Raw genomic sequence first — 142,437 nt, forward strand, 5'->3', positions numbered from 1 at the left:
TCGGGCATATTGTATTCTGTGGGTCAGTTTCTGTGTGTTTGGTCAGAATTTGGTCCGTGGGTCAGTTTGTGTGTGCTCAGTAAGGATGTGGACCGTGGGTTAATTTCTGTGTGCTTGGACAGGTGGTGGTCATTGGGACAGTTTCTGTGTGTTCGGGCAGGAGGTCATCATTGGGTCAGTTTCTGTCTGTTCACTTAAGTTATGATCATTGGGTCAGTTTCTGTGTGTTCGATCCGTATTTGTTCAGTTGGCCACTTGCTGTGTTTTTGGCCAGGTTGTGGTCAATGGGTCAGTTTTGTTGTGTTTGTTCAGGTTGTGGTCAGTGGGTCAGTTTCTGTGTGTTCAGTCATGTTATGTTCAGTGGATCAGTTTCTTTGTTTCGTTATACTGTGGTCAGTGGGTCAGTATCTGTGTGTACTGTCAATATGTGGTCAGTGGGTCAGCTTCTGTTTGTTGCATGAGGTTGAGGTCACTGGGTCAGTTTCTGTGTATTCCATCAGGTTGTGGTCAATGGGTCAGTTTTTTGTGTTCGGTCAGGTTATGTTAAGTGGGTCAGTTTCTGTGTGTTTGGTCAAATTGTCGTCAGTTTGCCAGTTTCTGTGTGCTCGGTCAGTATTTGTTCAATGGTTCAGTTTGTGTGTGTTCCATCAGGTTGTGGTCAGTGAGTCAGTTTCTGTGTGTTCCATCAGGTTGTGCTCAGTGGGCCCGTTTGCATGTGATCGGTCAGGTTGTAGTCAGTGTGTCAGATTCTGTGTGTGCATCCAGCTTGTAGTCAGTGTGTCAGTTTCTGTGCGTTCCATCAAGTTGTGTTCAGTGGGCCAGTTTCTTTGTGTTCGGTCAGCTTGTTGTCAGTGGGGCAGTTTGTGTGTGTTCGTTCATGTTGTGTTCAGTGTTTCAGTTTCTGTGTGTTCAGCCAGATTGTGGTCAGTGGGTAAGTTTCCGTGTGTTTGGACAAGTGCTGGTCTGAGGGTCAATTTCTGGGTGTTCATTCAGGTTGTGGTCATTGTTTCAGTTTTTGAGTGTATGGTCAGCTTTGAGTCAGTGCGTCATTTTCTGTGTGTTCATTCAGGTTGTGGTTATTGTGTCAGTTTCAGTGCTTTCGGTAAGGTTGTGGTCAGTGGGGCAGTTTCTGTGTGATCGGTCAGGATTTGGTCAGTGTGTCAGTTAATGTGTAATGAGTCAGGTTGTGGTCAGTGGTTCAGATTTTGTGTGTTCGGTCAGGATTTGGTCAGTGGGTCAGATCTGTGTGTTCTGTCAGGTTGTGGTCAGTGGGTCAGTTTCTGTCTGCTCCATCTGTCTGTGGTACGTGAGCCAGTTTCTGAGTGTTCCGTCAGTTTGTGTTCAGTGGTTCAGTTTCTGTGTGTTCGGTCAGGATGTGGTCAGTGGTTCAGTTTCTTTGTGTTTGGTCAAGCTGCAGTCAGTGGCTCCCTTTCTGTGAGATTGTTCAGGTTGTGATCATTGTGTCAGTTTCTGTGTGTTATTCCAGGTTGTGGTCAGTGGGTCATTTTCAGTGTGTTCAGTCAGGACTTGGTCACTGTGTCAGTTTTTGCGTATTCAGTCAGGTTGAGGTCAGTCTGACAGTTTCTGTGTGTTCGGTCAGGTTGTGGTCATTTGGTCAGTTTCTGTGTGTTCAGCCAGGTTGTAGTCAGTGGGTCAATTTCTGTGTGTTCCATCAGGCTGTGTTCTGTGGGCCAGTTCCTGTGTGTTCAGCCAAGTTGTGGTCAGTGGGTCATTTTCTGTGTGGTTGGACAGATGCTGGTCTGAGGGTCAATTTTTGTGTGTTCGTTCAGGTTGTGGTCATTGTGTCAGTTTCTGCGTGTATGGTTAGATTTGTGTCAGTGGGTCATTTTCTGTGTGTTCATTCAAGTTATGGTTATTGTGTCAGTTCCGGTATTTTCAGTCAGGTTGTGGTCAGTGGGACAGCTTCTGTGTGTTCGGTCAGGATTTGGTCAGTGTGTCAATTTATGTATGTTCAGGCAGGTTGTGGTCTGTGGGTCAGTTTCTGTGAATTCGTTCCATTTGTTGTCAATGCGTCAGTTTATGTGTGTACGTTCAGGTTGTGGTCAATGTCTCAGTTTCTGTGAGTTCCTTCATGTTGTGGTCATTGTGTCAGTCTTTGTGTGCTCAGTCAGGTTGTGGTCATTGTGTCAGTTTCTGTGTGTTCAGCCAGGAGTTTGGGCAGTGTTTCAATTTCTGCGTGTTCGGTCAGTTTATGGTCAGTTTGTGGTCTGTTGGTCAGTCTCTGTGTGTTCGGTCAGGTTCTGGTCAGTGGGTCAGTTACTGTGTGTTTGGTCAGGTTGTGGTCAGTGGGTTAGTTTCTGTGTGTTCTGGTCAGGTTTTGGTCAGTGAGTAAGTTTGTGTGTGTTTGAACAGGTTGTGGTCAGTGGGTCAGTTACAGTGTGCTCAGACATGTTTTGATCAGTGGGTCAAATTCTGTGAGTTAATTCAGGATGTGTTCAGTGGGTCAGTTTATGTGTGATCATTCAGGTTGTGGTCACTGGATCAATTTATGTCGATTCCTTAAGTTTGTGGTCAGTGGGACAGTTTCGGTGTATTCAGTCAAGTTTTTGTCAGTGTTCCATTTACTGTGTGTTCGGTCAGGATTTGTTCAGTTGGTCACTTTCTGTGTTTTGGCCAGGTTGTGGTCAATGCTTCAGTTTCGGTTTTCGCGGTCAGATAGTGGTCAGTGTGTCAGTTTCAGTGTTTGTTAAGTCAGGTTGTGGTCAATGGGTCAGTTTCTGTGTGCTCGGGCACTTTGTGTTCTGTGGGTTAGTTTCTGTGTGTTTGGTCAGGATTTGGTCCGTGGGTCAGTTTCTGTGTGCTCAGTAAGGATTTGGACCGTGGATCAATTTCTGTGTGCTCGGACAGGTGGTGGTCATTGTATCAGTTATGTGTGTTCGTGCAGGAGGTCATCATTGGGTTAGTTACTGTCTGTTCAGTCAGGTTGTGGTCAGTGGATCAGTTTCTGTGGGTTCCGTCAGTTTGTGGTCAGTGTGTAAGTTTCTGTGTGTTCGGTCAAGTTATTGTCATTGGGTCAGTTTCTGTGTTTGTGGTCCGTATTTGTTCATTTGGCCACGTTCTGTGTGTTTGGCCAGGTTATGGTCAATGGGTCAGCTTTGTTGTGTTCGGTCAGGTTGTGGTCAGTGGGACAGTTTCTGTGTGTTCCATCAGATTGAGGTCAGTGGGTCAGTTTCTGTGTGTTTCTTCATGTTATGGCCAGTTTGTCAGTTTCTGTGTGTTTGGTCAGGTTGTGGTCAATGGGTCAGTTTCTGTGTGTTCAGTCATTTTATGGTCAGTGGGTCAGTTTCTGTGTGTTCGTTCACGTTGTTGTCAATGGGTCAGTTTCTGTGTGTTCGGTCAGGATGTGTTCATTTTGTCAGTTTCTGTGTGCCCGGTCAGGTTGTGATCAGTGTGTCAGTTTCTGTCTGTTCTGACAGGATCTGGTCAGTGGGTCAGTTTCTGTTTGTTTCGTCACACTGTTGTCAGAGGGTCAGATTCTGTGTGTTCAGTCAGGGTTTATTCAGTGGTTCCGTTTCTGTGTGTTCGGTCAGGTTGTGGTCATTGGGTCAGTTTCTGTGTGTTCCATCGTTTGTTGTCAGTGGGTCAGTTTCTGTGTGTTCTGTCAGATTGTGGTCAGTGGGACAGTTTCTATGTGTTTGGGCAGGTGCTGGTCTGAGGGTCAATTTTTGTGTGTTCGTTCAGGTTGTGGTCATTGTGTCAGTTTCTGTATGTTTGGTCAGTTTTGAGTCAGTGGGTCATGTTCTGTGTGTTCATTTATGTTGTGGATATTGTATCAGTTTTGGAGTTTTCAGTCAGTTTGTCTTCAATGGGACACTTTCTGTGCGATCGGTCAGGATTTGATCAGTGTATCAATTTCTGTGTGTTGATTCAGGTTGCGGTCAGTGGTTCCGTTTCTGTGTGTTCAGGCAGGTTGCGGTCAGTTGGCCAGTTTTTTGTGAATTCGTTCCATTTGTTGTCATTGTGTCTGTTTTTGTGTTTTCGGTCAGGTTGTGGTCAATGGCTCAGTTTCTGTGAGTTCGTTCATGTTGTGGTTATTGTGTCAGTCGTTATGTGCTCGGTCAGGTTGTGGTCAGTGTGTCAGTTTCTGCGTGTTCAGTCAGGATTTGTTCAGTGTGTCAGTTTCTGTGTGTTCAGTCAGATTGAGGTCAGTGTGACAGTTTCTGTGTGTTCGGTCAGTTTGTGGTCAGTTGTTCAGTTTCTGTGAGTTCGGTCAGGTCGTGGTCAGTAGGTCAGTGACTGTGTGTTTGGTCAGGTTGTGGTCAGGGGGTCAGTTTCTGTGTGTTCCACCAGGTTGAGGTCAGTGTGTCAGTTTCTGTGTGTTCCATCAGGTTGTGGTCAATGTGTCAGTTTTGTTGTGTTCGGTCAGGTTGTGCTCAGTGGGTCCGTTTCTGTGTGTTCAGTCATTTTATGGTCAGTTTGTCAGTTTCTGTGTGTTCGGTCAGGTTATGGTCAATGGGTCAGTTTCTGTGTATTCAGTCATTTTATTGTCAGTGGGTCAGTTTCTGTGTGTTCGGTCAGTTTGTGCTCAATGGGTCAGTTTCTGTGTGTTCGGTCAGGTTGTGTTCAGCTTTTCAGTCTCTGTGTGCTCTGTCATGTTGTGATCAGTGGGTCAGTTTCTGTCTGTTCTGAAAGGATCTGGTCAATGGGTCAGTTTCTGTTTGATTCGTCATAATGTTGTCAGTGGGTCAGATTCTGTGTGTTCAGTCAGGATTTGTTCAGTGGTTCAGTTTCCATGTGTTCGGTCAGCTTGTGGTCAGTGGGTCAGTTTGCATGTGTTTGGTCAGGTTGTGTTCAGTGTATCAGTTGCTGTGTGCTCAGCCAGGTTGTGGTTAGTGGGTCATTTTCTGTGTGTTTGGACAGGTGATGGTCTGAGGGTCAATTTTTGTGTGTTCATTCAGGTTGTGGTCATTGTGTCAGTTTCTGTGTTTTTGGTCAGTTTTGAGTCAGTGGGTCATTTTCTGTGTGTTCATTCAGGTTATGGTTATTGTGTCAGTTTTGGTGTTTATGGTCAGGTTGTGGTCATTGTGTCAGTTTCTGTGTGTTTGGTCAGGATTTGGTCCGTGGATCAGTTTCTGTGTGCTCAGTAAGGATGTGGACCATGGGTCAATTTCTGTGTGCTCGGACAGGTGGTGGTCATTGGGAAAGTTTATGTGTGTTTGGGCAGGAGGTCATCATTGGGTTAGTTTCTGTCTGTTCAGTCAGGTTGTGTTCAGTGGTTCAGTTTCTGTGGGTTCCGTCAGTGTGTGGTCAGTGTGCCAGTTTCTGTGTGTTCGGTCAAGTTATTGTCATTGGGTCAGTTTCTGTGTTTGCGGTCCGTATTTGTTCAGTTGGCCACTTTCTGTGCGTTTTGCCAGGTTGTGGTCAATGGGTCAGTTTTGTTGTGTTCGGTCAGGTTGTGGTCAGGGGGTCAGTTTCTGTGTGTTCCATCAGGTTGAGGTCAGTCGGTCAGTTTCTGTGTGTTTCTTCATGTTGTGGTCAATGGGTCAGTTTTGTTGTGTTCGGTCAGGTTTTGTTCAATGGGTCAGTTTCTGTGTGTTCAGTCATGTTATGGTGAGTTTGTCAGTTTCTGTGTGTTCGGTCAGGTTGTGATCAGTCGTCCAGTTTCTGTCAGTTCTGACAGGATCTGGTCATTGTGTCAGTTTCTGTTTGTTTCGTCATACTGTTGTCAGTGGGTCACTTTCTGTGTGTTCAGTCAGGGTTTGTTCAGTGGTTCAGTTTCTGTGTGTTCGGTCAGGTTGTGGTCATTGGGTCAGTTTCTGTATATTCCATCAGGTTGTAGACAGTGGGTCAGTTTCTGGGTGTTCTGTCAGTTTGTGATCAGTAGGTCAGTTTGCATGTGTCCGGTCAGGTTGTGTTCATTTTGTCAGTTTCTGTGTGCTCGGTCAGGTTGTGATCAGTGCTTCAGTTTGTGACTGTTCTGACAGGATCTGGTCAGTGGGTCAGTTTCTGTTTGTTTCGTCATACTGTTGTCAGTGGGTCAGTTTCTGTGTGTTCAGTCAGGGTGTGGTCAGTGGGTCAGTTTCTGTGTGTTCGGTCAGTTTGTGGTCATGTGGTCAGTTTCTGTGTGTTCAGCCATGTTGTAGTCAGTGGGTCAGTTTCTGTGTGTTCCATCAGGTTGTGTTCACAGAATCACACAAAATCACAGAATCCCCACAGTGCAGATAGAGGCCATTTCGGCCCATCGAGCCTGCGCCAACACATATCCCACCCTATCCCCGTAACCCCACATATTTAATCCCCCAACACTAAGGGTCAATTTATCATAGCAAATCAACCTAACCCGCACATCTTTGGCCTGTAGGATGAAACCGGAGCACCCGGAGGAAACCCACGCAGACACAGGGAGAATGTGCAAACTCCACACAGACAGTCGCCCGAGTCCAGATTTGAACCCGTGTCCCTGGCGCTGTGAGGCAACAGTGTGTTCAGCCAAGTTGTGTTCAGTCGGTCATTTTCTATGTGGTTGGACAGGTGCTGGTCTGAGGGTCAATTTTTGTGTGTTCGTTCAGGTTGTGGTCATTGTGTCAGTTTCTGTGTGTATGGTCAGATTTGTGTCAGTGGGTCATTTTCTGTGTGTTCATTCAGGTTGTTGTTATTGTGTAAGTTCCGGTGTTTTCAGTCAGTTTTGGTCAGTGGGACAGCTTCTGTGAGTTCGGCCAGGATTTGGTCAGTGTTTCAGTTTATGTGTGTTCAGGCAGGTTGTGGTCAGTGGGACAGTTTCTGTGAATTCGTTCCATTTGTTGTCAATGTGTCAGTTTATGTGTATACGGTCTGGTTATGGACAATGGCTCAGTTTCTGCGAGTTCGTTCAGGTTGTGGTCATTGTGTCAGTCTTTGTATGCTCAGTCAGGTTGTGGTCATTGTGTCAGTTTCTGTGTGTTCAGTCAGGAGTTTGGGCAGTGTGTCAGTTTCTCTGTGTTCGGTCAGTTTGTGGTCAGTTGGCCAGTCTCTGTTTGTTCGGTCAGGTTGTGGTCATTTGGTCAGCTACTGTGTGTTTGGTCAGGTTATGGTCAGTGGGTCAGGTTCTGTGTGCTCTGGTCAGGTTATCATCAGTGGGTAAGTTTGTGTGTGTTTGAACAGGTTGATTTCAGTGGGTCAGTTACAGTGTGCTCGGTCAGGTTTTGGTCAGTGGGTCAGATTCTGTGAGTTCATTCAGGAAGTGTTCAGTGGGTCAGTTTATGTGTGTTCATTCAGGTTGTGGTCAGTGGATCAATTTTTGTCGATTCCTTAAGTTTGTGGTCAGTGGGACAATTTCGGTGTATTCAGTAAAGTTTTTGTCAGAGTTCCATTTTCTGTGTGTTCGGTCAGGATTTGTTCAGTTGGTCACTTTCTGTTTATTGGCCAGGTTGTGGTCAATGGTTCAGTTTCGGTGATCTCGGTCAGATAGTTGTCAGTGTGTCAGTTTCAGTGTTTGTTCGGTCAGGTTGTGGTCAATGGGTCAGTTTCTGTGTGCTCGGGCCTTTTCGTGTTCTGTGGGTTAGTTTCTGTGTGTTTGGTCAGGATTTGGTCCGTGGGTCAGTTTCTGTGTGCTCAGTAAGGAGGTGGACTGTGGGTCAATATCTGTGTGCTCCGACAGGTGGTGGTCATTGGGAAAGTTTCTGTGTGTTCGGGCAGGAGGTCATCATTGGGTTAGTTTCTGTCTGTTCAGTCAGGTTGTTGTCAGTGGATCAGTTTCTGTTGGTTCTGTCAGTTTGTGGTCAGTGTGTCAGTTTCTGTGCGTTCGGTCAAGTTATTGTCATTGGGTCAGTTTCTGTGTTTTCGGTCCGTATTTGTTCAGTTGGCCACTTTCTGTGTGTTTGGCCAGATTGTGGTCAATGAGTCAGTTTTTTGTGTTCGGTCAGGTTGTGGTCAAGGGGTCAGTTTCTGTTTGTTCCATCAGTTTGAGATCAGTGGGTCAGTTTCTGTGCGTTTCTTCAGGTTGTGGTCAAGGGTCAGTTTTGTTGTGTTCGGTCAGGTTTTGTTCACCGGGTCAGTTTCTCTGTGTTCAGTCATGTTATGGTCAGTTTGTCAGTTTCTGTGTGTTCGGTCAGGTTGTGTTCAATGGGTCAGTTTCTGTGTGTTCGATCAGGTTGTGTTCATTTTGACAGTTTCTGTGTGCTCGGTCAGGTTGTGATCAGTGTGTCAGTTTCTCTCTGTTCCGACAGGATCTGGTCAGTGGGTCAGTTTCTGTTCGGTTCGTCATACTGTTGTCAGCGGGTCAGTTTCTGTGTGTTCAGTCAGGGTTTGTTCAGTGGTTCGGTTTCTGTGTGTTCGGTCAGGTTGTGTTCATTGGGTCAGTTTCTGTGTGTTCCATCAGGTTGTTGTCAGTGGGTCAGTTTCTGTGTGTTCTATCAGATTGTGGTCTTTGGGTCAGTTTGCATGTGTTCAGTCTGGATTTGTTCAATGGTTCCGTTTCTGTGTGTTTGGACAGGTGCTGGTCTGAGGGTCAATTTTTGTGTGCTCGTTCAGGTTGTGGTCATTGTGTCAGTTTCTGTGTGTTTGGTCAGTTATGAGTCAGTGGGCCATGTTCTGTGTGTTCATTCAGGTTGTGGTTATTGTGTCAGTTTTGGTGTTTTCGGTCAGGTTGTGGTCAGTGGGACAGTTTCTGTGTGATCGGTCAGGATTTGATCAGTGTATCAGTTTCTGTGTGGTGATTCAGGTTGCGGTCAGTGGTTCAGTTTCTGTGTGCTCAGGCAGGTTGTGGTCAATGGGCCAGTTTTTTGTGAATTCGTTCCATTTGAGGTCATTGTGTCTTTTTCTGTGTGTTCGGTCAGGTTGTGGTCAATGGCTCAGTTTCTGTGAGTTCATTCATGTTGTGGTCATTGTGTCAGTCATTATGTGCTCGGTCAGGTTGTGTTCAGTGCGTCAGTTTCTGTGTGTTCAGTCAGGATTTGTTCAGTGTGTCAGTTTTTGTGTGTTCGGTCAGATTGAGGTCAGTTTGACAGTTTCTGTGTGTTCGGTCAGGTTGTGGGCAGTGTGTCAGTTTCTGTGTGATCCGTCAGTTTGTGGTCAGTTGGTCATTTTCTGTGCGTTCAGTCAGGACTTGGTCACTGTGTCAGTTTTTGTGTTTTCAGTCAGATTGAGGTCAGTGTGACAGTTTCTGTGTGTTCGGTCAGGTTGTGGGCAGTGTGTCAGTTTCTGTGTGATCGGTCAGTTTGTGATCAGTTGGTCATTTTCAGTGCGTTCAGTCAGGGCTTGGTCGCAGTGTCAGTTTTTGTGTGTTCAGTCAGATTAAGGTCAATGTGACAGTTTCGGCATGTTCGGTCAGGTTGTGGGCAGTGTGTCAGTTTCTGTGTGTTCGGTCAGTTTGTGGTCAGTTGGTCAGTTTCTGTGTGTTCGGTCAGGTTGTGTTCAATGGATCAGTTACTGTGTGTTTGGTCAGGTTGTGGTCTGGGGGTCAGTTTTTGTGAGTTCCATCAGGTTGAGGTCAGTGGGTTAGTTTCTGTGTGTTCCATCAGGTTGTGGTCAATGTGTCAGTTTTGTTGTGTTCGGTCAGGTTGTGTTCAGTGGGTCAGTTTCTGTGTGTTCAGTCATTTTATGTTCATTTTGTCAGCTTATGTTTGTTCGGTCAGGTTGTGGTCAATGGGTCAGTTTCTGTGTTTTCAGTCAGGTTGTGTTCAGTTTGTCAGTTTCTGTGTGCTCGGTCAGGTTGTGATCAGTGGGTCAGTTTCTGTCTGTTCTGAAAGTATCTGGTCAGAGGGTCAGTTTCTGTTTGTTTCATCATAATGTTGTCAGTGGGTCAGTTGCTGCGTGTTCTGTCAGGGTTTGTTCAGTGGTTCAGTCTCTGTGTGTTTGGTTAACTTGTGGTCAGTGGATCAGTTTCTGTGTGTTCCATCAGGTTGTGGTCAGTGGGTCAGTTTCTGTGTGCTCTGTCAGTTTGTGGTCAGTAGGTCAGTTTTCATTTGTTCTGTTAGGTTGTGTTCAGTGTATCAGTTGCTGTGTGTTCAGCCAGGTTGTGGTCAGTGGGTCATTTTCTGTGTGTTTGGACAGGTGATGGTCAGAGGGTGAATTTTTGTGTGTTCGTTCAGGTTGTGGTCATTGTGTCAGTTTCTGTGTTTTTGGTCAGTTTTGAGTCAGTGGGTCATTTTCTGTGTGTTCATTCAGGTTATGGTTATTGTGTCAGTTTTGCTGTTTTCGGTCAGTTTGTGGTCATTGTGTCAGTTTCTGTGTGTTTGGTGAGGATTTGGTCCGTGGGTCAGTTTCTGCGTGCTCAGTAAGGATGTGGACCGTGGGTCAATTTCTGTGTGCTCGGACAGGTGGTGGTCATTGGGAAAGTGTCTGTGTGTTCGGGCAGGTGGTCATCATTGGGTTAGTTACTGTCTGTTCAGACAGGTAGTGGTCAGTGGGTCAGTTCCTGTGTTGTTCCGTCAGTTTGTGGTCAGTGTGTCAGTTTCTGTGTGTTCGGTCAAGTCATTGTCATTGGGTCAGTTTCTGTGTTTGCGGTCTTTATTCGTTCAGTTGGCCACTTTCTGTGTGTTTGGCCAGGTTGTGGTCATTGGGTCAGTTTCTGTGTGTTCCATGAGGTTGTTGTCAGTGGGTCAGTTTCTGTGTGTTCTATCAGATTGTGGTCAGTGGGTCAGTTTGCATGTGTTCGGTCAGGTTGTAGTCAGTGTATCAGTTGCTGTGTGTTCATCCAGTTTGTGGTCAGTAGCTCTGTTTCTGTGTGTTTGGACATGTGTTAGTCTGAGGGTCAATTTTGTGTGTGTTCGTTCAGGTTGTGGTCATTGTGTCAGTTTCTGTGTGTTTGGTGAGTTTTGAGTCAGTGGGTCATGTTCTGTGTGTTCATTTATGTTGTGGTTATTGTATCAGTTTCGGAGTTTTCAGTCAGGTTGTTGTCAGTGGGACAGTTTCTGTGCGATCGGTCAGGATTTGATCAGTGTATCAGTTTCTGTGTGGTGATTCAGGTTGCGGTCAGTGGTTCAGTTTCTGTGTGTTCAGGCAGGTTGTGGTCAGTGTGCCAGTTTTTTGTGAATTCGTTCCATTTGTGGTCATTGTGTCTGTTTCTCTGTGGTCGGTCAGTTTGTGGTCAATGGCTCAGTTTCTGTGAGTTCGTTCATGTTGTGGTCATTGTGTCAGTCATTATGTGCTCGGTCAGATTGTGTTCAGTGCGTCAGTTTCTGTGTGTTCAGTCAGGATTTGTTCAGTGTGTCAGTTTTTGTGTGTTCGGTCAGATTGAGGTCAGTGTGACAGTTTCTGTGTGTTCGGTCAGGTTGTGGGCAGTGTGTCAGTTTCTGTGTGATCCGTCAGTTTGTGGTCAGTTGGTCATTTTCTGTGCGTTCAGTCAGGACTTGGTCACTGTGTCAGTTTTTGTGTGTTCAGTCAGATTGAGGTCAGTGTGACAGTTTCTGTGTGTTCGATCAGTTTGTGGTCCATTGGTCATTTTCTGTGCGTTCAGTCAGGACTTCCTGACTGTGTCAGTTTTTGTGTGTTCAGTCAGATTGAGGTCAGTGTGACAGTTTCTTTTTGTTCGGTCAGGTTGTGGGCAGTGTGTCAGTTTCTGTGTGTTCTATCAGTTTGTGGTCAGTTGGTCAGTTTCTGTGTGTTCGGTCAGGTTGTGGTCAGTGGTTCAGTTACTGAGTGTTTGGTCAGGTTGTGGTCAGGGGGTCAGTTTCTGTGTGTTCCATCAAGTTGAGGTCAGTGGGTCAGTCTCTGTGTGTTCCATCAGGTTGTGGTCAATGTGTCAGTTTTGTTATATTCGGTCAGGTTGTGTTCAGTGGTTCAGTTTCTGTGTGTTCAGTCATTTTATGGTCAGTTTATCAGTTTCTGTGTATTCGGTCAGGTTATGTTCAATGGGTCAGTTTCTGTGTATTCTCTCATTATATGGTCAGTGGTTTAGTTTCTGTGTGTTCGGTCAGGTTGTGGTCAATGGTTCAATTTCTGTGTGTTCGGTCAGGTTGTGTTCAGCTTGTCAGTTTCTGTGTGCTCGGTTAGGTTGTGATCAGTGGGTCAGTTTCTGTCTGTTCTGAAATGATCTGTTCAGTGGGTCAGTTTCTGTTTGTTTCGTCATAATGCTGTCAGTGGGTCAGTTTCTGTGTGTTCAGTCAGGGATGTTCAGTGGTTCAGATTCTGTGTGTTCGGTCAGCTTGTGGTCAGAGGGTCAGTTTCTGTGTGTTCCATCTGGTTGTGGTCAGTGGGTCAGTTTCTGTGTGTTCAGCCATGTTGTGGTCAGTGGGTCATTTTCTGTGTGATTGGACAGGTGATGGTCAGAGTGTCAATGTTTGTGTGTTCGTTCAGGTTGTGGTCATTGTGTCAGTTTCTGTGCTTTTGGTCAGTTTTGAGTCAGTGTGTCATTTTCTGTGTGTTCTTTCAGGTTATGGTTATTGTGTCAGTTTTGGTGTTTCCGGTCAGGTTGTGGTCATTGTGTCAGTTTCTGTGTGTTTGGTCAGGATTTGGTCCGTAGGTCAGTTTCTGTGTGCTCAGTAAGGATGTGGACCATGGGTCAATTTCTGTGTGCTCGGACAGGTGGTGGTCATTGGGAAAGTTTCTGTGTGTTCGGGCAGGAGATCATCATTGGGTTAGTTTCTGTCTGTTCAGTCAAATTCTATTCAGTGGATCAGTTTCTGTGGTATCCGTCAGTGTGTGGTCAGTGTGTCAGTTTCTGTGTGTTCGGTCAAGATATTGTCATTGGGTCAGTTTCTGTGTTTGTGGTCCGTATTTGTTCAGTTGGCCACTTTCTGTGTGTTTGGTCAGGTTGTGGTCAATGGGTCAGTTTTGTTGTGTTCGGTCAGGTTGTGGTCAGGCGGTCAGTATCTTGTGTGTTCCATCAGGTCGAGGTCAGTGGGTCAGTTTCTGTGTGTTTCCTCAGGTTGTGGTCAATGGGTTAGATTTGCTGTGTTCGGTCAGGTTTTGTTCACTGGGTCAGTTTCTGTGTGTTGACTCATGTTATGGTCAGTTTGTCAGTTTCTTTGTGTTCGGCCAGGATGTGGTCAATGGGTCATTTTCTGTGTGTTCGTTCAGGTTGTGTGCAATGGGTGAGTTCCTGTGCGTTCGTTCAGGTTGTGTTCATTTTGTCAGTTTCTGTGTGCTCGGTCAGGTTGTGATCAGTGGTTCAGTTTCTCTCTGTTCTGACAGGATCTTGTCAGTGGGTCAGTTTCTGTTTCATTCGTCATACTGTTGTCAGTGGGTCAGTTTCTATGTGTTCAGTCAGGTATTGTTCATTGGTTCAGTTTATGTGTGTTCGTTCAGGTTGTGGTCATTGGGTCAGTTTCTGTGTGCTCAGTAAGGAGGTGGACTGTGGGTCAATATCTGTGTGCTCCGACAGGTGGTGGTCATTGGGAAAGTTTCTGTGTGTTCGGGCAGGAGGTCATCATTGGGTTAGTTTCTGTCTGTTCAGTCAGGTTGTTGTCAGTGGATCAGTTTCTGTTGGTTCTGTCAGTTTGTGGTCAGTGTGTCAGTTTCTGTGCGTTCGGTCAAGTTATTGTCATTGGGTCAGTTTCTGTGTTTTCGGTCCGTATTTGTTCAGTTGGCCACTTTCTGTGTGTTTGGCCAGATTATGGTCAATGAGTCAGTTTTTTGTGTTCGGTCAGGTTGTGGTCAAGGGGTCAGTTTCTGTTTGTTCCATCAGTTTGAGATCAGTGGGTCAGTTTCTGTGCGTTTCTTCAGGTTGTGGTCAAGGGTCAGTTTTGTTGTGTTCGGTCAGGTTTTGTTCACTGGGTCAGTTTCTCTGTGTTCAGTCATGTTATGGTCAGTTTGTCAGTTTCTGTGTGTTCGGTCAGGTTGTGTTCAATGGGTCAGTTTCTGTGTGTTCGATCAGGTTGTGTTCATTTTGACAGTTTCTGTGTGCTCGGTCAGGTTGTGATCAGTGTGTCAGTTTCTCCTGTTCCGACAGGATCTGGTCAGTGGGTCAGTTTCTGTTCGGTTCGTCATACTGTTGTCAGCGGGTCAGTTTCTGTGTGTTCAGTCAGGGTTTGTTCAGTGGTTCGGTTTCTGTGTGTTCGGTCAGGTTGTGTTCATTGGGTCAGTTTCTGTGTGTTCCATCAGGTTGTTGTCAGTGGGTCAGTTTCTGTGTGTTCTATCAGATTGTGGTCTTTGGGTCAGTTTGCATGTGTTCAGTCTGGATTTGTTCAGTGGTTCCGTTTCTGTGTGTTTGGACAGGTGCTGGTCTGAGGGTCAATTTTTGTGTGCTCGTTCAGGTTGTGGTCATTGTGTCAGTTTCTGTGTGTTTGGTCAGTTATGAGTCAGTGGGCCATGTTCTGTGTGTTCATTCAGGTTGTGGTTATTGTGTCAGTTTTGGTGTTTTCGGTCAGGTTGTGGTCAGTGGGACAGTTTCTGTGTGATCGGTCAGGATTTGATCAGTGTATCAGTTTCTGTGTGGTGATTCAGGTTGCGGTCAGTGGTTCAGTTTCTGTGTGCTCAGGCAGGTTGTGGTCAATGGGCCTGTTTTTTGTGAATTCGTTCCATTTGAGGTCATTGTGTCTTTTTCTGTGTGTTCGGTCAGGTTGTGGTCAATGGCTCAGTTTCTGTGAGTTCATTCATGTTGTGGTCATTGTGTCAGTCATTATGTGCTCGGTCAGGTTGTGTTCAGTGCGTCAGTTTCTGTGTGTTCAGTCAGGATTTGTTCAGTGTGTCAGTTTTTGTGTGTTCGGTCAGATTGAGGTCAGTTTGACAGTTTCTGTGTGTTCGGTCAGGTTGTGGGCAGTGTGTCAGTTTCTGTGTGATCCGTCAGTTTGTGGTCAGTTGGTCATTTTCTGTGCGTTCAGTCAGGACTTGGTCACTGTGTCAGTTTTTGTGTTTTCAGTCAGATTGAGGTCAGTGTGACAGTTTCTGTGTGTTCGGTCAGGTTGTGGGCAGTGTGTCAGTTTCTGTGTGATCGGTCAGTTTGTGGTCAGTTGGTCATTTTCAGTGCGTTCAGTCAGGGCTTGGTCGCAGTGTCAGTTTTTGTGTGTTCAGTCAGATTGAGGTCAATGTGACAGTTTCGGCATGTTCGGTCAGGTTGTGGGCAGTGTGTCAGTTTCTGTGTGTTCGGTCAGTTTGTGGTCAGTTGGTCAGTTTCAGTGTGTTCGGTCAGGTTGTGTTCAATGGATCAGTTACTGTGTGTTTGGTCAGGTTGTGGTCTGGGGGTCAGTTTTTGTGAGTTCCATCAGGTTGAGGTCAGTGGGTTAGTTTCTGTGTGTTCCATCAGGTTGTGGTCAATGTGTCAGTTTTGTTGTGTTCGGTCAGGTTGTGTTCAGTGGGTCAGTTTCTGTGTGTTCAGTCATTTTATGTTCATTTTGTCAGCTTATGTGTGTTCGGTCAGGTTGTGGTCAATGGGTCAGTTTCTGTGTTTTCAGTCAGGTTGTGTTCAGTTTGTCAGTTTCTGTGTGCTCGGTCAGGTTGTGATCAGTGGGTCAGTTTCTGTCTGTTCTGAAAGTATCTGGTCAGAGGGTCAGTTTCTGTTTGTTTCATCATAATGTTGTCAGTGGGTCAGTTTCTGCGTGTTCTGTCAGGGTTTGTTCAGTGGTTCAGTCTCTGTGTGTTCGGTTAACTTGTGGTCAGTGGATCAGTTTCTGTGTGTTCCATCAGGTTGTGGTCAGTGGGTCAGTTTCTGTGTGCTCTGTCAGTTTGTGGTCAGTAGGTCAGTTTTCATTTGTTCGGTCAGGTTGTGTTCAGTGTATCAGTTGCTGTGTGTTCAGCCAGGTTGTGGTCAGTGGGTCATTTTCTGTGTGTTTGGACAGGTGATGGTCAGAGGGTGAATTTTTGTGTGTTCGTTCAGGTTGTGGTCATTGTGTCAGTTTCTGTGTTTTTGGTCAGTTTTGAGTCAGTGGGTCATTTTCTGTGTGTTCATTCAGGTTATGGTTATTGTGTCAGTTTTGCTGTTTTCGGTCAGTTTGTGGTCATTGTGTCAGTTTCTGTGTGTTTGGTGAGGATTTGGTCCGTGGGTCAGTTTCTGCGTGTTCAGTAAGGATGTGGACCGTGGGTCAATTTCTGTGTGCTCGGACAGGTGGTGGTCATTGGGAAAGTGTCTGTGTGTTCGGGCAGGTGGTCATCATTGCGTTAGTTACTGTCTGTTCAGACAGGTAGTGGTCAGTGGGTCAGTTCCTGTGTTGTTCCGTCAGTTTGTGGTCAGTGTGTCAGTTTCTGTGTGTTCGGTCAAGTCATTGTCATTGGGTCAGTTTCTGTGTTTGCGGTCTTTATTCGTTCAGTTGGCCACTTTCTGTGTGTTTGGCCAGGTTGTGGTCATTGGGTCAGTTTCTGTGTGTTCCATGAGGTTGTTGTCAGTGGGTCAGTTTCTGTGTGTTCTATCAGATTGTGGTCAGTGGGTCAGTTTGCATGTGTTCGGTCAGGTTGTAGTCAGTGTATCAGTTGCTGTGTGTTCATCCAGTTTGTGGTCAGTAGCTCTGTTTCTGTGTGTTTGGACATGTGTTAGTCTGAGGGTCAATTTTGTGTGTGTTCGTTCAGGTTGTGGTCATTGTGTCAGTTTCTGTGTGTTTGGTGAGTTTTGAGTCAGTGGGTCATGTTCTGTGTGTTCATTTATGTTGTGGTTATTGTATCAGTTTCGGAGTTTTCAGTCAGGTTGTTGTCAGTGGGACAGTTTCTGTGCGATCGGTCAGGATTTGATCAGTGTATCAGTTTCTGTGTGGTGATTCAGGTTGCGGTCAGTGGTTCAGTTTCTGTGTGTTCAGGCAGGTTGTGGTCAGTGTGCCAGTTTTTTGTGAATTCGTTCCATTTGTGGTCATTGTGTCTGTTTCTCTGTGGTCGGTCAGTTTGTGGTCAATGGCTCAGTTTCTGTGAGTTCGTTCATGTTGTGGTCATTGTGTCAGTCATTATGTGCTCGGTCAGATTGTGTTCAGTGCGTCAGTTTCTGTGTGTTCAGTCAGGATTTGTTCAGTGTGTCAGTTTTTGTGTGTTCGGTCAGATTGAGGTCAGTGTGACAGTTTCTGTGTGTTCGGTCAGGTTGTGGGCAGTGTGTCAGTTTCTGTGTGATCCGTCAGTTTGTGGTCAGTTGGTCATTTTCTGTGCGTTCAGTCAGGACTTGGTCACTGTGTCAGTTTTTGTGTGTTCAGTCAGATTGAGGTCAGTGTGACAGTTTCTGTGTGTTCGATCAGTTTGTGGTCCATTGGTCATTTTCTGTGCGTTCAGTCAGGACTTCCTGACTGTGTCAGTTTTTGTGTGTTCAGTCAGATTGAGGTCAGTGTGACAGTTTCTTTTTGTTCGGTCAGGTTGTGGGCAGTGTGTCAGTTTCTGTGTGTTCAGTCAGTTTGTGGTCAGTTGGTCAGTTTCTGTGTGTTCGGTCAGGTTGTGGTCAGTGGTTCAGTTACTGAGTGTTTGGTCAGGTTGTGGTCAGGGGGTCAGTTTCTGTGTGTTCCATCAAGTTGAGGTCAGTGGGTCAGTTTTGTTATATTCGGTCAGGTTGTGTTCAGTGGTTCAGTTTCTGTGTGTTCAGTCATTTTATGGTCAGTTTGTCAGTTTCTGTGTATTCGGTCAGGTTATGTTCAATGGGTCAGTTTCTGTGTATTCTGTCATTATATGGTCAGTGGTTTAGTTTCTGTGTGTTCGGTCAGGTTGTGGTCAATGGTTCAATTTCTGTGTGTTCGGTCAGGTTGTGTTCAGCTTGTCAGTTTCTGTGTGCTCGGTTAGGTTGTGATCAGTGGGTCAGTTTCTGTCTGTTCTGAAATGATCTGTTCAGTGGGTCAGTTTCTGTTTGTTTCGTCATAATGTTGTCAGTGGGTCAGTTTCTGTGTGTTCAGTCAGGGATGTTCAGTGGTTCAGATTCTGTGTGTTCGGTCAGCTTGTGGTCAGAGGGTCAGTTTCTGTGTGTTCCATCTGGTTGTGGTCAGTGGGTCAGTTTCTGTGTGTTCAGCCATGTTGTGGTCAGTGGGTCATTTTCTGTGTGATTGGTCAGGTGATGGTCAGAGTGTCAATGTTTGTGTGTTCGTTCAGGTTGTGGTCATTGTGTCAGTTTCTGTGCTTTTGGTCAGTTTTGAGTCAGTGTGTCATTTTCTGTGTGTTCTTTCAGGTTATGGTTATTGTGTCAGTTTTGGTGTTTCCGGTCAGGTTGTGGTCATTGTGTCAGTTTCTGTGTGTTTGGTCAGGATTTGGTCCGTAGGTCAGTTTCTGTGTGCTCAGTAAGGATGTGGACCATGGGTCAATTTCTGTGTGCTCGGACAGGTGGTGGTCATTGGGAAAGTTTCTGTGTGTTCGGGCAGGAGATCATCATTGGGTTAGTTTCTGTCTGTTCAGTCAAATTCTATTCAGTGGATCAGTTTCTGTGGTATCCGTCAGTGCGTGGTCAGTGTGCCAGTTTCTGTGTGTTCGGTCAAGATATTGTCATTGGGTCAGTTTCTGTGTTTGTGGTCCGTATTTGTTCAGTTGGCCACTTTCTGTGTGTTTGGTCAGGTTGTGGTCAATGGGTCAGTTTTGTTGTGTTCGGTCAGGTTGTGGTCAGGCGGTCAGTATTTTGTGTGTTCCATCAGGTGGAGGTCAGTGGGTCAGTTTCTGTGTGTTTCCTCAGGTTGTGGTCAATGGGTTAGATTTGCTGTGTTCGGTCAGGTTTTGTTCACTGGGTCAGTTTCTGTGTGTTGACTCATGTTATGGTCAGTTTGTCAGTTTCTGTGTGTTCGGCCAGGATGTGGTCAATGGGTCATTTTCTGTGTGTTCGTTCAGGTTGTGTGCAATGGGTGAGTTCCTGTGCGTTCGTTCAGGTTGTGTTCATTTTGTCAGTTTCTGTGTGCTCGGTCAGGTTGTGATCAGTGGTTCAGTTTCTGTCTGTTCTGACAGGATCTTGTCAGTGGGTCAGTTTCTGTTTCATTCGTCATACTGTTGTCAGTGGGTCAGTTTCTATGTGTTCAGTCAGGTTTTGTTCATTGGTTCAGTTTCTGTGTGTTCGGTCAGGTTGTGGTCATTGGGTCAGTTTCTGTGTGTTCCTTCAGGTTGTTGTCAGTGGGTCAGTTTCTGTGTGTTCTGTCAGATTATGGTCAGTGGGTCAGTTTGCATGTGTTCGGTCAGGTTGTGTTCAGTGTATCAGTTGCTGTGTGTTCAGCCAGTTTGTGGTCAGTGGGTCCTTTTCTGTGTGTTTGGACAGGTGATGGTCTGAGGGTCATTTTTTGTGCGTTCATTCAGGTTGTGATCATTGTGTCAGTTTCTGTGTTTTTGGTCAGTTTTGAGTCAGTGGGTCATTTTCTGTGCGTTCATACATGTTATGGTTATTGTGTCAGTTTTGGTGTTTTCGGTCAGGTTGTGGTCAGTGGGACAGTTTCTGTGTGATCGGTCAGGATTTGATCAGTGTGTCAGATTCTGTGTGGTGAGTCATGTTGTGGTCGATGGTTCAGTTTCTGTGTGTTCAGGCAGGTTGTGGTCAGTGGGTCAGTTTCTGTGAATTAGTTCCATTTGTTGTCATTGTGTCTGTTTCTGTGTGTTCGGTCAGGTTGTGGTCAATGGCTCAGTTTCTGTGAGATCCTTCATTTTGTGGTCATTGTGGCGGTCGTTATGTGCTCGGTCTGGTTGTGGTCAGTGTGTCAGTTTCTGTGTGTTCATTCAGGATTTGTTCAGTGTGTCAGTTCCTTTTTGATCAGTAAGGTTTTGTTTAGTGGATCAGTTACTGTCGGTTTGATCAGTGTTTGGTCAGTGGGACGGATTCTGTGTGTTCGATCATGTTGTTGTCAGTGGTTCAGTTTCTGTGCATTCGGTCAGGACTTGTTCAGTGTGTCACTTACTGTGTGTTTCATCAGAGTGTTGGCACTGGGTCAGTTTCTGTGTGTTCGTTCAGGATTTGGTCAGTGGGTCAGATTCTATGTGTCCTGTCAGGTTCGGGTCACTGGCTCAGTTTCTGTGTGCTCGGTCAGATGGTGGTCAGTGGGTCAGTTTCTGTGTGTTCATTCAGGTTATGGTTATTGTGTCAGTTTCGGTGTGCTCGGTCAGATTGGGGTCAGTGTGTCAGTTTCAGTGTATGTTCTGTGAGGTTGTTGACAATGGGTCACTTTCTTTGTGCTCGGGCAGGTTGTGTTCTGTAGGTCCGTTTCTGTGTGTTTGGTCATGATTTGTTCCCTGGGTCAGTTTCTGTGTGCTCACAAAGTTTGTGGACAGTGAGTCAGTTTCTGTGTGCTCAGACAGTTGGTGGTCTGTGGGTCAGTTTCTGTGTGTTTGGTCAAGCTGTAGTCAGTGGGTCAGCTTATATGTGTTCGATCAGGATTTGGTCAGTGTGTCAGTTTCTGTGTTTTCGTACATGTTGTTGTCAGTGGGTCAGTTTCTGTGTGTTTGGTCAGGATGTGGTCAGTGGGTCAGTTTCTGGGTGCTAGGTCAGGTTGTTGTCACTGGGTCCCTTTCTGTGTGATTGCTAAGGTTGAGGACACTGTGTCAGTGTCTGTGTGTTTTATCAGGATGTGGTCAGTGGGTCATTTTCTGTGTTTTCAGTCAGGACTAGGTCACTGTGTCAGTTTTTGTGTGTTCATTCAGGTTGAGTCAGTGTGACAGTTTCTGTGTGTTCGGTCAGGTTGTGGGCAGTGTGTCAGTTTCTGTGTGTTTGGTCAGTTTGTGGTCAGTAGGTCAGTTTCTGTATGTTTGGTCAGGTTGTGGTCAGTGGGTAAGTTTGTGTGTGTTTGATCAGGCTGTGTTCAGTGGGTCAGTTACTGTGTGCTCGGTCAGGTTTTGTTCATTGGATCAGATTCTGTGAGTTCATTCAGGATGTGTTCAGTGGGTCAGTTTATGTGTGTTCATTCAGGTTGTGGTCACTGGATCAATTTCTGTCGATTCCTTCAGTTTGTGGTCAGTGGGATTGTTTCTGTGTATTCAGTCATGTTTTTGTCAGTGTTCCAGTTTCTGTGTGTTTGGTCAGGATTTCTTCAGTTGGTCACTTTCTGTGTTTTTGCCAGGTTGTGGTCAATGGTTCAGTTTCGGTGTTCTCGGTCAGATATTGGTTAGTGTGTCACTTTCAGTGTTTGTTCGGTCAGGTTGTGGTCAATGGATCAGTTTCTGTGTGCTCGGGTATGTTGTGTTCTGTGGGTTAGTTTCTGTGTGTTTGGTCAGGATTTGAACCGTGGGTCAGTTTCTGTGTGCTCAGTAAGAATGTGGACCGTGGGTCAATTTCTGTGTGCTCGGACAGGTGGTTGTCATTGGGACAGTTTATGTGTGTTCGGGCAGGAGGTCATCATTGGGTTAGTTTCTGTCTGTTCAGTCAGGTTGAAGTCAGTGGATCAGTTTCTGTGGGTTCCGTCAGTGTGTGGTCAGTGTGTCAGTTTCTGTGTGTTCGGTCAAGTTATTGTCATTGGGTGAGTTTCTGTGTTTTTGGTCCGTATTTGTTCAGTTGGCCACTTTCTCTGTGCGTTTGGCCAGGTTGTGGTCAATGGGTCAGTTTTGTTGTTCTCGGTCAGGTTGTGGCCAGGGGGCCAGTTTCTGTGTGTTCCATCAGGTTGTGGTCAGTGGGTCAGTTTCTGTGTGTTTCTTCAGGTTGGGGTCAATGGGTCAGTTTTGTTGTGTTCAGTCAGGTTTTGTTCACTGCGTCAGTTTCTGTGTGTTGAATCATTTTATGGTCACTTTGTCAGTTACTGTGTGTTCGGTCAGCATGTGGCCAATTGCTCAGTTTCTGTGTGTTCAGGCATTTTATGGTCAGTCGGTCAGTTTTTATGTGTTCGGACAGGTTGTGGTCAATCGGTCAGTTTCTGTTTGTTTGGTCAGTTTGTGTTCAGTTTGTCAGTTTCTGTGTGCTCGGTCAGGTTGTGATCAGTGTGTCAGTTTCTGTGTGTTCGGTCAGGTTGTGGTCATTGGGTCAGTTTCTGTGTGTTCCATCAGGTTGTGGTCAGTGGGTCAGTTTCTGTGTGTTCTTTCAGATTGTGGTCAGTGGGTCAGTTTGCATGTGTTCGGTCAGATTGTGTTCATTGCATCAGTTGCTGTGTGTTCAGGCAGTTTGTTGTCAGTGGGTCAGTTTCTGTGTCTTTGGACAGGTGCTGGTCTGAGGGTCAATTTTTGTTTGTTCGTTCAGGTTGTGGTCACTGTGTCAGTTTGTGTGTGTGGTCAGTTCTGTGTCAGTGGGTCATTTTCTGTGTGTTCATTCAGGTTAAGGTTATTGTGTCAGTTTCGGTGTTTTCAGTCAGATTGTGGTCAGTGGGACAGTTTCTGTGTGATCGGACAGGATTTGATCTGTGTATCAGGTTCTGTGTGGTGATTCAGGTGGTGGTCAGTGGTTCAGTTTCTGTGTGTTCAGGCAGGTTGTGGTCAGTGGGCCAGTTTCTGTGAATTCATTCCATTTCTGGTGATTGTGTCTGTTTCTGTGTGTTCGGTCAGGTTGTGGTCAATGGCTCAGGTTCTGTGAGTTCATTCATGTTGTGGTCATTGTGTCAGTCGTTATGTGTTCAGTCTGGTTGTGGTCAGTGTGTCAGTTTCTGTGTGTTCAGTCAGTATTTGTTCAGTGTGTCATTGTCTGTGTGATCAGTTAGTTCTTGTTCATTGGATCAGTTTCTGTCGGTTCGATCAGTGTTTGGTCAGTGGGACGGTTTCTTTGTGTGTTCGATCAAGTTGTTGTCAGTGGTTCAATTTCTGTGTGTTCGGTCAGGATTTGTTCAGCGTGTCACTTTCTGTGTGTTTCATCAGATTTTTGTCAGTGGGTAAGTTTCTGTGTGTTCAGTTTGGATTTGGTCAGTGGGTTAGATTCTGTGTTTTCTGTCAGGTTGTTGTCAGAGGGTCAGTTTCTGCGTGTTCGGTCTGGCTGTGGTACCTGGGCCAGTTTCTGTGTGTTCCGTCAGGTTGTGGTCAGTGGGTCAGTTTCTGTTTGTTCGGTCATTTTGTGGTCATTGGTCAGCTTGTGTGTGTTCGATCAGGTTGTGTTCATTGAATCAGTTTCTGTGTCTCCAGCCAAGTTGTGTTCAGTGGGTCAGTTTCTCTGTGTTTTGACAGATGCCGATCTGTCGGTCAGTTTCTGTGCGTTTGGTCAGGTTGTTGCCAGTGGGTCAATTTATGTGTGTTCATTCAGGTTGTGATCAGTGTGTCAGTTTCTTTGTGCTCAGTCAGGAGTTGTTAATTGTGTCAGTTTCTGTGTGTTCGGTCAGGTTGTGGGCAGTGGGTCAGTTTCTGTTTGTTCATTAAGGTTGTGGGTAATGTGTCAGTTTCGTTGTGCTCTGTAAGATTGGGGTCAGTGTGTCAGTTTCAGTGTTTACTCGGTCAGGTTGTTGTCTATGGGTCACTTTCTTTATGCTCGGGCAGGTTGTGTTTTGTGTGTCCGTTTCTGTGTGTTTGGTCATGATTTGGTCCCTGGGTCAGTTTCTGTGTGCTCAGTAAGGTTGTGGACAGTGGCTTAGTTTCTGTGTGCTCGGATAATTGGTGGTCTGTTGGTCAGTTTCTGTGTGTTCAGACAGGTGGTGGTCAGTTGGACAGTTTCTGTGTGTTCAGTCAGCATCTGGTCAGTGGATCAGTTTCTGTGGGTTCCGTCAGTGTGTTGTCAGTGGGACAGTTCCTGTGTGTTCTGTCCGGATTTGTTCAATTGGTCACTTTTTGTGTGTTTGGTTAGGTTGCGCTCAATAGGTCAGTTTCTTCATGTTCGGTCAGTTTGTGGTCATTGTGTCAGTTTCAGTTATTGTTCGGTGAGTTTCTGGTCAGTGGATCAGTTTCTGTGTGTTCAGTCAGGATTTGCTCAGTGTGTCAGTTTCTGTGTGCTCGGTCAGGTTGGGATCAGTCGGTAAATTTCTGTCTGTTCGGACAGGATCTGGCCAGTTCGTTAGTTTCATTGGGTTCACTCATTTTATGGTCAGTGGATCATTTTCTGTGTTTTCCGTCAGTGTGTGGTCAGAGGGTCAGGTTCTGTTTGTTCGGTCAAGTTGTTGTCAGTGGTTCAGTTTCTGTTTGTTCGGTCCGGATTTTATCAGTTGTTCAGTTTCTATTCATTAGGCCAGGTTTTGGAATGAAGGCCCTTTTCTGTGAGATCGGCCAGGTTGTGGTCAGTGGGTCAGTTTCAGTGTATTTTCAGTCATGTTGCGGTCCATGGGTCAGTTTCTGTGTTTTCGGTCAGGTTGTGTTCAGTGGGACATTACCAGTGCATTTCGTCAGGTTGTGGTCAGTGGGTCATTTCATGTGTGTTCGGTCAGTTTGTGTTCAATAGGTCAGCTTCTGTGTGCTCAGTCAGGTTGTGGCCTGTGGGTCATTTTCTGTGTGCTCGGACAGGTTGTGTTCAGTGGGTAAGTTTCTGAGTGCTCGGTCTGGCTGTGGTACATGGGCCAGTTTCTGTGTGTTTGGTAATTTTGTTGTCAGTGGGTCAGTTTATGTGTGTTCGGTCAGGATTTGGTCATTGTGTCAGTTTCTGTGAGTTTGTTCAGGTTGTGGTCAGTGTGTCAGTTTCTGTGTGATCGGTCAGTTGTGGTCAGTGGGTCAGTTTCTGTGTGTTTGGTCAGGATGTGGTCAGTGGGTCAGTTTCTTTTTTCTAGGTCAGGTAGTTGTCAGTGGGTCCCTTTTTGTGTGATTGCTCAAGTTGTGGTCATTGTGTCAGTGTCAGTGTGTTTTGTCAGGTTGTGGTCAGTGGGTCATTTACTGTGTGTTCAGTCAGGACTTGGTCACTGTGTCAGTTTTTGTGTTTTCAGTCAGGTTGTGGTCAGAGTGAAGGTTTCAATGTGTTCAGTCAGGTTATGGTCAGTCGGTCAGTTTATGTTACAATATGTGGGAGCTGGTGGACACCATTGATGCTCACGGTGATCACATTTGCAGTAAGTGTTGGCTGCTCTAGGTATTCCGGCTCCGTGTTGAAGAGCTGGAGTCCGAGCTTCAAACACTGAGACACATCAGAGAGGGGGAGAGTTACCTGAACTCTGTGTATCACGATTTATTGACACCAATTAGATTAATTAATTCAGAAGTAGTCCGTGGCCAGGGTCAGGATCGTGTGACTAGAAGTGAGGTAGTTACGGGGATCCAGGAGGTAGTGTTGGAGGAGCCACAGCCCTTGCACTTGTCCAACAGGTTCCAGGCACTTACTCCCTGTGAGGATGGGAAAAGGGACTGCGGGGAGGATGAGCAACCTGGCCACAGCACCGTGGAGCGGGGGGCCATTCAAGTGGGGGGAGTTAAAAGAAATGTTGTATCGGTAGGGGATAGTATCGTTAGGGGGATAGATAGACTTCTTTGCAGCCAAGAGCGAGAGTCCTGAAGGCTGTGTTGCCTGCCCGGTGCCAGGGTTAAGGACATCTCCTCTGGACTGGAGAGAAACTTGGAGTGGGAGGGGGAGGATCTAGTTGTCGTGGTCCATGTTGGTACCAACGACATAGATAGGACAAGGAAGGAGGCTCTGCTGAGGCAGTTTGAGCAGCTAGGGGTCAAATTAAAAAGCAGAACCATAAGGGTAAGGATTATTACCTGAGCCACGAGCGAATTTGGCTAGGACAAATAAATTTGAGATTTAAATGCGTGGCTCAAAGTCTGGTGTGGGAGAAATGGGTTATGCTTCCTGGGACACTGGCACCAGTGCTGGGGCAGGAGGGAGCTGTTCCGTTGGGACGGGCTTCACTTGGCCAGTGCTGGGACTAGAGTCCTGGCAGAACATATAACTAGGGCTGTAGAGAGGGCTTTAAACTAACTAGTGGGGGGGAGGTTCCTAGAGAGCAAATAAAAAAAATGACAACAGAGAAGGTCATAGACTTAGGTAGCAGTGGGGAAATTAAAAACCAGAGCGTGTCAGGAAGGGGCAGAAGGTATGGAGTAAAAGGTAAAGTAATAAAAAGGGCAACAGCAGGAACTAAGTGACACAAAACATATTTGAAAGTTCTCTATCTGAATGCACGTAGCATTCGTAACAAAATAGACGAGTTAATGGCACAAATAACTACATATGTGTATGATCTTGTGGCCATTACAGAAACATGGCTGCAGGGTGACAATACCTGGGAATTAAACATACCAGGTTATTTAACGATCAGGCAGGATAGGCAGGAAGGAAGGGGAGGTGGGCTGGCTATGTTAATAAAGGAAGGAATCACTGTAATACAGAGAAATGATATTGGGTCAAAAGACCAGGATAGTGAAACAGTTTGGGTGAAGGTAAGGAATAATAAGGGGAATAAACACTAGTGGGCGTATTCTATAGGCCTCCGAACAGTGGCAACTCTGTTGGACGGAGTATCAATCAGGAAATAATTGAGGCTTGTAATAAGGGAACATCTATAATTATGAGGGATTTTAACTATCATATTAGTTGGGCAAATCAAATTGGGCAGGGCTGCCTTGAGGATGAGTTCATTGAGTGTATTAGGGATGGTTTTCTTGAGCAGTATGTAACTGAACCGACCAGGGGGCAAGCAACCTTAGATCTGGACCTTTGTAACGAGACAGGATGAATTAAAAATGTCGTAGTAAAGTATCCCCTTGGAATAAATTACCATAACATGGTTGAATTCCATATTCAATTAGAGGGTGAAAAGGTTGGATCTCAAACAAGCCTGCTAAGCTTGAATAAAGGAGACTATGAAGGTATGAGAGCGGAATTGAGTAGAGTGGATAGGGAAAATAGATTAAAGGGTAAGACGATACATGATCAGTGGTGTATTTTAAGGAGTTATTTTACAACTTCCAAAAAAATATATTCCACTGAGGAGAAAAGGGTGTATAAGGAAAGACAGCTATCCGTGGCTAAGTAAAGAAATTAAGGAGAGCATTCGACTAAAATCAAGGGCATATGAGGTAGCCAAATCTAGTGGGAGGATAGAGGATTGGGAAAACTTTAAAAGACAGCAAAAAATAACAAGAAGATTGATTAAGAAAGGGAAGATAGATTATGAAAGTAAATTAGCAAAAAATATAAAAACATACAGTAAGAGTTTTTATATTTATATAAAAAGAAAAGGGGTGGCTAACGTAAATGTTGGTCCCTTAGAGGATGAGACCGGGAAATTAATGGTGGGAAATATGGAGATGGCAAAAACATTGAATGAATATTTTATATCAGTCTTTACAGTAGAAGACACTTAGAATATCCCAACACTGGACAAACAGGGGGCTAAATCGGGGGAGGAGCTAAACATGATCAAAATCACTAAGGAATTGGTACTCGGTAAAATAGTGGGACTCAAGGCGGATAAAACACCTGGACCTGATGGCTTAAATCCTAGGGTCTTGAGGGAAGTGGCGGTAGGGATTGTGGATGCATTGGTAATAATTTTCTAAAACTCCCTGGACTCGGCAAAGGTCCCGGCAAACTGGATAACAGCTAATGTAGACAGGGCAGTAGACAGAAGGCTGGAAACTATAGACCGGTTAGCCTAACATCTGTGGTATGTAAAATTTTGGAGTCCATTATTAAGGAGACAGTAACAGGACATTTGGATAATCATAATTAATAGGACAAAGTCAGCATTGTTTTATGAAGGGGAAGTCATGTTTGACAAATATGCCGGAGTTCTTTGAGGAAGTTACATATAGGGTGGATAAAAGGGGAACCAGTGGACGTAGTGTATTTAGACTTACAAAAGGCATTTGACAAGGTGCCACAAAAAAGGTTATTGCTTAAGATAAAAAATCACGGAATTGGGGGTAATATTTTGGCAAGGATAGAGGATTGGCTATCTAACTGACGGCAGAGAGTTGGGATAAATGTTTCATTCTCAGACTGGCAATCAGTAACTGGTGGTGTTCCGCAGGGGTCAGTGCTGGGTCCCCAACTCTTTACAATCTATATTAACGATTTGGAGGAGGGGACCGAGTGTAACATATCAAAGTATGCAGATGATACTAAGATGGGAGGGAAAGTAGTGAGTGAGGAGGACATAAAAAACCTGCAAGGGGACATAGACAGGCTAAGTAAGTGGGCAGAGATTTGGCAGATGGAATACAATACTGGAAAGTGTGAGGTTATGCACTTTGGCAGGAAAAATCGTAGAGAAAGTTATTATCTTAATGGCAAGAAACTGGAAATTACTGAAGTACAAAGGCATCTGGGGGTCCTGGTGCACGAAACTCAAAAGGTTAGTATACAGGTGCAGTAATTGATTAAGAAGGCCAATGGAACGTTGGCTTTCATTGCTAGGGGGATAGAATATAAAAATAGGGAGGTATTGCTTCAGTTGTACAAGGTATTGGTGAGACCGCACCTGGAATACTGCTTACAGTTTTGGTGTCCATACTTAAGAAAGGACATACTTGCTCTCGAGTCAGTACAAAGAAGGTTCACTCGGTTAATCCCGGGGATGAGGGGATGGACATATGAGGAGAGGTTGAGTAGATTGCGACTCTACTCATTGGAGTTCAGAAGAATGAGAGGCGATCTTATTGAAACATATAAGATTGTGAAGGGGTTGGTTCGGCTGGATGCGGGGAGGATGTTCCCGATGATGGGTGAAAATAGAACTCGGGGGCATAGTCTTAGAATAAGGGGCTGCTCTTTCAAAACTGAGATGAGGAGGAACTACTTCACTCAGAGGGTGGTAGGTCCATGGAATATGCTGCCCCAAAAAGCTGTAGAAGCTACATCATTATGTAAATTTTTAACAGAAATAGACAGTTTCCTAGACGTAAAGGGAATTAAGGGTTACGGGGAGCGGGCAGGAATTTGGACATGAGTCTAGGTTCCGATCGTTCATGGCCCTTTGTGTAGCAGAGCGAGCCCAGGGGCCGTGTAGCCTGATCCTGCTCCTATTTCGTGTGTCTAATTATGTTAGATTCAGGAGATTCTTCTGTGATAGTGGATTGGCGGTTGGGATCAGATCAGCCATGATCTTGTTTAATGGCGGAGCAGGCTCGAGGGGCCGATTGGCCTACTCATGCTCCTATTTCTTATGTTCTTATGTTCTTATGTGTGTTCGGTCAGGTCATGGTTAGTGTGTCAGTTTCTGTGTGATTGGTCAGGTGGTGGTCAGTGGGTCAGTTTCACTGTGTTTCGTCTGTATTTGTTCAGTGTGTCAGTTTCTGTGTGCACGTTCTGGTTGTGGTCAGTGTGTCAGGTTCTGTGTCTTCTGTCAGGTTGTGGTCAGTGGGTCAGTTTCTGTGTGTTCAGCCAGGTTGTGGACAGGCGGTCAGGTTCTTTGCGTTTGGTCATGTTGTGGTCAGAGTGTAAGTTTATGTGTGTTTGGTCAGGATTTGGTCAGTGTGTCAATTTCTGTGTGACCAGTAATGTTTTGGTCATTGTGTGAGTTTCTGTGTGTTCGGTCATGTTATGGTCAGATGGTCAGTTTCTGCGTGTTTGGTTGGGTTTTTGTCAGTGGCCCAGTTTCTGTTTGTTCTGTCAGGTTGTGGTCAGTGGATCCGTTTCTGTGTGTTTGGTCAGGTTGTGGTCATTTGGTGACTTTCTGTGTGTTCGGTCAGGTTCTGGTCAGTGCGTCAGTGTCTGTGTGCACCGTCAAGTTGTGGTCAGTCGTTCAGTTTTGGTGTGTTCGGTCAGGATGTGTTCATTTGTTCACTTTCAGTGCCTTCGGTCAGATTGTGGTCAATGGGAAAGTTTCTGTGTATTTGGACAAGTTGTGTTCAGTGGGTCATTTTCTGTGTGTTCAGTCAAGATTTGATCAGTTAGTCAGTTTCTCTGTGTTCAGTCAGTTTGTGGCCAGTGGATCACTTTCAGTGCGCTCCATCTGCGTGTAGTCAGAAGATCAGTTTTTGCTAGTTCGGTCAAGTTGTTGTCAGAGGTTAAGTTTCTGTGTGTTCTGTCAAGATTTGTTCAGTTGGTCAGTTTCTGTGTGTTTGGCCAGGTTGTGGTCAATGTGTCAGTTTCTGTGTGTTCCCTCAGGTTGTGGTTAGAAGGTCAGCTTCTGTGTGCTCGATCACAATATGGTCAGTGGGTCAGTTTCAGTGTTTGTTCATTCAGGTTGTGGTCAATGGGTCCGTTTCTGTATGTTCAGTCAGGTTGTGGTCAGTGTGTCATTTTCTCTGTTTTCGGTCAGGATATGTCAGTGGATGATATTCTGTGTATTCGATCAGGTTGTGGTAAGTGGGTCAGTACCTCTGTACTCAGTCAGGTTATGGTGAGTGGGTCAGTTTCTGTTTGTTCATTCAGGATTTGGTCGATGGGGCATTTCCTGTGTTCTCGGTCAGGTTATGGTCAGTGGGTCCGTTGCTGCATGTTCAGTCAGGTTGTGGTCACTGGGTCAGTTTCACTGTGTTCGGTCAGTATTTGGTCAGTGTGTCAGTTTCTGTGTGCTCGTTCAGGTTGTAGTCAGTGGGTCAGTTTCTGTGTGATCAGTCAGGTTGTGGTCTGTGGGTCAGTTTATTTGTGTTTGGTCAGGCTGTGGTCAGTGGGTAACTTTACATGTGTTCGGTCAGGATTCGGTCAGTGTGTCAATTTCTATGTAACCAGTATGGTTGTGGTCAGTGGATCAGTTTCTGTTTGTTTGGGCAGGTGGTGGTCAGTGGGTCAGTTTCTGTGTGATCGTTCTGTGTATATGCTCGGGTTGTGGTCCCTGGGTCAGTTTCTGTGTGTTCAGTCAGGTTATCGTCTGAAGGTCAGTTTCTGCATATTGGTCAGTTTGGGTTCAGTGGTTCAGTTTGGTTGACTTTGTTCAGTATGTGGTCAGTGGGCCAGTTTCTGTTTGTTCGATCAGGTGTGTCAGTTTCTGTGTGTTCTGTCAGGTTGTGGTCAGTAGGTCAGTTTCCATTTGTTCGGTCAGGTTGTGGTCAGTGGGTCAGTTTCTGATTGTTTGGGCAGATGGTGGTCAGTGGCTCAGTTTCTGTGTGATCGTACAGTTTGTCATCAGCGGGTCAGTTTCTGTGTGGTACGTCAGGTTGTGGTCAGTGGCTCAGTTTCTGTGTGTTCGGTCAGCTTGTGGTCAGTGGATCAGTTTATGTATGATCAGACAGGTTGTGGTCAGTGCTTGGGTTTCAGTGTTTGTTCCGTCAGGTTATGGTCAATGGGTTAGTTTCTGTGTGTTCTGTCAGATTGTGATCATTTGTTCACTTTCTTTGTGTTCGGTCAGCTTTTGGTCAATGGGTCAGTTTCTGTGTGTTTGGTCAGTTTCAGATAAGTGGGCCGGTTTCAGTATGCACCATCAGGTTGCGGTCAGTAGTTCAGTTTCTGTGTGCAAGGCCAAATTGTGGTCAGTGGGACAGTTTCTGTGTGCTTGTTCAGGTTGTGTTCAGTGGGTCAGGTTCTGTGTGTTCGTTCTCTTTGTGATCAGTGTGTCAGTTTCTGTGTGCACCGTCAGCTTGTGGTCAGTGGGTCAGTTTTTGTGTCTTCAGTCAGGTTGTTGTCAGTGGGTCAGTTTCTGTGTGTTCAGTCAGTTGTGACCAGTGGGTAAGTTTCTGCGTGTTCTGTCAGGTTGTGGTCAGTGGGACAGTTTATGTGTGCACCATCAGGTTGTCGTCAGTGGGTCAGTTGCTGTGTGTTTGGTCAGGTTGTGGTCAGTGGGTCAGTTTCTGTGTGTTCGGTCAGGTTGTAGTCAGTGGGTTAGTTTCTGTATGCACCATCAGGTTGTGGTCAGTGGGTCAGGTTCTGTGTGCTCTGTCAGGTTGTGGTCAGTGAGACAGTTTCTCTGTGTTCTGTCAAGTTGTGGTCAGTGGGTATGTTTCAATGTGTTCAGTCAGGATGTGGTCAGTGTGTCAGTTTCTTTGTGCACCGTCCGTTTGTGGTCTGTGGGTTAGTTTATCTTTGTTCGAACATTATGTGGTCAGAGGTTCAGTTTCTGTGTGTTCAGTCAGGCGGTGGTCAGTGGGTCTGTTTCTGTCTGTTCGGTCAGTATATGGTCAGTGGATCAGTTTGGTTGAATTCGGTCAGGATGTGGTCAGTGTGTCAATTCTGTGTGTTTGGTCTGGAAGTGGTCAGTGGGCCAGTTTCTCTTTCTTCGGTCAGTTGTAGCCAGTTGGTGAGATTGGGTGCGATTGGTCAGGTTGTGTTCAGTGGGGCAGTTTCTTTGTGTTCGGATAGGATTTGGTCAGTCTGTCAGATCCTGTGTGTTCGTTCAGGTTGTCGTCATTGTGTCAGTTTCTGTTTGTTAGTCAGGTTGTGGTCAGTGGGTCAGTTTCTGCTGCTTCGGTAAGGATGTGCTCAGTGGGTCAGTTTCTGTGTGTTCGGTCAGGTTGTGTTCATTGTGTCAGTGTCTCTGTATTTTGTCAGCTTGTGGTCAGTGGGTCAGTTTCTGTGTGTTCAGTCGGGACTTATCACTGTGTCAGTTTCTTTGTTGTCGGTCAGGTTGTTGTGGGTGAGCCAGTTTATTTGTGTTCGGTCAGGTTGTGGTCAGTGTGTCAGTTTCTGTGTGTTTGGTCAGTTTGTGGTCAGTGGGTCAGTTTCCGTGTGCTCGGTCAGGTTTTGGTCAGTGTGTCAGATTCTGTGAGTTCGTTCAGGATGTGTTCAGTGGGTTAGTTTCTCTGTGTTCGGTCACTTTGCTCTCAGTGAGCCAGTTTATGTGTGTTCCACCTGGTTGTTGTCAGTGGGTCAGTTTCTTTGTGTTTGGTCAGGTTGTGGTCAGTGTGTCAGTTCGGTGTGCTCAGTAAGTTTGTGGTCAGTTTGTCAGATTCTGTGAGTTCGGTCATGATGTGTCCAGTGGGTCAGTTTCTGTGAGTTTGGTCAGGTTGAGCTCTTTTTGTCAGTCTTCGTGTGTTCGGTCAGGTTGTGGTCAGTGGGTTTATTTCTGTGTGTTCGGTCAGGTTGTGGTCAGTGGACCATTTTCTGTCAGTTCCATCAGTGCATGATCAGTGGTACAGTTTCTGTGTGTTTGGTCAAGTTGTTGTCAGTGGGTCAGTTTCTGTGTGTTCAGTCAGGATTTGTTCAGTTGGTCACTTTCTGTGTGTTTGTCCAGGTTGTGGCCAATGGGTCAGTCTCGGTGTCTTAGGTCTGTTTGTGGTCAGTGTGTGAGTCTCAGTGTTTGTTCCGTCAGGTTATGGTCAATGGGTCAGTTCCTGTGTGTTCTGCCAGATTGTGATCATTTGGTCACTTTCTTTGTGTTCAATCAGCTTGTGGTCAATGGGTCAGTTTCTGTGTGTTTGGTCAGGTTGAGGTCAGTGGGTCGGTTTCAATGTGCACCATCAGGTTGTGGTCATTAGTTCAATTTCTGTGTGCAAGGCCAGGTTGTGGTCAGTGGGACAGTTTCTGTGTGCTAATTCAGGTTGTGTTCTGTGGGTTAGGTTCTGTGTGTTCGTCCTCGTTGTGATCAGTTGGTCAGTTTCTGTGTGCACCGTCAGTTTGTGGTCAGTGGGTCAATTATTTTGTCTTCAGTCATGTTACATAAGAACATAAGAAATAGGAGCAGGAGTAGGCCAATCGGCCCCTCGAGCCTGCTCCGCCATTCAATAAGGTCATGGCTGATCTGATCCTAACCGCCAATCCACTATCCCAGAACCATATCCTGAATCTAACAGAATTAGACACACGAAATAGGTCAGTGGGTCAGTTTCTGTGTGTTCAGTCAGTTGTGGCCAGTGGGTAAGTTTCTGTGTGTTCTGTCAGGTTGTGGTCAGTGGGACAGTTTATGTGTGCACCATCAGGTTGTCGTCAGTGGGTCAGTTAATGTGTGTTCTGTCAGGTTGTGGTCAGTGAGACAGTTTCTGTGTGGTCAGTCAAGTTGTGGTCAGTGGGTATGTTTCAGTGTGTTCAGTCAGGATGCGGTCAGTGTGTCAGTTTCTTTGTGCACCGTCCGTTTGTGGTCTGTGGGTCAGTTTATGTTTGTTCGAACATTATGTGGTCAGAGGTTCAGTATCTGTGTTTTCAGTCAGGTGGTGGTCAGTGGGTCTGTTTCTGTCTGTTCGGTCAGTTTACGTCAGTGCATCAGTTTGGTTGAATTCGGTCAGGATGTGGTCAGTGCGTCAATTTCTGTATGTTCGGCCTGGATGTGGTCAGTGGGCCAGTTTCTCTTTCTTCAGTCAGGTGTAGCCTGTAGGTCAGTTTGGGTGCGATTGGTCAGGTTGTGTTCAGTGGGGCAGTTTCTTTGTGTTCGGACAGGATTTGGTCAGTCTTTAGGTTCCTGTGTGTTCGTTCAGGTTGTGGTCATTGTGTCAGTTTCTGTTTGTTAGTCAGGTTGTGGTCAGTGGGTCAGTTTCTGTTGATTCGGTAAGGATGTGTTCAGTGGGTCAGTTTCTGTGTGTTCGGTCAGGTTGTGGTCAGTGTGTCAATTTCTGTGTGATCGGTCAGACTGTTGTCAATGTGTCAGTTTCTGTGTGCTCGGACAGGTGGTGGTCAGTGTGTGAGTTTCTGTGTGCTCGGACAGGTGGTGGTCAGTTTCTCAGTTTATATGTGTGCTGTCAGGTTGTGGTCAGTGGGTCAGTTACTGAATGTTTGGTCAGTTTGTGTTCCTTGTCTCAGTTTCTGTGTGTTCGGTTCATTTTTGTTCAGTGGTTCAGTTTATGCGTATTTGTTCATGTTGCAGTGCGGAGATCAGGTTCTTTTTGTTCAGAAATGTGGTGGTGTTTGGGTCAGTTTCTGTGTGTTCAGTCAGGTCTTGGTCACTGTGTCAGTACCTGTGTGGTCGGTCAGGTGGTTCTGGGTGAGCCAGTTTATGTGTGTACGGTCAGGTTGTGGTCATTGTGTCAGTTTCTGTGTGTTTGTTCAGGTTGTGGTCAGTGGGTCACTTTCTGTGTGCTTGGTCCTGTTGTCGTCAGTGGGTCACTTTCTGTGTGTTTGTTCAGGTTCTGTTCATTGTGTCAGTGTCTGTGCATTTTGTCAGCTTGCGGTCAGTGGGTCAGTTTCTGTGTGTTCAGTCGGGACTTATCACTGTGTCAGTTTCTGTGTTGTCCGTCAGGTTGTTGTGTGTGAGCCAGTTTATTTGTGTTCTGTCAGGTTGTGGTCAGTGTGTCAGTTTCTGTGTGTTTGGTCAGTTTGTGGTCAGTGGGTCAGTTTCTGTGTGCTCGGTCAGGTTTTGGTCAGTGGGTCAGATTCTGTGAGTTCATTCAGGATGTGTTCAGTGGGTCAGTTTCTTTGTGTTCGGTCATGTTGTGGTCATTGTGTCAGTCTTTCTGTGCTCGGTCAGGTTGTTGTCAGTAGATCAGTTTCTGTCGTTTCCTTCAGTTTGTGGTCAGTGGGACAGTTTCTGTGTTTTCGGTGTGGATTTGTTCTGTTGGTCACTTTCTGTGTGTTTGGCCATTTTGTAATCAATGGGTCAGTTTCGGTGTGCTCAGTCAGACTGTGATCTGTTTGTCAGTTTCAGTGTTTTTTCGGTCAGGTTGTGGTCAATGGGTCAGTTTCCGTGTGATTGGGCAGGTTATGTTCTATCAGTCAGTTTCTATGTGTTATGTCAGGATTTGGCCCGCGGGTTAGTTTCTGTGTGCTCAGTAAGGATGTGGACAGTGGGTTAATTTCTGTCTGTTCAGTCAGGTTGTGGTCAGTGGATCAGTTTCTGTGGGTTCCGTCAGTGACCTGTCAGTGGGTCAGTTGCTGTGTGTTTGGTCAAGTTGTGATTGGGTCAGTTTCAGTGTGTTCGGTCCCTGTTTGTTCAGTTGACCACTTTTGTGTTTTTGGCCAGCTTGTGGTCAATGGGTAAGTTTCTGTGTGTTCGTTTCGTATTTGTTCAGCTGGCCACTTTATGTGTTTTTGGCCAGGTTTTGGTCAATGGGTCATTTTTATTGTGTTCGGTCAGGTTGTGGTCAGTGGGTCAGTTTCTTTGTGTTTGGTAAGGTTATGATCAGTGGGTCAGTTTATGTGTGTTCAGTCAGGTTGAGGTCATTGAGTCATTTTTTTTGTGTTCGGTCAGGTTGTGATCAGTGGGTCAGTTTTTGTCTGTTCGGAAAGGATCTGGTCAGTGGGTCAGTTTCTGTTTGTTTCGTCATACTGTTGTCAGTGGGTCAGTTTCTGTGTGTTTGGTCAGGATTTGGTCAGTGGTTCAGTATCTGTGTGCTCGGTCAGGTTTTGGTCACTGGGTCAGTTTCTGTGTGCTCGGTCAGGTTGTGTTCGGTGGGCCAGTTTCCGTGTGTTCCATGAGGTTGTGGTCACTGGGTCAGTTCCTGTGTGTTTGGTCAGTTTGAGGTCAGCGGGTCAGTGTGTGTGTATTCGGTCAGGTGTGTTTTCATTGTGTCAGTTTCCGTGTGCTCAATTCAATTCAATTTTATTTGTCATATATGCAGCAGACTTGTGTACTGCACAATGAAATGTTGATTTTTACGAGTTCTCTCAACATTGGAATAAATATGGCATACAATGATAAAAATACTAATAGAAATACTAATAGAAAGACAGTAATAATAAATAAAACAACAGTAATAAATAATAATAAATTAATCGTTCATGTATCTTATGGCCTGTGGGTAGAAGCTGTTTCGAAACCTGTTGGTACGAGACCGTATGCTTCAGTATCTCTTACCAGACGGGAGCAGGACGAAGAGGTTGTGGCTGGGGTGACTCACGTTTTTAATGATTCTCAGGGCCTTCCCCCGGCACCTCTCGGGGAGATATCCTGCACAGCAGGTAGTTTAATTCCTATAGTGTGTTGTGCAGCTTTCACTACCATCTGTAGAGCCTCGCGGTGTGTGGCGGTGCAGTTGCCATACCAGGCAGTGATGCAAACCGGACAGGATACTCTCGATGGTGCACCGGTAGAAGTTGGTGAGAATCTGGGGGGCCATTCCAAATTTCTTCCATCTCCTGAGGAAGAACAGGCGTTGGCATGCCTTCTTGGTTACAACGTCGATGTGATGGGACCACCTTAAGTCCTCCATAATGAATACACCCAGGAATTTGAAGCTGCCGACCCTCTCCACCTCAGCCCCTTCGATGTAGATTGGGGTGTGTCCCTCCCCCTGCCGCTTGTTATAATCCACGATAATCTCCTTTGTTTTGCTGATGTTGAGGGAGAGTTTGCTGTACATGCACCATTCCCCTAGGGCTCTTACCTCCTCCCTGTAGCCTGTCTCGTCTCCATCTGTGATCAGGTCTACAACGGTGTGGAGATGCCGGAGTTGGACTGGGGTGGACAAATATAAGAAGTCACACAACACCAGGTTATAGTCCAACAGCTTTATTTGAAATCACAAGCTTTCGGAGCGCTGCTCCTTCTTCAGGTGAAGTGGAGAAATGCATAAAGACACAGCTTATTTTGTCAGAGAATTATGTCAGATGTTTACAGGTAACCTTTCCAACTGCCATTTATCGCACCTCGGCAGAGAGATAATCACAGCAGTCAAAGGTGTGAATGGTGTCCAAACAGGTCAGTCAGGGAAACATTACATCAAAGAACAATGAGGTGGGGTCAAAAGGGGTCAAATATTGCAGATGCTGGGGTCTGTATGAAAAACAAAAAAACAGACAAAAAACATTTTTTTTTTTGGCTGGAAATCACAGCAGGTCCGGCCGCATCTGTGCAGAGAGAACAAGCCAATGTCGACTCGAGTCTGGATGACCCTGCATCAGGTGGGGTTACATGTAGCGTGACATGAACCCAAGATCTCGGTTGAGGCCGTCCTCATGAGTGCGGAATTTGGCTATCAGTTTCTGCTCGACGATTTTGCATTGTCGTGTGTCTCGAAGGCCATCTTGGAGAATGCTTACCCGAAGATCGGAGGCTGAATGTCCTTGACTGCTGAAGTGTTCCCCGACTGGGAGGGAACACTCCTGCCTGGTGATTGTTGCGCGGTGTCCGTTCATCCGTTGTCGCAGTGTCTGCATGGTCTCGCCGATGTACCATGCTCCGGGGCATCCTTTCCTGCAACGTATGAGGTAGACAACGTTGGCCGAGTCACATGAGTATGTAACATGTACCTGGTGGGTGGTGTCCTCACGTGTGATGATGGTATCTGTGTTGATGATCTGGCATGTCTTGCAGAGGTTGCTGTGGCAGGGTTGTGTGGTGTCGTGGTCGCTGTTCTCCTGAAAGCTGGGTAATTTGCTGCAAACGATGGTCTGTTTGAGGTTAGGCGGCTGTTTGAAAGCGAGTAGTGGAGGCGTGGGGATGGCCTTAGCGAGGTGTTCGTCGTCATCGATGACATGTTGAAGGCTGTGAAGAACATGGCGTAGTTTCTCCGCTCCGGGGAAGTACTGGACGACGAAGGGTACTCTGTTGGTTGTGTCCCGTGTTTGTCCTCTGAGGAGGTCTATGCGATTTTTCGCTGTGGCCCGTCGGAACTGTCGATCGACGAGTAGAGCGTCATATCCCGTTCTTACAAGGGCGTCTTTCAGTGTCTGTAGGTGTCCATCGCGTTCCTCCTCGTCTGAGCAGATCCTGTGTATTCACAGGGCTTGTCCATAGGGGATGGCTTCTTTAACTTGGTTAGGGTGGAAGCTGGAGAAGTGAAGCATCGTGAGGTTGTCCGTGGGATTGCGGTAGAGTGAAGTGCTGAGGTGTCCGTCTTTGATGGAGATTCGTGTGTCCAGGAATGAGACTAATTCTGAGCAGTAGTCCATAGTGAGTTTGATGGTGGGATGGAACTTGTTGATGTTATCGTGTAGTCTTTTCAGTGATTCTTCGCCGTGGGTCCATAGGAAGAAAATGTCGTCGATGTATCTGGTGCATAGCGTTGGTTGGAGATCCTGTGCAGCGAAGAAGTCTTGCTCGAACTTGTGCATGAAGATGTTTGCGTATTGGGGTGCGAATTTGGTCCCCATGGCTGTTCCGTGTGTTTGGGTAAAGAACTGGTTGTCGAAGGTGAAGACATTGTGGTCAAGGATGAAGCGGATGAGTTGTAGGATGGCGTCTGGAGATTGGCTGTTGTTGGTGTTGAGTACTGAGGCTGTCGCAGCGATGCCGTCATCGTGGGGGATACTGGTGTAGAGTGCCGAGACGTCCATCGTGGCGAGGAGTGTTCCTGGTTCAACATAACTGAAATCGCTTGTCCCTCGGGCCACATTGTAAGACGTCAAACGAGTTCTGTATGTCGGGGAGTCAAGGGTTATGGGTAGCGGGCGGAAAAGTTGCGTTGTGTCGAAGATCTCATCAGCCACGAACTTATTAAATGGCGGGGCTCGAGGAGCTGAATGGCCCAATCCTGCTCCTATTTATTCTTTTGGGGAACGTTAGTTTCTTAATTATGTAATTTTTGAGAAGCTAAACAACGTTGGAAGGAAACTCCCACGGCACCTAGAAAAGTGCAAAATCTTAGCTCAACCGTGAGCTCATGCACCTGAGAGGTTAACCCTGTGATTCTCCATCCACGGATCTTCCAGGACCTTCGAAGTGTTTCCAGCATTTAGTCAGCAATTCCAGATGCAGCATCTGATGCATTTTGCGTTATATGTTAACGCAGTGTCCCCGCTTGTATTAACAAAAGCCAGAAATAAATTGTAGCTACCAGAAAAAGGAATTTGTTCCTTCGGTGTGCAATGGTGGTTCAGGGGTAGAATTCTCGCCTCCCACGCGGGGGACACGGGCTCGATTCCCGGCCAATGCAGGTTAACATTTTAAACAATTCATTTCATAGCAAACACTTCACTTGAGCATAAATAATATATTAGCTGTATCTGTGCAACTGGATCAAGGGAATGAATGTTCTGCTCCTGTTCCTGTGCAACAGTTTTCAAGGGCTGAATGGCATCCTGTTTCTGTGTAACAGGCTCGATTCTTACTCTGACAGACATTACATTGCTCACTTCCTCGTTAGTATAGTTGTGAGTATCCCCACCTGTCACGCGGGAGATCGGGGTGAAATTCCCCGACGGGGAGGAATTTTAACATCCCCAATTTTAAACCTTTGGGCAGCACCTTAACGTGCTCCTTGGAAAAGATCAACAGCGAAAAATGGAACCTAAAATAATTTTAAACGGTGAGGAACTGTATAAAAAGCTCCTGCATCAATTCCTCGTTAGCATAGTGTTCTCCTTCTGTTTGTCTTTTGTGCGGGGCACTGCGGAACGAGAGAGGACAGGGAAATGCAGATAACAGCGGGAGAAATCACGTCTGATCTTTCAAGGGGACAGCACTGGCACGATTGGCCGAATGGCCTCATACTGTACTGCAAGCTTCCATGAATCATATGGATATCTGAGACATACCCACACAAAGTGAGCACACATCTGTGTTCGTGTATGTGTTTGAGCCTTTGTCTCAAGCAGTGCATTACTATTTCCTCTGTTGTCCTTGATATTTTGGTGCTGATTATTCAATATCCCGACGGCTTTTCTCTGACTGTGTATCACTGAGAAAAGCACAGAAGCAAATAGATTTCAGGTGGACGCCTACCCGCAATTGATGCTGTGGTTTCTTGAACATGTCGTTTGTGATCTCGCCGAAAAAATGTCATCTGGTACGAAAGGTTTGCCTGGCGCGAAAGTGACCTGAATTTCAAAGCAGCAAGGAGGAAAGACTGCATTGTTCTGCTTGCTGGCAGGATGCTTTCCACCGCTTCCCTGGTGGTCTAGTGGTTAGCATTCGGCGCTTTCACCGCCGCGGCCCGGGTTCGATTCCCGGTCAGAAAACCATTGCGTTTTCTGGCTGTTTGAAATGCCAGCAATCAAAGCACCCGCGCGAAACAATGCTTGCACCTCATCAACCTTTCAACTTTCCACGCTGCTGTTGCCTCAACAGTCAGCAGCGCAACATTCACTTCCTTGCCTTCTGTAAAATGCCTGCTGTTTCAAAGTCAGCAGGAAATGACATTGGGAACAAGACACCTTAAATGCCCACATTTATGTGTACCTCACAGTGTCAGAACAGTCACGGTTATTATCCGCCTTCCATGTATTATTTTGCCGACTGCATCTCCCTAACAAACTTAGCTGATCACAGCACGGCTATCAGTCAACTCATTGCCAGTGTGAAGAATGCCACATTAGCTACGTGTGCAAGACTCGAATGACAGAGTACCTGGGCCGTGATAATTTATCCTGATATTCATGAGGCCTTAACATTCGCTGCATAAGACAATTCTACCTCTGGTTACCATCCCTCCTGCCATTGGAAAGCGGTTGTCTTTATTTCCTCTATCAAAAGCCATTGAAATTTTGCAAGCCTTTATTAAATTTCCTCTTAGCCTCCAGAGGAAAGCAATTCCAGCTTGTCCACACCATCAACATAACTGAAGTCGCTTGTCCCTCGGGCCACACTGTAAGACGTCAAACGATTTCTATATGTCGGGGAGTCAAGGGTTCTGGGGAGCGGGCGGAAAAGTTGCGTTGTGTCGAAGATCTCATCAGCCACGAAATTATTAAATGGCGGGGCTCGAGGGGCCGAATGGCCCAATCCTGCTCCTATTTATTCTTTTGGGGAACGTTAGTTTCTTAATTATGTAATTTTTGAGCAGCTAAACAACGTTGGAAGGAAACTCCCACGGCACCTAGAAAAGTGCAAAATCTTAGCTCTGCCGTGAGCTCATGCACCTGAGAGGTTAACCCTGTAATTCTCTGTCCACAGATCTTCCAGGACCTTCGAAGTGTTTCCAGCATTTAGTCAACAATTCCAGATGCAGTATCTGCTGCATTTAGCTTTTTATGTTAACGCAGTGTCCCCGCTTGTATTAACAAAAGCCAAAAATAAATTGTAGCTACCAGAAAATGGAATTTGTTAACGCGGCGTGCATTGGTGGTTCAGGGGTAGAATTCTCGCCTCCCACGCGGGTGGCCCGGGTTCGATTCCCGGCCAATGCAGGTTAACATTTTAAACAATTCATTTCATAGCAAACACATCACTTGAGCATAAATAATATATTAGCTGTATCTGTGCAACTGGATCAAGGGAATGAATGTTCTGCTCCTGTTCCTGTGCAACAGTTTTCAGGGGCTGAATGGCATCCTGTTTCTGTGTAACAGGCTCGATTCTTACTCTGACAGACATTACATTGCTCACTTCCTCGTTAGTATAGTTGTGAGTATCCCCACCTGTCACGCGGGAGACCGGGGTGAAATTCCCCGACGGGGAGGAATTTTAACATCCCCAATTTTAAACCTTAGGGCAGCACCTTAACGTGCTCCTTGGAAAAGATCAACAGCGAAAAATTGAACCTAAAATGATTTTAAACGGTGAGGAACTGTATAAAAAGCTCCTGCATCAATTCCTCGTTAGCACAGTGTTCTCCTTCTGTTTGTCTTTTGTGCGGGGCACTGCGGAACGAGAGAGGACAGGGAAATGCAGATAACAGCGGGAGAAAGCACGTCTGATCTTTCAAGGGGACAGCGCTGGCACGATTGGCCGAATGGCCTCATATTGTACTGCAAGCTTCCATGAATCATATGGATATCTGAGACATACCCACACAAAGTGAGCACACATCTGTGTTCGTGTATGTGTTTGAGCCTTTGTCTCAAGCAGTGCATTACTATTTCCTCTGTGTTGTCCTTGATATTTTGGTGCTGATTATTCAATATCCCGACGGCTTTTCTCTGACTATGTATCACTTAGAAAAGCACAGAAGCAAATAGATTTCAGGTGGACGCCTACCCGCAATTGATGCTGTGGTTTCTTGAACATGTCGTTTGTGATCTCGCCGAAAAAATGTCATCTGGTACGAAAGGTTTGCCTGGCGCGAAAGTGACCTGAATTTCAAAGCAGCAAGGAGGAAAGACTGCATTGTTCTGCTTGCTGGCAGGATGTTTTCCACAGCTTCCCTGGGGGTCTAGTGGTTAGGATTCGGCGCTTTCACCACGGCGGCGCGGGTTCGATTCCCGGTCAGTAGAACCAATGCTTTTTTTGGCTGTTTGAAATGCCAGCAATCAAAGCACCCGCGCGAAACAATGCTTGCACCTCATCAACCTTTCAACTTTCCACGCTGCTGTTGCCTCAACAGTCAGCAGCGCAACATTCGGCACCGAGGTGCAACATTCACTTCCTTGCCTTCTGTAAAATGCCTGCTGTTTCAAAGTCAGCAGGAAATGACATTGGGAACAAGACACCTTAAATGCCCACATTTATGTGTACCTCACAGTGTCAGAACAGTCACGGTTATTATCCGCCTTCCATGTATTATTTTGCCGACTGCATCTCCCTAACAAACTTAGCTGATCACAGCACGGCTATCCGTCAACTCATTGCCAGTGTGAAGAATGCCACATTAGCTACGTGTGCAAGACTCGAATGACAGAGTACCTGGGCCGTGATAATTTATCCTGATATTCATGAGGCCTTAACATTCGCTGCATAATACAATTCTACCTCTGGTTACCATCCCTCCTGCCATTGGAAAGCGGTTGTCTTTATTTCCTCTATCAAAAGTCATTGAAATTTTGCAATCCTTTATTAAATTTCCTCTTAGCCTCCAGAGGAAAGCAAATGCAGCTTGTCCACACCATCAACATAACTGAAGTCGCTTGTCCCTCGGGCCACACTGTAAGACGTCAAACGAGTTCTGTATGTCGGGGAGTCAAGGGTTATGGGGAGCGGGCGGAAAAGTTGCGTTGTGTCGAAGATCTCATCAGCCACGAAATTATTAAATGGCGGGGCTCGAGGGGCCGAATGGCCCAATCCTGCTCCTATTTATTCTTTTGGGGAACGTTAGTTTCTTAATTATGTAATTTTTGAGCAGCTAAACAACGTTGGAAGGAAACTCCCACGGCACCTAGAAAAGTGCAAAATCTTAGCTCTGCCGTGAGCTCATGCACCTGAGAGGTTAACTCTGTAATTCTCTGTCCACAGATCTTCCAGGACCTTCGAACTGATTCCAGCATTTAGTCAACAATTCCAGATGCAGTATCTGCTGCATTTAGCTTTTTATGTTAACGCAGTGTCCCCGCTTGTATTAACAAAAGCCAAAAATAAATTGTAGCTTCCAGAAAATGGAATTTGTTAACTCGGCGTGCATTGGTGGTTCAAGGGTAGAATTCTCGCTTCCCACGCGGGTGACCCGGGTTCGATTCCCGGCCAATGCAGGTTAACATTTTAAACAATTCATTTTATAGCAAACACATCACTTGAGCACAAATAATATATTAGCTGTGTCTGTGCAACTGGATCAAGGGAATGAATGTTCTGCTCCTGTTCCTGTGCAACTGTTTTCAGGGGCTGAATGGCATCCTGTTTCTGTGTAACAGGCTCGATTCTTACTCTGACAGACATTACATTGCTCACTTCCTCGTTAGTATAGTTGTGAGTATCCCTACCTATCACGCGGGGGACCGGGGTGAAAATCCCCGACGGGGAGGAATTTTAACATCCCCAATTTTAAACCTTTGGGCAGCACCTTAACGTGCTCCTTGGAAAAGATCAACAGCGAAAAATTGAACCTAAAATGATTTTAAACGGTGAGGAACTGTATAAAAAGCTCCTGCATCAATTCCTCGTTAGCATAGTGTTCTCCTTCTGTTTGTCTTTTGTGCGGGGCACTGCGGAACGAGAGAGGACAGGGAAATGCAGATAACAGCGGGAGAAAGCACGTCTGATCTTTCAAGGGGACAGCACTGGCACGATTGGCCGAATGGCCTCATACTGTACTGCAAGCTTCCATGAATCATATGGATATCTGAGATATACCCACACAAAGTGAGCACACATCTGTGTTCGTGTATGTGTTTGAGCCTTTGTCTCAAGCAGTGCATTACTATTTCCTCTGTGTTGTCCTTGATATTTTGGTGCTGATTATTCAATATCCCGACGGCTTTTCTCTGACTATGTATCACTGAGAAAAGCACAGAAGCAAATAGATTTCAGGTGGACGCCTACCCGCAGTTGATGCTGTGGTTTCTTGAACATGTCGTTTGTGATCTCGCCGAAAAAATGTCATCTGGAACGGAAGGTTTGCCTGGCGCGAAAGTGACCTGAATTTCAAAGCAGCAAGGAGGAAAGATTGCATTGTTCTGCTTGCTGGCAGGATGTTTTCCACAGCTTCCCTGGTGGTCTAGTGGTTAGGATTCGGCGCTTATCACCGCCGCGGCCCGGGTTCGAATTCCCGGTTAGGGAACCAATGCTTTTTCTGGCTGTTTGAAATGCCAGCAATCAAAGCACCCGCGCGAAACAATGCTTGCACCTCATCAACCTTTCAACTTTCCACGCTGCTGTTGCCTCAACAGTCAGCAGCGCAACATTCGGTACCGAGGTGCAACATTCACTTCCTTGCCTTCTGTGAAATGCCTGCTGTTTCAAAGTCAGCAGGAAATGACATTGGGAACAAGACACCTTAAATGCCCACATTTATGTCTACCTCACAGTGTCAGAACGGTCACGGTTATTATCCGCCTTCCATGTATTATTTTGCCGACTGCATCTCCCTAACAAACTTAGCTGATCACAGCACGGCTATCAGTCAACTCATTGCCAGTGTGAAGAATGCCACATTAGCTACGTGTGCAAGACTCGAATGACAGAGTACCTGGGCCGTGATAATTTATCCTGATATTCATGAGGCCTTAACTTTCGCTGCATAAGACAATTCTACCTCTGGTTACCATCCCTCCTGCCATTGGAAAGCGGTTGTCTTTATTTCCTCCATCAAAAGCCATTTAAATTTTGCAAGCCTTTATTAAATTTCCTCTTAGCCTCCAGAGGAAAGCAATTCCAGCTTGTCCACACCATCAACATAACTGAAGTCGGTTGTCCCTCGGGCCACACTGTAAGACGTCAAACGTGTTCTGTATGTCCGGGAGTCAAGGGTTATGGGGAGCGGGCGGAAAAGTTGCGTTGTGTCGAAGATCTCATCAGCCACGAAATTATTAAATGGCGGTGCTCGAGGGGCCGAATGGCCCAATCCTGCTCCTATTTATTCTTTTGGGGAAGGTTAGTTTCTTAATTATGTAATTTTTGAGCAGCTAAACAACGTTGGAAGGAAACTCCCACGGCACCTAGAAAAGTGCAAAATCTTAGCTCTGCCGTGAGCTCATGCACCTGAGAGGTTAACCCTGTAATTCTCTGTCCACAGATCTTCCAGGACCTTCGAAGTGTTTCCAGCATTTAGTCAACAATTCCAGATGCAGTATCTGCTGCATTTAGCTTTTTATGTTAACGCAGTGTCCCCGCTTGTATTAACAAAAGCCAAAAATAAATTGTAGCTACCAGAAAATATAATTTGTTAATTCGGCGTGCATTGGTGGTTCAGGGGTAAAATTCTCGCCTCCCACGCCGGTGACCCGGGTTCGATTCCCGGCCAATGCAGGTTAACATTTTAAACAATTCGTTTCACAGCAAACACATCACTTGAGCATGAATAATATATTAACTGTATCTGTGCGACTGGATCAAGGGTATGAATGTTCTGCTCCTGTTCCTGTGCAACAGCTTTCAGGGGCTGAATGGCATCCTGTTTCTGTGTCACAGGCTCGATTCTTACTCTGACAGACATTACATTGTTCACTTCCTCGTTAGTATAGTTGTGAGTATCCCCACCTGTCACGCGGGAGACCGGGGAGAAATTCCCCGACGGGGAGGAATTTTAACATCCCCAATTTTAAACCATTGGGCAGCACCTTAACGTGCTCCTTGGAAAAGATCAACAGCGAAAAATTGAACCTAAAATAATTTTAAACTGTGAGGAATTGTATAAAAAGCTCCTGCATCAATTCCTCGTTAGCATAGTGTTCTCCTTCTGTTTGTCTTTGTCTCAAGCAGTGCATTACTATTTCCTCTGTGTTGTCCTTGATATTTTGGTGCTGATTATTCAATATCCCGACGGCTTTTCTCTGACTGTGTATCACCGAGAAAAGCACAGAAGCAAATAGATTTCAGGTGGACGCCTACCCGCAATTGATGCTGTGCTTTCTTGAACATGCCGTTTGTGATCTCGCCTAAAAAATGACACCTTGTTCGAAAAGTTTGCCTGGCGCGAAAGTGACCTCAATTTCAAAGCAGCAAGGAGGAAAGACTGCATTGTTCTGCTTGCTGGCAGGATGCTTACCGCAGCTTCCCTGGTGGTCTAGTGGTTAGGATTCGGCGCTTTCACCGCCGCGGCCCGGGTTTGAATTCCAGGTCAGGGAATCAGTGCTTTTTCTGGCTGTTTGAAATGCCAGCAATCAAAGCACCCGCGCGAAACAATGCTTGCACCTCATCAATCTTTCAACTTTCCACGCTGCTGTTGCCTCAACAGTCAGCAGCGCAACATTCGGTACCGAGGTGCAACATTCACTTCCTTGCCTTCTTTAAAATGCCTGCTGTTTCAAAGTCAGCAGGAAATGACATTGGGAACAAGACACCTTAAATGCCCACATTTATGTGTACCTCACAGTGTCAGAACAGTCACAGTTATTATCCGCCTTCCATGTATTATTTTGCCGACTGCATCTCCCCAACAAACTTAGCTGATCACAGCACGGCTATCAGTCAACTCATTGCCAGTGTGAAAAATGCCACATTAGCTACGTGTGCAAGACTCGAATGACAGAGTACCTGGGCCGTGATAACTTATCCTGATATTCATGAGGCCTTAACATTCGCTGCATAAGACAATTCTACCTCTGGTTACATCCCTTCTGCCATTGGAAAGCGTTTGTCTTTATTTCCTCTCTCAAAAGCCATTGTAATTTTGCAAGCCATTATTAAATTTCATCATAGCCTCCAGAGGAAAGCTATTCCAGCTTGTCCACACCATCAACATAACTGAAGTCGCTTGTCCCTCGGGCCACACTGTAAGACGTCAAACGAGTTCTGTATGTCGGGGAGTCAAGGGTTATGGGGAGCGGACGGAAATGTTGCGTTGTGTCGAAGATCTCATCAGCCACGAACTTATTCAATGGCGGGGCTCGAGGGGCCGAATGGCCCAATCCAGCTCCTATTTATTCTTTTGGGGAAGGTTAGTTTCTTAATTATGTAATTTTTGAGCAGCTAAACAACGTTGGAAGGAAACTCCCACGGCACCTAGAAAAGTGCAAAATCTTAGCTCTGCCGTGAGCTCATGCACCTGAGAGGTTAACCCTGTGATTCTCTGTCCACAGATCTTCCAGGACCTTCGAAGTGTTTCCAACATTTAGTCAACAATTCCAGATGCAGTATCTGCTGCATTTTGCTTTTTATGTTAACGCAGTGTCCCCGCTTGTATTAACAAAAGCCAAAAATAAATTGTAGCTACCAGAAAATGGAATTTGCTTACTCGGCGAGCATTGGTGGTTCAGGGGTCGAATTCTCGCCTGCCACGCGGGGGACCCGGGTTCGATTCCCGGCCCATGCAGGATAACATTTTAAACAATTAATTTCATCGCAAACACATCACTTGAGCATAAATAATATATTAGCTGTATCTTGGCAACTGGATCAAGGGTATGAATGTTCTGCTCCTGTTCCTGTGCAACAGCTTTCAGGGGCTGAATGGCATCCTGTTTCTGTGTAACAGGCTCGAATCTTTCTCTGACAGACATTGCATTGCTCACTTCCTCGTTAGTATAGTTGTGAGTATCCCCACCTGTCACGCGGGAGACCGGGGTGAAATTCCCCGACAGGGAGGAATTTTAACATCCCCAATTTTAAACCTTTGGGCAGCACCTTAACGTGCTCCTTGGAAAAGATCAACAGCGAAAAATTGAACCTAAAATAATTTTAAACGGTGAGGAACTGTATAAAAAGCTCCTGCATCAATTCCTCGTTAGCATAGTGTTCTCCTTCTGTTTGTCTTTGTCTCAAGCAGTGCATTGCTATTTCCTCTGTGTTGTCCTTGATATTTTGGTGCTGATTATTCAATATCCCGACGGCTTTTCTCTGACTGTGTATCACTGAGAAATGCACAGAAGCAAATAGATTTCAGGTGGACGCCTACCCGCAATTGATGCTGTGGTTTCTTGAACATGTCGTTTGTGATCTCGCCTAAAAAATGACATCTTGTACGAAAAGTTTGCTTGGCGCGAAAGTGACCTGAATTTCAAAGCAGCAAGGAGGAAAGACTGCATTGTTCTGCTTGCTGGCAGGATACTTTACGCAGCTTCCCTGGTGGTCTAGTGGTTAGGATTCGGCGCTTTCATCGCCGCGGCCCGGGTTTGAATTCCAGGTCAGGGAACCAGTGCTTTTTCTGGCTGTTTGAAATGCCAGCAATCAAAGCACCCGCGCGAAACAATGCTTGCACCTCATCAACCTTTCAACTTTCCACGCTGCTGTTGCCTCAACAGTCAGCAGCGCAACATTCGGTACCGAGGGGCAACATTCACTTCCTTGCCTTCTTTAAAATGCCTGCTGTTTCAAAGTCAGCAGGAAATGACATTGGGAACAAGACACCTTAAGTGCCCACATTTATGTGTACCTCACAGTGTCAGAACAGTCACGGTTATTATCCGTCTTCCATGTATTATTTTGCGGACTGCATCTCCCTAACAAACTTAGCTGATCACAGCACGGCTATCAGTCAACTCATTGCCAGTGTGAAAAATGCCACATTAGCAACGTGTGCAAGACTCGAATGACAGAGTAACTGGGCCGTGATAACTTATCCTGATATTCATGAGGCCTTAACATTCGCTGCATAAGACAATTCTACCTCTGGTTACCATCCCTCCTGCTATTGGAAAGCGTTTGTCTTTATTTCCTCTATCAAAACCCATTGTAATTTTGCAAGCCTCTATTAAATTTCCTCTTAGCCTCCAGAGGAAAGCAATCCCAGCTTCTCCACACTATCCCTCGGGCCACACTGTAAGACGTCAAACGGGTTCTGTATGTCTGATAGACATATATTTCAGCTACAGGGGAGTCAAAGGTTATGGGGAACGGGCGGCAAAGTTGCGTTGTGTCGAAGGTCTCATCAGCCACGAACTTTTTAAATGGCGGGCTCGAGGGGCCGAATGGCCCAATCCTGCTCCTATTTTTTCTTTTGGGGAAGGTTAGTTTCTTAATTATGTAATTTTTGAGCAGCTAAACAACGTTGGAAGGAAACTCCCACGGGACGTAGAAAAGTGCAAAATCTTAGCTCTACCGAGAGCTCATGCACCTGAGAGGTTAACCCTGTGTTTCTCTGTCCACAGATCTTCCAGGACCTTCGAAGTGTTTCCAGCATTTAATCAACAATTCCAGATGCAGTATCTGCTGCATATTGCTTTTTATGTTAACGCTTGTATTAACAAAAGTCAAAAATAAATTGTAGCTACCAGAAAATAGAATCGATTAAGTCGGCGTGCATTGGTGGTTCAGGGGTAGAATTCTCGCCTGCCACGCGGGAGACCCGGGTTCGATTCCCGGCCAATGCAGGCTAATTTTTTTAACATTTCATTTCATAGCAAACACATCACATGAGCATAAATAATTTATTAGCTGTACCTTTGCAAGTGGATCAAGGGTATGAATGTTCTGCTCCTGTTGCTGTGCAACAGCTTTGAGGGGCTGAATGGCATCCTGTTCCTGTGTAACAGGCTCGATTCTTACTCTGACAGACATTGCTCACTTCCTCGTTAGTCTCGTTGTGAGTATCCCCGCCTGTCACGCGGGAGACCGGGGTGAAATTCCCCGACGGGAAGGAATTTTAACATCCCCAATTTTAAACGTTTTGGCAGCACCTTAAAGCGCTCCTTGGAAAAGATCGACAGCGAAAGATTGAACCTAAAACAATTTTAAACGGTGAGGAACTGCATAAAAACCTCCTGCATCAATTCCTCGTTAGCATAGTGTTCTCCTTCTGTTTGTCTTTTGTGCGGGGCACTGCGGAACGAGAGAGGACAGGGAAATGCAGATAACAGCGGGAGAAAGCACGTCTGATCTTTCAAGTGGACAGCACTGGCACGATTGGCCGAATGGCATCACACTGTACTGCACGCCTCCATGAATCATATGGATATCTGAGACATACTCACACAAAGTGAGCACACATCTGTGTTCGTGCATATGTTTGAGTCTTTGTCTCAAGCAGTGCATTACTGTTTCCTCTGTATTGTCCTTGATATTTTGGTGCTGATTATTCAATATCCCGACGGCTTTTCTCTGACTGTGTATCTCTGAGAGAAGCACAGAAGCAAATAGATTTCAGGTGGACGCCTACACGCACTTGATGCTGTGGTTTCCTGAACATCTCCTTTGTGATCTCGCCTAAAAAATGTCATCTTGTACGAAAAGTTTGCCTGGCGTGAAAGTGACCTGAATTTCAAAGCAGCAAGGAGGAAAGACTGCCTTGTTCTGCTTGCTGGCAGGCCGCTTCTCACAGCTTCCCTGGTGGTCTAGTGGATAGGATTCGGCGCTTTCACCGCCGCGGCCCGGGTTCGATTCCCGGTCAGAGAACCATGTGCGTTTTCTGGCTGTTTGACCTGCCAGCAATCAAAGCACCCGCGCGAAACAATGCTTGCACCTCATCAACCTTTCAATTTTCCACACCGCTGCTGTTGCCTCAACAGTCAGCAGCGCATCATTCGGTACCGAGGTGCAGCATTCGCTTCCTTGCCTCGCAGTGTCAGAACAGTCACGGTTATTATCCGTCTTCCATGTATTATTTTGACGACTGCATCTCCCTAACAAACTTAGCTGATCACAGCACGGCTATCAGTCAACTCATTGCCAGTGTGAAAAATGCCACATTAGCAACGTGTGCAAGACTCGAATGACAGAGTAACTGGGCCGTGATAACTTATCCTGATATTCATGAGGCCTTAACATTCGCTGCATAAGACAATTCTACCTCTGGTTACCATCCCTCCTGCCATTGGAAAGCGTTTGTCTTTATTTCCTCTATCAAAACCCATTGTAATTTTGCAAGCCTCTATTAAATTTCCTCTTAGCCTCCAGAGGAAAGCAATCCCAGCTTCTCCACACTATCCCTCGGGCCACACTGTAAGACGTCAAACGGGTTCTGTATGTCTGATAGACATATATTTCAGCTACAGGGGATTCAAAGGTTATGGGGAACGGGCGGCAAAGTTGCGTTGTGTCGAAGATCTCATCAGCCACGAACTTTTTAAATGGCGGGCTCGAGGGGCCGAATGGCCCAATCCTGCTCCTATTTTTTCTTTTGGGGAAGGTTAGTTTCTTAATTATGTAATTTTTGAGCAGCTAAACAACGTTGGAAGGAAACTCCCACGGGACGTAGAAAAGTGCAAAATCTTAGCTCTACCGAGAGCTCATGCACCTGAGAGGTTAACCCTGTGTTTCTCTGTCCACAGATCTTCCAGGACCTTCGAAGTGTTTCCAGCATTTAATCAACAATTCCAGATGCAGCATATTGCTTTTTATGTTAACGCAGTGTCCCCGCTTGTATTAACAAAAGTCAAAAATAAATTGTAGCTACCAGAAAATAGAATCGATTAAGTCGGCGTGCATTGGTGGTTCAGGGGTAGAATTCTCGCCTGCCACGCGGGAGACCCGGGTTCGATTCCCGGCCAATGCAGGCTAATGTTTTTAACAATTCATTTCATAGCAAACACATCACATGAGCATAAATAATTTATTAGCTGTACCTGTGCAAGTGGATCAAGGGTATGAATGTTCTGCTCCTGTTGCTGTGCAACAGCTTTGAGGGGCTGAATGGCATCCTGTTCCTGTGTAACAAGCTCGATTCTTACTCTGACAGACATTGCATTGCTCACTTCCTCGTTAGTCTCGTTGTGAGTATCCCCGCCTGTCACGCGGGAGACCGGGGTGAAATTCCCCGACGGGAAGGAATTTTAACATCCCCAATTTTAAACGTTTTGGCAGCACCTTAAAGCGCTCCTTGGAAAAGATCAACAGCGAAAGATTGAACCTAAAACAATTTTAAACGGTGAGGAACTGCATAAAAATCTCCTGCATCAATTCCTCGTTAGCATAGTGTTCTCCTTCTGTTTGTCTTTTGTGCGGGGCACTGCGGAACGAGAGAGGACAGGGAAATGCAGATAACAGCGGGAGAAAGCACGTCTGATCTTTCAAGTGGACAGCACTGGCACGATTGGCCGAATGGCCTCACACTGTACTGCACACCTCCATGAATCATATGGATATCTGAGACATACTCACACAAAGTGAGCACACATCTGTGTTCGTGCATATGTTTGAGTCTTTGTCTCAAGCAGTGCATTACTGTTTCCTCTGTATTGTCCTTGATATTTTGGTGCTGATTATTCAATATCCCGACGGCTTTTCTCTGACTGTGTATCTCTGAGAGAAGCACAGAAGCAAATAGATTTCAGGTGGACGCCGACACGCACTTGATGCTGTGGTTTCCTGAACATGTCCTTTGTGATCTCGCCTAAAAAATGTCATCTTGTACGAAAAGTTTGCCTGGCGTGAAAGTGACCTGAATTTCAAAGCAGCAAGGAGGAAAGACTGCCTTGTTCTGCTTGCTGGCAGGCCGCTTCTCACAGCTTCCCTGGTGGTCTAGTGGCTAGGATTCGGCGCTTTCACCGCCGCGGCCCGGGTTCGATTCCCGGTCAGGGAACCATGTGCGTTTTCTGGCTATTTGACATGCCAGCAATCAAAGCACCCGCGCGAAACAATGCTTGCACCTCATCAACCTTTCAATTTTCCACACCGCTGCTGTTGCCTCAACAGTCAGCAGCGCATCATTCGGTACCGAGGTGCAGCATTCGCTTCCTTGCCTCGCAGTGTCAGAACAGTCACGGTTATTATCCGTCTTCCATGTATTATTTTGCCGACTGCATCTCCCTAACAAACTTAGCTGATCACAGCACGGCTATCAGTCAACTCATTGCCAGTGTGAAAAATGCCACATTAGCAACGTGTGCAAGACTCGAATGACAGAGTAACTGGGCCGTGATAACTTATCCTGATATTCATGAGGCCTTAACATTCGCTGCATAAGACAATTCTACCTCTGGTTACCATCCCTCCTGCCAGTCCCTGGGCACTCCCTGTTACTGGGGTGCAGTCCCTGGGCACTCCCTGTTACTGGGGTACGCTCCCTGGGCGCTCCCTGTTACTGGGGTACAGTCCCTGGGCACTCCCTGTTACTGGGGTACAGTCGCCGGGCACTCCCTGTTTCTGGGGTACAGTCCCCGGGCACTCCCTGTTACTGGGGTACGGTCCCCGGGCACTCCCTGGTACTGGGGTACAGTCCCTGGGCACTCCCTGTTACTGGGGTTCGGTCCCTGGGCACTCCCTGTTACTGGGGTACAGTCCCTGGGCGCTCCCTGTTACTGGGGTACGGTCCCTGGCACTCCCCGTTACTGGGGTACAGTCCCCGGGCACACCCTGTTGCTGGGGTACGGTGCCTGGGCACTCCCTGTTACTGGGGTACAGTCCCATGGCACTCCCTGTGACTGGGGTACGGTCCCTGGGCACTCCCTGTCACTGGGGTACGGTCCCTGGGCACTCCCTGTTACTGGGGTACAGACCCTGGGCACTCCCTGTTAAAGGGGTACGGTCCTTGGGCACTCCCTGTTACTGGGGTACGGTCCCTGGGCACTCCCTGTTACTGGGGTACAGTCCCTGGGCATTCCCTGTTACTGGGGTACAGTCCCTGGGCACTCCCTGTTACTGGGGTACAGTCCCTGGGCACTCCCTGTTACTGAGGTACATTCCCCGGGCACTGCCTGTTACTGGGGTACAGTCCCTGGGCACTCCCTGTTGCTGGGGTACAGTCCTTGTGCACTCCCTGTTACTGGGGTACGGTCCCTGGGCACTCCCTGTTACTGGGGTACAGTCCCTGGGCATTCCCTGTTACTGGGGTACAGTACCTGGGCACTCCTTGTTACTGGGGTACAGTCCCCGGGCACTGCCTGTTACTGGGGTACAGTCCCTGGACACTCCCTGTTACTGGGGTACAGTCTCCGGGCACTCCCTGTTACTGGGGTACAGTCCCTGGGCACTGCCTGTTACTGGGGTACAGTCCCCGGGCACTGCCTGTTACTAGAGCGCTCCCTGTTACTGGGGTACAGCCCCCGAGCACTCCCTGTTACTGGGGTACTGTCCCTATCCACCAGTTGCCTGTACCATGCCCAAATCACCATATTCTGTGTTGAACCCAGACAAGGTTGGCTGGATATTTTATTGTGGGGACCACCCCCACTAACTAAGACGCATGAGTGTGCTGTGGTCGGGTATGGAACATATCGGTGGGTGTGAGTGCATTGATCAAAACCAATTTTCCTCTATTTTTAAAGATTTGTTTTTAATCAGGGCATATTTGGTCTGATGAGTGAAGATTTAAAGAGCATGTGTATGATAGTGAACTGGCAGTATGGGATTTGCCAGGAGAGGCCATTCCTTATAAACTTCCCGCTGCTCTTTCAGCGGGTGATTAACCTGGAGGGGAAGGGCAATCCAACAAAGGCCATTTAGGATCATAGAATGATTACAGCATGGAAGAAGGCCATTCTGCCCATCGAGCTTGTGCCGGCTCTCTACAAGAGCACTTCAGCTAGTCCCACTCCCCCGCCTTTTCCCCATAGCCCTGCACATTTCTTTCCTTCAGATACTTATCCAGCTCCCTTTTGAAAGCCATGATTGAGTCTGCCTCCACCACCCTGTCAGGCGGTGCATTCCAGATCTTAAACACTTGGGGGGCAAATTTCAGTATCGCCCCGTTTGGGGCGCCATTAGCGGCCGTGCGCAAAGTTTAGCGCCTGGCGCTAATTAGCGCCTCTGATGGCAAACTTGGCTTTTATCGCCCCAGGGGGTGATTGGAGCGCGAAATCATGTGCTTCACACCTGTCTTAAGGCGCATAGACCGAGGAGTGAGGCGCTACCTCAGCGCTGGCGAAGCTCATGTGATGTCAGTCAGCAATGGAACACAGACACACTGGCGCCGGCCAGTTCTGACGAATGGTCATCGACCTGAAACATTAACTCTGTTTCTCTCTTCGCAGATGCTGCTTGACCTGCTGAGTTTCTCCAGCATTTTTCTGTTTTTATCTTAAAGGGGAGGGTCGATCTTGCTCTCCATCCACATCCTGCTCATTGCAGCCTTGAATCTCGGCCTGGAGAGACCTGTACATCAAATCTGCTGGAAAGAACAATGGAGAGGCCCAGGGAAACAGCTCAGAGTGCAGCCCCCACAGTCTCTTCTAAATCGATACAAGGAAGGGCAAATCAAAATGAACCAGCAAAGTGCTGCTCAGTATGCAAAACTCCTTCACACAGCGTTGAATCTCCAAAAGTCTCTCTCTCTCTCTCTCAGAATGCGTGGTGCAAAAATGTCACCAACAAAAAAAGGCAGAAGCGGTCGCCTTTAAATAGCGCTCCCCCAGTCCCTTCCCGACTGCAAAACGCTCCCTTCAACCTGTCGTTGCTAGCAGCAGGTGGTAAGGCAGGTGGTGCCACTCAATATCTGGTCCGGGGCGCTACCGGGGAGTTGCGCACTCGACTGACATCACGATCTACCGGCGCAGGAGATCATGGCGGTAGTGTTTAGCGCCGCCACAAAATGTCTAGTTAATTACGCGAGCGACGCAAACATCGCCGCGCCCGGGCGCTAGTTGCTCTGCGGCCCATTAGCGCCCTCTTAAGGCGCTAACGGGAGGCGCAGACAACTGAATTTTTCCTCCTTGCTGCGTAAAAAAGTTTTTTCTTATGTCGCCTTTGGTTCTTTTGCAAATCAACTTAAATCTGTGTCCTCTGATTCTCTACCCTTCTGCCAATGGGAACAGTTTGTCACTCTCTACTCTGTCCAGACCCCTCATGATTTTGAGCACCTCCATCAAATCTCCCCTCAAACTTTTCTGCTCCAAGGAGAACAACCCCAGCTTCTCCAGTCTGTCAAAGTAACTGAAGTCCCTCAATCCTGGAATCATTCTCGTAAATCTTTGCTGCACCCTCTCAAAGGCCTTCACATCTTTCCTAAAGTGCGGTGCCCAGAATTGGACATATTTGGACTTTCAACCTCCTTTTGTAGGAAAGCTTGGCACTACAGGATCTGTTGGAGATTGATGCCGAGAGAGATATGAATAAGATAACCGGGTTATGTACCGAGCAGTCAGCGAGTTTCGTCGGGCCAAGGGTCAGGCATCCTCCCTGCCGTAACCAGGGCAGTCACAGTGCAGAATGGTCCTGGGTGACTTGCTGCCCTGCTTACACTGCTGATCTTAGGTCTGGATACCAGGGGCTGGAACTCCTGCCTGTTTGAGGCCACTTGGAATAAGCAAATCCACCTCTCAGAAAATTGTCAAATTGCTTTTTAACTCTTATTTTAGGGGGGCCAAGAGGAGCAGGAGGTTTTGCCGCTGCTCCAGCCGTAGCTCAGTGGGCAGCACTCTCTCGCCTGAGCTAGAAGGTTGTGGGTTCGAGCCCCACTCCAGAGACTTGAGCACAAAAATCCAGGCTGACACTCCAGTGCAGTACTGAGGGAGCAGCGCACTGTCAGAGGGGCGGTACTGAGGCAGCGCCGCACGGTCGGAGGGGCAGTACTGAGGGAGCACTGCACTGTTGGAGGGGCAGGACTGAGGGAGTGCCGCACTATCGGCGGGGCGGTACTGGGGGAGCGCCGCACTGTCGGAGGGGCAGTACTGAGGGAGCGCTGCACTGTCGGAGGGGCAGTACTGAGGGAGCGCCGCACTGTCAGAGGGGCAGTACTGAGGGAGCACCACACTGTCGGAGGGGCAGTACTGAGGGAGCGCCGCACTGTCAGAGGGGCAGTACTGAGGGAGCACCACACTGTCGGAGGGGCAGTACTGAGGGAGCGCTGCACTGTTGGAGGGGCAGTGCTGAGGGAGCGCTGCACTGTCGGAGGGGCAGTATTGAGGGAGCGCTGCACTGTCGGAGGGGCAGGACTGAGGGAGTGCTGCACTGTCGGAGGGGCAGTACTGAGGGAGCGCTGCACTGTCGGAGGGGCAGGACTGAGGGAGCGCCGCACTGTCGGAGGGGCAGGACTGAGGGAGTGCCGCACTATCGGAGGGACGGTACTGAGGCAGCACTGCACTGTCGGAGGGGCAGTACTGATGGAGCGCCGCACTGTCGGAGGGGCAATACTGAGGGAGCGCCGCACTTTCGGAGGTTCAGTACTGAGGGAACGCTGCACTGTTGGAGGGGCAGTACTGAGGGAGCGCTGCACTGTCGGAGGGGCAATACTGAGGGAGCGCCGCACTTTCGGTGGGTCAGTACTGAGGGAGCGCTGCACTGTTGGGGGGGCAGTACTGAGGGAGCGCTGCACTGTTGGAGGGGCAGTACCGAGGGAGCGCTGCACTGTCGGAGGGGCAGTACTGAGGGAGCGCTGCACTGTCGGAGGGGCAGTACTGAGGGAGCGCTGCACTGTCGGAGGGGCAGTACTGAGGGAGCGCTGCACTATCAGAGAGGTAGTACTGAGGGAGCGCCGCACTGTCGGGAGGGAGGGAGCGCCGCACTTTAGGAGGTGCGTCTTTCGGATGAGACATTAAACTGCTCTCTCAGGTGGATGTAAATGATCCCACGGCCACTATTCGAAGGTGAGCATGGTCATTCTCCCTGGTGTCCTGGGCCAATATTTATCCCTTAATCAACAGGACTGAAAAAACAGATTATCTTGCCATATCACATTGCTGTTTGTGGGAGCTTGCTGTGCGCAAATTGGCTGCCGTGTTTCCTGCATTAGAACAGTGACTGCACTTCAAAAAGTACTTCATTGGCTGTGAAGTGCTTTGGGACGTCCTGAGGTGCTGAACGCTGGTATAGAAATGCAAGTCTTTTTAAATGTTTTTGTAACACAGTGATGGGTGTGTGGAGATCAGTGTCATATTCCCCATTGTCAGTCAATGCTGCCACTCGCTGGCATCAGATAGACAGTGCAGTGCTATAAATGTACAGGGGCTGAGGGCACTGGTTCTGTCCTGCCTCTGTCAGCAGTGACAGTTACCGCTTAATCATTGCCTTGGGCTGATTTCGCTGCTGCAGTCTCGGCAGCCTCTCCTCCATTCTTCGGACCCCACAGATGTGGATGCGGGACTGGTGAGCTGCCACCCAAATGCTCGGTCCTCGATGGGCTGCAGCCTCATAATCTGTGGCTGACTCGCTGTGCACCAGGCAGGAGGGCCATATTCCAGGGGTGGGTGGGGACAGCACACAACCGTCTGAGGAAAGCCCTGGGGCTGTCAGCGGGCCTCATTCCACAGAGAGCCGGGGGTATCGGGCCTTACCTGTAATCAACGTCCCACCAGAGGTATCTGGGCATTACCTGTAATCACCGTCCCACCAGGGGTATCTGGGCATTACCTGCAATCACTGTCCCACCAGGGGTATCTGGGCATTACCTGCAATCACTGTCCCACCAGGGGTATCTGGGCATTACCTGCAATCACTGTCCCAGCAGGGGTATCCAGACATTACCGGTAATCACCATCCCACCAGCGGTATCCGGGCATTACCTGTAATCACCGTCCCACCAGGGGTATCCGGGCATTACCAGTAATCACCTTCACACCAGGGGTATCCGGGCATTACCTGTAATCGCCGTCCCACCAGGGGTATCTGGGCATTACCTGTAATCACTGTCCCACCAGGGGTATCTGGGCATTACCTGCAATCACTGTCCCACCAGGGTATCTGGGCATTACCTGCAATCATTGTCCCAGCAGGGGTATCCAGACATTACCGGTAATCACCATCCCACCAGCGGTATCTGGGCATTACCTGTAATCACCGTCCCACCAGGGGTATCTGGGCATTACCTGTAATCACTGTCCCTCCAGGGGTATCTGGGCATTACCTGTAGTCATTGTCCCACCAGGGGTATCCAGGCATTGCCTGTAATCACCTTCACACCAGGGGTATCCAGGCATTACCAGTAATCACTGTCCCACCAGGGGTATCTGGGCATTACCTGTAATCACCTTCACACCAGGGGTATCCGGGCATTACCAGTAATCACTATCCCACCAGGGGTATCTGGGCATTACCTGTAATCACTGTCCCTCCAGGGTTATCTGGGCATTACTTGTAATCACCGTCCCACCAGGATTATCTGGGCATTACCTGTAATCACCGTCCCACCAGGGGTATCTGGGCATTACCTGTAATCATTGTCCCACCAGGGGTATCCAGGCATTGCCTGTAATCACCTTCACACCAGGGGTATCCAGGCATTACCTGTAATCACTGTCCCACCAGGGGTATCTGGGCATTACCTGTAATCACTGTCCCTCCAGGGTTATCTGGGCATTACCTGTAATCACTGTCCCTCCAGGGTTATCTGGGCATTACCTGTAATCACCGTCCCACCAGGGGTATCTGGGCATTACCTGTAATCACTGTCCCACCAGGGTATCTGGGCATTTCCTGTAATCACCTTCCCACCGGGGGTATCTGGACATTACCCGTAATCACCGTCCCTCCAGGGGTATCTGGGCATTACCTGTAATCACTGTCCCTCCAGGGGTATCTGGGCATTTCCTGTAATCACTGTCCCACCAGGGGTATCTGGGCATTGCCTGTAATCGCCGTCCCTCCGGGGTATATGGGCATCACCTGTAATCACTGTCCCACCAGGGGTATCCAGGCATTGCCTGTAATCACCTTCACATGAGGGGTATCCGGGCATTACCAGTAATCACTATCCCACCAGGGGTATCTGGGCATTACCTGTAATCACCGTCCCACCAGGGGTATCTGGGCATTACCTGTAATCACCATCCCACCAGGGGTATCCGGGCATTACCTGCAATCACCGTCCCACCAGGGGTATCTGGGCATTACCTGTATTCACTGTCCCACCAGGTGTATCCGGACATTACCTGTAATCTCCGTCCCACCAGGGGTATCTGGGCATTACCTGTAATCACTGTCCCAACAGGGGTATCTGGGCATTTCCTGTAATCACTGCCCCACCAGGGGTATCTTGGCATTACCTGTAATCACTGTCCCACCAGGGGTATCTGGGCATTACCTGTATTCACTGTCCCACCAGGGGTATCCGGGCATTACCTGTATTCACTGTCCCACCAGGCGTATCTGGGCATTACCTGTAATCACCTTCACATGAGGGATATTCAGGCATTACCTGTAATCACTGTCCCACCAGGGGTATCTGGGCATTACCTCTAATCACTGTCCCACCAGGGGTATCTGGGCATTACCTGTAATCACTGTCCCAACAGGGGTATCTGGGCATTTCCTGTAATCGCTGTCCCACCAAGGGTATCTGGGCATTACATGTAATCACTGTCCCTGCAGGTATATCCTGGAATTACCTGCAATGGGTAGCACCAGGGCTATCCTGTCGTGGGAGCCAGTATTGTATCAAAATTAGCGGATAATATGAAAGGTTTGTTAGCTGGATTTCTCACACCAGCCAATCCTCAGGCCACTGGGAGTTTGACTGAGATCTCCTGTTGGGCTCCAGTGTGGACAGTCTTGTGCTGTGGATTGATGTCCACCAGTGTCAGATTACCACGGACCGAGGAGTCGTTCACTCCATCAGTCTGGCCCAGATTAAAGCAGATGTTGGATGGAAAGACGACAGTGAGCTGACATGCGGGGGCCAGATGGTTAAGGCTTTATTCTGTGCATACATTGTGTGTCTGTACCTTTGCCTTATCCTGGGTCAATAGCAGCAATGACAGGATTAACAATAAGGAGGCACTTCGATATCCCTTCCCTTCCATACAGGCATAACTGCGACAAGCAGACAAATACCAACGGAAAACAGCTCCTACAGCTCTGTCGAGGCCTGTGTCTGTACATTGTCAATGGTAGGTTCATGGGAGACCTCCTCGGAAGATCGACCTATTGCTCACCTCTTGGCTGCAGCACAGTAGACTATATGATTACAGATTTGGACCCATCCTCTTTCAGAGCATTCACAGTCAAACCGCAAACAACACTGTCAGACCACAATCAAATTACTATGTATCTTAAAAAGACAGAAACAACCAACACAGAAACACAACCCAGTAAGCTGTACAACACCAAAAAATCATACAGATGGGCCAAAAATAGCACGGAAAAATACCAGAAAGCAATTAGCAATGAATCAACACAAGCTCTCTTGGACACCTTTCTGAATAACATATACACTCACAATAAAGAAGGCGTAAACCGGGCAGTGAATAACCTAAACAATATTTTTGATAATTTGGCAACAAGGTCAAACTTGAAAGCTCGCAAGAACAAACCCAAAACAAAAAACTATGAAAAATGGCTTGACCCAGATTGCCATAACATGAGGAAAAAACTTAGAAAAATATCAAACCAAAAACACAGACAGCCAGAAAACGAGGAATTACGCCTTACTTATTGTCAGACACAAACACAATACAGAAACACACTCAGAACCAAAAAAGAGCAATATATTAAGAATACACTCAGCTCCATTGAGGAATCCATTGATTCCAATTGTTTCTGGGGCAACTGGAATACATTACACAAAAAACAACACGACGAATTGGCCATTCAAAATGGAGACACATGGGAAAACCACTTTGAAAAATTATACCAGAAAAACACACTAAGACCAGAGCAACACCAAATATGCAAAAAACTGGAAAAGCTCGAAATGGCCATAAAAGATAACCAAAACCCGCTAGACTCCATACTAACAGAAAAAGAACTATTTGAAAAATTCAAGGACCTGCGACCAGGAAAAGCTTGCGGTGCAGACGGCATACTAAGCGAGATGATCAAACACACAGATGATAAAATGAAACAGGCTATCCTAAAGCTCTTCAACTTGGTTCTGAGTGTCGATTACTGCCCTGATATCTGGAACAAAGGACTCATAATGCCCATATACAAAAGTGGGGACAAAGTCGACCCAAATAACTATCGAGGCATCTGTGTAAACAGTAACCTGGGGAAGGTATTCTGTAGTATCATAAACAAAAGACTTATAAACTTCCTTGAGGAGCACAATGTCTTGAGTAAAAGCCAAATTGGATTCCTGCCAAACTATAGAACATCAGATCATATCTTCACCCTACAGACCCTAATTGACAAACACGTTCATCAAAACAAAAGCAAAATCTACGCATGCTTTATAGATTTCCAGAAGGCCTTCGATTCCATCTGGCATGACGGTTTATTCCTGAAACTTATCGAAAGCAGGGTAGGGGGAAAAACATATGATGTAATTAAATCAATGTATACAAACAACAAATGTGCAGTTAAAATTGGAGACAAACAAACAAAATACTTTCCACAGGGGCGGGGGGTGACGCAGGGCTCGCCCATCTCCCCGACACTCTTTAATATTTACATAAATTAATTGGCAAAACTACTTGAACAATCTACAGCACCCGGCCTCACCCTATATGAATCCAAGGTTAAATTCCTCCTCTATGCAGATGACCTGGTTCTGCTGTCACCAACTAAGGAGGGTCTACAGCAGAACCTGGATCTGCTGGAGTCGTACTGCCAGACCTGGGCCCTGACAATAAATCCCCAAAAAACCAAAGTCCTTGTGTTCCAGCAAAGATCCAGACATCAGGGACCCAAAATAAATTTCACACTAGGAACAACCAAAATTGAACAAACCACTAACTACACATACTTGGGCTTAAAAATCAGTTCTACGGGAAATTTCCATCTGGCTGTGAATGAACTGAAAGAGAAAGCAAGAAGGGCTTTCTATGCCATTAAAAAATCAATCCAAATAGAAATCCCAATTAGCATTTGGCTCAAAATTTTCACATCAGTAATTGAACCAATTGCACTCTATGGCAGTGAGGTGTGGGGACCGCTAACACAAAAAGAATTTGCAAAATGGGACAAACACCCAACTGAGATCCTACATGCAGAATTCTGTAAAAGTATCCTCCGGACTCAAATGAAAACTGTAAACAATGCATGCAGGGCAGAACTAGGTCAATATCCATTAATAATCACTATCCAAAAAAGAGCCACCAAATTTTGGAAACACCTAGAAATGAGAAACCCCCAATGCTATCATTACGAAGCCCTGAAATGCCAAGAGAGGACCATAAAGAAGAATACCCTCAGTCAACTAGTCCTGGGACTCAGTGAAGTAACTATTAACACTACTAACAATAACCAGCCTCAGGACAGTGACAGCGTAACACAAAGAAATTGACCCAACACAATCGTCGCTAAGCAAAAGGAAAAATATCTGTCATATTGGGCAGAAACAACAAAAACCCAAAGCAAACTCAATTGCTACTTGGCCCTAAACAGACAATACAACATGGCTGATTACCTGACCATGGTAAAGGATAGCAAACTGAGAAAAACCTTGACAATGTACAGACTTAGTGAACATAGCCTGGCGATCGAAAAAGGTAGACACAGACAGACCTGGCTACCAAGAGAGGACAGGATATGCTCTCACTGCAGTTAGGGAGTGGTGGAGACAGAGATGCACTTCCTCACAGCCTGTAGAAAATATCAGGGCATAAGGGAGAATTTCTACCCAAAATTCACAAAAATATGCCCGGAATTCAGAAATTTGAATGACGACCAAAAACTCCCATACCTACTAGGGGAAGAGAGAAATTGTGTAACATTAGCGGCACACTATGTTACAGCTTGCCATAAACAGAGGGACAATCACTAAATATAAGAAAAGAGTATATACAAATTATATGACTGTATATTTATACACTCAGGGATATATCTATTTATACACTGTATAGATAGATCTGTATTTTTGTGTACAACCATGAATGTTTTTCGATGCTTTGGCAACATAAGATGTACCTTGTCATGCCAATAAAGCGATTTGAATTGAATTGACTGTGTCACAGGTAGATGGAAGTTCGTGGCAGCGGGTTCTGAGATGAGTGGGTGCCCTGCCACTAGAACCAAAGGGGCTTTGAGGAACACGGGCCAAGAAATCGGATATGGCCTGAAAACGGACGGAGTCGTGGCCCAGCGTTACTTAGCTGCGTCTGGACACAGTGGCCTAAGTAGCACGCAAAATTCATGCTGAGTGCTCTTTTACATGATTATAGTGCTGATCTGAGCACTAAACCCGCTGCTCATTGCTTTACCGCTCAACAGATGGGCCAATATCGGGTGCAGTCTGACTGCAAGTCATGTTAGGCCTCGGCTTTCTCCACTACTTAAAGGGAAGGTTCTTTGGTGCAGCAGCGCCTCATTGTCATTCCATTTGGAGCGCCACTTGTAAGATCACGCTGTATCAGAGTGCTCTCCTGCAGCCTCAGTTTGCTGCCACCCAAGCTCAGACTGCTGCCACCATGGCTGGGTTTACCAGTGTCGAACGGGGCTTGCAGGGTGTCACAGCCGCCCCACCATCTGGCCACCAACAGATTGCTAGGAATGTTGAGTCACCACCTGGGGAGAGTGGCAGTGGATCTGGGGAGCAGGAACCTGCTGCCCTCTCTCAGGATGACAGCATTCCTACTCCCACCTCTGCCACTCTACCATTGCCCTTGCCGCTGCCTGTCAGCCAGCCTAGGCTGCTGCCGCCCATGCCGAGGTGGTGCAGTCTACAGCCAGGCCTTCTAGGGCCAGAGCTGCTCGAGGTCGTCCTGCAAGGCCATTTGCAGTCTCCCCCACTGAAAGTCAGCAGCCTTCCACTGGCCATTCTGCAGCCACTGGGGGAGTTGTTCGCAATTAACACAGGGCGGTAAGTTGAGCGGCGCACTCCAAAACACATGGGAAGTGCGGCAGCCACCATGTTTCCCCGAATCGGGCCTTAAGGGCCTGCGGTAAGACTGCGGATTTCTAGGCCTTGAAGCTTAACTTTCAGCAGCGGGATTCCCCTCCTTGACCCAGTTGGAGCCTTTAATCGCTTCTCTCACTTTGACCCAAAACAATTTTTGAGCTTCAATGTCTGATGGCCACTGGATGTAGGTCTTCTTTTTCAGGACCTTTCCCATCTTGTGGTAGGTTGAGAGTTCAGCATCTGGAATCTTCTCCAAGAAGATCAGGATGATGATATCTTTCAGCTCATGGAAGAGCCTGTAGCTCGCTAGCTGCAGTTCCATGGAGCACCACTCGCTGTACAGGTAGTTGCGGCTCATCACACAGATGGTCTTCCTGCTCTGGTAGATGCTGTCCACGATGTTGTCGATGATATATTTGCCCAGCTCAAAATCTCTGTGGTGGAGGCAGAGTTTGAAGCTTTGAGGTCCTCTCGTTTCCAGGTTTGGCACCAACTCTTGCAGAACCCAGTCTTCGTCCTGAGAATTATAGGAGATAAATGCATCATACCTGTAGGACTGCTGACTCTCTCCTCTCCCTCTGTGGTCATTCAACCACGATCGGAAAATATAAAACCCATACTTGATGTGCCAGTACCCTTTGCTGTAGAATATAGGGATGAACATGAACAAGATCAAGACCGGCACAGTTATATGGAACATGATCTGCCCAATGTCCAAGTAACAAACGCGAGCATCAAACTTATACAAGTATTCAGTTGGCCGATCTGCACATGTTTGGTTGTAAAAATAGATAACCTGCATCCTGGGGTTGGACAGGGACCAGTTTTGGAACCAACTGATGTCACAGGTGCAGGGGAACGGGTTCTTCCGTAGATCCAGGTAGGTCAGGGAGGGCAGGTGTTCCACAACCGTGCTATTGATGATCTGAATGGCGTTTTTCCCCAAGAACAATGTCCTGAGGTTGGAAAGGTTTCCAAAGACGTCAAGAGACATGGATTGGAGGCCGACATTTTCAAGGTTGAGTCTCTCTAGACTCTGGAGATTCTTGAAGATCCCTGGATTCAGACCGTGGATCCCATTGCAAGCATCGGGCATGGAGAGGATTCTCAAATTGATCAGGTCTTCAAATCAATCTTTGGACAGTGACATTTTATTCTCTCCTATATACAGGTCTCTTAAAGAGATGAAGCCATTGAAAAACTTTGGAGGAATAATGTTGATGCCGTAGGGTTGCTGGGCTTGTAGTTTGAGAATGTAGAGCTTTGTGAGGTTAACAAAGGGAGATGCTGCAATCAGGCCAGTGTTGTATCTGATCCGGTTACTGTCCAAGTCCAACACTCCTAATGATGGGAGGATGTCGAAGATCTCCCTGCTGATACGGGTTATACAGTTCCTATCGAGATAAAGCTTGGTCAGGTTGTGTAATCCACAGAAAGACTGGCTGGTGAGGCTTCGAATTTTGTTCCCTCCCAGGTCCAATGTGTTCAGGTTATTGAGATTTGCAAACACCTTGCTGAAAACAATTGAGATCCTGTTGTTTCTGAGATTGAGATTCCTGAGACTCCCAAGGTTGCTGAAGGTGTGTTCATAGATGTCAGTTATGAGGTTGTTGTCGAGTCGGAGCTCCTGCAAGTTGGTGAGGTTAGAAAAGGCAGCCTTGTTGATGACAGCAATGTTGTTAATGTTCAGCTTTAGGGTCCGGAGATGGGGAGCATAAGAGAAGGCGTGACTATAAATGGTGAAAATCCTGTTGTAGCGAAAGGTTAGGAGCGACAGCTTGGGAAACACCGCGACTGCCTTCCCATCCTTGTAACAGGAAGGTAACTTAATGATTCTGCTGTGCTCGATAATGAAAGAAACAACTTGCTTTCTTTTCGATGCAAATTCAAAGCACTCCACAGATGTGAGGAGATTGTGTGATAAATCCCAGCTGGTGATGGGTGGGCACTGGGATAGGGAATGGGCAGGGAGGAATAAGATCTGATTGTTCTGCAGGACCAGGCTCTTCATAGTCCTGAGACCCAGATAGTGGCACAGGTTGGACAGCTGACTCTGGTTGTGCAGCCTTAACCCAGAGTATTGAACATTCTGTAGATCCAGGTTTGCAGATTTGAGAAACTCGGTGACATTTAAGGGGTTGTTCTTGATGATCAAACACGAGATGTTCCTCAGGTCAACTTTAGAAAATTCCAAAGCATCGGAGAGTTTGTTATTGGACAGATCCAACCTGAGAATGTTGCTGAGGAAGTTCCGTTGGCAGTCAAATGTTGTGAGAGAGTTGTTAGAGAGGGAGAGGTTTCAGAGGGAGGGTGGGAGGGCGGTGCGATGTTGCAGGGAGGCGAGTTGATTGTTGCCCAGATCCAGGAGCATCAGATTACTGAGCCCAGAGACAGCGCTCACCAGATGGGAGAAATTCTGGAGTTTATTGGAGCTTAAGACAAGTGTTTGAAGATTGTCCAATGCAGCGAAGGCTTTGGGTTCAACTGTGACTAAGCGGTTGTGATGGAGCAGGAGTTGATCTAACTTTTCAAGTTCTTGGAAGCCCGAAGAGTTCAGACGAGAGATACTGTTGTAGGACAGGTTAAGGGTCAGTAGGCTGGTGAGATTACTGAACGCACCGCAGCAAACACTCTCAATCCGATTGTAATCCAGCCGCAGGGTGAGCAGCTTGGACAGGCTGCGGAAGCTGTCCGCTTGTAGTTGGGTGAGCCAGTTGTGGGAGATGTTCAAGTGCACGGTGCTGGCTGGGAGGTCGGACACGGCACTAGAGACCTGTGTCAGGAAGCGGTGGACGCACTGAAATGTACCATTGTGGTTCGCAACCTGCATGCAGTTATTGAAAGTGTACCCGGGGACTGTGGGCACCAACACATTGCAGGAGAGGGCACAGAGAAGCAGCAGCCAGTCAACGCTCAGTCTCAACATCACAGCCTCCTTCTTCCGTCCGAGGGTTCAGATGTTTTGCAGGACCTCACTCAAGAAAAATTCCGTGGGTGTGAGATGTTTTTTCTCTGTCGCTGCCAGAACAGCCTGTAAAGTCAGAGATGGTTTACATTGTCAGTTTAGTAGAAATTAAGCAAATCAGTTAACCTGCTGCCATGGATACTGTGTTCTCCACTACTCTGAAAAGCCATTCCCATGTTTAATATCTGTGATATGCGGAAGGCTCCTTTCTGTCCAGATATTACCAGCTCCCTGAAGACCCCTTACTCCTCTGAACACCTCACGCTCTTGCATACCTCGCCCATTCCATCATCACCAGCGGCTCTCCCAGGCCACGGCTACTTTCTCATTAAGATATGCTTCCTCTTTGTATTGAAGTGCCAAAGGCCCCAGACCCTGATGACTGTGTTCACGGATACTGAGGGAAGACAGAGAGGAGATAACAGAGGCTTTGAGGACAATGCTCCAAACATCCTGTGCACTGGTCCCCATATTACAAAACGGATATAGAGGCACTGGAGAAGCTGCACAAAAGGTTTGTACCAGAACTGAGAGGTTTCAACTATCAGGAAAGATTAAACAGGCTGGGGCTCTTTAGAAAAGAGACTGAGAGATGACCTGATAGAGGTCTTTAAAATTATGAAGGGGTTCGATAGGGTAGACAGAGAGAAGATATTTCTAGTTGTGGGGGGAGACCAAAACTGTGGGCCATATATATGAGTTAGTCACTAATTCATCCAGTAGGGAATTCAGGAGCAATTTCTTTACCCAGAGAGTGGTGAAAATGTGGAAGATGCTACCAGAAGGAGTGATTGAGGCGAATGTCATTTGAGGGGAAGCTAGATAAGGACCTGAGGGAGAAATGAATGGAAGGATATGGTGATAGTGCGAGATGAAGTAGAGTGGGAGGAGGCTCGTGTGGAGCATAAACGCTGGCGTGGACCGGTCGAGCCGAATGGCCTGTATCTGTGCTGTAAAATTCTATGTAAGCCTTGGATATGGAAGTTGAACCACATGCCTGCTGTTGCCAATATAACAACTCTCTTCAATCAGCGTGAAAGGGATAAATCAGATAACTACAGACCAGTCGGCCTAACATTGGTGGTGGGTGAGCTCCCAGAGAAAGAAAAAAGAAAGTCTTGCATTTCTACAGCGCCTTTCATGACCTCAGGACGTCCCAACGCTTTAGCGCCAATGAAGTGTAGTCACTGTTGTAATGTAGGAAATGTGGTAGCCAATTTGCGCACAGCAAGCTCCCACAAACAGCAGTGTGATAATGACCAGATAATCTGTTTTAGTTGTGTTGATTAAGGGATAAGTATTGGCCCAGGACTCAGGGGAGAACTCTCCTGCTCTTCTTCGAAATCGTGCCATAGGATCTTTAACACCCACCTGAGAGGACAGACACGGCCTCGGTTTAACATCTCATCTGGAAGACGGCGCCTCCGACAGTGCATCACACTCTGTGTACTGCATTGGAGTGTCAGCCTGGATTTTTGTGCTCAAGTCACTGGAGTGGGGAGAGCGAGAGTTACTCAGGGCAAGGGTGCTTCCCACTGAGCCATGGCTGACGGGAGCAGGGACTGCAGGGAGGATGAGCAACCTGGCCACAGCACCGTGGAACGGGGGGCCATTCAAGAGGGGGGAGTAAATAGAAATGTTGTAGTGGTAGGGGATAGTATTATTAGGGGGATAGATAGAGTTCTCTGCAGCCGAGAGCGAGAGTCCCGAAGGCTGTGTTGCCTACCCGGTGCCAGGGTTAAGGACATCTCCTCTGGGCTGGAAAGAAACTTGCAGTGGGAGGGGGTGGATCCAGTTGTCGTGGTCCATGTTGGGACAAACGACGAAGATAGGACTAGGAAGCCGGTTCTGTTAAAGGAGTATGAGCAGCGAGGGGTCAAATTAAAAAACAGAACCTCAAGGGTAATAATCTCTGAGCCACGAGCGAATTTGGCTAGGACAAATAAAATTAGAGAGTTAAATGCGTGGCTCAAAGACTGGTGTGGGAGAAATGGGTTTTGCTTCCTGGGACACTGGCACCAGTACTGGGGCAGGAGGGAGCTGTTCCGTTGGAACGGGCTTCACTTGGCCAGTGCTGGGACTAGAGTCCTGGCGGATCATATAACTAGAGCTGTAGAGAGAGTTTTAAACTAACTAGTGGGGGGGAGGTTCCTAGAGAGCAAATAATAAAAATGACAACAGAGAAGGTCATAGACTTAGGTAGCAGTGGGGAAATTAAAACCAGAGCGTGTCAGGAAGGGGCAGAAGGTATGGAGTAAAAGGTAAAGTAATAAAAAGGGCAAAAGCAGGAACTAAGTGTCACAAAACATATTTGAAAGTTCTCTATCTGAATGCACGTAGCATTCGTAACAAAATAGATGAGTTAATGGCACAAATAACTACATATGGGTATGATCTTGTGGCCATTACAGAAACATGGCTGCAGGGTGACAATGCCTGGGAATTAAACACACCAGGTTATTTAACGATCAGGAAGGACAGGCAGGAAGGAAGGGGAGGTGGGGTGGCTATGTTAATAAAGGAAGGAACCACTGTAATACAGAGAAATGATATTGGGTCAAAAGATCAGGATAATGAAACAGTTTGGGTGGAGGTAAGGAATAATAAGGGGAAAAAAACACTAGTGGGCGTAGTCTATAGGCCTCCGAACAGTTGCAACTTTGTTGGACGGAGTATCAATCAGGAAATAGTTGAGGCTTGTAATAAGGGAACATCTATAATTATGGGGGATTTTAACTATCATATTAATTGGACAAATCAAATTGGGCAGGGCTGCCTTGAGGATGAGTTCATTGAGTGTATTAGGGATGGGTTTCTTGAGCAGTATGTAACTGAACCGACCAGGGGGCAAGCAACCTTAGATCTGGTCCTGTGTAACGAGACAGGATTAATTAAAAATGTCCTAGTAAAGGATCCCCTTGGAATGAGTGACCATAACATGGTTGAATTCCATATTCAATTAGAGGGTGAGAAGGTTGGATCTCAAACAAGCGTGCTAAGCTTGAATAAAGGAGACTATGAAGGTATGAGAGCGGAATTGAGTAGAGTGGATTGGGAAAATAGATTAAAGGGTAAGACGATACATGATCAGTGGTGTAAATTTAAGGAGTTATTTTACAACTTCCAAAAAAAATATATTCCACTGAGAAGAAAAGGGTGTAAAAGAAAAGACAGCCATCCGTGGCTAAGTAAAGAAATTAAGGGTAGTATTCGACTAAAAACAAGGGCATATAAGGTAGCCAAATCTAGGGGGAGGATAGAGGATTGGGAAAACTTTAAAAGACAGCAAAAAATAACAAAAAGATTGATTAAGAAAGGGAAGATAGATTATGAAAGTAAATGAGCAAAAAATATAAAAACAGATCGTAAGAGTTTTTATAGTTATATAAAAAGAAAAAGGGTGGCTAAAGTAAATGTTGGTCCCTTAGAGGATGAGACCGGGAAATTAATGGTGGGAAATATGGAGATGGCAAAAACACTGAATGAATATTTTGTATCAGTCTTTACAGTAGAGGACACTAAGAATATCCCAACACTGGACAAACAGGGGGCTATAGGTGGGGAGGAGCTAAACACGATCAAAATCACTAAGGAAGTGGTACTCGGTAAAATAATGGGACTCAAGCCGGATAAATCACCTGGACCTGATGGCTTACATCCTAGGGTCTTGAGGGAAGTGGCGGTAGGGATTGTGGATGCATTGGTAATAATTTTCCAAAACTCCCTGGACTCAGCAAAGGTCCCGGCAGACTGGAAAACTGCTAATGTAACACCCTTATTTAAAAAGAGCAGTAGACAGAAGGCTGGAAACTATAGACCGGTTAGCCTAAAGTTTGTGGTAGGTAAAATTCTGGAGTCCATTATTAAGGAGACAGTAACAGGACATTTGGATAATCATAATTTAATAGGACAAAGTCAGCATGGTTTTATGAAGGGGAAGTCATGTTTGACAAATTTGCTGGAGTTCTTTGAGGAAGTAACATATAGGGTGGATAAAGGGGAACCAGTGGACGTAGTGTATTTAGACTTCCAAAAGGCATTTGACAAGGTGCCACACAAAAGATTATTGCTTAAGATAAAAAATCACGGGATTGGGGGTAATATTCTGGCATGGATAGAGGATTGGCTATCTAACAGAAGGCAGAGAGTTGGGATAAATGGTTCATTCTCAGACTGGCAATCAGTAACTAGTGGTGTTCCGCAGGGGTCAGTGCTGGGTCCCCAACTCTTTACAATCTATATTAACGATTTGGAGGAGGGGACCGAGTGTAACATATCAAAGTTTGCAGATGATACTAAGATGGGAGGGAAAGTAGTGAGTGAGGAGGACATAAAAAACCTGCAAAGGGACATAGACAGGCTAAGTAAGTGGGCAGAGATTTGGCAGATGGAATACAATACTGGAAAGTGTGAGGTTATGCACTTTGGCAGGAAAAAGCGTAGAGCAAGTTATTATCTTAATGGCAAGAAACTGGAAAGTACTGAAGTACAAAGGGATCTGGGGGTCCTGGTGCATGAAACTCAAAAGGTTAGTATGCAGGTGCAGCAAGTGATTAAGAAGGCCAATGGAATGTTGGCTTTCATTGCTAGGGGGATAGAATATAAAAATAGGGAGGTATTGCTTCAGTTGTACAAGGTATTGGTGAGACCGCACCTGGAATACTGCATACAGATTTGGTGTCCATACTTAAGAAAAGACATACTTGCTCTCGAGTCAGTACAAAGAAGGTTCACTCTGTTAATCCCGGGGATGAGGGGATGGATATATGAGGAGAGGATGAGTAGATTGGGACTCTACTCATTGGAGTTCAGAAGAATGAGAGGCGATCTTACTGAAACATATAAGATTGTGAATGGGTTTGATCGGGTGGATGCGGGGAGGATGTTCCCGATGATGGGTGAAACTAGAACTAGGGGACATAGTCTTAGAATAAGGGGCTGCTCTTTCAAAACTGAGATGAGGAGGAACTACTTCATTCAGAGGGTGGTAGGTCCATGGAATATGCTGCCCCAAAAAGCTGTAGAAGCTACATCATTACATAAATTTAAAACAGAAATGGACAGCTTCCTAGAAGTAAAGGGAATTAAGGGTTACGGGGAGCGGGCAGGAATTTGGACATGAGTCTCGGTTCGGATCGGACATGGCCCTGTGGGTAGCGGAGCGGGCCCAGGGGCTGTGTAGCCTGATCCTGCTCCGATTTCGTGTGTCTAATTCTGTTAGATTCAGGAGATGGTTCTGTGATAGTAGATTGGCGGCTAGGATCAGATCAGCCATGATCTTATTGAATGGCGGAGCAGGCTCGAGGGGCCAATTGGCCTACTCCTGCTCCTATTTCTTATGTTCTTATGGTCTTATAGGGTCTGATGAAAGGGAGGAACTGAAAGAAATCAGTATTTGTAGGGAAATGGTGTTAGGGAAATTGACGGGATTGAAGGCCGATAAATCCCCAGGGGCTGATAATCTACATCCTAGGGTACTTAAGGAAGTGGCCCGAGAAATAGTAGATGCATTGCTGATCATCTTCCAACATTCAATGGAATCTGGAACAGTACCCATAGATTGGAGGGTAGCTAATGTTACCCCACTATTCAAAACAGGTGGTAGAGAGAAAAATGGGAATTACAGACCGGTAAACCTGACATCGGTAGTGGGGAAATGCTAGAGTCCATTGTAAAAGATGTAATAGCAGAGCACTTGGAAAACAGTGACAGGATCGGACAAAGTCAACATGGATTTACAAAAGGTAAATCGTGCTTGACTAATCTACTGGAATTTTTTGAGGATGTAACTGGTAAAATAGATAATGGAGAACCAGTGGATGTGGTGTATTTGGACTTTCAAAAGGCTTTCGATAAGGTCCCGCATAAGAGATTAGCGTGTAAAGTTAAGGCACATGGGATTGGGGGCAAGGTATTGACTTGGATAGAGAACTGGTTGGCAGACAGTTGACAAAGAGTTGGAATAAATGGGTCTTTTTCCGAGCGGCAGGCAGTGACTAGTGGGGCACCGCATGGATCGGTCCTTGGACCCCAGCTATTCACAATATATAATAATGATCTAGACAAGGGAACTAGATGTAATATCTCCAAGTTTGCAGATGACACAAAGCTGGGTGGGCGTGTGTGCTGTGAGGAGGATGCCGAGAAACTCCAGTATGATTTGGACAGGTTGGGTGATTGGGCAAAAGCATGGCAGATGCAATATAACGTGGATAAATGCGAGGTTATCCACTTTGGTGTCAAAAACAGAAAGGCAGATTATTATCTGAATAGCAATAGATTGGGAGAAGGGGAAGTGCAATGAGACCTGGGTGTCCTTGTACAGCAGTCGCTGAAGGTAAGCATGCAGGTGCAGCAGGCAGTTAAGAAGGCAAATGGTATGTTGGCCTTCGTAGCGAGAGGGTTTGAGTACAGGAACAAGGATGTCTTGCTGCAGTTGTACAGGGCCTTGGTGAGACCACATTGTGAGTATTGTGTGCAGTTTTGGTCGCCTTATCTGAGGAAGGATGTTCTTGCCATGGAAGGAGTTCAGCGAAGATTCACCAGGCTGATACCTGGGATGGCAGGAATGACGTATGAGGAGAGATTGGGTCGATTGGGCTTATACTCGCTGGAGTTTAGAAGAATGAGAGGGGATCTCATTGAAACTTATAACATTCTGACAGGACTGGACAGACCAGATGCAGGAAGGATGTTCTCGATGGCCGGGGAGTCCAGAACCAGGGGTCACAGTCTAAGGATAAGGGGTAAGCCATTTAGGACTGAGATGAGGAGGAATTTCTTCACCCAGAGAGTGGTGAACCTGTGGAATTTTCTACCACAGAAGGCAGTAGAGGCCAGTTCATTAAATATATTCAAGAAGGAGTTGGATATATTTCTTAAGGCTAAAGGGATCAAGGGGTATGGGGAGAAAACAGGGACTGGGTACTGAATTTGGATGATCAGTCATGATCGCATTGAATGGCGGAGCAGGCTCGAGGGGCCGAATGGCCTACTCCTGCTCCTATCTTCTATGTTTCTATGTTTCTATGTCCTTATATGGGATAAAATTAATACTCAACTAGAAACCGTTCCAGAAACCAGGAAGCTGGTTAAAAGGCAGAAGCAGAGTGCGGTAGTTATTGGGTGTTTTTTTGACTGGACGATGTAAAGAGTTGGCCCCCCTGCATCACTGCTGCGACCGTTGCCCTTCTTGCCATTTCAACAATCTGGACTTGGGTACAGGAGGCAGACGTATCGACATTTGCTGCTAACACGAAAAACAGGGAGCCTGGGTAGCTGTGAAGGGACCGTCAGTGAACATTTAGAGAAGAATATGGAGAGGAAATGTACACCAAATGGTGTGTTAAAAGCTGCCGAGGAGTCTCCAACAATAGATATTTACAGAGCAGAGGAGACCATTCGGCCCACTGTGTTAATTCTGGGTCTTTGCCACAGCAATACTAAACTAAACCCACTGACCCACTATCTCCGCATAGACCTGTATCAATCGCAAACTAATCCCACTGCCCCACTCTCTCCCCAAAGCCCTGTAACAATCCCAAACTAATCCCACTGTCCAGCTCTCTCCCCATAGCCCTGTATCAATCCCCAAACTAATCCCACTGCCCCGCTCACACCCCATAGACCTGTATCAATCCCCAAACTAATCCCATTGCCCCGCTCACATCCCATAGACCTGTATCAATCCCAAACTAATCCCACTGCCCCGCTCTCTCCCCAAAGCCCTGTAACAATCCCAAACTAATCCCACTGACCCGCTATCTCCCCATAGCCCTGTATCAATCCCCAAACTAATCCCACTGCCCCACACACACCCCATAGACCTGTATCAATCACAAACTAATCCCACTGCCCCGCTCTCACCCCATAGCCCTGAATCAATCCCAAACTAATCCCACTGCCCCGCTCACACCCCATAGACCTGTATCAATCACAAACTAATCCCACTGCCCCGCTCTCACCCCATAGCCCTGAATCAATCCCAAACTAATCCCACTGCCCCGCTCACACCCCATAGACCTGTATCAATCACAAACTAATCCCACTGCCCCGCTCTCACCCCATAGCCGTGAATCAATCCCAAACTAATCCCACTGCCCCGCTCACACCCCATAGACCTGTATCAATCACAAACTAATCCCACTGTCCCGCTCACACCCCATAGACCTGTATCAATCACAAACTAATCCCACTGCCCCGCTCTCACCCCATAGCCCTGAATCAATCCCAAACTAATCACACTGCCCCACTCACACCCCATAGACCTGTATCAATCCCAAATAAATCCCAGTGCCCCACTCTCTCCCCATAGCCCTGCGCCAGCACTTTGAAAGAGCTCTGCAATTAATTTCATTCACCTGCCCTTTCCCCATAGCCCTGTAATGTTTTTCCTTCAAGTATTTATTCAACTGCCTTTTGAAAGTCACTATTGAATCTGCTTCCACCGCCCTTTCAGGCAGTGCATTCCAGATCACAACAACTTGTTTCTTAAAAAAAATGTTTCCTCATGTCACCTCTGGTTCTTTTGCCAATCACCATAAATCTGCGTCCTCTGGTTACCGAAACTTCTGCCAGTGGAAACACTTTCTTCTTATTTATGCTATCAAAACTATTCATAATTTTGAACAGCTCTATCAAATCTCCTCTTAACCCTCTCTGCTCTAAGGAGAACAATCCCAGCTTCTCCAGTCTCTCCACATAATTGAATTCCCTCATCCCTGGTACCATTCTGGTAAATCTCCTCTGCACCCTCTCTAAGACCTTGACATCCTGTGTTGACTTTAACAACATAGCACTGATTTGACACGTTCCAGTGAAATATCATTGATCATTAAGAGATTGTAAATCTCACCTGCTTGCTGCTGGGGTTTGCCGATGTTGAGCTGAGACTGTAAGTGCAATGGTTTTGAAATGATAATCAGAGGGGATGTGGTTTAGACATCACATGAATGAAATGACAGTTTCATCTTAAAAAGGAGAAGTGTAAGTGAAGGCAGTCCACGAGGAGGCTGGATTGGCTCGTGTGTGTCATGGGCTGTGGTAACCCACTGTCCAAACTGCCTACTGTGGGCAGCAGCAGCTGTAACAGCTGGGAGCCCTTTCTTTATCTTTACAACTTCCCTTCTCCACCTCTCCCCTCCTGCTGAAACCCATCACAACTGGTCCTCTGCTCAGCCATTGCCCACAGCCAGCAGGGCGAGTGGACAAGAAGCCAGGCTCATTCACCCTCTCCCTAACACAGGGCCACAGACACCAATTGTAACCGCTGCCCAGGCTCAGGTCAGCTCCCTCAGCACAGGCCGGGGATGAAGCCTGGGCCTTTCCAAATGCAAGGAAGCAAGAAACAAATACTGGCCAGGAAAGTCTCAGCGAGTTCGAGTAATCTGTGCATTTGTTTGATTGAAACCAAAACAGCTTCGAACACGAGGATGCTTCACACAGGTGGAGAAATTCAGTTCACTTTTTCGACACAATTCAAAGCAGCAGAAGCAATGAACATCCTGAAACCGGCAAATATGAACACATATATCACTAAGCAACAATAGAATAAGGAGCATATGGCACAGAAAAGGAAGAAATGAAAGAAAGATTCAAAGAAAGAAAGAAAGTACAAGGACTTTGGGTTTTATACACGGGCACTGTGTTTCTTTCTGCGCCGGGACAGCAGAGGGCACAATCGGAACATCAGCCACATTAGTGCCTGAAACATGGTTCAATAGGAACAGGAGGAGGCCATTCAGCCCCTTGAGCCTGTCGAACAGGAACAGGAGGAGGCCATTCAGCCCCTCGAGCCTGTCAAACCGGAACAGGAGGAGGCCATTCAGCCCCTTGAGCCTGTCGAACAGGAACAGGAGGAGGCCATTCAGCCCCTCGAGCCTGTCAAACCGGAACAGGAGGAGGCCATTCAGTCCCTCTAGCCTGTCAAACCGGAACAGGAGGAGTCCATTCAGCCCCTCGAGCCTGTCAAACCGGAACAGGAGGAGGCCATTCAGCCCCTCGAGCCTGTCAAACCGGGACAGCAGGAGACCATTCAGCCCCTTGAGCCTGTCGAACAGGAACAGGGGGAGGCCATTCAGCCCCTCGAGCCTGTCAAACCGGAACAGGAGGAGGCCATTCAGCCCCTCGAGCCTGTCGAACAGGAACAGGACATTCAGCCCATCGAGCCTGTCAAACAGGAACAGGCCATTCAGCCCCTTGAGCCTGTCAAACAGGAACAGGAGGAGGCCATTCAGTCCCTCGAGCCCGTTACACTGGAACAGGAGGCCATTCAGCCCCTCGAGCCTGTTACACAGGAGGAGGCCATTCAGCCCCTCGAGCATGTTACACAGGAACAGGAGGAGGCCATTCAGCCCCTCAAGCATGTTGCACAGGAACAGGAGGAGGCCATTCAGCCCCTCAAGCCTGTTACACTGGAACAGGAGGCCATTCAGCACCTCGAGCCTGTTACAATGGAACAGGAGGACATTCAGCCCCTCAAGCCTGTTACACAGGAACAGGTGGAGGCCATTCAGCCCCTCAAGCCTGTTACACTGGAACAGGAGGCCATTCAGCCCCTCGAGCCTGTTACACTGGAACAGGAGGCCATTCAGCCCCTCGAGCCTGTTACACAGGAGGAGGCCATTCAGCCCCTCGAGCATGTTACACAGGAACAGGAGGAGGCCATTCAGCCCCTCAAGCATGTTGCACAGGAACAGGAGGAGGCCATTCAGCCCCTCAAGCCTGTTACACTGGAACAGGAGGCCATTCAGCCCCTCGAGCCTGTTACAATGGAACAGGAGGACATTCAGCCCCTCAAGCCTGTTACACAGGAACAGGTGGAGGCCATTCATTCCCTTGATCCAGTTACACAGGAACAGCTAATTTATTATTAATGTTTCATGTGATGTGTTTGCTCTGAAATAAATTGTTAAAAATTTTAACCTGCATTGGCCGGGAATCGAACCCGGGTCTCCCGCGTGGCAGGCGAGAATTCTACCCCTGAACCACCAATGCTGACAGTGACAATAAAACCCATTTTCCAGTAGCTACAATTTATTTTTGACTTTTGTTAATAGAAGCGAGGACACTGCGGTAAAATAAAAAGCGAAATGCAGCAGATGCTGGATCTGAAATTGTTCATTAAATGTTGGAAACACTCCACAGGTCAGGGAACATCTGTGGAAAGAAAAACACAGGGTTAACCTTTCAGGTCCATGAGCTCTCGGTAGAACTAAGATTTTGCAGCTTTGTAGGTCCCGTGTGAGTTTCCTTCCAAACTTTTTAAACTTTTAAACTGCTCAAAAATTACAAAATTAAGAAACTAACCTTCCCTCGAAAAATAAATGGCCCGTACGGGGATCGAACCCGCGACCTTGGCGTTATTAGCACCACGCTCTAACCAACTGAGCTAACCGGCCCATCTGTAAGGCTCACCTATAGAACCGTCCCTGTTTCTGGTTTTTGCCAGCTAAGTCACTGTCTTTGAAGGCTGTAAAAGAAAGACTTGCATTTCTACAGGGCTTTCACGACCTCAGGACATCCTAAAGTGCTTTACAGCCAATGAATACTTTTTGAACTGTTTTGCATCTGTGACAGGTAGATTGGTCAGGAGGAGGTCAAGTAGGTTTTCCCCTCGTGTTGGTTCCTTCACCACCTGCCGCAGGCCCAGACTGGCAGCTATATCCTTCAGGACTCGAACAACTCGGTCAGTAGTGCTGCTACCGAGCCACTCTTGGTGATGGGCATTGAGGCCCCCCAACCAGAGTACATTCTGTGCCCTTGCTGCCTTCAGTGCTTCTTCCAAGTGGTGTTCAACATGGAGGAGCACTGATTCATCAGCTGAGGGAGGGTGGTAGGTGGTAATCAGCAGGAGGTTTCCTTGCCCATGATGTTCCTGTGTAACAGGCTTGAGGGGCTGAATGGCTTCCTCCTTTTCCTGCATAACAGGCTTAACAGGCTGAATAGCCTCCTCCTGTTCCTGCATAACAGGCTCGAGGGGCTGAATGGCCTCCTCCTGTTCCTGCATAACAGGCTCGAGGGGCTGAATGGCCTCCTCCTGTTCCAGTGATACAGACTCGAGGGGCTGACTGGCCTCCTCCAGTTCCTGTATAACAGGCTTGTGGGGCTGAATGGCCTCTTCCTATTTATGTGTAACAGACTCGAGGGGCTGAATGGCCTCCTCCTATTCCTGTGTAACAGGCTTGAGGGGCTGAATGGCTTCCTCCTTTTCCAGCATAACAGGCTTAACAGGCTGAATAGCCTCCTCCTGTTCCTGCATAACAGGCTCGAGGGGCTGAATGGCCTCCTCCTGTTCCTGTATGATAGGCTCGATGGGCTGAATGGCCTCTTCCTATTTATGTGTAACAGACTCAAGGGGCTGAATGGCCTCCTCCTGTTCCTGTGTAACAGGCTTGAGGGGCTGAATGGCTTCCTCCTTTTCCTGCATAACAGGCTGAATAGCCTCCTCCTGTTCCTGCATAACAGGCTCGAGGGGCTGAATGGCCTCCTCCTGTTCCAGTGATACAGGCTTGAGGGGCTGAATGGCTTCCTCCTTTTCCTGCATAACAGGCTTAACAGGCTGAATAGCCTCCTCCTGTTCCTGCATAACAGGCTCGAGGGGCTGAATGGCCTCCTTCTGTTCCTGTATGATAGGCTCGATGGGCTGAATGGCCTCTTCCTATTTATGTGTAACAGACTCAAGGGGCTGAATGGCCTCCTCCTGTTCCTGTGTAACAGGCTTGAGGGGCTGAATGGCTTCCTCCTTTTCCTGCATAACAGGCTTAACAGGCTGAATAGCCTCCTTCTGTTCCTGCATAACAGGCTCGAGGGGCTGAATGGCCTCCTCCTGTTCCAGTGATACAGGCTTGAGGGGCTGAATGGCTTCCTCCTTTTCCTGCATAACAGGCTTAACAGGCTGAATAGCCTCCTCCTGTTCCTGCATAACAGGCTCGAGGGGCTGAATGGCCTCCTCCTGTTCCTGTATGATAGGCTCGATGGGCTGAATGGCCTCTTCCTGTTTATGTGTAACATACCCGAGGAGCTGATTGGCCTCCTCCTGTTCCTTTATAACAGACTCGAAGGGCTGAATGGCCTCCTCCTGTTCCTGTATAACAGACTCAAGGGGCTGAATGGCCTCCTCCTGTTCCTGTGTAACAGGCTCAAGGGGCTGAATGGCATCCTCCTGTGCATGTATAACAGGCTCGAGGGGCTGAATGGCCTCCTCCTGTTCATGTATAACGGGCTTGAGGGGCTGAATGGCCTCCTCCTATTCCTGTGTAACCGGCTCGAGGGGCTGAATGGCCTCCTCCTGTTCCTGTCTAACAGGCTTGAGGGGCTGAATGGCTTCCTCCTTTTCCTGTATAACACGCTCGACAGGCTGAATAGCCTCCTCCTGTTCCTGTATAACAGGCTCGTGTGTCTGAATTGTCTCCTCTTGTTCCTGTGTAACAGGCTTGAGGGGCTGAATGGCCTCCTCCTGTTACTGTGTAACAGGCTCGAGGGGCTGAATGGCATCCTCCTGTGCATGTATAACAGGCTCGAGGGGCTGAATGGCCTCCTCCTGTTCATGTATAACAGGCTTGAGGGGCTGAATGGCCTCCTCCTGTTCCCGTATAACAGACTCGTGTGTCTGAATTGCCTCCTCCTGTTCCAGTGTAGCAGGCTTGAGGGACTGAATGTCCTCCTCCTGTTCATGTGTGGCAGGTTTGAGGGGCTGAATGGCCTCCTGCTGTTCCTGTGAAACAGACTCGTGGGTCTGAATTGCCTCCTCCTGTTCCTTTATAACAGACTCGTTGGTCTGAATTGCCTTCTCCTGTTCCTTTATAACTGGATCATGGGTCTGATTTGCCTCCTCTTCATCCTATGTAACAGGTTCGAGGGGCTGAATGGAGTTCTACTGTTCTTGTACAGATCTTGTATCGCTGAACGGCTTCCTCCTGTCCAATGCAACAGGCTCGAGGCGTTAAAGGCCTCCTCTTGTCCCTGTGTAACAGGCTCGAGGGGCTGAATGGCCTCCTCCTGTTCCTGTATAACAGGCTAAAGGGGCTGAATGGCCTCCTCCTGTTCCTGTGTAAAAGGGTCATGGGACTGAATGGTCTCCTCCTGTTCCTATGTAAAACGGCCATGGGACTGAATGGCCTCCTCCTGCTCCTGTGTAACTGACTCAGGGGTTGAGAGTACTCAGAGGGAAAGTGTCGGGGCGGTAGTTTCCCTTCTCTGAATTACCGATTTACTGCAAAATGTACTGTCAGTGGAGGAACCACCGAACCCTGATCCAAAATCCGACTCTGGTGGGACTCGAACCCACAACCTTTGAATGCCTTATTTGTCATACAACTAGAAGTCCAATGCGCTATCCATTGCGCCACAGAGCCAATTACATAAAGTTCTATTACAAAAGCAAAATAGTGTTGATGCTGGAAATCTGAAATATAAACAGATGAAATGCTGGAAACACTCTGCAGGTCAGACAGCATTCCATGACTGTTTAAAAGGGGTCTACTTTCAGTCCCGGATCATTCTGTGTCTGTTTAATAGGGACATGCTGTCAGTCCCGGATCATTCTGTGTCTGTTTAAAAGGGACATGCTGTCAGTCCCGGATCATTCTGTGTCTGTTTAAAAGGGACATGCTGTCAGTCCCGGATCATTCTGTGTCTGTTTAAAAGGGACATGCTGTCAGTCCCGGTTTATTCTGTGTCTGTTTAAAAGGGACATGCTGTCAGTCCCGGGTCATTATGTGTCTGTTTAAAAGGGACATGCTTTCAGTCCCGGATTATTCTGTGTCTGTTTAAAAGGGATGTGCTGTCAGTCCCGGATTATTCTGTGTCTGTTTAAAAGGGATGTACTGTCAGTCCAGGATCACTCTGTGTCTGTTTAAAAGGGATGTGCTGTCAGTCCCGGGTCATTCTGAGTCTGTTTAAAGGGGATGTACTGTCAGCCCCGGATCATTCTGTGTCTGTTTAAAAGGGATGTGCTGTCAGTCCCGGAGTATTCTGTGTCTGTTTAAAAGGGATGTACTGTCAGTCCAGGATCACTCTGTGTCTGTTTAAAAGGGATGTGCTGTCAGTCCCGGGTCATTCTGAGTCTGTTTAAAAGGGATGTGCTGTCAGTCCCGGATCATTCTGTGTCTGTTTAAAAGGGATGTGCTGTAAGTCCCTGGTCATTCTGTATCTGTTTAAAAGGGATGTGCTGTCAGTCCCTGGTCATTCTGGGTCTGTTTAAAAGGGATGTGCTGTCAGTCCCGGATCATTCTGTGTCTGTTTAAAAGGGATGTGCTGTCAGCCCCGGATCATTCTGTGTCTGTTTAAAAGGGATGTGCTGTAGGTCCCGGATCATTCTGTGTCTGATTAAAACGGGTGTTACATAATATTATAGAGTCTGCCCCACAGAAACAGTCCATTTGCACGAACTGGTCTCCACACGAGGCTCCTCCTTCTCTATTTCTCCTCACCCCTCAAATAAAACTAGAATCAGTAATGGTAACCATGAAACTATCGGATTGTCGTAAAAACCCATCTGGTTCACTAATGTCTTTCAGGGAAAGAAATCTGCCGTCCTTACCTGGTCTGGCCTTTGTGTGACTCCAGTCCCATAGCAATGTGGTTGATTCTTAACTGCCCTCTGAAATGGCCTAGCAAGCCACTCAGTTGTAACAAACCGCTATGAAACAAAATAATAAAAATGAAGCTGGACGGACCACCTGGCCTGATCCATATCAGCCTCCTCCTGAGGTCCCCACCATCACAGAAGCCAGTCTTCAGCCAATTCGATTCACTCCACGTGATATCAAGAAAAGGCTGAGCACACTGGATACAGCAATGGCTCTGGGCCCTGACAACACCCCGGCTATCATTCTGAAGACTTGTGCTCCAGCCAAGCTGTTCTAGTACAGCTACAACACTGGCATCTATCCAACAATGTGGAAGACTGCCCAGGTATGTCCTGTCCACAAAAAGCAGGACAAATCCAATCCAGCCAATTACCACCCCATCAGTCTACTCTCTACTCTCAATCATCAGCAAAGTGATGGAAGGTTTCATCCACAGTGCTGTAAAGTGGCACTTACTGACCAATAACCTGCTCATTGATGCCCGGCTTGGATTCTGCCAAGAGCACTCGGCTCCCGACTTCATTAAAACCTTGGTCCAACATGAACAAAGGAGCTGACCACCAACATCCTGGGGGTTACCATTGAACATAAATACTGTGACAACAAGAGAAGGTCAGAGGCTAGGTATTCTGCGTCGGGTGTCTCACCTCCTGACTCCCCAAAGCCTTTCTACCATCTACAAGGCACAAGTAAGGAGTGTGATGGAATACTCTCCACTTGCCTGGATGAGTGCAGCTCCAACAACACTCAAGAAGTTCGACACCATCTAGGACAATGCAGCCCGCTTGATTGGCACCCCATCCACCACCTAAACCATTCACTCCCTCCACCACCGGCGCACCGTGGCTGCAGTGCGTACCATCTACAAGATGCACTGCAGCAACTCACCAAGGCTTCTTCAGCAGCACCTGCCAAACACGCAACCTCTTCCACATAGAACGACAAGCGCAGCAGGCGCATGGGAACACCCCCACCTCCAAGTTCCCCTCCAAGTCACACACCATTCTGACTTAGAAGTATATTGCCGATCCTTCATCGTCGCTGGGTCAAAATCCTGGAACTCCCTCCCTAACAGCACTGTGGTAGCACCTTCACCACACGGACTGCAGCGGTTCAAGAAGGCGGCTCACCACCACCTTCTCAAGGGGCAATTAGGGATGGGCATTTAATGCTGGCCTTGCCAGAGCACCCACATCCCATAAACGAATTTAAAAAACCCTATCAGCATATCCTTCTATTCCTTTCTCCCTTCCTCTTAAATGCATCTGTAATATTCGCCTCAACTACTGCATTCTCAGCGCTCTTTGGCCAAAGAAGTTAAGCCTGAATTCCCTGCTGGATTTATCGGTGAGTATTTATGACCTGTCTTCTCTGAGCTAGTTCCTGACTCACTCACAGTAGGAAGCATTTTCGCATTGTTAATGTGCAGCTGCGATGGCCGAGTGGTTAAGGCGTTGGATTCGAAATCCAATGGGGTTTCCCCGCGCAGGTTCGAACCCTGCTCGCAGCGACTTTGATGCAAATTCTTTATTTTATTTCTTCGGCTCCCTGTGGCGATCACTGGCCCCGAAATTGATCAGAATTCCCTCCACTGCACTTTATTGCACTGATTAACCCAAAGCTCCAATTGAAACACTAATAATTTATCGGCATCAATTAGATATTGTGGATTTGTTGGGAACCAGTGAGCAATACACACACAAAGCAGCATCAAAATTACTAATTAATAAAGAGCCCTGCAGTGTTTGGTAGGGAATCACCTTCAGCTAGTAAGTGGGAACACGGTTTGGTTTTATAAAACTGAACACGAATTAAAAAGTGTGTAAAAAGACCGTGGCAGGACTCGAACCTGCAATATTCTGATAACCTCAAAATTAATACCAAAGTCTGATGCCTTATCCATCAGCGCCATCTGTGGACAGATAGACACAAGGTCAACCTTCCAGTTCCTTGTGTTCTCGGCAGAACTAAGGTTTTGTAGCTTTGCTTCAAAGTATGACAGCTCCAAACTTTTCAGCAAATAGCAAAATTAAGAAACTACCCACAGCATCAAAAAGTAAATGGCCCATACGGGGATCGAACCCGCGACCTTGGCGTTATTAGCACCACGCTCTAACCTACTGAGCTAACCGGCCTGCTTTAACTCCTTTTGCTGTTAAATTCAATTTATGTTGATTTTTGGTTTTTGTCAGTTGTCAGTGCTCCGGTTTCCTCCCACAGTCCAAAGATGTGCGGGTTAGGTTGATTGGCTATGATAAATTGACCCTTAGTGTTAGGGGGATTAAATACGTGGGGTTACGGGGATAGGGTGGGATATGTGTTGGTGTAGGGGTTACGGGGATCGGGTGGGATATGTGTCGGTGCAGGCTCGATGGGCCGAAATGGCCTCTATCTGCACTGTGGGGTTTCTGTGATTCTGTGACTTCGAAGGCTGTAAACGAAAGACTCTGATTTCGACAGCGCCTTTCACCTGAGGACGTCTCAAAGCGCTTTACAGGCAATGTAGTTGTAGTTGTAGTTGTAGTCACTGTTGTAATGTAGGAAAAACAGCAGCAGCCAATTTGTGCACAGCAAGCTCCCACAATGTGATAATCGAGGATCACCTGTTTTAGTGATGTTGATTTGAGGATAAATATTGGCTACAGGACACCGGGGAAAACCTCATCATCCCCTGCTCTTCTTCCAATAGTGCCATGGGATCTTTTATGTCCACCCGAGAGGGCAGAGGGGGCCTCAGTTTTGGAATTGTATTCCACCACAATCTGTAACCTGATGGACCGGCATATCCCTCACCCTACCATTAGCATCAAGACAGGGGACCAACCCTGGTTCAATGAGGAGTGTAGAAGAGCATTTCAGGAGCAGCACCAGGCGTACTGAAAATGAGCTGCCAACCTCATGAAGCTACAACACAGGACTACACCCATTCTAAGCTATGGAAACCGCATGTGTAGACAGAGCGAAGCCAGCCAACAACCAATGGATCAGATCAAAGCTCTGCAATCCTGCCACATCCAGTCGTGACGATTTTAATTTAATTTAATTTGTTCCTAGGACTTGTGCATCGCTGGAAGGCCAGCATTAATTGCCCATCACTAATTGCCCTTGAGAAGGTGGTAGTGAGAAGCCCTCTTGACCCGCTGCTGTCAATGAGGTGAAGGTCGTCCAATAGTACTGTTAGGGAGGGATTTCCAGGATTTTGACCTAGTGACAATGAAGTTATGGTGATATATTTTCACATCGGGATGGTGTGTAACTTGGAGGGGAACTTGGAGGTTATGGTGTTCCCATGCACCGGCTGCCCTTATAAGAACATAAGAACATAAGAAATAGGAGCAGGAGTAGTCCATTCAGCCCCTCGAGCCTGCTCCATCATTCAATAAGGTCATGGCTGATCTGATCTTGGCCTTAACTCCACTTTTCTGCCTGCTCCCCCTTAACCCTTGACTCTCCGATAGTTCAACAATCTGTCTATCTCAGCCTTGAATATAATCAATGATTCAGGCTCCACAGCTCTCTGGGGTAGATAATTCCAAAGATTCACAAGCCTCTGAGAGAAGAAATTCCTCCTCATCTGCGTCTTAAATGGACAAATCCTTATTCTGAAACTATGCCACCTGATTCTAGATTCCCCCATGAGGGAAAACAGCCTCTCAGCATCTACCCTGTCAAGCCCCCTCAGAATCTGATATGTTCCAGTAAGATCACCTCTCATTATTCTAACCTCCAATGAGTATAGGCCCAACCTGCTCAACCTTTCCTCATAAGACAATCCCTTCATCCCAGGAATCAACCTAGAGAACCTTCTCTGAATTGTCTCCAATGCAGGTATATCCCTCCTTAAATAAGGAGAACAAAAATGTATGCAGCACTCTAGGCGTGGCCTCACCTGTACAGTTGTAGCAAGACTTCCCTACTTTTATACTCCATGCCCCTTGCAATAAAGGCCAACATTCCATTTGCCTACTTAATTACTGCATGCTAACTTTTTGTGTTTCATGTACGAGGACACCCAGATCCCTCTTAACTGCAGCATTCTGTAGTCTCTCTCCATTTTAATAATATTTTGCTTTTCTATTCCCTCCATGTCCTCGCCCCTCCCTATTTCTGTAATGTCCTTTAGCCCCACAACCCCCTGAGATATCTGCGCTCCTCTAATTCTGCCCTCTTGAGCATCCCTGATTATAATCGCTCAACCTTCCTGTTGCCCTAAGCTTTGGAATTCCCTGCCTAAACCTGTCCACCTCTCTTTCCTCCTTTAAGATGCTCCTTATAACCTATCTCTTTGACCAAGCTTTTGGTCACCTGCCCGAATTTCTCCTTATGTGGATTGGTGTCAAATGTTTTGTCTGAAAATACTCCTGTGCAGCGCCTTGGGACGTTTTACTACGTTAATGGTGCTATATAAATGCAAGTTGTTGTTGATGATGGTGGTAGCTGATTCGGTGATGGTCTTGCTGTTGAATGTGAAGGGGCGGTGGTTAGACTTTCGCTTGTTGGAGCTGGCCATTGCCTGGCACTTGTGTTGGCTGTTGTCATGTGTGGCACACAGTGCCATATGTACAGTATTTGCCGATAGGATAGTGTATGATTGACAACTGCAGGTGTATGCTGAAAGATTAATGCAGGAAATCGTCAGCTAGAGTCTCCAAAATATAAGCTTATACACATAAACCAAACCCAATGGCCGGTTAGCTCAGTTGGTTAGAGCGTGGTGCTAATAACGCCAAGGTCGCGGGTTCGATCCCCGTACGGGCCATTTGATTTTTGGTAGAGAGGGTAGTTTCTTGATTTTGTTATTTGTTGAAAAGTTTGGATGGAAACTCACACGGGACCTGCAATACTTTGAAGCAAAGCTGGAAATCCTGAGTTATGACCTGCGGAGCGTTTCCAACATTAAATGAACAATTCCAGATCCATCGGGACTTCTCGTATTTCAATCAGTGAACGGTTCACAGCTGCTGATTGGTTTGGAGTGCAAAGAATTGAACTGAAATAAATACAATCCCGGGGTTTAATCGCTCATTATTAACATACCGCCAGAAACAGACCGTTCGGTCCAACCAGTCCATGCCGCCGTTTATGTTCCACTCGAGCCTCCTCCAGTCTTTCCTCATCTAAATCTATCAGCATAACCCTCTATTCAGTTCTCCCACATTTGCATACCTAGCCTCCTCTAAAATGCATCTAAACTATTCGCTTCAACCACTCCCTGTGGTAGCGAGTTCCACATTCTCACCACTCTCTGGGTAAAGATGTTTCTGCTGAATTCCCGATTGGATTTCTTGCTGACTATCTTATATTGATGGCCTCTAGTTATGCTCTTCCCCACAAGTGGAATCATTCTCTCTGTATCCACTCTATCAAAACCTTTCATAATTTTAAAGATCTTTTAAACTGACCTCCCTATTCTTCCTAGCATAATGAAATACGTCACACTTATTTGTGTTCAAATTCATTTGCCAATGCTATGCCCATTCTGCAAGTTTATTAATGTCCTCCTGTAACTTGTTGCAGTCCTCCTCAGTATTGACTATCCCCCCCAATTTGGTGTCATCTGCAAATTTATAAATTGTGTTTCTGATTACTAAGTCTAAATCGTTAATATAAATTGTGAACAGCAGTGGCTCCAGCTCTGATACTTGTGGAACACCACTACCCACCTTCTGCCACTGTGAATAAACTACCCGGTAGTCGGACTATCTGCCTTCTCTCCTTAAACCAGCCAGCAATCCATTCCACTACTTCTCACCTGACTCCGGATTCTATGACCTTGTTCATCAGTCTATTATGGGGTACATTATCGAAGGCCTTCTGAAAATCCAGATAAATTACATCTACTGCATTACCATTGTCTACTCTCTCTGTTGGTTTGGAGTGCAAAGAATGAGACTGAAATAACATCGGCGATCTCCAGTTCCCTGCTCCCCTCACCCACTCCAACCTAACTCCCTCTGAACTTGCAGCACTCCGTTCTCTCCGATCCAACCCTAACATTGTCATTAAACCTGCTGACAAAGGTGGTGCTGTTGTTGTTTGGAGAACCGTCCTCTACCATCCGGAGGCTGCACGGCAACTCACTGCCAGCTCCTCCTACCTCCCCCTGGACCATGACCCCACTACTGAACATCAAGCAATTGTTTCCAAGACTGTCACTGACCTCATCTCCTCTGGAGATCTTCCCCCCAAGGCCGCCAATCTCTCAGTTCTTCAACACCGCACTGCCCACTTCCACATCCTTCCCAAGATCCACAAACAGGACTGCCCTGGTTGACCAATTGTTGCAGCCTGTTCTTGCTCCACAGAACTGATTTCTTCCTATCTTCACTCTATTTTTTCTCGACTTGTCCAGTCCCTTCCCACCTACATGCGCGACTCTTCCAACACCCTCCGTATTTTAACAGTTTCCAGTTTCCTGGCCCCAAACGTCTCCTTTCCACTCTGGATGTCCATTCCCTCTGCACCTCCATCCACCACCAGGACGGCCTTAAGCGGCTCCACTTCTTCCTTGAACAGAGGCCCCACCAGTCCCCATCCACCACCGCCTTTGTCCGCCTGGCTGCACTTGTTCTCACATTGTACAACTTCTCCTTTGATTCCATTCACTTCCTCCAAATTAAAGGTGTTGCTATAGGTACCTGCATGGGCCCTAGCTATGCCTGCCTTTTTGTGGGATATGTGGAACATTCTTTGTTCAAGTCCTACTCAGGTCCCCTTCCTCACCTCTTTTTCCGGTACATCGATGATTGTATTGGTGCCGTTTCCTGCTCTCGCCCTGAACTAGATAATTTCTTTCACTTTGCCTCCAATTTCCACCCTTCCCTCACCTTCACATGGTCCATCTCCGACTCTTCCCTTCCCTTCCTCGACTTCTCTGTCTCCATTTCTGGGGATAGGCTATCGACCAACATCCACTATAAGCCCACTGACTCCCACAGCTACCTGGACCACACTTCCTCCCACCACGCTTGCTGTAAGGACTCATTGAAACATAGAAACATAGAGACATAGAAGATAGGAGCAGGAGTAGGCCATTCGGCCCCTCGAGCCTGCTCCACCATTCAATGAGGTCATGGCTGATCATTCAAATTCAGTACCCTGTCCCTGCCTTCTCCCCATATCCCTTGATCCCTTTAGCCTTAAGAAATATATCTAACTCCTTCTTGAATATATTTAATGAATTTGCCTCCACTGACTTCTGTGGTAGAGAATTCCACAGGTTCACCACTCTCTGGATGAAGTAATTCCTCCTCATCTCTGTCCTAAATGGCTTACCCCTTATCCTTAGGCTGTGACCCCTTGTTCTGGAATCCCCGGCCATTGGGAACATCCTTACTGCATCTAGTCTGTCTAGTCCTGTTAGTATTTTATAAGTATCAATGAGATCACCTCTCATTCTTCTAAACTCCAGCGAGTATAAGACCAATCAACCCAATCTCTCCTCATATGTCATTCCTGCCATCCCAGGTATCAGTCTGGTGAATCTTCACTGCTCTCACTCCATGGCAAGAACATCCTTCCTCAGATAAGGCGACCAAAACTGCACACAATGCTCAAGATGTGGTCTCACCAAGGCCCTGTACAACTGCAGCAAGACATCCTTGCTCCTGTACTCGAACCCTCTCGCTACGAAGGCCAACATACAATTTGCCTTCTTAACCGCCTGCTGCACCTGCATGCTTACCTTCAGCGACTAGTGCACAAGGACACCCAGGTCTAGTTGCACTTCCCCTTCTCCCAATCTATTGACGTTCAGATAATAATCTGCCTTCCTGTTTTTGCCACCAAAGTGGACAACCTCGCATTTATCCACATAATACTGCATCGGACATGCTTCTTCCCAATCACCCAAACTGTCCAAATCATACTGGAGTTTCTCGGCATCCTCCTCACAGCACACATGCCCACCCAACTTTGTGTCACCTGTAAACTTGGAGATATTACATCTAGTTCCCTCATCTAGATCATTAATATATATTGTGAATAACTGGGGTCCTAGCACCAATCCCTGCGGTACCCCACTAGTCACTGCCTGCCACTCGGAAAAAGACACGTTTATTCCAACTCTTTGCTTCCTGTCTGCCAACCAGTTATCTATCCAAGTCAGTACCTTGCCCCCAATCCCATGTGCCTTAACTTTACATGCTAATCTCTTGTGCGGGACGTTCTCAAAAGCCTTCTGAATGTCCAAATACACCACATCCACATAGCATTTCCCCCACTACCGATGTCAGGCTTACCGGTCTATAATTCCCCATTTTCCCTCTACCACCTTTTTTGAATAGTGGGGTAACATTAGCTACCCTCCAATCCTTGGGAACTGTTCCAGAATCTATCGAATTTTGGAAGATGACCAGCAATGCATCTACTATTTCTAGGGCCACTTCCTTAAGTACACTAGGATGTAGATTATCAGTCCCTGGGGATTTATCCATTCCATTCTATTCCATTCTCCCAGTTTCTCTGTCTCTGTTGCATCTGTTCTGATGAGGCCACCTTCCATACCAGTGCTTCCGGTATGTCTTCCATTTTCCTCAAATGAGGATCCCCCTCTACCATGGTTGACATGACACTCGACCGAGTCTGTTCCATTTCCCGCACGGCAGCTCTCACCCCTTCCGCTCACTCCCAGAAACATAATAGGGTTCCCCCCTTGTCCTCACCTTTCACCCCACCCGCCTCCACATTCAACGAATCATCCTGCGCCATTTCCACCACCTCCAGCATGATCCCACCACCAATCACATCTTCCCCTCCTCCCTTTCAGCATTTCGAAGGGACCGCTCCCTCCATGACAGCCTGGTCCACTCCTCTATCACCCCAACACCCCTTCTCCTTCGCCCGGCACCATCCCATGCAAGTGTAGGAGATGCAACACCTGCCCTTTTTACCTCCTTCCTTCCCATCGCCCAGGGCACCAAACACTCCTTCCAGGTGAATCAGCGATTACCTGTACTTCTTACAATTTAGTTACTGTATTCGCTGAATCTACATTGTGACACCAAATGCAGATTGGGTGACCGCTTTGCAGAACAGTCGGCAAGTGTGACCCCGAGCTTCCGGTCACCTGTCACTATAATTATCTGCTCCACTCCCTCTCTGATCTCTCCTTCCTTGGCCTGTTGCACTGTTCCAATGAAGCTCTACGTAATCTCGAGGAACAGCACCTCATCTTTCTATTAGGCACTTTACAGCCTTCTGGACTTAACATTGAGTTCAACAATTTCAGACTATAAATTGGCCCCTGTATTTCTTTAATTTTTTTAATTTGTTCTCATTTTTCCTCACATGACAGTTGTTAATGTTTCTGCCATAATCATTCACACCTCATCTTGAGCCATCTTTTGTTCGTTAACTTGTCCTATTACCTCTCCTTTTGCCTTGCACCATCATCCCTTTTGTAAGTCAATCTCTCCTGCCTTCCATTCTATCACAGACATTTCCTTTGTTCTTACCTCGCCTCCACCCACCCCTGCTTAAAAATACCTCTTCCCTAACCTTTTCCAGTTCTGACGAAGGTTTCGACCTGAAAGGTTAACTCTGTTTCTCCCTCACTCGATGCTGCCTGACCTGCTGAGTGTTTCCAGTATTCTCTGTTGTTAATGAAATGAACACAGTAACGGAGTTTAATCACTCATTATTAGGATTTGTTGAGTCTACTTTTGTGTGGCCGCGTGGCCTAATGGATAAGGCGTCTGACTTCGGTGTAAATTCTGATGCTATCAGAAGATTGCAGGTTCGAGTCCTGCCGCGGTCGTTTTACACACTTTTTAATTCGGGTTCAACTTTAGAAAACCAAACCGCGTTTCCACTCTTTTCCTTCCAAACATTGCAGGGTTCTTTATTAAATGGAATTTTTACGTGCTGTCTTATGTGTAAATTTCTCACTGATCTTTGCAAATAGTTTCAAACAAATCCACAATTTCTAATTGATGACAAATTAGTGTTTCCAATTGGAACAACAGCTTTGGGTTAATCAGTGTCATAACGTGCAGTGGAGGGAATTCTAATCAGTTTCGGGGCCAGTGATCTCCACAGGGAACCGATGAAATAAAATAAAGAATTTGCAGTAGAATCGCTGCGAGCAGGGTTCGAACCTGCGCGGGGAAACCCCATTGGATTTCAAGTCCAACGCCTTAACCACTCGGCCATCGCAGCTGTGCAAATGTAACTTTTCAACAGTGAAATGACCTATGCAAATTATTAGACAACTTCCCTGCACAATATAAATGGAAGGAAGTTGTGTGACAGCTGCACAGAGGCCTGGTTAGGTCACTGTGTACAGTTCTGCGCACTGCACCTTAGAAAGGATATATTGACCTGGGAGGGAGTGTGGTGCAGATTCACGAGTGTGTTACCAGGGCTCCAAGGGTTAGGCTATGAGCAGAGATCACATAATCTAGGCTTGTATTCCCTGGAATATTGAAGATTAAGGGCAGTGATCATAGAAATACAGAAATTTACGCCAGAGAAGGAGGCCATTCGGCCCATCGTGTCTTTGCCGGACGAAAAAGAGATATTTTGCCTAATCCCACTTTCCAGCTCTGGGTCCGTAGCCCTGTAGCTTACAGCACTTCAAGTACATATCCATAGTGCTTTCTATTAATGTGATCGGTAGTGACTTCCAGATCCCCTCCACTCTCTGTGTGAAAATGGTTCTTGTCAACTCCTCTTTAATCATTTTACCAGTTACTTTAAATCTACGCCCCTGATCATTGACATTTCTGCTAAGGGAAATAGGTCCTTCCTATCCACTGTATCTCGGCCCCTCAGAATTTTATGCACCTCAATTATGTCTCCACTCCACCTCCTCTGCTCCAAAGATAACAACCCAACCCTATCCAATCTTTACTTACAGCTAAAATTTTCAAGTCCTGGCAACATCCTAGTAAATCTCCTCGGTACCCTCTCTAGTGCAATAACATCTTTCCTGTACTGTGGTGACCAAAGCTGTCTGCAGTACTCTAGCTGTGGCCTAACAAGTGTTTTATACTGTTCAAACATAACCAGACTGTTCTTGAATTCTATGCCTTGGCTAATACAAACATAGAAACATAGAAGATAGGAGCAGGAGTAGGCCGTTCGGCCCCTCGAGCCTGCTCCACCATTCAATGAGATCATGGCTGATCATCCAAATCCAGTACCCGGTCCCTGCCTTCTCCCCATAACCGTTGATCCCTTTAGCCTTAAGAAATATATCCAAATCCTTCTTGAATATATTTAATGTATTGGCCTCTGCTGCCTTCTGTGGTAGAGAATTCCACAGGTTCAGCACTCGCTGGATGAAGAAATTCCTCCTCATCTCTGTCCTAAATGGCTTATCCCTTATCCTTAGTCTGTGACACCTGGTTCTGGATTCACCGACCATCGGGAACATCGTTCCTGCATCTAGTCAGTCCAGTCCTGTCAGAATTTTATACGTTTCAATTAGATCCCCTCTCATTCTTCTAAACCCCAGTGAGTATAAGCCCGATCGACACAATCTCTCCTCATACATCATTCCTGCCATCCCAGCTATCTGCCTGGTGAATCTTTGCAGAACTCCTTCCATGGCAAGAATGTCCTTCCTCAGATAAGGCGACCAAAACTGCACACAATACTCAAGATGTGGTCTCACCAAGGCCCTGTACAACTGCAGCAAGACATCCCTGTTCCTGTGCTCAAACCCTCTCGCTATGAAGGCCAAGATACCATTTGCCTTCTTAACCACCTGCCGCCTAATAAAGGAAAATATTCCCTAGGACTTTTTAACCAATAATAAAAACAGAAACTGCTGGAAATATTTGTTAGAACGGATTCTTTTACCCTCAGTCTGGTTCAGTAAACACTGAGTCGAACAACTGGAGAATTCAAACGATTTATTATCCGCGGAGTCTTACTCTGATATATCGACACTGACTCCTGCAAGATTCTGCGAATCCAACAGAGCAAGCAGTTTGTCCTACAGTGTGTTACATTATTATACTTGCATTTGAGAAGACATTAACACATCGTACAGTCTGCACCAATCCCGAGCTGTGCACGTAGACAGTTAATTTGATTTCCTGGCCTGGCAGTTTGAAATAAAGAAGTCACATTTTACTGAATGGGTTACAGTTAAGTAAATATCCTGGTAATGGGTTCCCGATCACCTAAACATTATGGTAATGTGTTTGCAATCACGGTAATGTGTTTTCTGATCGCCTATTGTCTGTATAACTTCTGCACTCTGCTTTACAGTGTTTCTAACAGCAAGGTGTAACATTGTGGGCGCCAGCCATATTAGCAGCCAAAGATCAGTTTAGCCTTTTTATTTTACTTCTTGCTGCCTTCACAGTTTCTTGTTTCTATTTCTTTGACCTTGGTATTCTCAATCCCTCCTTTTATCATTCTATGATAACCAACCGTTATTCGGTTACGTCTATCTTATTTAGTCGATCAAATTCTTCATTGTCATCATACTTTACTTCCTTCATTTCACATTCATTGGTCAGTCTTACCATTAACATCTTCGGGCTACCTATTTTTTCCAAAGCTAGCTGCATTCTTCCTAGCACACATTTCATGATTGCTAGTCCAATAAAAATACAGGCGATTGCAACTACTAGGTACATAGCCATATTTATCAACCAGTCATACCATCCTCCAAATCCCCAATCTCCCCAGTTACTTGCTTCCTTCATATTATCCATTTGTTCCCTTATCTTAGTGATAAAGCGGGTGATGTTCTTTGTCTGGTCTCGGACTCCCATAAGGCATTTACCTTTTACTATTGCACAGACACCACCTTCTCGGGCCAGCAGGTAGTCTAGGGCATATCTGTTTTGCATAGTGAATAACCTGAGTTCCGACAATTCTTTAGTGACTGCGTCGAGGGCCCCCATGGTAGCATTACCCAGGATGGTGAGGCCACAGATAAGGTAGTTCCGGTTATTGGCGGCCAGATAGGCTCCAATATAGCCTATAGAGAACAGGCCAGCAAATCCATATCCTATAGAGGTTCTGTGTCCTCCTAGGGATTCAGGATTTTTCCACTTGGAGCAAAACTCTTTCGAGGCTGCCCTGACTACTATTTTTCGGTGGGATGTCCATTGGGAGGGGCAGGGTACTGTGGTAGGGGTTAAGGTAGCGATGGCTACCGTCTGGGGGCGGTATCTACTACCATGAAATTAGTGGCTTTTCCTTGGCTCAAGAAAAAGTAGCCTGGTTTGGTATATATCACGGATACGTGTTTCTGCCTTGTGCTTAAATGGCTCGGGGGAAGGAAATAGTCAAAACCTTGGATCTCACGAGTATCAGTAGGCTGGGTATTAGCTATTTTTACTAGCATAAAGGTTTCCCCCCCTACCTTCAGAGTTGTCCCATCCCCTTCTCCACATAAAACTTGTACTCCTTCGGTTATTGACACACATACGGATTGCTCACATGTGCAGCTACCGGTGTCTGGTCCTATCGTACACTGATGGTGGAGGCAGCGTGTCATCAAGCAGGTGTAGTTCTGCTTAACCCATACTGACCTACAGCCATAGCCCGTCCCATTCCAACAATTCTCATAGCCACCAGGGTTCCTGCTTGGTTTCAGGCAATTGGCGGGCGGGGTTAAGGGTATTGTTATATTGTTTGTGGGAGGGAGAAGGTGAGCATCTAAAAGAAAGTCCGGGGGGACAATAACCGGGGTTGGGGTAAACACCCCCTCAACAGATATCAGGGGCGGATAACAAACAATTGACTCTGGTGAGTATAGGGCTGCGTGAGTCTGGAGGAATAGGTTGCCCGTCGGGGTTTCTTCAGGGAAAGTGTGTTGGAGATCTCGTTTACGTCTCTTTGTGAGGGTACCTTCTACCCTCGAATAGTCGAAGCTGCTCATAGGGGGCAGTCCATTTCTTTTCTTTTCCTGGTTGGACTTTGGATAACAGCTTTGTCCTTTGGTATCGGTAGTTCTGTTGCATGGTCCTGCAGTAACTGACTTGGTCACCTGGCGTCAACAGACGTAATCAAATTTACACTTGGTCCAATGGCATGGCAATGTTCCTCTGTGTATGTATCTCAGCATTAGCGAGCGGTGGGGCTGTCTAATAAGCCCAATGTAGGTGTCCCAGTTGATCACGTTCCATTTCCCGAACCCGCCTGGGTTATCATCATTGCACCGAAGCACGTCTCCGTGGCATAGGTGGTGTACCCGCTTGGGTTGGTTCCCCCGGCATGTCCACCTTCTGGGCCGTTGAGTTATTCCAAGGGTGATCAGGGCACTGATAGAGAGGATCCACAGCGACGTCTGCATGGCTGGTCGGCGCGGCACGTCTGTTTAGGGAGAGATTTCTTGGAAGCAAGAGAGGTTAGCATTCTTTAAGTTTTAGGCATAGCATTACTGACAATTTTACAGTGGTGGAGGCGGACCCAAGCACTCTTTCCCTCTACTTTGGCAGCAGTTGGGGTGGCACCAGCCGGGATAGTAAGTATTTGGAACAAGGCCACGGGGAGTAATTTGAGCCATGTAGTTCCCGTCTCGGCCTGTAATTTGGCAAGTTTATTTTTCAAGGTCTGATTAGCCCGCTCGACCAGTCCGGCGGCCTGTGGCCTGTAGGCACAATGTAGCTGCTGTTGGATGCCCATTTGAGTGCAGAACTCCTTGTTTACCAGACCCACAAAGTGAGGGCCGTTGTCTGAACTTAATCGGTTTGGAATTCCGTACCTTGGAATAATTTCTCTCATTAAAACTTTTACAACAGTGGAGGCTTTGTTATCCGTAGTCGGGTAGGCCTCAATCCACTTACTAAATACATCAACAATAACCAGTACATATTTATAACACTGACACCTTTCTAACTCAATATAGTCCATCTGGAGGGTCTCAATGGGACCCGTGGGTAACGGCGTCTTACCCATTTCACAAGGTATGCCTTTTCCCGGGTTATGCTGCTGACAAATGAGGCAGCGACTGCTAGTACCTTGAGCCAGAGCTTGTAATCTAGGATGCCACCATGTAGCTAATAACGTGTCACTAGTTGCTCTGGTACCACAATGAGTTGTAAAGTGTATACATTCAATAACCCATAATGCTAGCTCATCTGACTTACAGGTTTTGCTCGGCAGGGGTGACCCATAGTTTAGACACACAATCATATGTACAACCGAGCTGTTTCCACAGTCCCTTATCACGGTCAGGAGCGTCCTCCTGTAACTTAATGACGTCTTGGATGGTTGGCATTGGCTTTTCCGAGGGAGACTTGCTTTTATTTGAGCTTTTAGTCTGGCTCATCATTCTAGGCACAACCACTCGTTGTTCCTGGGACGCTTCCCTAGCTCCCTGGTCAGCGCATCTATTCCCTATATCTACAGGGGTCTGTCCTGCTGTGTGTGCGGAGCACTTTATCACGGAGATCTGTATTGGTAGCATGAGGGCTTGTAGCAAATCAGATACTAATTTCTGATGGGATATCTGTATTCCTCCAGAGGTTAGGAACCCTCTGTTTTTCCATAATTGTCCGAAATCATGAACCACTCCGAAGGCATATCTCGAGTCTGTATAAACATTAACCTTTAAGTCCTTCCCTAAGATACAAGCTCGTATTAATGTGAACAGTTCTGCTTGTTGGGCGGAATACGGAAACTCAAAGGCGGCAGACTCCAAAGTATTACTGTCCTGATCTGCGATTGCATATCCAGAAAGTCTTTTCCCAAGGGGACTGACGGACGCACTTCCATCTACATACATGGTTGTGTCAGGACTCTGCATTGGGGCATCAGATAGATCCTCACTGACGGAGGTATCTTCCGTGATTAAAAATAGACAATCATGTCCTGGGTCTGTTTGTTCGAGGGGTGGTTCTGTGAGAAAACATGCTGGGTTGATAGTAGTGCAATGCTTCTTAATTGAAATGCACATAACAGGTCTCTGGCCATGAGATTGCAATCCAGCCCATTTGTGATCGCGAATTGGTGTTTCACAGACTCATTTTGAAATGTTACTTCAACTGATTCTGATATTGGGTACTGGCACACTTGTCCTTGGAATCCGGACAGGCTTTGTGTCTCCCCGGATTTAGGGAGATTGAGCTCTGATCGGACAGATGACATAGCAGCTCCGGTGTCTACCAGAAACGTATGTCAGCTCCCTTCAATCAGCAGGGATAGAAAGGGGCTCCTTGTCTGACTGGAACCCGTTCGCCACGAGGTTGGCTAGTCAGTACTGGGGAAACGGATTATTCTGGGAGAAGTCTGTATATCTTCCTCGTCCCCGATTTCCCTGTCAACCTCCCCGTTGTCCTTGCATGTGGCCCCCTCTTCCTTGTCTTCGGGAGGGACATTCCCTGCTCCAATGGCCTTGCTGGCCACAATTAAAACAGGTATCTGACCCTGCTTGCCTCCCTCCTCTTCCTCTATCGCCGAAATTTTGTCTTGGGGGAGCATAGGGTGGGCCATAATTAGGGACGGTTGGTCCGTTGGGATGGCTGGTATCTCTGTACCCTTGTCTATCAACCCACCCTGGGACGCAGTACTGGGGCTCTGTCTGATATCCTATCACATCTTGGGTGGGCTTTGGCTCTTCCTTTTTTATCACGTACTCAGTCTTGACCTTGACCTGGGGCTGACTCTCCAGACTCTTACTCTCTTTCCAATAATATTTCACTGCCCTGGCCATCTGGCTGGGACTATTCTCTGACCAGTCCATATTGTTAGTCTTAATTGCTTCAGACACCGAGGTTGGTAGACAATTTATCAGGATAGCACAGTATTGCGGCGCGTTTGCTCCGTTCCGGTAATTAGCATCTCCTGACTGACTCCGATATACCTCAGAGAATCTCTCTAGGAATTCCTCTGCTCCCTCGCCCTTTCGTGGTTTAGTATCCAATACCTTGGATATATCAATGGGTTTCTGCAGGGTGGTGGTTAAAGCAGTGAGTATGGCGCGTTCACGAGCGGCACTCTGTGCGTGTTGAGCCTCTAATGTGGCATGATCCTCAAAGCCTAGGTTAACCTTGCATGTTCGGCGAGATTCAAGATCTGCTGTGCTAACGCCCATAAGTCTCTTGATTCAGCATTATAGACGAGTATAGTAGTCCGGAGGAATTCTACAAACAAGGTGGGGGATTTCTTCCTATCTGGCTTCCCGGCTAAGATAGCCATTATCTCGTTAGGTTTCCAGGGGTAGAAGATACCTATGGTTCGGGGGTTATCGGTGGCCACTGGAATATTTGCGTTCAAGGCAGGGTTAGGCATTTGTCTCACCGGCAACTGCCGGGGTGTCGGTTTATGTCTGGCGGGTCTCTCGGTATCGGATCGTGATTCCAGGGATGACAAGTCGTCTCCTGAATCTCCACTGTCAATGTCACTATGGTCCCGGCACTCTAAAAAGGACCTTAAAGCCTTGAGGGTACTCTGGCTCTGACTCTCTAGTCTCTGACTTTGAATCATCTGCCTTTGATTTCTCTGTTTTCGTGACCTTGATGGACTGGGTTGGGGTGGGGAGGGTGTCGTCGGGGGCTGATTATTCTTAGTCCTGAGTCGGGTGTAAAAGGCAACAGGGTTGGTATACTGGGGACCCGGTTGTTGGTCTCCCATCTGGACCGGCGGGGGATTATTTACTTGAACTGTGACTGACGGCGGCGGGGGAACGGCACTGGCAGATACTTGAGGTGTCGGCACGGTGGTTTGTACAGCTGGTGCGGGTGCCACCGGGGGATAAATGTTAAAGTACGGGGGGGGAGCGTGGGGAACAACCTGAGCCCTGTGATTCCATTCGTCCAAATCATCATCACCATCTCCCTCTGTCAAGGCAAGGCCAACCATTGGATTACGTAATCCACTCTTATCAGCCTTTCCAGGCTCGCTCGTGGTCTTTTCAGGCTCCTGTTTTGAGCGTTTCTCATGAGCGCATTCCTTTTTCAATACCTCTACTGATTTGACTACCCCTCCCCCTGTAAGTGCTATTCCTAATTTTAAGGCATTACCCTGCCAGCTTGCTAACAAGGAAGTTTCTTTCAGTTCCTGACAGTACTGTCTCCATAGGGAAATTAGTTCTTTGGCTGTGGTACCCCTGTTACTTTTCCAAATTAGTTCTTGAGCCTTTTTAGCGGCATCTAGATTCTTAGTTCCTCCTAGTGGCCATTGATCACTTCCTAATTTCTTATTCAATCCTCCCGACAACTGTCTGAGTTGCTTCGCTTTGTCAGGATGTTGTTCACAAAGGGTCTGTAAGGCGCTACCCGATTCAGTCGTGGTATCTAAACAGTTGCCCATCTTACTCCCCTTGTGAACTTTACACAGTCGCGTTTTAAACTTGTTCAGAGCCTAGGCGGGCCAAGTGAGATACAAGGTCGACACTCTTTACCTGACACAAGTGTTATTTCTAAGTTTACACAGTTCCTAGTTATTCCCTCAGTACGTATACTGACCCTCAGTGATGTCCGATCACTGACCCTCAGCGATATCTGATCACTGACCCTCAGCGATATCCGATCACTGACCCTCAGTGATATCCGATCACTGACCCTCAGTGATATCCGATCACTGACCCTCAGCGATATCCGATCACTGACCCTCAGCGATATCCGATCACTGACCCTCAGCGATATCCGATCACTGACCCTCAGCGATATCCGATCACTGACCCTCAGCGATATCCGATCACTGACCCTCAGCGATATCCGATCACTGACCCTCAGCGATATCCGATCACTGACCCTCAGCGATATCCGATCACTGACCCTCAGCGATATCCGATCACTGACCCTCAGTGATATCCGATCACTGACCCTCAGTGATATCCGATCACTGACCCTCAGTGATATCCGATCACTGACCCTCAGTGATATCCGATCACTGACCTAATCACCTATCCCTTCCAGTATTCGCCAGACTGACCTGGATCTCGGCGGGACACCACACGGGAGTTAGCGATTGGCTGACTCATCGTCGGACTGGCGGAATCGGAGGAAAACCGAGGCAGTACAAAAGTTACTCACATCGGGGGCCCATTTCCTCCCTCCACGTCTGAGACGATTCAGCTCCTAGTTCGCAAACTCTCGGTGACTGTCCGTTGAGATCCCACTTCTGACATCAAATGTTAGAACGGATTCTTTTACCCTCAGTCTGGTTCAGTAAAGACTGAGTCGAACAACTGGAGAATTCAAACGATTTTTTATCCGCGGAGTCTTACTCTGATATATCGACACCGACTCCTGCAAGAGTCTGTGAATCCAACAGAGCAAGCAGTTTGTCCTACAGTGTCTTACATTATTATACTTGCATTTGAGAAGACATTAACACATCGTACAGTCTGCACCAATCCCGAGCTGTGCACGTATACAGTTAATTTGATTTCCTGGCCTGGCAGTTTGAAATAAAGAAGTCACATTTTACTGAATGGGTTACAGTTAAGTAAATATCCTGGTAATGGGTTCCCGATCACCTAAACATTATGGTAATGCGTTTGCAATCACGGTAATGTGTTTTCTGATCGCCTATTGTCTGTATAACTTCTGCACTCTGCCTTACATTGTTTCTAACAGCTAGGTGTAACATTGTGGGCGCCAGCCATATTAGCAGCCAAAGATCAGTTTAGCCTTTTTATTTTACTTCTTGCTGCCTTCACAGTTTCTTGTTTCTATTTCCTTGACCTTGGTATTCTCATATTCAGCAGCTCATCTGAAATAAAAACAGAAAATGCTGGAAATATTCAGCAGGCAATCTGAAATAATGACCTGCTGAATATTGCCAGCTCTTTTTGTTTTTATTTCAGATTCCAGCATCCGCAGTCTTTTGCAATTGCCTTCTTAACCAGCTTTTCTACCTGTTCTGCTACCTTCATGGACCTGTGGACATGCTCTCCAATGTCCCTCATTTCTTTTACGCTTCTCAATATCCTACCATTTATTGTGTATTCCTTTGTCCTGTTAGCCCTCTCCTAATGCATTACCTCTCACTTCCACGAATTGAATTCCATTTGCCACTTTTCTGCCCACCTGACCAAATCATTGATAACGTCCTGCAGTCTGGAGCTTTCTTCCTCACTAACAACCACATGGACGATGTTTATACAACATCGGCAAACTTCTTAATCCTACATTGAAGTCGAAATCAGTGATACATAACACAAAAAGCAAGGGACCTAGTACTGAGCCCTCCTAAACCCTACTGACCAGCCTTCCAGTCACAAACTCCCATCGACCACGACCCTTTGCTTCCAACTTGTCACTTTCCTTGGATCCTTTGGGCGTTTACCTGTCTTACCAGTCTGCCATGTGGGCAGATTCTGATTTTTAGGATATTGAAGGTAATTGATAGAGTAGACAGAGGGAAACGTTTTCCACTGGGGCGAGGGATGGGGGGTGGCGGGGGGGGGGCGGGCTGGTGTGGGGTGCGGGGGGGTGAGGTAGAGCCTAGGTCAAGGGGACCAAACCTTAAATTAGGAACCAGGCCGTTCAAGAGAGAAATTAGGAAACATTTCTTCATACAAAGAAAGGTCGAAGTGTGGAACTCCCTCCCACAAAAGGCAGTTGTTGCTAGATCATTTAATGATTGTATATCTGAGTTCGATAGTCTTTTGCTAGACCGGGGTATTAGGGGAAAATAATAGACTTGTTTAACAAAAATTGCTATTAATATCAGTATACTTTAAAAATGATGGCGAATGTGCCCCACCTGGTGGGTTAACAGGCACGGTGCATGTAAGGAGGTCTGCAGTGTAAGTAAAGGCGATTGTGCGCCCCGGTGGGTGAATGTGCACGGTGCATGGTAGAAAGTCTGTTTCTTTACAGACAACTGAAGGCAGCCTGTGGTTCATCAATTCAGGAAATTCCTAACCATCAGCTTTTTTGGACTGAATGATACAAACGACTTACTTGTCCCAGTACGAAAGTGATTCATTCTGTGTCTGTTTAAAGGGATCAACTGTCAATCCCGGATCATTCTGTGTCTGTTTAAAAGGGACGTTCTCTCAGTTCCGGATCACTCTATGTCTGTTTAAAAGGGATGTGCTGTCAGTCCCGGGTCATTCTGTGTCTGTTTAAAAGGAATGTACTGTCAGTCCCGTGTCATTCTGTGTCTGTTTAAAAGGGATGTGCTGTCAGTCCCGGATCATTCTGTGTCTGTTTAAAACGGATGTACTGTCAGTCCCGGATCATTCTGTGTCTGTTTAAAACGGATGTGCTGTCAGTCCCGGGTAATTCTGTGTCTGTTTAAAAGGGTTGTACTGTCAGTCCCGGATCATTGCGTGTCTGTTTAAACGGGATGTGCTGTTTGTACAGATCATGTCAGTCCCGGGCCATTTCAAAATCATGAGCGGCCTAGTCAGAGCAGATAATGGCTCGAAGGTTCAAACGGCCTAGTTCTGCTCCTATTTCTTATGTTCTTATGTCAGAAGGGTCGAGAGCCGGAGGGCACAGATTTAATGTGATTTGCAGAAGAACCAAAGGCGACACGTGGAAAAACTTTTTTACGCAGTAATTGGTTAGTAACTGGAAATGGTGGCGGAGGCAGATTCAATCACGGCCTTCAAAAGGGACTTGGATAAGTACCTGAATGAGCAAAAATTGCAGAGCTACGGGGAACGGGCAGGTGTGCGGGTGGGACTAGCTGAAGTGCTCGTACAGAGAGCCAGCACGGGCTTGATGGACCGAATGGCCTCCTTCTGTGCTGTAACCATTCTATGATTCAATGATCATTCTGCATCTGGGCCTGTTTCAAAGAGGAGTATTTTCAGCTGCGATATCTGATTGGTTGCGGCGTTGGTCTTGAAGTTCAATATGATTTAGGCGTGATGGTGTGGACCCTGTTCGAAGCAGATCTGTTCATTAATTTGAAATATCAAACCCCTTCATAATTTAAATAATTTTAAAGGTCACCTCTCAGCCTCCTGTTTCCCAACGCGCCAAGGCACCCTGGATCCCATGGGCTCTTACCTTCTTGACCAGTCTCCTATGCGGGACTTTGTCAAAAGCCTTACTGAAGTCCATGTAAACCACATACACAGCATTTCCCTCATCCACACACCTAGTCAGCCCCTCGAAAAATTCAATCAGATTTGTCAGACATGATTTACCCTTGACAAAGCCATGCTGACTATCCCCGATTAATCCTTGCCTCTCCAAGTGGAGACTAATTTTGTCCCTCAGAATTTTTTCCAATAATTTCCCTACCACAGATCTTAGGCTCACTGGCCTGTAATTCCCTGGTTTATCCCTGCTACCCTTCTTGAATAATGGTACTACGTTAGCTGTTCTCCAGTCCTCTGGTACATCTCCTGTGGCCAGAGAGGTTCTGAAAATTTGTGTCAGAGCCCCTGCAATCTCCTCCCTTGCCTCACACAACAGCCTGGGATACATCTCGTCCGGGCCTGGGGATTTATCCACTTTTTGGCCTGCTAAAACCGCTAGTACCTCCTCCCTCCCGATGCTAATATGTTCAAGTATGTCACAGTCCCCTTGCCCGATTTCTATGTCTACATCATCTTTCTCCATAGTGAACACAGATGCAAAAAATTCATTTAAAACCTCGCCTACATCATCTGGCTCTACACACAGATTGCCACTTTGGTCCCCAATGGGCCCTACCCTTTCCCTGGTTATCCTCTTGCCCTTAATATACTTATAAACCATCTTAGGATTTTCCTTCATTTTGCTCGCCAGTGTTATTTCATGGCCCCGCCTCGCCCTCCTAATTTCTTTTTTAAGTATGCCCCTGCACTTTTTATACTCCTCCAGGGCTTCCTCCGTCTTTAGTCTTTTGTAACTGCCAAAAGCCCCCCTTTTTTTCCTAATGCATTTTTGTATATCCCTTGTCATCCAAGGTTCCCTTTGCTTGTTGGTCCCACCCTTGACCTTTACAGGAACATGTTGACGTTGTACTCTCTCTATTTCCCTTCTGAAAGCCTCCCACCGCTTTGATGTGGATTTTCCTATAAGTAGCTGCTCCCAGTCCACTTTGGCCAGATCCTGCCATATCATATTAAAATCGGCCATCCCCCAATTTAGAACCCTTATTTCCGGGCCGTCATTGTCTTTTTCCATGACCACCTTAAATCTCACCGAATTATGGTCACTGTCGCCAAAATGCTCTCCTACTGACACTTCCACCACTTGCCCGGCTACATTCCCTAGAATTAGGTCCAGTACCGCCCCTCTCTTGTAGGACTTTCTACATGTTGTCTCAAAAAGCTCTCCTGGATGCACTTTAAGAATTCTGCACCCTCTAAGCCTTTCACACTCTGACTATCCCAATTAATATTGGGGAAGTTGAAATCCCCCACTATTATTACCCTATTATTTTCGCACTTCTCTGAGATTTGCCTGCATATCTGTTCCTCTATCTCCCCCTGACTGTTTGGGGGCCTATAGTACACTCCCAGCAAGGTGCTTGCCCCCTTTTTGTTTTTAATTTCTGCCCATATGGCCTCATTAGAGGAACCCGCTAATATATCATCCCTCCTTACAGCAGTAATCGACTCCTTAATTAATATTGCAACACCCCCTCCCCTTTCACACCCCCCTCTGTCTCTCCTGAAGATTCTATACCCCGGAATATTGAGCTGCCAGTCCTGACCCTCCCTCAACCATGTCTCCGTGATAGCAACAATATCGTACTTCCATGTGTTCAACAACAACTTCAGTTCATCCACCTTATTTGCAAGACTCCTTGCATTAAAATAAATGCCTTCCAGCCTTGCCATATTCCCTTTTGCCCTCACATATTTTCTCTGCCTTCCCAGCTGACTTGTTTTTTCCTCTGTATTTGGCTGTAAATCACCCCCTACTATAGCTCCACTCTGTATCCCATCCCCCTGCCAAGTTAGTTTAACCCCCCCCCCCCAGCAGTGCGAGCAAACCTCCCCGCAAGGATATTGATCCCCCTCTGGTTCAGGTGTTGACCGTCCGACTTGTACAAGTCCCACCTTCCCCAGAAGCAGGCCCAGTGATCCAGGAAACTAAAGCCCTCCCCCCTGCACCATCCCTTTAGCAACGCATTCATCTGTTCTATCTTTCTATTCCTATACTCACTAGCACGTGGCACCGGGAGTAATCCAGAGATTACAACCTTTGAGGTACTGCTCTTTAATCTTCCACCTAGCTCCCTAAATTCTTGCTGCAGGACCTCATCCCTCTTTTTACCTATGTCGTTGGTACCAATGTGGACCACGACCTCTGCCTGTTCACCTTCCCCCTCCAGAATGCCCTGCAGCCGCTCAGTGACATCCTTGACCCTGGCACCAGGGAGGCAACAAACCATCCTGGATTCACGTCTACGGCCACAGAAACGCCTATCTGTTCCCCTTACTATAGAATCCCCTACTACTATTGCTCTCCCACTCTTTTTCCTCCCTTCCTGGGCAGCAGGAGCACCCCCAGTGCCAGGAAGTTGGCTGCTGCTGCCTTCCCCTGGTGAGTCATCCCCCTCAACATTATCCAAATCGGTATACCTGTTTGAGAGGGGAATGGTCACAGGGGTCTCCTGCACTACCTGCCTGCTTCTATTGCTCCGCCTTGTGGTCACCCATTTCCTTTCTTCCTGTGCTACCCTTCCCTGCGGTGTGACCAACTCACTAAATGTGCTATCCATGACCCTCTCAGCATCGTGAATGCTCAACAATCCATCCACCCGCAGCTCCAGCGCCTCAATGCGGTCTGCTAGTAGCTGCAGATGGATGCATTTCCTGCACACGTGGTCATCAGGGGCAGTGTCCCTGAATTCCCACATAGAGCAAGAGGAGCACATCACGGGGCTGGGCTCTCCTGGCATGACTTACCCTTTAATTAATTAAATTAAATTCACTATCACCAATTAAAGATACCTCTAAGGCGCTTGTATAGTCTACCGACAGTCCCTGCTACACCAGAAAAGACCCTAGTCACTATAAACTACAGAGTTAAAGTTTAAAAAAGAGAAATACTCACCAACCAATCACTTACCTGCTCCCTGGTGACGTCACACACTGATGACTTTTTACCTCTCTCCTCTGCTGCTCCGAGTGGTTGGGCTTCGCAACTGCTGCCGGTCTTTAAGCCGGGCTCCTCCTCGCTGCTCCCTGCTGCTCCGAGTGGTCGGGCCTCGCAACTGCCGCCGGTTTTTAAGCCGGGCTCCTCCTCGCTGCTCCCTGCTGCTCCGAGTGGTCGGGCCTCGGAACTGCCGCCGGTTTTTAAGCCGGGCTCCTCCTCGCTGCTCCCTGCTGCTCCGAGTGGTCGGGCCTCGCAAGTGCCGCCGGTTTTTAAGCCGGGCTCCTCCTCGCTGCTCCCTGCTGCTCCGAGTGGTCGGGCCTCGCAACTGCAGCCGGTTTTTAAGCCGGGCTCCTCCTCGCTGCTCCCTGCTGCTCCGAGTGGTCGGGCCTCGCAACTGCCGCCGGTTTTTAAGCCGGGCTCCTCCTCGCTGCTCCCTGCTGTTCCGAGTGGTCGGGCCTCGCAACTGCCGCCGGTTTTTAAGCCGGGCTCCTCCTCGCTGCTCCCTGCTGCTCCGAGTGGTCGGGCCTCGCAACTGCCGCCGGTTTTTAAGCCGGGCTCCTCCTCGCTGCTCCCTGCTGCTCCGAGTGGTCGGGCCTCGCAACTGCCGCCGGTTTTTAAGCCGGGCTCCTCCTCGCTGCTCCCTGCTGCTCCGAGTGGTCGGGCCTCGCAACTGCCGGCGGTTTTTAAGCCGGGCTCCTCCTCGCTGCACCCTGCTGCTCCGAGTGGTCGGGCCTCACAACTGCCGCCGGTTTTTAAGCCGGCTCCTCCTCGCTGCTCCCTGCTGCTCCGAGTGGTCGGGCCTCGCAACTGCCACCTGTTTTTAAGCCGGGCTCCTCCTCACTGCTCCCTGCTGCTCCGAGTGGTCGGGCCTCGCAACTGCCGCCGGTTTTTAAGCCGGGCTCCTCCTCGCTGCTCCCTGCTGCTCCGAGTGGTCGGGCCTCGCAACTGCCACCGGCTTTTAAGCCGGGCTCCTCCTCGCTGCTCCCTGCTGCTCCGAGTGGTCGGGCCTTGCAACTGCCGCCGGTTTTTAAGCGGGGCTCCTCCTCGCTGCTCCCTGCTGCTCCGAGTGGTCGGGCCTCGCAACTGCCGCCGGTTTTTAAGCCGGGCTCCTCCTCGCTGCTCCCTGCTGCACCGAGTGGTCGGGCCTCGCAACTGCCGCTGGTTTTTAAGCCGGGCTCCTCCTCGCTGCTCCCTGCAGCTCCGAGTGGTCGGGCCTCGCAACTGCCGCCGGTTTTTAAGCCGGGCTCCACCTAGCTGCTCCCTGCTGCTCCGAGTGGTCGGGCCTCGCAACTGCCGCTGGTTTTTAAGCCGGGCTCCTCCTCGCTGCTCCCTGCTGCTCCGAGTGGATGATCCGGGACTGAGAGTTAACCCATTTTAAGAAGACAGAGAATGATCGAGAATGACAGTAAACCCATGTCAAGCAGCTTCAGAATGTTCCGTGACTGACAGCAAACCCCTTTAAAGCAGACACGGAATGATCAAAGAATGATTCACTTAATGTGACCTGAGACAAAGAAGTCGTTTGCAGCTGTCAATCAAAAAACATTTGGAAGGAACACTCTACATTTGCTGAACCAGAAACAGCCTTCAGCTGTCAATCAACCCGACCCGCCCACACCACCTGCACCATTCAGAGAGACAGAGACTGTCAGAGAACTTCCAGCATTCAGTGCTGACCCTGTTAAACTCACCAGCTCCTCACACAGAACCCCGGTGTCATAAACACTGAGCATTTTTACTGAACCCCTTAAAATACAGTCTTTAAATTGAGAAAAACCTCAAATTTCATCACAATTCGGCTGAATGGCAGAAAAGTTAATAATGTTTTCAACATCACTCGGTCACCCCCTTAGACATTCCTTCCACCCATAGAATAAATTATCTGCTGTAAGAATTGCTCATTTTTTCCCTCTGAGTTGAATTATTTCAGTGTCAGGAACTTAATGTCTTCATAAACACTTTATTAAAAAAATAAACAACTATCAAACACAAGCACGTTAATGGTTGAAGGCATCACACTGTCCGCATTAAACCACCAGAGGGCGCTCCTACATTCGCACTTATACTGCAGACCGGCTAACGTGCACTGTGCACCTTAGACCAGCAGGGGGCGCACATTCGCGGTTACTTTTACTGCGGACCCGCTAACGTGCTCCGTGAGCATTAGACCAGCAGGGGGCGAACACTCTCCATTACCTATACTGCAGACCTGCTAACATGCACCGGGCACCTTAGACCAGCAGCGGGCGCACACTCGCCGTTACTTATACTGCAGACCGGCTACCGTGCACTGTTCGCATTAGACCAGCAGGGGTCGCACATTTGCGGTTACTTTTACTGCGGACCCGCTAACGTACACTGTGCGTGTCAGACCAGAAGGGGGCGCGCACTCTCCATAACCTATACTGCAGGCCTGCTAACATGCACCGGGTCCCTTAGATCAGCAGGAGGCGCACTCTTGCCGTTACCTATACTGCAGACCTGCTAACATGCACCGGGCACCTTAGACCAGCAGCGGGCGCACACTCGTCATTACTTGTACTGCAGACCGGCTAATGTGCACTGTGCGCATTAGACCAGCAGGGGGCGCACACTCGCCGTTACTTATAATGCAGTCCTGTTAACATGCACCGCGCACCTTAGATAAGCAGGAGGCGCTCTCTTGCCGTTACTTTTACTGCAGACCTGCTAACATGCACCATGCACGTTCGATCAGCAGGAGGGGCACGCTGCTGTTACTTATACTGCAGACCGGCTAATGTATACCATGCGCAAAAGACCAGCACGGGTCGAACACTTGCTGTTACACATAATGCAGTCCTGTTAACAAGCACCGCGCAACTTTGACCAGCAGGGGGTGTGCACACATGCCGTTACTTGTATTAAACATAGAAACATAGAAACATAGAAGATAGCAGCAGGTGTAGGCCATTCGGCCCCTCGAGTCTGCTCCGCCATTCAATGAGATCATGGCTGATCATCCAAACTCTGTACCCTGCCCCTGCCTTCTCCCCATATCCCTTGATCCCTTTAGCCTTAAGAATTATATCTAACTCCTTCTTGAAAATTTTTCGTGAATTGGCCTCAACTGCCTTCTGTGGTAGTGAATTCCACAGGTTTACCACTCTCTGGGTGAAGAAATTCCTCCACATCTCTGTCCTAAATGGCTTACCCCTTAACTTTAGACTGTGGCCCCTGGTACTGGACTCCCCTGCCATCGGGAACATCCTTCCTGCATCTAGTGTCTCTAGTCCTGGTAGAATTTTATAAATTTCAATGAGATCCCCTCTCATTCTTCTAAACTTCAGCGAGTATAAGCCCAATTGACCCAATCTCGCCTCATACGTCATTCCTGCCATCCTATTAATAATCCTGGTGAATCTTCGCTGCGCTCCCTCCATGGCAAGATCATCCTTCCTCAGATAATGCGACCCAAACTTCACACAGTACTCAAGTTGTGGCCTCACCAATTCCCTATACAGTTGGAGCAGGACTGCCTGCTTTTTATCTCCAACACCTTTGCAATAAAGGCCAACATTCCATTTGCCTTTTTGACTCCTTGCTGTACCTGCATGCTAACTTTTTTGTGCTTCATGCACAAGGGCACCCAGGTCCCTCTGAACTGTAGCATTTTGTAATCTCTCCATTTAAATAATAATTCTTTTTTTTTTTTTTCCTGCCAAAGTGGATAACCTCGCACTTCCCACATTATTCTCCATCTGCCAAATGTTTGTCCACTCATTTAGCCTGCCTATATCCCTTTGCATATTCTTTGAATCCTTTGCACAACTTGCTTTCCCACCCATCCAGAAACATGGCTACATTACACTTGGTCCCTTCATCCAAGTCGTTAATGTAGATTGTAAATAGTTGAGGCCCCAGCACCGATCCCTGTGGCACCCCACTAGTTACCGTTCACCAACCGGATTTGACCTATTTATTCCGACTCTCTGCTTTCTGTTAGTTAGCCAATTCTCTATCCATGCTAATATATTACGTCCAAATCCGTGAGGTCTTATCGTATGCAGTAACCTTTTATGTGGCACCTTATCGATTGCCTTCTGGAAATCCAAATACACCTCATCCATTGGCTCACGTTTGTCCATCCTTCTCGTCACATCTTCAAAGAACTCCAGCAAAGTTGTTAAACATGATTTCCCTTTCATAAAACCATACTGACTCTGCTTGACTGCATTATGATTTTCCAAAATAGCCTGCTACTGCTTCTTTAATGAAGGACTACAGCCTTTTCCCAACGACAGCTGTTAGGCTAACTGGTCTATAGATTGCTGCTTTCTGCCCCATACAGGCTGTCATAAATTGCAACTTCTACAAGAAGTAACTCAGGAAGTACTACTGGATGGCCAGCTGAGGGCGCCATCCGAGAAGTATAAATGCTCGGGCGTGGGCCCAACTTGCCAGAGACAATCTGGAGACAGAAAGCAAGTGACTGCTAACTAGAACTCCATGTTTTGTTACAAGTCGATTAAAGCCTTGCTTTATGTTCAGCCAAGTGCGTAGTCAGTCTTTATTACGTCAATTTAATCGACTTGTTATCGTCTCCATGCTTTGGGTGATTCGGAACAACCAGCTGCAACTCGAACCACAGAAAAGAACTTTGCCAAGAAACTGATCCATCATGGAAAAACTCCTTAGACCTGCTCGTCTCGACCTGTACCCAAATGCACGTGCAGCAGCGAAGGTATGGAAGCATTGGTTTCGTACCTTTAGCAACTTTCTTGACGAATGTGGGGCGGATGCCCCTAATAAGTTACGAATGCTTATTAACTATGTATCCCCTGATGTGTATGATTATATTGAGGACTGTATAGACTACGGCGCTGCTATCAAAATTTTACAGCAGCTATATGTCAAGTCCCATAATGAAATCTTTGCACGACACCTACTGGCCACAACTCGGCAGCAGTCTGGGGAAGCACTCGATGAATTGCTCCAGAAACTCCACAGGCTCAGCAAAGATTGTAACCTTAAAGCGGTTACAGCTGAACAGTATCAAGAGGAACTAATCCGCGATTCCTTTATCAATGGGTTTGCGTCCCCTTTTATATGTCAGCGCCTGCTGAAAAATAAAATCCTCAATTTATGGGTTGCTTTTGACCAGCCGTGTTCCCTGGACTTGGCCAAGAAGAATGCAAACACTTATCTCCCACCACGTGCACGGGCGGCGGCTATCACCTATAATAAGTCTTTCGATATGTCTCGGGCGGATGCCCCCGCTGATGATGACTCTACTCTAATGGACGACGACCCTACCCTAGAGGCCTTTGCTGATGAAGACCCCGTCCTAGCAGCATCCTGGCAATCAGGAATAAAGCTTTTCTTGTGTGGAGGTACGTTCCATTACAAAAAATTTTGCCCAGCTTGTAATGCGACCTGCAATCATTGCAGCAAGAAAGGATACTTTCCCAAGGTATGCCAGTCACGGGCCTCTGCTACCAAGAAAGGCCACTCCTCTAAAGTATACCAGTCGAGAGCTCCTGTTAGCATCACAGCTGATATCTATGGAGCTGCTCCTCCCCCAAGAACCACTGCTAAGGCTACAGCTGCCGAATGGAAAATGACCCCTCCTCCCATCACAGCTGTTTTTCCCCAAAGTTTGTCCCATGCAGCCACGAAGGTTTCAGTAAATGGGCACAATCCAAGCGTGCTAATTGACTCCTGCAGCTCTGAGAGCTTCATTAGTAAGTGGGCTGTCAGCAGGTTAAAACTGTGCATTTTTCTCTCGGACAGGGAGATTGCAATGGCTCTGACGACTCTGACCACCAATTCTTCTGGCTTCTGTCTTTTCAACCTCATCCTCAATGGTCGCACGTATCCCTCCACCCGACTCGGAGTACTCGAAAACTTATGTAGCGATGTGCTTCTGGGACAGGACTTCCAGAAGCAGCACAAAAGACTCACTTTTGAGTTTGGAGGGTCGAAGCCGTTGCTTACCATTTCTAAGGTGCCGTTTTGTGCGCTCTCGGTGGCCTTACTTAGTGAGCCCTCCCTGTTTGCCAATCTCTCCCCCCGCTGTAAACCCATAGCCACCAAATCATGGCGCTTCTGCCAAGACGACCGAGCATTTATCGAGGCAGAAATCTCTCGCACTTTAGCTGAAGGTATTATCCAGCCGAGTTCATTGCCCTGGCTGGCTCAAGTGGTCATTGTGAAAAACCCTTTAAAACAACATAAGAAACGTCTGTGTATTGATTATTCGCAGACTATTAATCAATATACCGATCTGGATGCTTACACTCTACCACGCATAGATGACACGGTCAACAACCTTGCCAAATACAAGGTATTTTCAACCTTTGATTTAAAGAGCATGTACTCTGACAAAAAGTATACAGCCTTAGATGCCAATGGTCGGCTTTATCAGTTTTGTTGCCTTTCATTTGGGATCACCAATGGGGTGGCTGTCTTGCAATGGGCAATGGATGGCCTAGTCCGGCAAGAGAACTTGACAGATATCTTTCCGTATTTAGACAATATCACTATTGCCGGCCATGATCAAAAGGAGCATGGCGCCAATCTTCAGAGATTTTTTGACATTCTCCGCCGTCGCCACTTAAAGTTAAACAAATCCAAATCGGTGAAATCGGTGCCATCAGTGAACATTCTCGGCTACTGGGTGGGCAACGGTGTTATAAACCGGACCCAGAGCGACTTTGTCCATTTCAGGAGCTCCCTCCCCCTACAAATCTCGGCTCTCTTCGTCGGGCACTTGGCATGTTTGCTTATTATGCAAAGAGGATACCTCACTTCTCCGATACAGCCGCTGCTTCATGCAAAGTCTTTTCCATTAGAAGCAACGGCTATTTCTGCCTTCAACCACCTCAAACGACAGCTGGAGAAAGCCACGCTTCACTCCATTGATGAAAGACTTCCTTTTGTGGTCGAATGCGATGCATCGGAGGTGGTGATCTCAGCTACCTTGAATCAAGTTGGTCGGCCCGTGACATTCCTATCCAGAACCTTACACGGTAGCGAGCTCCATTACCCCCGCCCCCCCCCGCTGAGAAGGAGGCTACAGCCATCATCGAGGCTGTACGCCAATGGAGTCATTTTATTGCTCGTTTTCATTTCACGCTCATAACTGACCACCGCTCAGTGGCCTTCATGTTGGATAACTGGAAGCGCACGAAAATCAAAAATAATAAAATTCAACTCTGGAGGATGGAGCTGGCCGCCTTTGGATATACTATCCTTTACCGACCCGGCAAACAGAATGTGGCCCCAGTTACCTTCACACGGGCATTTTGCACTTCAATGTCAACGTCGACTCTGGCAGATCTGCATATGGACTTATGCCATCCTGGCGTTACCCGTATGTTACACTTTGTGCACCCCAAAAATCTACCAATCTCAACAGAGGATGTAAAGTAAACATGCTCCTCCTGTAGGATATGTGCAGAATTGAAACCACAATTCTTCCGGCCATCAGATGACTTAATCATACATGCAATGCAGCCCATGCAGAGGCTCAGCATAGATTTTAAGGGCCATTGCCTTCGTCGACGTGGAACACCTACCTACTTACGATGGTAGACGAGTATTCAATCTTTCCCTTTGCCTTCCCTGTCCTAATATGCTTACCTCTACGGTAATTAAATGCCTCGATCAGGTCTTTTCACTTTGCAGGATGGCCAATTTTATCCACACGGATCAGGGTCCCTCCTTTATGTCGAGTGAACTTAAAAGTTACCTCTCCCAACGGGGAATCGCCTCGAGTAAGATGACACCATATCACCCAACCGGCAATGGACAGGTTGACTGATACAATGCCATCATCTGGAATGCTCTCCGTCTGGTACTGTGGTCATGCAACCTACCAGACCAGCAGTGGGAAACTGTGCTCCCCAACGTGTTACACTCTATCAGGTCTCTTCTCTCCACATCCACTAATGTCACACCTCATGAGCAATTCTTCAAGTTCTGGCGTCGCTCTACACATGGGACATCTCTACCATCATGGTTGTTGGCTCCAGGCCCTGTGCTACTCCGGAGGTTCGTCCGGTCGGCCACGAACGACACGCTCGTTGATGAGGTGGACTTAATGGAGGTAAACCCCATGTATGCGCACGTGTGGTACCCCAATGGCCCGGAGTCCACCCTCTCGCTCAGAGGTCTGGCTCCCTACCCAACCAGTCACACAGGCCCAAATGATGTAGGATCCCACGACGATGATGTCAACACTCCGCACCCCTGTGAAGATGACGCCCTACCTGGGGCATCGAGGGATCTGCCAGCAGTGCTACTGGATCAACTCAGGGAGCCGAACGCTCCCCGTAGGATGGCCACCCGAAATCAGGACGCCGGACAATCTCTGGCTACGACCCAGGATGAGGCCAGCTCTGCGCTGGGGGGACCCACACCCGGAGTCATGATATTCCCAGGCCTCCACAGTATGATCAAGATGACACGGACTGTACTGACTTACTGGTACGGGCCAAGTGACCGAGTGGCCAGGACACGTTCCGGGGAATTGTGCCTTCCAGTCACAAGCAGAAAGCTAAATGACTACGGCTATTTTTGGTCCACCTAGTCCGTTAAAGTAAGACTGGACTTCCAAACCATTTAGGGAGGAAGATTGTCATAAATCGCAACTTCTATAAGAAGTAACTCAGGAAGTACTACTGAACGGCCAGCAGAGGGCGCCGCCCAAGAAGAATAAACACTCAGGCGTGGGCCCAACTTGGCCAGAGACAGTCTGGAAACAGGAAGCTAGTGGCTACTAACTAGACCTCCATGTTTTGTTACAAGTCGATTAAAGCCTTGCTTTATGTGCAACCAAGTGCGTAGTGAGTCCTTATTACGTTACACACCTTTCAGCCAATGTCCAAAACTCCTCCATCACAATCCCATATTATGTCCTGTCCCACCAGCAGGACAGACCCAGCACAGTGGTATCCAGTCAGGAAGGGGTGGCCTTTGAGTCAAGACCACATGAAATCTCATGGCTTCAGGTCAAGCATGGTCAAGGAAGCCTGCTGCTGATTACCACCTACCGCCCTCCCTCAGCTGATGAATCAGTACTCCTCCATGTGGAACACCACTTGGAAGAAACACTGAGAGAAGCATGGGCACAAATTGTACTCTCTGGGTGGGGGACTTCAATGTCCAACACTAAGAGTCGCTCGGTAACACCACTACTGACTGAACTGCCTGCAACAGCAGGTGAGAGAGCCAATATGCGGGAAACACTTACTTGACCTCATCCTCGTCAATCGACCTGTCGCAGATGCATCTTTCCGGGACATTATTGGTAGCAGTGAACACCGCAGAGTCATTTTGGAGATGAAGTCCCGCCTTCACATTAAGGGCACCCTGCATCGTGTTGTGTGGCACTACCACCGTGCTAAATGGAATATAGTCACAACAGATCTAGCAGCTCAAAACTGGGCATCCATGATTCACGGTGGGCCATCAGCAGTAGCAGAATTATGTTCCACCACAATCTGTAAAATTCTGGCGCGGTATATGCCTCACTCTATCAATCCAGAGGACCGTGGTTCAATTGTGTAGAAGAGCATGCCAGGACCAGAACCAGGAATACCTAAAGATGAGGTGCCAACATAGGGAAGCTACAACACAGGACTAAAAAGAGGAAACAGCATATTTTAGATAGGGCTAAGCGATCCCACAATCAACGGATCAGATCAAAGCTCTGTAGTCCTGTTACATTCGGTCGTGAATGGTGGTGGACTATTAAACAACTAACGGGAGCAGTAGGCTCCAGGAATATTCCCGTCCTCAATGATGGTGGAGCACAGCACGTGAGTGCAAAAGACCAGGCTGAAGCGTTTGCAAACTTCTTAAGCCAGAAGTGCTCAATGGATGATTCATATCGGCCTACACCTGAGGTCAGCACCATCACAGAAGCCAGTCTGCAGCCAATTCGATTCACTCCACGTGATATAAAGAAACGGCTGGCCGCACTGGATACAGCAAAGGCTAAGTGCCCCAACAACTCCACGGGTATCGTGCTGAATTCATGTGCTCCAGAACTAGCCGCACCTCTAGCCAAGCTGTTCCAGGACAGCTACAACACTGGCATTTATGCGACAATGAGGAAATCTGCCCAGGCAAATCCTGTCCACAAAAATAGGAAAAATCCAACCCGGCTAATTACCGCCCCATCAGTCTACTTTCAATCACCAGTGATGGAAGATGTCTTCGACATTGCTATCAAGCGGCACTTACTCACCAATAACATGCTCACTGATGTCCAGTTTGTGTTCCACCAAGACCACTCGGCTCCTGGCCTCATTGCAGAATTGATCCAAACATGGACAAAGGAGCTGAATTCCAGAGGGGAGGTGAGGGTTGACATCAAGGCAGCATTTGTCCAAGTGAGGCATCAAGGAGCCCTAGTGAAATTGAAGTCAATGGGAATCGGGGGAAAAAGCTCCACTGGCTGGAGCCATAACTAGCACAAAGGTTGTGGTGGTTCAAGGTCACTCATCAAAGCCCCAGAACATCGTTGCAGGAGTTCCTCAGGGCAGTGTCCTAAGCCCAAACATCTTCAGCTGCTTCATCAATGATCTTCCCTCCAACATTATGTCAGAAATGGGGATGTTCGCTGACGACTGCACAACCCCTTGGATAATGAAGTTTTCCATTCCCAGATGCAACAAGACCTGGACGACGTTCAGGCTTGGGCTAATAAGTGCCAGGTATCATTTGCACTGCAGAAGTGCCAGGAAATGACTATCTCCCACAAGCGAGAGTCTAACCACCTTTGAAGGACATTCAACGGCATTACCATCGCCGAATCATACTCCATCAACATCTTGGGGGTCACCATTGACCAGAAACTTAACTGAACCAGCCACATAAATAATGTGGCAACAAGAGCATGTAAGAGGCTTGGTATTCTGCGGCGAGTGTCTCACCAACTGACTCCTCAAATCCTTTCCACCACCTACATGGTGCAAGTAAGGAGTGTGATGGCATAATCTCCACTTGCCGGGATGAGTTCAGCTCCAACAACACTCAAGAAGCTCGACTTGATTGACATTCCATCCACCACGTTGAACATTCACTCCCTCCACCAGCGGCGTACCATGGCTGCAGTGTGTCCCATCTACAAGATACACTGAAGTAACTTGCCAAACCTTCTACGGAAGCACCTCCCAAACACGTGGTCTCTTCCACCCAGGAGGACAAGGGCAGCAGGTGCATCGGAACACCACCACCTCCAAGTTCCCCTCCAACTCACACACTATTTTGACATAGAAGTATATCGCCGATCCTTCATTGTCGCTGGTTGAAAATCCTGGAACTCCCTCCCAAACAGCACTGTGGGAGTGCCTTCACCACAAGCGCTACAGCGGTTCAAGAAGGCGGCTCTCCACCACCTTCTAAAGGGAAATTAGGGATGGGCAATAAATGCTGGCTTTGCCAGCGATGGGCACATCCCATTCACGAATAAAAACATAGAAAAAAGAGCTATGCAATGAAGTATACCAATTGTAGAAAGCTACTTTAGAAGAAACCTCTACTTGTTTTTTGATAAATACACACAAAATACATTGATTGTGATAATGTACACTTTTTATTTGGAATACATGTTTGAATTAGAAGATTAACAATTGAGAGTAAAATGAAGTTTGTTTCCCGCTATTTAATTGTACCCTTTTCATGATAAAGAGCAGGGATTATTATTGTGGAGAATGTTTGAGAGAAAAAATATTGGAAGCGAAATTTGTAAATTAACATTTTTACATCAACATAAGAGTAAACATTTCTAAGTCAAGCTGACTGGTTCTCCAGTCCAGGATGAATGATGACTGTTTATTTGTGTTAAAGCATAGCTTTTCCTGCTTTTTGTTTTTCATTCGGTGACGCTAGTTGTGTATGTGTTGTTCTGCACTTGTGATTATTGCTGTATTTCTGACATGTTCCATGGGGGTCTGCTGGTTCAAAAATACCACGAATAATAATGGAAGTGATTCAAGTTGGAACTAAGTATACCTGCTTTTATTCAATTATTTTTAATATTGAAACTAAAGAACTACAGCACATTATATTTGTTGGTTGTCTGGTTGCATTGTGATTAAGATTCTGATTGCATAGCTGGATGTAAAGCAATTCAGCAGCATAGCAAATCCGCTGCTCCTGCTGCTTGTGCAGCCATTGCTCTAGTGACATGAGGGATGGGCTAACACTGTGAAAATTTTAAAATAAATACAAATTGTATGAATAGATCTGCCTCATTTAGCTCACCTTGGGCTTTTGGACTGTTCGTCGATGCATAACCCCGTACCTGAGGGGCGTTTCTAAAGTGCAAATGCAGTATTTTTATATCCCAGTCATTTCTGGCAAACATTTTTTTTACATGATGAATTAAAGCTTTTAATGAATTTTTAGCATAGCAAACTTGCAGAATGGGCATGTGAACGACAAATGAATTTCAATATGGGTAAGTGTGAGGTGGTGCATTTTGGTAGCAGGCATAAGGACCCTAGCTACTCCTTGGAAATTAAAAGTCTAAATAGGGTAATGTTGCAAAGGGATCTAGGGGTAGAGATTCTAAAATCATCAGAAGTAGCAACGCAGGTTAAAAAAGCCATAAAATTGCAAATAAAAAACTCGGGTTCATTTATAGATTAATATATTTCAAAAGCAGGGAAGTTATGCTAAACTTGCAGAAACATTTCTAATTTCTCATGAATTGAGATGGTGGGGTGGCAATATCTCATTACTGTATATATGATCTTAACTGGTTGTTGTTGGTTTCGTTGTTGTTAAAGTTGTTGTTCTAAAGATTGTTGTATAATTTGACCACGGATGATTTGGTTCGTGGCCCGCTCAAGACAAACACTTAAAGGAAACATTGGTGGTGAGGAGCTGAGGACATTAGTTGGAGGGGGGAGGAGCTGAGGATATTAGGTGGGGTGGGGATGAGCTAAGGATATTATTTGGGGCGGATCTAAGGATATAATGTGGGGTGGGAGGAGCTGAGTATATTAGGTTGGGTGGGGAGGAGCGTAGGATATCAGGTGGGGTGGGACAGTGTTGAGGATATTAGGTGATGTGTGGAGGAGCTGAGGATATTAGATGGGGTGGGGAGGAGCTGACGATATTAGGTGGGGAGCAGTGGAGCTGGTGATATTAGGTGGGGTGGGGAGGAGCTGTGGATATTAGGTGGGGTGTGGAGGAGCTGAAGATATTATTTGGTGTGGGGATGAGCTGAGGATATTAGGTGGAGTGGTGAGGAGCTGAGGATATTAGGTGGGCTGGGGAGGTGCTGGTGATATTAGGTGGGTTGTGGCGGAGTTGACGATATTAGGTGGGGTCTGGAGGATCTGAGGATATTAGTTCGGGTGGGGAGGATCTGAGGATATTAGTTGTGTTGGTGAGGTGATGACGATATTAGGTGGGGAGGGGAGGAGCTGTGGATATAATGGTTGGGTGGGGAGGAGCTGTAGAGATTGTTTGGGTTGGGAGGAGCTGTGGATATTAGGTGGGGAGGGGAGGAGCTGTAGATATAATGGTTGGGTAGGGAGGAGCTGTAGAGATTGTTTGGGTTGGGAGGAGCTGTGGATATTAGGTGGGGTCGGGAGGATCTGAGGATATTAGTTGGCGTTCGGAGGAGCTGATGATATTAGGTGGGGTGGGTAGGAGCTGATGATATTGGTGGGCTGGGGAGTAGCTGTGGATATTAGGTGGTTTAAGAAGGAGCTGACGATAATAGGTAGGGTGGGGAACAGCTGAGGACCTTATGTGGGGTGGGGAGGAGCTGAGGATATCAGGTGGGGTGGGCCTGTGTTGAGGATATTAGTTGAGGTGTGGGGAGCTAAGGATATTTTGCGGGGCGGAGTGGAGCTGAGGGTATTGGCTGGGGTGCAGAGTAGCTGCTGATATTAGTTGGGGTGGGGAGGAGCTGAGGACATTAGATAGGGTGCAGTGGAGCTGAGGATATTCGGTGGGGTGGGGAGGAGCTGAGGATATGGGGTGGGGTGCAGAGGAGCTGGTGATATTAGGTGGAGTGGGGAGGAGCTGAGGACATTAGATGGGGTAGGGAGTAGCTGAGGATATTGGTGGGGTTTGGAGGAGCTGAGGATATTAGGTGGGGTGTGGAGGAGCTGAGAACATCAGGTGAGGTAGGGAGCGGCTGAGGATATTGTTGGTGTGGGGAGGAGCTGAGGATATTAGGTGGGGTGTGGAGTAGCTGAGGATATTAGGAGGGGTGGGGAGGAGCTGAGGATACTAGGTGAGGTAGGGAGGAGCTGATAATATTGGTGGTGTGGGGAGGATCTGAGGATATTAGGTGGGGTGGGGGGGAGCTGAGGATATTAGGTGGTGTGGGGAGGAGCTGAGGATATTGGTGGTGTGTGGAGGAGCTGAGAATATTAGCTGAGGTAGGGAGGAGCTGAGGATATTGGTGGTGTGGGGAGGAGCTGAGAATATTAGCTGAGGTAGGGAGGAGCTGAGGATATTGGTGGTGTGGGGAGGAGCTGAGGATATTAGGTGGGGTGGGGATGAGCTAAGGATATTATTTGGGGCGGATCTAAGGATATAATGTGGGGTGGGAGGAGCTGAGTATATTAGGTTGGGTGGGGAGGAGCGTAGGATATCAGGTGGGGTGGGACAGTGTTGAGGATATTAGGTGATGTGTGGAGGAGCTGAAGATATTAGATGGGGTGGGGAGGAGCTGACGATATTAGGTGGGGAGCAGTGGAGCTGGTGATATTAGGTGGGGTGGGGAGGAGCTGTGGATATTAGGTGGGGTGTGGAGGAGCTGAAGATATTATTTGGTGTGGGGATGAGCTGAGGATATTAGGTGGAGTGGTGAGGAGCTGAGGATATTAGGTGGGCTGGGGAGGTGCTGGTGATATTAGGTGGGTTGTGGCGGAGTTGACGATATTAGGTGGGGTCTGGAGGATCTGAGGATATTAGTTCGGGTGGGGAGGATCTGAGGATATTAGTTGTGTTGGTGAGGTGATGACGATATTAGGTGGGGAGGGGAGGAGCTGTGGATATAATGGTTGGGTGGGGAGGAGCTGTAGAGATTGTTTGGGTTGGGAGGAGCTTTGGATATTAGGTGGGGAGGGGAGGAGCTGTAGATATAATGGTTGGGTGGGGAGGAGCTGTAGAGATTGTTTGGGTTGGGAGGAGCTGTGGATATTAGGTGGGGTGGGGAGGATCTGAGGATATTAGTTGGCGTTCGGAGGAGCTGAAGATATTAGGTGGGGTGGGTAGGAGCTGATGATATTGGTGGGCTGGGGAGTAGCTGTGGATATTAGGTGGTTTAAGAAGGAGCTGACGATAATAGGTAGGGTGGGGAGGAGCTGAGGACCTTATATGGGGTGTGGAGGAGCTGAGGATATCAGGTGGGGTGGGCCTGTGTTGAGGATATTAGGTGAGGTGTGGGGAGCTAAGGATATTTTGCGGGGCGGAGTGGAGCTGAGGGTATTGGCTGGGGTGCAGAGTAGCTGCTGATATTAGGTGGGGTGGGGAGGAGCTGAGGACATTAGATAGGGTGCAGTGGAGCTGAGGATATTCGGTGGGGTGGGGAGGAGCTGAGGATATTGGGTGGGGTGCAGAGGAGCTGGTGATATTAGGTGGAGTGGGGAGGAGCTGAGGACATTAGATGGGGTAGGGAGGAGCTGAGGATATTGGTGGGGTTTGGAGGAGCTGAGGATATTAGGTGGGGTGTGGAGGAGCTGAGAACATCAGGTGAGGTAGGGAGCGGCTGAGGATATTGTTGGTGTGGGGAGGAGCTGAGGATATTAGGAGGGGTGGGGAGGAACTGAGGATACTAGGTGAGGTAGGGAGGAGCTGATAATATTGGTGGTGTGGGGAGGATCTGAGGATATTAGGTGGGGTGGGGGGGAGCTGAGGATATTAGGTGGTGTGGGGAGGAGCTGAGGATATTGGTGGTGTGGGGAGGATCTGAGGATATTAGGTGGGGTGGGGATGAGCTAAGGATATTATTTGGGGCGGATCTAAGGATATAATGTGGGGTGGGAGGAGCTGAGTATATTAGGTTGGGTGGGGAGGAGCGTAGGATATCAGGTGGGGTGGGACAGTGTTGAGGATATTAGGTGATGTGTGGAGGAGCTGAGGATATTAGATGGGGTGGGGAGGAGCTGAGGATACTAGGTGAGGTAGGGAGGAGCTGATAATATTGGTGGTGTGGGGAGGATCTGAGGATATTGGTGGTGTGGGGAGGAGCTGAGGATATTGGTGGTGTGGGGAGGATCTGAGGATATTAGGTGGGGTGTGGAGGAGCTGAGAATATTAGCTGAGGTAGGGAGGAGCTGAGGATATTGGTGGTGTGGGGAGGAGCTGAGGATATTAGGTGGGGTGTGGAACAGCAGAGAATATTACCTGGGATGGGGAGGAGCTGATGATATTAGGTGGAGTGGGGAGGAGCTGAGGATATTAGGTGGAGTGGGGAGGAGCTGAGGTTATTAGGTGGAGTGGGGAGGAGCTGAGGTTATTAGGTAGGGGGTACGTGCTGAGTATAATATGTGGGGTGCGGAGGAGCTGAGGATGTTATGTGGGGTGGGGAGGAGCTGAGGATATTAGATGGGGAGGGGAGTAGCTGAGGATATTAGGTGGGGTGGGGATGTGCTGGTTATATTTGGTGGGCTAGGGCGCAGCTGACGATATTAGATGTGTTGGGAGGTGCTGAGGATATTAGTTCAGGTGGGGAGGAGCTGAGGATATTAGTTTGGGTGGGGAGGAGCTCATGAGATTATTTGGGTATGGAGGAGCTGAGGCTATTAGGTGGGGTTTGGAGGAGCTGAGGATATTAGGTGGGGCGGGGAGGAGCTGAGGATATTAGGTTGGGTGGGGAGGATCTGAGGATATTAGGTGGGGTTTGGAGATGCTGAGGATATTAGGTGGGGTGGGGAGGAGCTGAGGATATTAGGTGCGCTGGAGATGTGCTGGTGATATTAGGTGGGTTGGGGCGGAGATGACGATATTTGGTGGGGTGGGGAGGAGCTGAGGATATTAGTTTGGGTGGGGAGGAGCTGAGGATATTAGTTGTGGTGGTGAGGAGCTGAGGATATTAGGTGGAGTGGGGAGGAGCTGAGGATATTAGGTGGGGCGCGGAGTAGCTGAAGAGATTATTTGGGTGGGGAGGAGCTGAGGATATTAGTTGTGGTGGTGAGGAGCTGAGGATATTAGGTGGGGTGCGGAGGAGCTGAGGATATTAGTTTGGGTGGGGAGGAGCTGAGGATATTAGTTTGGGTGGGGAGGAGCTGAGGACATTAGTTGTGGTGGTGAGGAGCTGAAGATATTAGCTGGGGTGCGGAGGAGCTGAAGAGATTATTTGGGTGGGGAGGAGCTGAGGATGTTAGGTCGGGTGGGGAGTAGCTGAGGATATTAGGTGGGGTGGGGTGGAGCTGAGGAGATTTGATGGTGTGGGGAGGAGTTTAGGATGTTAGATGCATAAATAGATATCTAAAGTCACAAAGTAAGGCTGAAGCAAACAGGAGAGCAGTTCTGTTATTTGACATAAATCTTCTCCAGCTTCTTCGAAAAGCAGTGGAACAAACTGACAAGTCAAAAGTTTACTCTGCAATAAATCCTCAGATTTTCTGATAAAATTCCAAAAGCACACACAATTGTAGATGGCTGCTTTTATTAATTATTATTGTTTTATCTTCAATAAACTGATGCTTTGCTTCAAATATTGAAAAGACATTTGTCTGTATGAAATTTCACGTTATACATTATAAAACATAGAGACTGCGCAGTTAGGTGGCAAGTGAAGTTTCACATCGATGAATGCGAGATGATGCACTTTGGTAGGAAAATAGAAGTATCGTGAGGGTAGTGCAGGTGGTGTTGTGTATATGAGCTGTGTTATTATGCATCTCTCCACTTCACCTGACGAAGGAGCAGAGCTCCGAAAGCTTGTGATTCCAAATAAAGCTGTTGGTGTTGTGTGATTTCTTACATTTGTCCACCCCAGTCCAACACCGGCATCTCCACACCATGGCCTTCAATATTGAACATTGCAATGGAATTTCATTTGTAATATAATTTTAAGTTGCAATGCAGTAGAACATTTCAATGGAATGTTATTTTGCAATATAATAGTCATTTGCATTGCAATAGCACATTGCAATTGAATATCACTTTGCAATATAATATTCATTTGCAATGCAATATAATGTCACTTTGTATTATTATAAAATTTTGCACTGCAATATCACATTGCAAACTAATATCATTTAACTATATCGTTGTCATTTTAATGGAATATAACACTGCAATGGAATATCATTTTGCAATACAATAGTGATTTGCAATTCAATATAACCTTGTAATGGAATATCATTTTGCAATATAATAGTCATTTGTAATGCAATAGAACATTGCAATGGAATATCACTTTGCAATATAAAATTCATTTGCATTGCAGTAGCACATTGTAATGGAATATCTCTGCTTTAAAATATTTTTTGCAGTGGAATCTGCCTTTCTAATGGAATCTGACTTAGCAGTTTATTATTCATTTGCAATGCAATAGCACATTGCAATTGAATATCACTTGGCAATATAATAGTCATTTGCAATGCAATGGAATATCATTTTGGATATATAATATTATTTTGCATTGCAATGGCACATTGCAATCTAGTATCACTTAACAGTGTCATAGTCATTTGTAATGCAATGGAACATTGCAATGTAATATCACTTTGCAATATAATTGTCATTTGCAAAGCAATAGAATATTGCAACTGAATATCACTTTACAATATAATTGTCATTTGAAGTTGAATCGAACATTGCAATGGAATATTACTTTGCAATTTAATTGTCATTTGCAATGCAATGGAACTTTGCAGTGGAATATTACTTTACAATATAATTGTCATTTGAAATGCAATAAATCATTGCAATGTAATATCACATTGCAATACAATTGTCATCTGCAATGCAATAGAAAATTGTAATGGAATTTTACTTTTTAATATAATAGTCATTTGCAATGCAATAGCATATTGCAATGGAATATCACTTTGCAATATAATAGTCATTTGTCATGCAATATAACATTGCAATGCAATGTCACTTTGCAATTAATCGTCATTTGCACTGTAATAAAATATTGCAAGGGAATATCACTTCGCAATATATTTGCCATTTGCAATGCAATATATCATTGCAATGGAATATCACTTTGCAATACAATCGTCATTTTCAATGCAATCGAAAATTGCATTGGAATATCACTTTGTAATATAATATTCTTTTGAATTGCAACTGCACGTTGCAATCTAATATCACTTAACAATATCGTAGTCACTTTTAACGGAATAGAACATTGCAATGCAAAATCACTTTGCAATATAATGGTCATTTGCAATGCAATAGCAGATTGGAATGGGATATCACTTCGCAATATAATTGTCATTTGCAATGCAACGGAACTTTGCAATGGAATATCAATTTGTAATATAATAATCTTTGGAATTGCAACTGTACGTTGCAATCTAATAGCACTTAATAATATCGTAGTCATTTTTAACGGAATAGAACACTGCAATGCAATATCACTTTGCAATATAATGGTCATTTGCAATGCAATAGCAGATTTCAATGGGATATCACTTTGCAATTTAATTGTCATTTGCAATGCAATAGAAAACTGCAATTGAATATCACTTTGCAATAAAATTGACATTTGCAATACAATATATCATTGCAATGGAATATCACTTTGCATTAAATTCGTCATTTTCAATGCAATAGAACATTGCAATGAAATATCACATTGCAAAATAAATGTCACTTACAATGCAATAGAACATTGAATGTATTATCACTCTGCAATACAATCATCATCTGTAATGCAATAGAACATTGCAACGGAATATCACTTTGTAATAAAATTGTCATTTACAATGCAATAGAACATTGCAATGGAATATCGCTTTGTAATATAATAATCATTTGCATTGCAATAGCACATTGCAAACATATACAAACATAGAAACGTAGAAGATAGGAGTAGGAGTAGGCCATTCGGCCCCTGGAGACTTTTCCACCATTTAATGAGATCATGGCTGATCATCCTAATTCAGTACACTATCCCTGCTTTCTCCGCCTATCCCTTGATCCCTTTAGCATTAAGAAATGTATGTAACTTTTTCTTAAATATATTTAATGAATTTGCCTCAACTGCGTTCTGTTGTAGAGAATTCCAGAGGTTCACCACTCTCTGGTTGAAGAGATTCCTCCTCATCTCAGCCCTAAATGGCTTGCCAATTATCCTTAGATTGTGACCGCTGGTTCTGGATGCCCCGCCATCAGGAAAATCGTTCCAGCATCTAGTCTGTCTAGTCCTGTTAGAATTCTTTAAGTTTCAATGAGTTCCCCTCTCATTCTTCTAAACTCTAGCGAATATAAGCCTACTGGACCCAATCTCTCCTCATAGATCATTCCTGCCATCCCACGTATCAGTCTGGTGAATCTTCTCTGCACTCCCTCCATAGCAAGAACATCCTTCCTCAGATAAGGCGACCAAAACTGCACACAATACTAAAGGTGTGGTCTCACCAATGCCCTGTAGAACTATAGCATGACATCCTTGCACCTGTTCTCGAATCCGCTCACTTTGAAGGCCAACATACCATTTGCCATCTTAACCGCCTGCTGCACCTGCATGCTTACGATCAGCGACTGGTGCACAAGGACAACCAGGTGTCATTGCACTTCCCCTGTTCCCAATGTATTGCAGTCCAGACAATAATCTGTTTCCCTGTTTCTGCCACGTTATACTGCATCTGCCATGCATCTGGGTAATCACCCAACCTGGCCAAATCATACTGGAGTTTCTCTGCATCTTCCTCACAGCACATGAGCCCACCCAGCTTTGTCTCATCTGCAAACTTGGAGATAGTACATCTAGTTCCCTCGTCTGGATCATTTATATATATTGTGAATAGCTGTGGTCTTAGCACCGATCCATGCAGTACCCCACAAGTCATCTACTATTTCTAGGCCCAAGTCCTTAACTACCCTAGGATGTGGATTATCAAGCCATGGGGATTTATCGGCCTTCAATCCCATCAATTTCCCTAACACCAGTTCCCTACAAATAATGATTTAATTCAGTTCGTCCCTCACATTAGCTGCTATGGTCCCCGACATCTCTGGTAGGTTATTTGTGTCCTCCTTTGTGAAGACAGAACCAAAGTATGTATTTAATTGTTCAGCCATTTCTTTGATCCCCAATATTACTTCCCCTGTTTCTGGCTGCAATGGACCTATGCTTCACTTCACCAATCTTTTTCTCTTCACTTAACTATCGAAGCTTTTACAGTCAGTTTTTATGTTACCAGCAAGCTTACTCTAATATTCTATTTTTCCCCTCTTAATTACTCCATTCGTCCTCCATTGCTGGATCCTCAACTGCTCCCAATCCTCAGGTTTGTTGCTTTTTCTGGCCAATTTATATGTCCTCTCCTTGGCTCATATGTTATCCCTAATTTCTCTTGTTACCTATGGTTGAGTCACCTTTCTTGTTTTATTTTTATGCCAAACAGGGATGAACAAATTCTGTAGTTCATCCATGTGATCTTTAAAATTTTGCCATTGCCTATCCACCATCAAGCCTTTAAGTAACATTCCCCAATCCATCCTATCCACCTCGCGCCTCATACCATCGTAGTTTCATTTATTTACATTCAGGACGCTAGTCTCTGAGTCAACCACTTCACTCTCCATCTTAATGAAGAATTCTATCATATTTAGATCGTTCCTCCCCAAGGGCCCTCCCACAACAGGACTGCTAATTAACCCTTTCTCATTACATAATACCCAGTGTAAGATGGCCTGATCTCTAATAAAATAGCAATATAGAGTGGATGCTGGAAATCTGAAATAACAGCAGAAAATGCAGGAAATACTCAGCATGCCAGGCAGCATCCATGGAGTGAGAAACAGCGTTAACGTTCCAGGTCTGGGACCCTCCATCAGAACTGGAAAAAGCTGGAGATGTAACAGATATTATGCAGATACAGAGACGGGGTGTGGTGTTTAGGAGGGGAGGAAGGAATTGAAAGAAATTACTGAACCAAACATTAATACAATAGCAAAATAATGTGGATGATTGAAGTCAGAAACAATAAAGAAAATGCTGGAAATACTCAGCAGACCAGGCAGCATCGAGTTGAACAATTTCCGATAATAATCCCTGCCTCCATTTCTCATGCTGTATGATTTTTGCCATTCCCATTTGCAACATTTTATCTTTCCTGCCTTTTTACAAAAGTACTGAATGTTCTTTAAATTCCTTCCTCCCCTCCTAAACCCACCCCTGTCCCTGCACCTGCTTAATATCTGTTAAATCTCCAGCTATTTCCAGTTCTAATGATGGGTCCCAGGTCTGAAAAGTTAACTCTGCCTCTCTCTCCGCAAATGCTGCCTGGCCTGCTGAGTATTTCCAGCATTTCTATTGTTATGGCCTGATCTCTGGTTGGTTTCTCGACATATTGTTTAAGGAAATCATCCCGTATACACTCTAGGAATTCCTCCTCCACAGTATTGTTATTAATTTTTTTAGCCCAATCTATATGTAGATTAAAGTCACCCATGCTAACTGCTGTGCCCTTTTTGCACGCATCTCTAATTTCCCGATAATGCCATCCCCAAACTCAGCATTACTGTTTGAAGGTCTGTATGCAACTCCACTAACGTTTTCTTAACCTCGGTACTTCTCAGCTCTACCCATACAGATTCCATGTCATCAGAGCTATTATCTTTCCTTACTATTCTGTTAATCTCCTCCTTAACCAGCAATGCTACACCACCTCCTATTCCTTTTCACATGTCCTTCTTGACTATTGAACACCCGTGGATTTTGAAACCTCAGTCTTGGGCACCCTGGAGCCATGTCTCTGTAATCCCAATTATATCATATCCGTTTCCATCTATTTGCGCAAGTAATTCATCCACCTTATGATGAATGCTCCTCGCATTAAGACACAATGGGCTGAAAATTCGGTATCGCCGCGCCAGGTCTTTAGTGCCCGAAATTTTGCGCTCGCCTGGATTCCCGTAGCGCCCACCTGAAATTCAGTTGCGCCGCCCCAAGACAGAGGCGGGCGCTATTGCAGGGTTTGGCCGCCTCGTTTGGGGTGATGAAAGTCAGTTTCAGGCGTCCAGCTGCCGCTGCGGCACCCGATGCGGTGCGGCAGGCTGGGGTACTGCAGGCCTCCTCCTTCTCTTAAGGAGGAGCTGCCTGCAGCCATGAGATCGCCGCTGGATTCCCCCGGCAAATGAGCCCGGCACCACGGAGAAGAGCCGGGCTCGCGGGATTCAGACACCAATGATGCGGGGGGGTGGTGCAGGAGTCCGGGGAGGGCGGTGCTGCCAGGCGGCCACCGGGAAAGCGGCCGGCCGCACCTCCACCTTTATGCGCCGGCCTCTCGGAGCTGCAAGGCACCGTTTCTCAAACGCTGTTTGCGGCCGCTACGGGCGAGGCGGCCGCAACTGAATTTGGCCATCGGGACGGAATAGCATTGGAACCGGGGCGCTGCGCACACCAATGACGTCATCGGTGCCGGCGCAGCGCTACCGGCTAACGCCGATGTTAGGGAGCAACTGAATTTCGGGCGCTAAAAAACTTCCGGCGCAAACCACTCCATAATCAATAAGTGGGCGCAAACGCGACTGAATTTCTAGGCCAATGCCTTCAGCATGTTTTTTTTAACACAAAAGGTCCTTTTAGAATGATCATTTAATATAGCCCTGTTTGATTGACAACCTTGATTTTTCTGCCTTCCAATATCAATTTTATCCTTCCTGTCTTCTGTTTTATCCTTGCTTCCCTATATTCAGTCTCCCTGCACAGGTTCCCAACCCCCTGCCATTTTAGTTTAAACACTCACCAACAGAACTAGAAAACATTCCCCCTAGGACATCGCACCCAATCCTGCCCAGGGGCAATCCGTCCAGTTTGTACTTGTCCCACCTCCCCCCAGAACCGGTTCCAATGTTCCAGGAATTTTGAATCCCTCCCACTAGCACCATTCCTCTAGCCACGTATTCATCTGAAATATCCTTCTATTTCTACTCTGAATAGCACGTGGTACTGGTAGCAATCCTGAGATTACTACCTTTGCGGTCCTATTCTTTAGTTTAACTCCTAAATCCCTATATCCAGCTTTTGGGACATCATCCCATTTTTTACCTATATCTTTGGTACCTATATGCGCCACGACAACTGGCTTTTCACCATCCCCCTCCAAAATGCCCTGCAGCTGCCCCGAGGCATCCTTGCCCCTTGCACCAGGGAGGCAACATACCATCCTGGAGTCTCGTTTGAGGCCGAAGAAATGCCTATCTTTTCCCCTTGCAATAGAATCCCCTATCACTATAGCTCTGCCGGTCTTTTTCCTCACGTCCTAGGCTGCAGAACCCCCCATGGTGCCAGGATTCTGGCTGCTGCTGCGTTCCCTCAATAAGCGATCTCTCCCAACAATAAAAAAAGCGGTATAACTGCTTGAGAGGGGGATGGCCACAGGGGACATCTGCAATACCTGCCTGCACCTACTACACTGCATGGGCATCACCCATTTCCTTCCTGCCTGTGCAGCCTTTAGTTGCGGTGTGAGCGACTCATCTAACGTGCTATCCACGACGTCCACCGCATCGTGAATGTTCATGTATGTATCCATTTGCAGCCCCAGCGCCGCAATGTGGTCTGCCTGTAGCTGCTGGTGGATATTGCAGGAGGAGCTTTCCACGGCGCCAAGCTATGCTGCCATGCCTTACCGTTTCATTAATTTAAATTAAATTAAATCAAATCGATAATACTTATTACAATGCAACTAAATGATATACTCAAGAGCCCTTGTTTACTATCACTCCCCGCTAAACAGCAGAGACCTTCGAAACTATAACCACCTAAACTTCATAAACTTTTAAACTTAACTGTCAATCTATAGAGTCGTATAAGTATGCACCCAATCAGCTGCTTCCATTTGCCTGCATCACTTTTTGAAACGTGACGTGGCTCTGGAATGCCGCTGCCAGTCTGCGAGATTGCTAAGCCACTGAGTAAAATGCCGCTCTTCTGTTGCTCATGATACCGGCATCTGAGGAAAAAAGCCCGTGAAAGTGAGATTAAATACCCACTGTACAGCCGCTTAGCTGCCGCTCCTGACACCGGCCTCTGAGGAAAAAAGCCCGCAAAAGTTATTTTAAATAGTCACTGTACGGCCGCTCTCCTGCTGCTCCTGACACTAATGTCAGTTAACAATATCGTAGTCATTTGTAATGGAATAGAACATTGTAATGAAATATCACTTTGCAATATTATAGTAATTTGTAATGCAATATAACAATGCAATTGAATATCAATTTGTAATATAATAATCATTTGCGTTGCAATAACACATTGCAATCTAATTTCAGTTAAAAATACCGTAGTCATTTGTAATGGAACAGAACATTGTAACGGAATGTTAGTTTGCAATATAAAAGTCATTTGCAATGGAATATCAGATTGCAATGGAATATCACGTTGCAATATAATAGTCATTTGCAATGCAATAGAATGTTGCCCTGGAATATCACTTTGCAGTATAATAGTTAATTGCAGTGCAGAAGAATTTTGCAATGGAATATCAGTTTGCAATATATCCGTCATTTGCAATGTAATAGAATATTGCAATGCAATATCACTTTGCAATGGAATATCACTTTGCAATATAATCGTCATTTGCAATGCAACAGAACATTGCAATGGAATATCACTTTGCAAAATAATTGCAATTTGCAATGCAACAGAACATTGCAATTGATTATCGCTTTGCAATATAATAGTCATTTCCAATGCAATAGTCCATTGCAATGGAATATCACTGCAATATAATCGTCATCTGCCATGCTGTAGAACATAGCAATGAATATCAATTTGCAATTTAATAGTCATTTGCAATGCAATAGAGCATTGCAATGGAATATTACTTTGCAGTATATTAGGCATTTGCAATGCAAAAGCAAATTGCAATGGAATTTCGCTTTGCAATATAATCGTCATTTGCAATGCAATTGAACATTGCAATGGAATTTCACTTTGCAGTATATTAATCATTTACAATATAATAGCACATTGCAATTGAATATTGCTTTGAAATATAATTATCATTTGTAATGCAATCGAACATTGCAATGGAATGTCACTTTTCAATATATTAGACTTTTGCAATGCAATAGCACATTGCAATGGATTACCAGTTTGCAATGTAATCGCCATTTGAAATGTAATAGCACATTGCGTTGGAAAATCACTTTGCAATATAATAGTGATTTGCAAAGCAATAGTATTTTAGAATACAATATAAATTTGCAATATAACTGTCATTTGCATTGCAATAAAAAATAGCAATAGAAAATCGCTTTGCAGTATAATATTCATTTGCAATGCAATAGAATACTGCAATGGAATATCAATCTGAAATATAATATTCATTTGCAATGCAGCAGCACATTGCAATATAATACTCATTTGCAATGCAATAGAAAATTGCAATGGAAAATCACTTTGCAATATAATAGACATCTGCAATGAAATAGCACATTGGATTGAAATATCACTTACTAACATACAAACATACGAATTCGGAGTAAGACTGGGACACTCGGCTCCTGGAGCCTGCGCCACAATTCAATAAGATCATGGCTGATCAGATTACTGCACATTCCCGCCTACCCCGGATAGCCTTTCACGCCCCTTGCCTATCAAGAATCTATACCTTTACCTTAAAAAAATATTCAAAAACTCTGCTTCCACCGCCCTCTGAGGAAGAGAGTTCCAAAGACTCACGACCCTTTGTGAGAAAAAAATTCTCCTCATCTCTGTCTTGAGTGGGCACACCCTTATTTTTCAATAGTGATCCCTTGTTCCAGGTTCTCCCACAAGAGGAAACATCCTCTCCACATCCACCCTGTCAAAACACCTCAGAATCTTATATGTTTCACTCAAGTCACCTTACTCTTCTAAAATCCAACGGATACAAGTCTAGACTGTCCAACCTTTCCTCATATGACAAACAACCCATTCCCGGTATCAGTCCAGTAAATATTCTCTGAACTGCTTCCAATGCATTTACATCATTCGTTAAATAAGGAGACCAATACTGGACGCAGTAGTCCAGATGTGGTCTCACCAATGCCCTGTATAACTGGAGCATAAACTCCCTACATTTGTGTTCAGTTCCCCACGCAATAAACAATAAAATTTTATTAGCGTTCCTGATTACTTGCTGTACCTGCATACTAACCTTTTGCGACTCATGCACTAGGACACCCAGAGCCCTCTACATCTCAGAGCTCTGCAATCTCTCACCGTTTAGATAATATGCTTCTTTTATATTCTTCCTGCCAAAATGGACAACTTTAAATTTACCCACAAAGTACTCAATTTGCCAGACCTTTGCCCACTCACTTAACTTATCAATATTCCTTTGTAGCCTCCTTATGTCCTCTTCACAATTAATTTCCTACCTATCTTTGTATCATCAGCAAATGTAGCAACCATACCTTCGGTCCCTTCATCCATGTTAGTTATGTAAATTATAAAGTATAAGGCCCCAGCACTGATCGCTGTGGCACACGACACGTTACATCTTGCCATTCAGAAAATGACCCATTTTTGCCAACTCTCTGTTTCCTGTGAGCTTTCCAATCTTCTATTCATGCCCATATTTTACTGCCTACAACATGAGCTTTTCTTTGCTGCAATAATCTTTGATGTGGCACCGTATCAATTGCCTTCTGGAAATCTTAGTACAGTACATCCACCGGTTCCCCTTTATCCACAGCACATGTTATTTTCTCAAAGAACTCCAATAAATTGGTAAAACATGATTTCCATTTCACAAAACCATGTTGACACTGCCGGATTACCTTGAACTTTTCCAAGTGCCCTGCTATAATATCTATAAAAATAGCTTCTAACATCTTCCCTAGGACAGATTTTAAGCTATCTGGCCTGTAGTTTCCTGCTTTCTGTCTCGCTCCCTCTTTGAATAAAGGAGTTCCATTCGCTCTTTTCCAATCTAATTTAACCTTCTCCGAATTTATGGAATTTTGGAAAATTAAAAAAAAGCATCAACTATCTCACATGCCACTTAATTTATGACCCTAGAGTGAAGTCCATCACGACCCCTAGATGTCTCAGCCCGCAGCTCCAATAATTTGCTCGGTACCACTTCCCTGGTGATTGTAAATTTCTTGAGTTCCTCACTCCCTTCCATTTCCCCATTTAAAGCTATTTCTGGGAAGTTACTTGTATCCTCTATCTTTCCAATCTTCTGACCTGCCACCCATCTTTGCGCACTTATATGCTTTTTCTTTAAGTTTGAAACTACCTTTAACTTTTTTAGTTAACCACCGATGGTGGATCCTCCCCTTGGAATTTTTCTTTGATGTGGGAATGTATATATTCTGTGTATTTTGAAATATTCGCTTAAGTATCTGCCACGGAACATAAGAACATAAGAAATAGGAGCAGGAGTAGGCCAATCGGCCCCTCGAGCCTGCTCCACCATTCAGTAAGATCATGGCTGATCTGATCCTAACCTCAAATCATCTATCACTCTCCATCCCACCCGAACCCATGTGATCTCTGGGAGAGGCGAAAAACCAGATAAAAAACCCAATGGCCAATTTGGGAGAAAAAATCTGGGAAATTCCTCTCCGACCCATCTAGGCGATCGCAACTCTTCCAGGAGATCACTCTGTCCCTATATTTTCTACAGTACTTACCTTCTGTAAAGGAGATCACCACCCCAGCCAGGAACAGGAATAAAACCATCTCCTGAAATCTAACACAGAATTAGAACACAAGAAGTACAAGCAAAACCAGGCTACACGGCCCCTGGGCCCGCTCCACTACCCACAGGGCCACGACTATTCCGAACCTAGACTCATGTCCAATTTCCTGCCCACTCCCCATAACCCTTAATTCCCTTTACTTCTAGGAAACTATCTAGTTCTGTTTTAAATTTATTTAATGATGTAGCTTCCACAGCTTTCTGGGGCAGCAAACTCCACAAACCTACCACCCTCTGAGTGAAGAAGTTTGTCCTCATCTCAGTTTTGAAAGAGCAGCCCCTTATTTAAAGATTGTGCCCCCTAGTTCTAGTTTCACCCATCATTGGGAACATCCTCACCGCATCCACCCGATCAAGCCCCTTCACAATCTTATATGTTTCAATAAGATCACCTCTCATTCTTCTGAACTCCAATGAGTAGAGTCCCAATCTACTCAACCTCTCCTCATATGACCACCCCCTCATCCCCGGGATTAACCGAGTGACCTTATTTGTACTGACTCGAGAGCAAGTATGTCTTTTCTTAAGTATGGATACCAAAACTGTATGCAGTATTCCAGGTGCGGTCTCAACAATAACTTGTATAACTGCAGCAATACCTCCCTGTTTTAATATTCTATCCCCCTAGCAATAAAAGCCAACATTTCATTGGCCTTCTTGATCACTTGCTGCACCTGCATACTAACTTTGTGAGTTTCGTGCACCAGGACCCCCAGATCCCTTTGTACTACAGTACTTTCCATTTTCTTGCCATTAAGATAATAACTTGCTCTATGATTTTTCCTGCCAATATACATAACCTCACATTTTCCAGTATTGTATTCCATCTGCCAAAACTCTGCCCAATTACTTAGCCTGTCTATGTCACTTTGCAGGTTTTTTATGTCCTCCTCACTCACTACTTTCCCTCCCATCGTTGTATCATCTGCAAACTTAGATATGTTACACTCGGTCCCCTCCTCCAAATCGTTAATATAGATTGTAAAGAGTTGGGGACCCAGCACTGACCCCTGCGGAACACCACTATTTACTGTTTGCCAGTCTGAGAATGAACCATTTATCCCAACTCTCTGCTTTCTCTCAGAGAGCCAATTCTCCACCCACGCCAGAATATTACCCCCAATCCCGTGATTTTTTATCCTGAGCAATAATCTTTCGTGTGGCACCTTGTCAAATGCCTTTTGGAAGTCTAAATACACTACGTCCACTGGTTCTCCTTTATCCACCCTGTATGTTACTTCCTCAAAGAACTCAAGCAAATTTGTCAAACATGACTTCCCCTTCTTGAAACCATGCTGAGTTTTTCCTATTAAATTATGTTTATCCAAATGCCCCGTTACTGTCTCCTTAATAATGGACTCTATCATTTTACCAACCAGAGATGTTAGGCTAACCGGTCTATAGCTTCCAGCCTTCTGTCTACTACCCTTTTTAAATAAGAGTGTTACATTAGCAGTTTTCCAATCTGCCAGGACCTTTGCTGAGTCCAGGGAGTTTTGGAAAATTATTACCAATGCATCCACAATCCCTACCGCCACTTCCCTCAAGACCCTAGAATGTAATCCACCAGGTCCAGGGGGTTTATCCGGCTTAAGTCCCATTATTTTACCAAGTATCACTTCCTTAGTGATTTTAATCGTATTTAGCTCCTCTCCCCCTAGAGCCCCCTGTTTGTCCAGTGTTGGGATATTCTTAGTGTCCTCTACTGTAAAGACTGATACAAAATAATTGTATCAATTATAGCTGTTCCGTTATTACAAGCCTCAACTATTTCCTGATTAATACTCCGTCCAACAGTGTTGCAACTGTTTGGAGGCCTATAGACAACGCCCACGAGTGTGTTTTCCCCTTATTATTCCTTATCTCTACCCAAACTGTTTCCCTATCCTGCTCCTTTGACCCAATATCATTTCACTGTATTATAGTGATTCCTTCCTTTATTAACATAGCCACCCCACCTCCCCTCCCTTCCTGCCTGTCCTTCCTGATTGGTAAATATCCTGGTATGTTTAATTCCCAGTCATGGTCACCCTGCAGCCATCTTTCTGTAATGGCCACAAGATCATACCCATACGTAGTTATTTGTGCCGTTATCTCATTCATTTTGTTACGAATGCTACGTGCATTCAGATAAAGAACTTTCAAATATGTTTTGTGACACTTAGTTCCTGTTTTTTCCCCTTTTACTATTTACCATTTACTCCATAACTTCTGTCCCTTCCTGACACGTTTTGTTTTTTAATTTCCCCACTGCTACCTAAATCTATGACCTTCTCCGTTGTCATTTCTGTTATTTGCTCTCTAGAAAGCTCCCCCCACTAATTAGTTTAAAGCTGTCTCTACAGCCCTAGTTATATGATTCACCAGGACTCTACTGCCAGCACTGGCCAAGTGGAGTCCGTCCCAATGGAACAGCTCCCTCCTGTCCCAGTACTGGTGCCAGTGTCCCAAGAAGCTAAACACATTTCTCCCACACCAGACTTTGAGCCACGCATTTAACTCTTTAATTTTATTTATCCTTGCCAAATTGGCTCGTGGCTCAGGTAATAACCCAGAGATTATTACCCTTGAGGTTCTTTTTTATAATTTGACCCCTAGCTGCTCATATTCCTTTAACAGAACCTTCTTCCTTGTCCTATCTACGTCGTTTGAACCAACATAGACCACGATAACTGGATCCTCCCCCTCCCACTCCAAGTTTCTTTCCAGCCCACTGCAACTCTATTGACATATCCATTAACCTAATTTGCCTGTTCACTTTAGCTAGCTCTGATTATATGCCCTCAGAATTGCTCTTATTTAAGTTTAAAATATTGTCCTGGACCAACTCTTCTCTCCCTCAATCTGAATATAACATTCAATCATATAATGAATGCTGCTACCTAGGGGCTCCTTCACTATGAGGTCATTAATGAATCCTATCTGGTTGCACAATGCCAGCTGAAGTATAACTTGCTCTCTGGTTGGCTGCAGGATGCGCTGTTCTAAGAAACTATCCTGGAAACTTTCTATGAACTCACCATCTGGGCTACATTTGCCCAGCTGCTTTTTCCAGTCTATATTTAGATTAAAATCCGCCATGATTATTGCTGTACCTTTCTGACAATCTGCCATTGTTTCTTCCTTTATACTCCATCCTACCATGTGGTTTCTGTTTGGCGGCCTGTACCCCACTCCCACAAGTGACTTCTTGCCGTTACCATTGTTCATCTCTAACTGAATCGCTTCAATATCCTGGTTTCCTGAACTTACATCATCCCTCTCTATTGTGCTAATGCGGTCATTAATTGACGGAGCCACACCTCCACATTTTCCTAGATTCCCGCCCTTCCTAAATATCATTTATTCTTAAATATTCAGGTCCCAATATAAGTCATCCTGCAGCCATGTTTCTGTAATGCCTATCAGATTGTACTTATTTATTTCTATTTGTGCTATCAGTTTATCTGATTTGTTTCGAATGCTATGTGTATTCAAATGCAGCGCCTTTAGTTTTGTCATTTTATTATTTTTGTTACCTCTAGCCTTTTCTGTTAATTTACTCTTAGGAATTCTACTCTCTATCCCTTCCTGTCACGGTCTGTTTATCATTTCCCATATTAATAACTTTCTCTCTTGCTTTGTCTCTTTTCTTTCAAAACCACATCTTCCCAAATTTGATCCGTTGCACCCACTATTAATTTAAAAAACTCTCTACCTCCCTAGTTATATGACTCGCCAGAACACTGGTCCCAGAATGGTTCAGATGAAGGCCATTTCTCACGCACCGCGTTTGAGCCGTGCATTCATCTGATTAATTTTATTTACCCTATGCCATTTTGCTCGTGGCTCAGGTAATAATGCAGTCATTCTTACCCTTGAGGTTCTGCTTTTTAATTCAGCCCCTTGCTGCTCATACTCTCTCAGCAGAATCTCTTTCCTAGTTCTACCTATGTCGCTAATACATCCATGGACCACGACTACTGGCTCCTCCCCCTCAATATGACAGTTACTCTCCAGTCCAGAGCAGATCTCCCGAACGCTGACACCGGGCAGCCAACTCAGCCGTCTGGACAGTCACTCTTGGCCGCAGAGGACTGTATCTATCCCCCTGGCTATGCTGTCCCCTATTACCACTTCATTCCTATTAACTCCCCCCGATTGAATAAATTCCTGTGTCAAGGTGCCATGGTCAGTATGCTCATCTACCCTGCAGCCATTGCTTTAATCCACACAGGCCGCAAGAACCGCAAACCTGTTGTACAATTGCAAAGGCTGAGCCTCCTCCACCTCCTGGGCCCCCATACCTGCCTCCTCGCATCACTGACCAAATCAAAATACCCTATCCTAAGGAGTCTGACTGCCTCGTGGAATAAAGTATCCAGTTAAACTTGCCCCTCCATGATGCATCACAGTGTCCGCAGCTCGGCCTCCAGCTCAGTAACTCTGAGCTGAAGCCCCTCGAGCCGCAGACACTTACCTCAGACGTGTTGATTCTGGATCACACTGGCGTCCAGGAGCTCCCACATACTGCAGTCGCAACACATCACCTGCCCCGCCAGCTTCATTGAGTCTTAATTTATTTATTATTATTAATTATTAATTAACCCAAAAACACCCAATAACATTTATTACTGCTCGTAAACTTTACTAATGCTAATGAAAACTTACAATTACTAATACATTTCTACGTCTTTCAAAATTAAGATAAGGGAGCAAAATAGTCACCAAACAATCACTTACCCTTTTCGGTGGGATGTCACCTTTGATTTTTCTCTGAATGCGGTTGGGGGATTCACATATCTGACCTCCCGCTGGTTCTCTTTCCCCATCATGCAGCTTTTTAATTCCTGCTCTCCTGGAGGCTGACAAGGATAGAAAAAGAAAAAAGGGCACCTCCCTCCCCAGCTCACCGAAAACCCTTACTCACCAAACTCGTAGGTTTCCACTCTGTTCCAAGCTGCACTCCCGTGATAAAATGCACTCTAGTCTCCCTTACTTATACTACTGAGATTTAGAAGAGTGTGCTCTCTGGCTCAGCCCAATTTATTAATTAACTATTCTCATCTGCTCTCCAACACAGAGCTTGCTTAGCCCTGACCATGCCTGGAAGAATCTTAAAACTGGAAACAGTAAAATTAAGTTAAATGCTAATTGCAAGCACGCACGACAACATTTTATTTAAAAAAAGTTTAACCCTTTAGATTCACTCCGTTATTCACCAA

General features: G+C 46.5%; 14 non-coding genes and 1 pseudogene across 14 annotated transcripts; 9 read left to right on the forward strand and 6 right to left on the reverse strand.

Moving 5' to 3' along the window:
- Positions 1-41,228: 41,228 nt before the first annotated feature.
- Positions 41,229-41,299, forward strand: trnag-ccc (transfer RNA glycine (anticodon CCC)). Its single transcript has one exon. It is a non-coding gene; the product is annotated as a tRNA-Gly (tRNA).
- Positions 41,300-43,442: 2,143 nt separating this feature from the next.
- Positions 43,443-43,513, forward strand: trnag-ccc (transfer RNA glycine (anticodon CCC)). Its single transcript has one exon. It is a non-coding gene; the product is annotated as a tRNA-Gly (tRNA).
- A 2,144-nt stretch (positions 43,514-45,657) lies between these two features.
- On the forward strand, positions 45,658-45,728 carry trnag-ccc (transfer RNA glycine (anticodon CCC)). The gene has a single exon. It is a non-coding gene; the product is annotated as a tRNA-Gly (tRNA).
- A 3,930-nt stretch (positions 45,729-49,658) lies between these two features.
- On the forward strand, positions 49,659-49,729 carry trnag-gcc (transfer RNA glycine (anticodon GCC)). The gene has a single exon. It is a non-coding gene; the product is annotated as a tRNA-Gly (tRNA).
- Positions 49,730-51,778: 2,049 nt separating this feature from the next.
- On the forward strand, positions 51,779-51,849 carry trnag-gcc (transfer RNA glycine (anticodon GCC)). Its single transcript has one exon. It is a non-coding gene; the product is annotated as a tRNA-Gly (tRNA).
- Positions 51,850-52,803: 954 nt separating this feature from the next.
- On the forward strand, positions 52,804-52,875 carry trnae-uuc (transfer RNA glutamic acid (anticodon UUC)). Its single transcript has one exon. It is a non-coding gene; the product is annotated as a tRNA-Glu (tRNA).
- Positions 52,876-65,014: 12,139 nt separating this feature from the next.
- Positions 65,015-67,867, reverse strand: LOC147085618 (uncharacterized; annotated as a pseudogene).
- A 10,963-nt stretch (positions 67,868-78,830) lies between these two features.
- trnag-gcc (transfer RNA glycine (anticodon GCC)) lies at positions 78,831-78,901 on the reverse strand. Its single transcript has one exon. It is a non-coding gene; the product is annotated as a tRNA-Gly (tRNA).
- Positions 78,902-79,231: 330 nt separating this feature from the next.
- Positions 79,232-79,305, reverse strand: trnai-aau (transfer RNA isoleucine (anticodon AAU)). Its single transcript has one exon. It is a non-coding gene; the product is annotated as a tRNA-Ile (tRNA).
- A 2,863-nt stretch (positions 79,306-82,168) lies between these two features.
- trnar-ucu (transfer RNA arginine (anticodon UCU)) lies at positions 82,169-82,260 on the reverse strand. Its single transcript is given in 2 exon segments — positions 82,169-82,204; positions 82,224-82,260. It is a non-coding gene; the product is annotated as a tRNA-Arg (tRNA).
- Positions 82,261-84,924: 2,664 nt separating this feature from the next.
- trnas-cga (transfer RNA serine (anticodon CGA)) lies at positions 84,925-85,006 on the forward strand. The gene has a single exon. It is a non-coding gene; the product is annotated as a tRNA-Ser (tRNA).
- A 551-nt stretch (positions 85,007-85,557) lies between these two features.
- On the reverse strand, positions 85,558-85,631 carry trnai-aau (transfer RNA isoleucine (anticodon AAU)). Its single transcript has one exon. It is a non-coding gene; the product is annotated as a tRNA-Ile (tRNA).
- Positions 85,632-88,181: 2,550 nt separating this feature from the next.
- Positions 88,182-88,255, forward strand: trnai-aau (transfer RNA isoleucine (anticodon AAU)). Its single transcript has one exon. It is a non-coding gene; the product is annotated as a tRNA-Ile (tRNA).
- A 4,909-nt stretch (positions 88,256-93,164) lies between these two features.
- On the forward strand, positions 93,165-93,253 carry trnar-ucg (transfer RNA arginine (anticodon UCG)). Its single transcript is given in 2 exon segments — positions 93,165-93,201; positions 93,218-93,253. It is a non-coding gene; the product is annotated as a tRNA-Arg (tRNA).
- A 319-nt stretch (positions 93,254-93,572) lies between these two features.
- trnas-uga (transfer RNA serine (anticodon UGA)) lies at positions 93,573-93,654 on the reverse strand. Its single transcript has one exon. It is a non-coding gene; the product is annotated as a tRNA-Ser (tRNA).
- Positions 93,655-142,437: the final 48,783 nt, after the last annotated feature.

This window comes from Somniosus microcephalus, unplaced genomic scaffold, assembly GCF_052327205.1.
Source record: "Somniosus microcephalus isolate GS21.2 unplaced genomic scaffold, FLI_Smic_1.0 unresolved_chr8, whole genome shotgun sequence".
NCBI lineage: Eukaryota > Metazoa > Chordata > Chondrichthyes > Squaliformes > Somniosidae > Somniosus > Somniosus microcephalus.